General features: G+C 42.5%; 7 protein-coding genes and 1 pseudogene across 10 annotated transcripts in view; 4 read left to right on the top strand and 4 right to left on the bottom strand.

Annotated features, from left to right (window-relative positions):
- Positions 1-5,279, top strand: part of ccdc71 (coiled-coil domain containing 71) — a 12,846-nt gene extending 7,567 nt beyond the window's left edge. For both annotated transcript variants that reach the window (XM_089010990.1, XM_089010991.1), the window contains one exon: positions 3,748-5,279. In XM_089010990.1, coding sequence (XP_088867116.1) covers positions 3,758-4,834 — 1,077 coding nt within the window. In that variant the 5' untranslated portion in view covers positions 3,748-3,757 and the 3' untranslated portion in view covers positions 4,835-5,279. Of the gene's footprint in view, positions 1-3,747 lie in introns of those variants that run through there.
- A 3,943-nt stretch (positions 5,280-9,222) lies between these two features.
- On the bottom strand, positions 9,223-73,604 carry stab1 (stabilin 1). 2 transcript variants are annotated; one of them, XM_089011160.1, is made up of 69 exons: positions 73,290-73,604; positions 69,355-69,598; positions 69,120-69,205; positions 67,078-67,147; positions 66,865-66,960; positions 65,261-65,374; positions 63,759-63,946; positions 62,602-62,738; positions 62,357-62,484; positions 61,689-61,765; positions 61,481-61,606; positions 60,832-60,984; positions 60,652-60,723; positions 56,957-57,070; positions 56,822-56,875; positions 55,439-55,519; positions 54,989-55,147; positions 54,850-54,912; positions 54,661-54,753; positions 54,440-54,526; positions 53,464-53,575; positions 53,187-53,373; positions 52,344-52,437; positions 51,502-51,660; positions 50,861-50,956; positions 50,554-50,649; positions 50,368-50,415; positions 50,153-50,286; positions 49,973-50,084; positions 49,781-49,858; positions 49,528-49,629; positions 49,323-49,427; positions 49,106-49,240; positions 48,867-48,995; positions 48,700-48,753; positions 47,797-47,910; positions 46,847-47,042; positions 46,656-46,751; positions 46,424-46,469; positions 44,293-44,372; positions 43,836-43,961; positions 43,665-43,738; positions 41,741-41,812; positions 41,517-41,636; positions 41,373-41,420; positions 41,202-41,282; positions 40,060-40,206; positions 39,745-39,873; positions 38,716-38,775; positions 34,214-34,390; positions 34,049-34,138; positions 33,719-33,865; positions 33,555-33,611; positions 33,289-33,466; positions 27,779-27,928; positions 27,216-27,317; positions 25,943-26,059; positions 25,686-25,818; positions 24,869-24,929; positions 19,446-19,590; positions 18,714-18,847; positions 17,943-18,108; positions 17,716-17,822; positions 17,512-17,631; positions 16,590-16,724; positions 16,406-16,510; positions 10,138-10,287; positions 9,838-9,942; positions 9,223-9,731 (listed from the first exon to the last, which is right to left on the bottom strand). In XM_089011160.1, exons 1-69 carry the CDS (start codon positions 73,344-73,346, stop codon positions 9,663-9,665), a joined length of 7,677 nt encoding a protein of 2,558 aa, XP_088867286.1. In that variant the 5' UTR covers positions 73,347-73,604; the 3' UTR covers positions 9,223-9,662. The 2 variants fall into 2 exon arrangements, with proteins under 2 accessions (XP_088867286.1, XP_088867285.1); XM_089011159.1 differs by lacking the exons at positions 38,716-38,775; positions 39,745-39,873; positions 40,060-40,206; ... (2 more) ...; positions 41,517-41,636; positions 41,741-41,812 and adding exons at positions 35,344-35,403; positions 36,361-36,489; positions 36,676-36,822; ... (2 more) ...; positions 38,143-38,262; positions 38,351-38,422.
- Positions 57,172-59,917, bottom strand: LOC148890673 (uncharacterized; annotated as a pseudogene).
- Positions 73,605-79,975: 6,371 nt separating the features above from the next.
- On the bottom strand, positions 79,976-98,183 carry nisch (nischarin). The gene is given in 26 exon segments (XM_089010556.1): positions 79,976-81,936; positions 82,013-82,158; positions 82,240-82,442; positions 84,217-84,378; positions 85,401-85,520; positions 85,796-85,946; positions 87,327-87,459; positions 87,789-87,849; positions 88,586-88,770; positions 89,324-89,912; positions 90,766-91,309; positions 91,312-91,440; positions 91,515-91,609; positions 92,793-92,964; positions 93,105-93,218; positions 93,285-93,413; positions 94,138-94,323; positions 94,403-94,471; positions 94,552-94,704; positions 95,715-95,810; positions 96,023-96,118; positions 96,192-96,355; positions 96,568-96,616; positions 97,102-97,284; positions 97,467-97,550; positions 97,993-98,183. Coding segments are annotated over 26 exon segments (4,425 nt in total). The 5' UTR covers positions 98,074-98,183; the 3' UTR covers positions 79,976-81,605.
- A 1,216-nt stretch (positions 98,184-99,399) lies between these two features.
- On the top strand, positions 99,400-100,668 carry LOC148890670 (uncharacterized). Its single transcript, XM_089011202.1, has 2 exons — positions 99,400-99,646; positions 99,802-100,668. Exon 2 carries the CDS (start codon positions 99,826-99,828, stop codon positions 100,378-100,380), a length of 555 nt encoding a protein of 184 aa, XP_088867328.1. The 5' UTR covers positions 99,400-99,646; positions 99,802-99,825; the 3' UTR covers positions 100,381-100,668.
- Positions 100,669-105,732: 5,064 nt separating this feature from the next.
- On the bottom strand, positions 105,733-111,862 carry hgh1 (HGH1 cochaperone). Its single transcript, XM_089011200.1, has 10 exons — positions 111,588-111,862; positions 111,103-111,212; positions 110,875-111,013; positions 109,139-109,276; positions 108,868-109,019; positions 107,828-107,928; positions 106,637-106,735; positions 106,474-106,565; positions 106,195-106,317; positions 105,733-105,977 (listed from the first exon to the last, which is right to left on the bottom strand). Exons 2-10 carry the CDS (start codon positions 111,210-111,212, stop codon positions 105,798-105,800), a joined length of 1,134 nt encoding a protein of 377 aa, XP_088867326.1. The 5' UTR covers positions 111,588-111,862; the 3' UTR covers positions 105,733-105,797.
- Positions 111,863-111,975: 113 nt separating this feature from the next.
- cpne1 (copine I) overlaps positions 111,976-130,699 on the top strand; it is an 18,995-nt gene continuing 271 nt past the window's right edge. The window contains exons 1-16 of one of the 2 annotated variants that reach the window (XM_089011199.1): positions 111,976-112,113; positions 122,486-122,614; positions 122,781-122,960; positions 123,033-123,107; positions 123,181-123,252; positions 124,355-124,438; positions 124,521-124,610; positions 124,719-124,817; positions 124,898-124,984; positions 125,118-125,177; positions 125,255-125,388; positions 125,570-125,624; positions 127,542-127,596; positions 127,661-127,794; positions 127,871-128,107; positions 129,332-130,699. The exon at positions 129,332-130,699 is cut by the window's right edge and continues 271 nt beyond it. In XM_089011199.1, coding sequence (XP_088867325.1) covers positions 122,486-122,614; positions 122,781-122,960; positions 123,033-123,107; positions 123,181-123,252; positions 124,355-124,438; positions 124,521-124,610; positions 124,719-124,817; positions 124,898-124,984; positions 125,118-125,177; positions 125,255-125,388; positions 125,570-125,624; positions 127,542-127,596; positions 127,661-127,794; positions 127,871-128,107; positions 129,332-129,466 — 1,626 coding nt within the window. In that variant the 5' untranslated portion in view covers positions 111,976-112,113 and the 3' untranslated portion in view covers positions 129,467-130,699. Of the gene's footprint in view, positions 112,114-121,446; positions 121,576-122,485; positions 122,615-122,780; positions 122,961-123,032; positions 123,108-123,180; positions 123,253-124,354; positions 124,439-124,520; positions 124,611-124,718; positions 124,818-124,897; positions 124,985-125,117; positions 125,178-125,254; positions 125,389-125,569; positions 125,625-127,541; positions 127,597-127,660; positions 127,795-127,870; positions 128,108-129,331 lie in introns of those variants that run through there. The other variant, XM_089011198.1, reaches the window with a different exon arrangement.
- On the top strand, positions 111,977-121,328 carry rbm12 (RNA binding motif protein 12). The gene is made up of 2 exons (XM_089011197.1): positions 111,977-112,113; positions 115,733-121,328. The coding sequence occupies exon 2, from the start codon at positions 115,761-115,763 to the stop codon at positions 118,443-118,445; it is 2,685 nt and encodes an 894-aa protein (XP_088867323.1). The 5' UTR covers positions 111,977-112,113; positions 115,733-115,760; the 3' UTR covers positions 118,446-121,328.

Below are 130,699 nucleotides of genomic sequence, written 5' to 3'. Positions count from 1 at the left end.
TTTATGAACCCCTTGGCTTATGAGGTTTTCGGTTTACGAACGTTACATTTATGAAAATTTTACCTTGGCATACGATCTATTTCTCGGGATACCCACGGAGCGCCACAATGAGTGATGTGTCGTTCGCGAACGAGCCCGTTCTACTAACAAGAAAATGGCAGGCGACTCATTTTTGTCCTCTGTTCCCCGCCCCCAGTCCACGTGATTGGTCAAAAACGCAGCAGTGAGGAGGGGGGAGGGGTTTACAGACAGAGAGTGAGGCCATTCTTCAAAAAGAAAATGACAGCAGACTTTTTTGTCCTTTATTCCCTGCCCCCAGTCTTCGGTTAAAGCCACGTGATTGATCAAGAACGCAGCAGTGAGGGCAGGGGGGCGTCTAAACATTAAAGAGACAGACAGATGACAGAGAGAGAGGGTGAGAAAATGGAGAGAAAAGAGTGAAATTTGGACTTGTTTCAACTTTGATAGTTCAAAGGCAGAGTGTAGACTGCAAGGTTAAAATTCCCATCAATCAGGCTCCACAAATAACCCGCACAAGCCATCTGTACACTTGATGCAAAAAGCTAGGAACCCAGCTAAACAGAGGTCAAATTATCGCAGAGAAAGCACCTACAAGGATCATTCCTCAAGATGGTCAAAGAAGGCTACGTGCCTCATCGTGCCTCATCAAGTGTTTAGTGCTGATGAAACCAGCCACTCCATTCCATCAAGCCATCAACAACCATCACAAAGGAAAATAAAATGACTTTATTATATAGTACAGTTTCTTTAATTATAATACTGTATCTCACTATTATATTATATATAATTATATTATATACAATTATAACTGTATACATTTATCGCTTGGATGAGAAGCAAAAATGTCCGACACCTTCAAAGAAGTACAGATGAGGGCTGAAGAAACCTTTTCACAGATAGACCACTCCTGTACGACTGAGCGCTTATACGGACGTAATGAGTCTAAGGTTTCTTAAGCTGCATTAAATGTTTATCGATGAAAAGTCTGTGTAAGCTCTCAGTCGTACAAGAGTGGTCCATCGATGAAAAGGTTTCTTCAGCCATCATCTGTACTTCTTTGAAGGTGTCGGACGTTTCGCTTCTTATCCAAGAAGCTTCGTCAGCAAACTAAAATCTTACTGGTAGTTTCGGCCCGATATATATCCCTTCCGTCCTGACGTGGCGGTGCCGGACTCTGCTATGATTGGTCCCTGCTCTCAGGATGGGGGGAGCAGAGGACTAATCCCTGCGGTTCCACTGATTACTTCTATTGTCCTGACTGGCCTGATTGCCCAATTTGCCCTGGTATCACCTCATCAGCATAAGCCTATGTTGCCTCAGCAGTCTATTGTACGAACGATCCAAATTGAACCTCACCCCACCATGGCGATTAAGCGAAACGTCCGACACCTTCAATGAAGTACAGATGACGGCTGAAGAAACCTTTTCATCTATGGACCACTCCTGTACTACTGAGAGCTTACACAGACGTATTAAATGTTTATGTAGTCCTAAAACTCAATATTCTCTGTGTCCTGCAATTTGAATGAAAATGACAAAAAAAAAAACCTTACACTGGATTGGACACATTTTTGCACATGTCTGGCAGTGAATGAGTTAAATGCCAAAATGAAATGGCCATCTCTGCTCCAATTTGGCGAGCAATTTTTCAGAAATTAAGTGTAAGAACTGTTACTACGTTTTTTTTCACATCTCTATAGTACATGGCACGTTCAAAGATTTCCAATGTGTGATTTGATGCTTTTAGGGATTTTTTTGCAATGTGAAATTTAACACTCGACACTCCCTTCCCCCACCCTCTTTTGTTGAAATCTCAAGGCAGGATTGCGAGTTGACTGTGTGAAAAGGTACCATCTGTTGGTCGTAATCTTCCGCCTTGCTTGGTTATGTGTGAAAGGCACAGGCTGAAAAATGCTCAGTCAGTGAAAATGCCTTTGTCCTTTGTCGTAAGCGGCATCAACATCTGAATCCCACTTGTATTTTCTATTGTTTGTTTGCATTTTTTTGTTATTTTTTTTATTAAAAGAAAGTGAAGGTGGACTTGATCTTTTTTTTAACAGAAAGCAATCTGTTAAAAATGACGTCTTTCAATTCAATTCTGTCGATGCCGTCGATGCCGCCAAATTTGCACGTCAGTTTCAATCCACCATCCCATTTCTGTACCTGTACGGCGAGACCAGAAAAAGACAGTTGTGAAGGGACTTTAATTTGACTTGTAAATATCTTCCAGAGTCCAGCCCCCTTTTTTCTCCAAAATGGTTTGGAGCACGAGCCAAAATTAGCACCAAGTTTTCTGCATCCACTACTCGTCAGGGGTCTTTGTACTATCTTTACTTATAGACAATTTCGGGGACTGAAGTTTCCTTTGAGAAGTCTTCTGCTTTGTTATACTGTGATACATTGGCTTACGAACTTAATTGTTTCCCAGAAAGTGTGTGTAAGACGAAAAGTGTGTATTCCAAACATTAATTTCCCATAGGAATCCATTAAAATGAGAATAATACGTTCCCAGGTCCCCATAAAACATAATTTTCTACTTTCTAATTTTCTAAGCCTTAAAACTACACTAAATATACCTTATTTTATGTATAACAAATGTGCTATGGTAGTGTAATTAAAGAAATAAACTGTACTGTATAATAGTCATTTTATTTACCTTTGTGATGGTCGTTGATGCCTTGATGGAATGGAGTGGGAGGAGGTGGGAGGGCAAGTCACATCCCATAAGCACTGTAAGAAGTAGTGTTAGCCTATCTTTCATAGGCTTATGCACAGGGACGGGCTTCTCTTCCTTTGTAATGAAAGTCCAGTTCTGCATCTTTTTCCAAAATAGGCCAGTTTCATCAGCATCAAACACTTGATGAGGAACGTAGCCTACTTCTTCCACCATCTTGAGGAATGAAAGCTTTGGTCACTTTGAAGCTATCCGGTCTGACATTGGATGAAACGGGTGATCTTAATCTTTGATCGTTTGATCCTGGACGTTTCAGACCATGGCCGCCTTTGCATGTTTTGATCATGTGCTATATGTCTCTGACTAGTTTTAAGACGGAACAACATTCCAAAATTGTGTCTTGAGCATCTATGTATCAACCAGGTGGAGTCTAAGTACCTAGGTAGTGCTATAGTAGTCTAAGAGTCTCTGTACCTTGTCTCCTGAGTACAGTAGCACCAACATTTTACAGAGTAACCTGGTAGACTGACAAAAGCCAGGACTGATATATGAATCCAGATAATTGTAAGTTGTTTGTGCAGTCAGGGTCTCAAATATTTGAACTGAACGACACAAAAATCAAACTGATCAAATCCTTTGTTTCGGTTCATCTCGGTATAGGTTAGCTTTTGTTTCCAGATCTGTCGTAAAGTCTCCCCAATAAGTGCTCTATCACTTGTGACCTTTTCTTTGGAGTACCTGTGCTATGTAGGTCTGCTTGTGTCTTTCGGTTAGGAGGATACCGGTTCCTTATTGATTTGGTCCTTCAGTTGTCCCCTTTATCATAACTTGACAAATTCCTACCTGCGTCAGGCCGGGTGAACTTGTATGATACCCTCGGAGGCTGGGTAGAGTCGTTCATACAGGTCATATCGTCAGGAGCTGTCAATTAGTCCTCATTTCCACTTGAACTGATTCCGTTTTTGGAGTCTTGTCTTTGGGTGCCCAACTGAGTCAATATGGGGCGGGAGGTCATTTGAGTTGTGTGATTTTGTTTTCTTTTTCTTGGCTAGGATTGCTAACATGGCTGATGGAGCGGGAGGTCCTGCGGTCATCCGGCCGTTGGAATTTGCCAATGAGGAGCAGCTGGCGGTTCATTCTTGGTGCAGAATCGGGTCAGCCGGCCACAGTGTCCTCCTGCAAGCGGTTAAGATCCTTAGCCCGATGTCCCGGGATCTCTCCAGCACCGAAGAGCTAGTCACCTTCCTGCAGGAGCTGAGCGAGGAGGGACACAAGCCCACCGTGCTCCGTAGCAAGGACGTCTACGGCTACCGTTCGTCCGTAAGCCAACCCCTGACTGTTGACATGCTCAAGCCGCCCAGCCGGAATGTCAGGCCGACGGCCAAAAAGCGACGAAGGGTTCGAGTTAAGAAAAGAGAGGTGCACCCTTCCTGGAATGTATTTCGAAGGCGAAACCCCAGAATCCAGGGTGTTCCACCTCCGGAGCAACTATTGTACCACCACACTGTTGACTATAATAAGACCCCCGTAAGGACTTTGGAGATCTCTGAGGGGCCGCCGGCACAGTCTTGTCTCAGATTGACTAATATCAAAGGGTTGTCTGGTTGTCACACGGCCAGACTCCAGATCCAAACCACATGGGAATTGCCCAACAAGACACCTCCCGCTGTCTTATTGCAGAATCAGCCGCCTCCAGCACTTTCAGGAATACCGATGCAGCCTTCCCAGGATGGTGGCGGGGCGTCCACCAGAGCCGTGGCCTTGTTCAGCCAGAAGAGCCTGTCTTGCCCCCTCCGATTGGACGGCGCACTCATTGGCGACTCTGCACCCGTGTTCTACGCCAACGGCCGAGCGTTCCCACAGACTCATACGGAGCATACCAGCAACGGCTGGGGTGGGAATATCCTCCATCAGAACGGACTGGGCCCCGAAGAACCACCACATGCGATGCGGCAGAGAAACCGCTGGCGAGACAAGAAACAACTGAGGTCTAAGATCGTGAAAGTGGACGACTCTCGCTCGGTGGATGAAGCCCGGTGTAAAGCTCAGAAAATCCTGCAGGTGAACCTGTCTCCCGTGATCCAAATCCGCCCACTGAACCATGTGCTGAGAGATTTCCGACACCAGAACTCAAACTAACAGTCTCTACGAGCTAATGTTTAGCTTTCATCGGGTCACTGTCTTACACGGTTTCTAGCGGAATACCATTTTGCTGAAACATTCTGTCAAGGTTTTATATGAAGTATGGCAGGTCAGATCTGAAAGTTGAGATTCCTTGAAAGGCATTCGAAGTAGGGAGTTGGTTTTTCTAGCGGGCTGGGAAAGTACTTTCCGCTGAATGTTGGTTACATTTTCACCCTCTTTCCAATTCTGTATTTCCAAGGGAATTTTCGCGTTGCCATTGCTCATGGTCTAAATATTTTTAAAATGACCGTTCTTTGGAACGTATTCCCATTCCCAGTGGAAGAATACCCAGTTTGGTTTAAGGATGGAAGTCAACACGGTGCTTACGTAAAGACTCAAGACCACAAAAGAGGTGACGGCGGGTCTCCTAATAAAACTAGTATCCTAAATCCGAGCAAAATGTGAGTTGGTCTTCCTTTTTTTTTGTAGAGTCTTCATTGGGCGGTAAAGGGAGGTATTAGGATCCACGTCAGCGGCACTTATCTTCCTGTGTTTGTGCTTCTCAATGTGTTTCTTTGACGTTCCAGGAGGAAACATGCACTGTCGGTGGAACTCTGGTGTGGATGCAGAATTTGGTGCAAAAACTATACAAATGTTTGCAAAATCACTCTTTTAGTCCAAAACAAAACAAACATATTTGCTGTAATTGATCAGAGGTGCAGACGTTTCCTCCTGGCCAAAACAATCTGGTGACGTCACACAAACCCTTTTTTGGGCCATCAAAGTTGACCGAGTGGTTTTGCAAAAGACTGTTTTCTGCTGCTCACCCAAAATTTGATTGTTCTTATTTTTTAATATATCTAAACATCGTTGTTCATTTTATTTGTGAAATGCGTGTAAAATAAACTTTCCTACGTGAGCTTTCAAAACGTTTTTTTGTTCAATAAAACTGTTGTGAAAATCAGTCAAAAAATGTTTTAATCGGGCACGGGGGTGACACCCGTCTTATGCCATGTTTCAGTCTTAGAACGTTGCAAATACATGTGTCAGTGATGTTCGATCGGACACTGTGGACAAAGGCTCGAACACAGGAAGATTGTCTTTTACTGCCGTCAGAGGACACAGTCACTCATGATGCTCAAATTCTGCAGCCCTCTGCCAAGCTATTTATTGATAGTATATGCGAGTATATGCGAATTAAAGTGAGGCATTAGTAAAACATAGTTTTCTTGATTACAATACCACACCCCTGGACGTTCTAAGCAACCAACAGCTGTAAGCAATAAAACAGATATTTTAATTGGCTGTCTTTTCCATGAACTGATAAATTTGTATCCTGTCTAATGAGCTCTTCCTGTGAGGGAGTGTCAAGTCCTAATTTATGTCCAAGGCCAAATCTCCTAGATGAAGATGACAGTTTAACTGGGCTGTGGCTGTTTCACTCAGATTGACTGTGGCCATCTGCGCCTTTACTGTGGGCCAATTGTGTACTCGAGTCACACGTTCACCTAAGCATATAACATGAAACTTTTAAATATGATGACTTCTATTCTGTCTAATCTCGATCAACATGTACAACTCGGAAAATTAGAATATCGTGAAAAAGTTCTTTCATTTAAATAATTTGATGTAAAATGAACTATTTAGAGTCATAACATGCATTCCAAGATACTTCAACCTTCTATTTGTCAGAAATGTGATTATTATGGCTTATAGCTTATGAAACAGCAAACTCGGAGTCTCAAAAAATCACTTGAAATAAACAGAAAATTCAGTTTAAAGCCAGTTTCTGAAATAACGTCTGCGTCGGGTGTACAACTTACAAAACGTCTCCGCCCGACAACTTGTAGAAAAAAACAAAAAATACTTTTTTTCACATCAAACTTTTGCTGTATTCAATAAAGCAAACACCACAAGCAAACTGCTACGAGCCAAGTGAACTCCTCTTTCTAAGCGCCTTTCAAAACTCTCAAGTACACTTTACAGTCACGAGATAATGTGCGCTTATGTTTTCTAGCGTCATAAATTTTGTTAGCTTCTTTTGAATCTTCTGGGGCTGAGGTTCTGTGCATCTACTTTGGAGAATGATATGCAAACGCTCGGGGAAAGTCCAAAGCACGAAGCAGGGTTCTGATTGGCTGCCGTGCCGCATATGCAAATTGCCAAACGAACCGGTTTGCTTTCTTCCTTCAGCAAACTGTATTCGGTGACAATTCTAACCCGGATCGTTTCACAAAACGTTTCGTACAACCAACAACCACACACGATATCACCATCGTACTAAAATGCGAATACTTTCATTCATCAAATCCGAAAATGAAACACATAAGCTTACAAAACAATGATCGCGCTCGCTGACAGCTGTTGTGTTTACTTAGCTATTCCGATTTTGAAATCTTCATTCGTTTTCGGAATTTCGGTTCGTTTGTCAATTTGCATAATCAGCACGACAGCCAATCAAAAGCCTGCTTCCGGACTTTCCCGAGCGTTATAGAGATGCCAGCGTGCCGTCATTTGATATGATCACGTGATCGGCCCCTAACTTCCGGTAGGCAGAAAGGATTTTTCCCCAAATTTAGAAACCGCAAGATTTGCTTATTGTTTTAGTTTTTATGTATTCCCAAGCAACTAGCTGCCGTGCGCTAGAGCAGCTCAGTCGACATCGTCGCTTCCTTCCTCCCCATTTCCTCCCAATGGAACCCACCTCCTCAAACCCCCAAGTTGCTGCTCCCGCCACTGAGTCACATCTCGAACAAAAACTAGTTGCACTCGTTTGTGTCTGCGCTTGCTCTTTGTGTCTTGTGGGGGGAAGGGAGGCAAGACAGGCGAGAGGAGAGGCGAGCGTCGTCGTTAAACGCGCTCAAATGAAAACCACCAGTCTGTCCCTTTGATGTTTTCCCGCATAACTGCTTCGTCTCGCTAGCCACTGCAGCGTGTGGACTATATTGTTTGGTTGGCATTTTGTGGTGCTGTTGGAATGCGTCATGAGTACAAATTATCACCTCTGTAAAAGCGCCCTCATATTACTCACAATGCATCTTGAAAAAGAAAGTGAAAAGCCCACAGTCACTAGAAAAGCAACATAACCAATGACGTATTGTGTCGATTCCCGAGAATATTTCTGCCTCTTGGGCACAAAGACTACATTTTAGCATTTTGACTATTGTGATTGATGTTAGAAGCCTGCATGGTTGCCGTTTTGAAACATTGACACGCAATGCTAACATTGGTGTTAGCATCATTGGACGCCCTGTTGTGTTTCGTCAGGTGAATGAATGCATACTCCTTTTTTTTAGCATAAACAGCACAAACGTTTTCAGAACTTAAAATGCTGTCATGTAAATTTACGGTATCAAAGACAAAATATTCCGTGTTAAAAATGCTAACGATGCTAACATTAGCATTAATATGAAAGTACCTTTTGTTTGTTCGCATTCAAGTTGTATAATTAACGGTAGGTAATGTTCTCAAGATTGAAAACACTATCGCCATGTTCTAACTCGGATTCTACAAAATGGTGTCGCACTCAACTGCCCCCCAGCATCTCCAATAATTCAGTGACTAAAATGGCTCCTGGCGATTTTGGGTTGTGAGACTTATTTTGGATCACATGCTCAGACCGTGCTTGCGTTTATGCATGCGGGTATGCGTAATGTTTGCATATTTGTCTGACTATGTCGACATGTCGTCGTGCCACTCATGGCCGTGTCTCTTTTGTGACGAGCTCAGCACATTCACGCTGGTGACATTCGACGCCATCAATGATTCATGACGCCACGAAACACACACACACATACACACACAGACTGAAGAGACACACACCCACACGGCCGCCTTGTTGGTGTGTGTGCGTCTGCGCGTTCGCTTGTGTTTTCGGGGTATTTGTAATTTTCATTCGCGTTCATGAATCTGTTTTTGTTTTCACATCGTGTATATTTGGGTTTCTTGCTTTCGGGTTTGTGCGCATTCGTGTTTATTTGTTTGTGCAGGTTTTTGTCTGGACTTTGTCTTTTTGGTGTGTGTTTGTATGACTAGTCTTGTGAGGACCACTACCATTTTATATGTCCTCATTTTTGACAAATGAGGAGTTTTGGCCTGTCCTCACAAGTTTTTCATTCTAGAGGCTTCTAGAGGGTCTATATATGCATCTGTTAAAGTTTCAGAGAGGTCCTCACAAATTCACCCAAAATGATTTTTTTGGGTGTGTCTTTTCATTTCACTTGGATACACACACTTTTTACTCACTGTGTGTGTTTGTTTGTGTGTGCGTGGTTAATGAGAGGAAAAAGTTCACAGCTTAAAAAAACCTAAAACGATATTTTAACCAAATTCACTACAGGGGTGAGAACTTTGAATGTACCCATTCAGAAACCTCACTTCTGCTATTATTTCAGTTTCAACTCAACTTTTTATTTCTTTGTTTTTAAAGAAGTTGAAGTGGGGAATGGGGTGACATTTACTGTTCAATTGTAACACTAGTTCTTCTCTAAACTTCAGCAACGGTGGTCCTCACTCCTTATCTGGAGTTATCCGGACCTCACAAAACCATTCAAACAGAAATGTGTGTGTGTGTGTGTGTGTGTGTGTGTGTGTGTGTGTGTGTGTGTGTGTGTGTGTGTGTGTGTGTGTGTGTGTGTGTGTGTGTGTGTGTGCGCATGAAAAGGGATGTTGACCTGAGATAAGTAGGTACATAGTCATGCAAGGCATGGTTGATAGAAAATGATTAGTGCAAAACTTTTATTGACAATCACTTTGTCTTCCTGATGCGCGACAGCTTTGATTTTTGGATACACGAGAAATGCCCGTTCAAAAAAATTCAAAAAAAGTCAACCAGCAAACACTTTTACTGGTCCAGGTCCAAAATCTTTGGAGGTTCCTCAGGTTCTGCCGGATCCGCCACCTGACCGGTCTCCTGCCACGTAGCAGAGGAAGATAATGTCAAGGGCAAGGAGTAACATTAATCAACTGGTCGCTGGTGATGTAAGATCGACAGTGGCGCGTGTAGACAAACGACTCACCCCAAAAGGTTCTGTGAAGGCTTTGGAGCCGCTGTACAAAGGATTGGGGATGGAAACCAGGGCGGGTTTGGACTGGCCACCCGATGGATTGTCCTCGTCGTCATTCTGAACGCGAGAGGAGCAGACGTTCACAATTAAGCGGCGGTGGGTCCTCAATGCCTCAATTCCCTTTTACAAGCCTTGTATTTATGAATTCACAACGGTCTATGAAATTTCTATTCTAGAGCCTCCCGCCGGGTGTTAGCCACCATTAACATTAGCGTCCCACACTCCCGCCATGTGTATGCGTGTGCGTCTCACTTTGAAGTACTGAAATCTAAAGGCGTCCGTCTTATGTTTAAAGACGTAATATCCGATCCCTGCCGCCACTCCGGTCAGCAGCAGTGACACCAAGATGGCCGACACAGTCCCGCTGGAGTGGGCGCGGCCTCGTGAAGCGTGGTGGGGAACCTGGATAGAAGAAAAAAAATGCCCGCACACATCAATCGACCGGATAACGGCACTTTCGGTAAATGAGCTGGTCGCCATGACGACCTGAGGACAAACCATTCAGGAGAGCATGAAATGATTTCAAGCAGTGATTTTAAGTACCAATGGTATAAAAAAAAGAAGAAAAAAAAACTACGCACTCCAAATATTAACATTATGACCAATAAGAAACATTATTACACAAATGTATATTTAGGACTGTTCTAAGGTGCTGTTAAAAAACATTGAATAGAAAAAAACATGAATAAAAATTAATGAAACAACACATATTGCAAATGTAAAAAAATCTAAATGAACGTTAATAATTTAAAAAAGTAAATTAATTGCATTTCAAGATGGCCACCAAAACGCATGAATAAAAATTGGTTCACTTTGACAGAAACTTGGTCAAAATTTTGGAAATAACAAAACTAGATTTTGGTTACACTTCTTTGTTTTGTACATGTTGACAAAAGAAGGGACATTTGAGGAATGCTTTGTTTAGGTACATTAACTTTTTAAAAATACAGAGCCAAAGTACTGTTTTCATTTAAGTATTTTTACACTGAAAGTAATTGGAAAGCACATTATTCAGTTAGAGCGTTCCCAAAAACATAAAAATAAAATAAAAACAATTTCAAAAAAGTATAATTTTGCTCCCCTTTTAGCTTCAATTGAATTTGACTTTGTTACACCTTGGCAAACACAGTTTCACAACTGATGCCTTGAGATGCAGTCATTTCTTGCAGAGGATAAAGAATTATGCTCAAATATGATCATATCTTCCTTGTGGGAGATTTCAATATCCCCGTGTGCTGCCCAGAAAAAAACCCACTCGCAAAGGACTTCCTAAGACTCATTGACTCTTAATTTTGTGCAACATGTGACCAGCCTGACACAATCAATGCGATATTTTAGACTTGGTCCTTGCTTATGGACTACCAGTGTCAAACTTGAAAGTCTCTGAAAACGGGATTTCTGATCACATGGCAGTCCTATTTGTTGTAGTCCTATCGGGCGCTGCAATAAAATCTGTCGCTCCTGGCTGCAAACCTCTCACTGCTAGCCAGTTCTCCGATGCCTTTAATAAACTTTGCGTACCCTCATCTGACACGGAGGAACTTACCTCTTAGTTTAACTCCTGATGATGTGCCATTCTAAATTCAGTGGCTCCTTCTAAATCTGTGCTCCCAAAACCTAAACCCGAGCCTTGGTTTCATGACAAAATTCGCACAGCTAGACAGCCGTGTCGTAAAGCAGGATGTATGTGGAAAAAGGACAAATTGCAGGTCTCTTATCAATTATGATAAGACTCCTGGTTTAACTAACAAATCACAGTAAAATAATAATAATAATAATCCATTTCATTTCTAAGCGCCTTTCAAAACTCTCAAGGACACTTTAGGCTAAAACAGAATATTTGTCGGACCTTATTCATGCCAACCGTCACATCCCGCATATACTATTTAAAACTCTCGATTCTGTACTCAAACCCCCTCTGCCTTCTTGCTCGGAACCTTCACCTGAGACGAGATGTGCAACAGATTCCTTCAGTTTTTCAATGATAAGGTTTCTACTGCTAATGCACTTGCTTCAAATACCACATTCAACCCTTCTGTCAATGTTCCGTGGTCAGCTGTGCTAAATTCTTTTGAAGCTGTGTCCTTGACCCTTTTAAAGGATGTGACTCGCCAGTCTCAGCCACCTGGCTCCCCCTGTGACTCTCTTCCTCCACATTTCTTTAAGGAAGTTCTCCAAAGTATTGGCACATGGGTCTTAGCCATTACCAACAGCAGCCTCTCCTGCCATTGTCGCCCAACAGCTTAAACATGCTGTTGTCCAGTATTAAGAAACCTGGTCTTGATCAAGATGTACTGTCAAATTTCAGGCCCATTTCCAAACTACCTTTTATCGCAAAATTGCTTGAAAAAGTGGTGCAAATGCAGTTGAAATCTTTCTTGGGTGAACATAACATCTTGGTGGTCTTCCAGTCAGGTTTCAAGGCGATGCATAGCACCCCTGTTACGGGTTTCTAATGACATCCTCCTGGCTAATGACACTGGAGATTACGTGTTTGTGGTTTTATGAGATCTGACTGCAGCAGTCGATACAGTAAATCACAGTATTGTAATGTCTCGTTTGCAGCACTTGGTGGGCTTACCGGTAGTACTCTTGACTGGTTTCGGTCCTACCTTTCTGACAGAACCTTTTGTGTTCACTTTGGCCTCTGTCGTGTGGTGTTCTGCAGGTCTCAATTTTGTGACTAATTTTGTTTTCGCTATACCTGCTCCTACTGGGTTCCATCCTAAGCAAACATGGTATTTCCTTCCATTGCTATGCAGATGACTGTCAGATCTATGTCCCACTGAGCAACAAAAGACACTCTCTCGTGAAAGGCCACTTTTATCCTGCCTCAAGGAAATCAAAACCTGGATTGCACAAAACTCCTTGAACTTCAATGAAAAAAAGACAGAAGTGATACTGTTTGGTCCTAGTGGCCCATGTACACCTCATCTTGTTGACTTGGACCCCCTGGCTCCTTATCTGAAGTCAACAGTTTAGAACTTGGGTGTTAAGGAGAGCGTGACCTCCTACAAGTACTTGGGTGTTATTCTCAACAATCCTGGACCGACTGTCATCCCCAATGGCCCGTCCCACAGCACAAGGTCTCCAATAACTCTGATCCGTTGAGGTGCTAGCTGGCCCTCTCTGTGGCTTATAAGCAGACTGACTTCATCTGGTCTTGTGAGAGCTCCAAGTGGGACATCCGGAAAGAGTTTCTGTAGCCGTTTGGAGTCAACACTTTTGTGAATGTCTGCAATATTGTCCAGACCATAACAGACCAATTGATGCGATCTAAGAGTGCCTTTTGGAGTCCTCACTCTGATCTTCAAGAGGTACCGCTTTGTCTCCACAATGGTCTTCATTCCTCCAACACCGTGTACGATGAGAGTGATGTCTTCGCTTCTGAGGTTCAGTTTGTCTGCAGTCGTGTGGGTGATGTAATTGGTGTCAGACGCCAGGTCAATCAGTGTTCCAATCTTTTGTCCAGCATTTGCGGTGACTTCCAATAACATCATCATCACTGACATTTCCTGCAATCCACTTCCTTCTAAAAGCTGCAGCATTGGAGAACGCATCATGAAACTGCCTTGCCAGCTCTGGGGAAAGCCTCTTGACAAAGTCTTCTTGTTCCTCTGTATACGTTTTCCTGCTTTTGCCATCAATGGAGCCAGGTTTGCTCCTCTTCTGTGCTGAGCTGCTTTTCTTGTTCGGACAGAGGTAGAAATGATGCTCAGGTGCATGTTCATCCTTGCACGCATGGTTGGTGCATAGGAAGTCATCTTTGCAGTCTGAACTGACATTATGGACATCAAGACATCTGTTGCATGCTCTCAGCTTCTTAACAGCAGCTTTCTTGTCTGCAAGCTGCAATGCCCGGAACTGCATGCAGTAGTAGAGTTTCTTCCTGTGCTTCCTATCTCCGCAGACAACACAGCCATTGCGGTCATCACATGCCCTGGTGGATTTCGTCCTGGCATATCTTGGCTCAGGCTTCGATTCCTTCTTATTTGGTTCCTCATCCAATTGTTCCAGCTGCTCATAAATACTCTCTTGCCCTTTCAGGAAGTCCAACAAACCGTCAAACCTGTTGACTGGAGTTACAGCATTCCTGGGATCTGCTGCATAGATGAGCCATTCCTTTCTGAGAGGTGCCGGGAGTTTCCCCTCAATCAACCTGGTCACGAATGGGTTTTTGATAGCGCCAGTGTCTCCAAGCTCACTGAGATCTTGAAGTGCTTTCTCCACAGCTTGGATTAGCTCCACTACTCTTCGTGGCTGGTTGCTTTTGACGGGTTGTATTCTCTGCAGCTCCTCCACAATTTCTATAGCAATGGACGTCCGGTTGCCATAGCGATTCTCCAGAACACGGAAGATGTCATCAGCAGTGATATCGGTGGTGAGACGAAGGTTTTTCCTGATCTTGTCCTCAACACTGTCCAGCAATTGGGCCCTTTTCACTTCCCTGGAACCGGTTGGCTCACCTTATCTTTGGAGCGCTTCCCAGTCCTTTTTCCACCTGTGGAAGTCACGTTTGATTCCGGTGAACTTAGGAAGGGTTATTGGCTTCAACTTGATGGCTGGTATGGGGTGACTGGACGTAATTGGTTCCTTCCTGACCTCTTCCTTTACCCCCTCTTGTATGTAGTCAGCCTTTTTGGAGACAAGCTTGGTGGCTTGAATTTCCAGGGCTTTTAAGGTTGTCAGGATTTCAGCTACTGTATCTTCAGGAATCCATTGTCTCCACCGGCTATGTACCTCTTTTGCAGTCTTCATTAATCCTTCAAGGTGGTTCAGCAAGAACTGGTATCCATCCAGGTTCATATCCTCAGGGTCCACAGCAGTGGTGCGTCTGCACTCCTCCTCTGCTGTCAGAAGAGCTATGGATACTTCATTTTTTCCAAACTTGTTCCACAGGACCATCAACAACTGGACTGGACTGGACTACAAACACGGATGCCCTAATCAAAAAGGGACAGAGTTGCCTCTTCCTACTCAGGAAACTGAGGTCTTTTGGGGTTCAGGGGTCACTCCTAAAGACTTTCTATGACTCTGTGGTTGTCTTCAGCCATCCACTATGGAATTGTCTGCTGGTCAGGGAGCATCACCACCCTGGACAGAAAAAGACTTGAGGGCCAGGTCTGTCCTGGGCTGCTCGCTTGACTCTCTGGAGGAGGTGGGCAACAGACGGACGCTAGCTAAACTAAAAGCTATGATGGACAGCCCCCGCCACCCCCTCCTGCCCACCCTGACAGCCGCGGGTAGCTCTTTAAGCCAGAGACTGTTACATCCGCGCTGCAAGAAGGAGAGGCACCGCCGCTCGTTCCTACCAACTGCTGTCAGGCTTCTTAATAATCACATGTGATTGAGAAAAAAAACAACAAAAACTGGACTCTTGTACTGCAAATAGCACAGCCACCCTACGCATTTTGGGTACTTTGTTTGGTCTGAAAACATCGTGTTGATCCGTGTTGATGGCGAAATTAGAACAAAAACCACAAAAATAACGCGATGGTGAATCGTTTTGTGTCGCACCAACACTACCGATTGCGGTAACACCTTAACCTGGACACAAATTCCCAGCGGACAAATCAGCCCCATTTCCAACGTAGCTTGTGCGCCATCTTTTGCATTTTCTGGGAGCTACATTGGAGTCCAGCCGGCTCGAATTGATACGGAAGGACTTCTTTAATCGATTGCAAACATTTATGCTTTCCTCTTCAGAACTATTTGAATCATATTCATAACTGGATGAGTAACAAGAAAGCATCTTCTCTTAATCTGAACTCTCTGAAGCCATTGTTTTGTGTCTGGAGTATCCTGGCGTGGTGTCATGATGTGATGTCATGTCTTCTGAAACTCTCCATTTCCAAGCTCATTTTGAAGTTTTGGGACACTCTCAGTCATTTTTATTGGTGTTTTGCATTTGAGTAAAAATATCAGCCTGTGTGTTTTGGGTATTTTAGATGCTATAAAACGTTTTTCTGATGTCAGTTAGGAAACAAAAAAATGGTGTTGGTTGTCCTTCAAATGGCCTCTCCTCCTTACCTCTCCGAGCTCATCCACTCCTACACACCTTCTCAACGCCTCAGGTCTGCTGACCGGACATTATTAGATGTGTCAAAAACTAATCGGAGGCTCAGAGGGGATCGAGCCTTTTCCGTTGCTGGTCCCACTCTCTGGAATGATCTTCCACTGAACATTCGGCAAGACCCCTCACTGCCCATCTTTGAAACCCATCTCAAAACTCACTTGTACTCTTTGGCATTCGACTCAGCCTGATTCCGACTTGATCTTGGTTTCACTCCCTAGTGCTTTCTACTAACTTTGTGACAGCTTTTTTCCTGTTCATGTTAAGCTCTTTGCTGCAGCTTCAGCTGCAACAAAGCGCTATATGAATCAATATGTATTGTATTGTATACTATTGGTTAGCCTCTCAATAGCGTTTTGCAAAGTTTGTTAGCATTAAGCTAAGAGGACTTTAATCTATAGCCATGTAGTCAGATTCTCATTCAAAACTAAAAATTACTGAGCTCACCTGAGCTGACGGAGCCGTGAGTGGCGCATCGATCACGTGAATGATCCCGTTGACCGCCGGGATGTCCCAGGCCAGGAGGAGGTGCTGGTTGACAAGTTTCCGACTCTTGAAGGAACAAAGCAGTCAAAAAAAGACATTGAAATTACATTGTGATGAAGGCTGTGCGCCTTTCGATGGACCCAACCTCGTTGTTGCCATGAGTAACCGACAAATCGAAGCCAAGCATGGACCGGATGACGTCTTGGTGTCGCAGCTCCTTAAAAGTTCGTTTGATGTGATTGATGGAGAAGTGATACTCAACATCTCGACCTGAGAGCACCTAAAACCCACGGGGGGAATTAAAAAAAGATGTAATATCTCCCAGGGAGTAGAAATTGGTCATCATAGGTAGAATAGGAATAAACAGGAAATGAATTGATTCAGATCTTAACTCATTCACTGCCATTCACAAATTTATTCGAGAATTGAAAATATGACTTAGAGCACCATTCTCGAATTATTCTGTGGGTCCTGCAATTTGAGTGAAAATGACACAAACCCCGGCATTGGAGAGGACATTTTTTCACATGTCTGGCAGTGAATGTGTTAACTAGTTAGAATTGAATTTGTGTCAAATACAAAATTAGGATTTCATGTTTAATTCATTCAAAAAAATTAATTCATGTGCAAAAATGTGTCCGCTCCAGTGCCAGGGTTTTTGTCATTGTCATTCAAATTCCAGGACCCACAGAATATTCAGTTTTAGGACTACATAAACATTCAATACGTTGTTAGAAACTGCAGACTCTCTTCTTTCATCACAAAAAGAGTGTATTTCAAGCTTACTTGGTTGTTTAGTTATCTGCAATGAAAGTGGGGGCGGCTGTACAAAAGTTAAATGCTGCCCCCTCGTGGGAGGGAAAAACATTGCCAGAGGTCTGACCAAAGCTGGAAACGCTGGCAAGAAAAAACAAAACCTGAACAAATTCGGAAATGGCGCTCCACGTCAGGCTTTTCTATTCCCGAAAAAAAATTGGGAATAGCTGTGAATGAGTAAAAAAAACAAACCACATAATAAACACGAGTCTAAATAATGCACAGTCAGAAAAGGTGTCAGGTGGTCTCACTTGGCCGGGGTCGAATCCGTCATTGTGAGGCACAAATAGTGTCACCTCCGACTGCCTCTGAGTCAAAATGTCGACCAGACGCTGGCCCTGCTCAGACGAGCTACTGTAGTCCAACAAGGACTGGAATAGGGGTGGGGAGGTGGGGGAGCAAAGAAAAAGAAATGTTGAGATGAAACAAAGATCGCAAAGAGTCTGCCGCTTCACCTTGTAAAAGATGGTGAAGTTGCTGTAAGACCCCAGGACGTTAATCAGGACGCCGTTGCAAAAGATGCCGTCGCCGTCCAAGCCGTCCAAGCACTTGCAATCGACATCTACGTCCGTCAACAGGCAGCAAAAAAAAAAAAAAACACAAATACTGTACAAACGATTCAAACTACCCCACCAACCTCGGAATAGCCTTCCAGATGTTCTAATTTGGTGAAGATCGGTACCTGAGAGTCTGTAGCAGTAGGCGTCATATGTGTTACTCTGGTCAACGGGATCCTTGTAGAGGACCACCCCCACGTGGTTTTCGCCGCACCTCATGCTGGGGTAGCGTATGGGGTATCCCACCTTGCCGCCCTCCAACCAGCCGGCCACGCAAAGGTGCATCCCTAGCTGCAAGCGTAACCGGGTGAAGGTTAGGGTGTCTGGGTTACGGTTAGGGTTACCGGTGACGTCAATGAAACAACCTCAGTTGGACGCAAGAACTTGGAGACGGCGGGAACTCGGCCATTGCACTTAAAATTGAGGTTAAATAAATAAATAGATAGATAGATAGATAGATAGATAGATAGATAGAGACCCCCCACACAAAAAAAAATAGTTCGGAAAAAAATATAGCAAATATCCAAAGCCCAACGAGTGCCGAACCTGAAGCATGCGGGAGGGATTCCGTATTGTTTTAGTTTTGGGGGTCTTCTACATTTCTTAGGTCAAAAGTTCGCATTTTACTACCTTAAAAAATTCTTCCACATTCGTTCGCCAAGTGAAAAAAAACTTCAAAGTGATCACTCAGAATATTTACACACTTTTTTCCCCCTGATAACCCCCCATGCCCTCCACACACTCATTTTTTTAGTATTCCACATTTTCCAAGACAAATACAGATCAAGCATTTTACATACTGAACTTCCTCTTCCACATTTCTCAAGGACTTTTCAATATCCCAAAACTGCTGACAAAAACAAAAATGATCCAAATCTGTTTGAACGTGTACACACCTGTTGTGCATCCCCCAGCTGTTTGAGGTTGGCCAGCACGCCCCCTTCGGCCTGGCAGGCGGCGTCCGCCTGACTGAAATTCATCTTGTACTTCCCTTCCGGCGAACGGACGTGAAATACTCCCGCGGTATTGGCTAGGAACACAAACGCCAAGATGGGAGTCCGGGTTAAGTGCTGGATCGTAACGATGTCTATACTACACTGGTGATGAACGCAACCCAGTATCACTACTTTCCCTTGTTAGTGTTGCCATGGAAATGAGATGGAACTGGGGTTTGGTTGTAATAAACCATGCAGGTGGTGTACTTTTTCCATGGTAACAGTTCTGATTGAAATGTTACAACAGTCACTGGGGGGTGTTACCAGAATGTCTTATGTAATCGCTCGAACGGAGGAGGAGTTAGCGGGTAACGAAATTTGCAAAATGTCTGTTGCCATGGTTACAGAAGGCATCACATCACAAAATGTTTCCACCGTAACAGATTCCACGTGGCCATGTTACAGCAGTTACAGAAGTCATTCATACGACACATTGAGGCTACGTCGCTATGGTAACAGACGCCTTATGAAACGGTTTTGACCATGGGGATTTGTTACCATGGTGACAGACATCTTGCGAAGACGGCAGCAGGGTGTATGGGAATCACAAGATGTCTGCTGTCACGGTAACGGGCATCCGATGGAAAACGTTACAAGGATAACAGAGCGTCTTCCTGTTTTTCCAGTGGTTACCGTGGTAATGTAAGTCCTTGCAGGAAGCCGAGGGACTGCAGCCGCCATTGTCCTCCAGACAACGGTCAACAGGAGGCACCACTTTCTCCAGGCACTGAATCCCGTTGCCCACGTAGCCCGGCAAGCACTCGCAATCCCGTTCGTTCTGAATGGATCACAATTAGTAACATGAATCCTTAAAAAAAACATGGAAAATGTGGAATACAGTAAATATAGATAACAAAGCCAACACCATGGATTAGAGGATAAGATTAAGCTAACATAATAGATGACACTAGAAGCTAATTCCAGAAGCTAACCTTGGAAAATAACAAGTTTCTTCCTAAACGCTAACAGTCGAGGTATCTTAAAAGCTATAGTAACTCAAGAAGCCAGTGGTGGGCCGTCAAGGCCTTCTTTGCTGGCCTAAACATATCTGAATCACAGACTAATGTGAATTACATTTTGTCCATTAATTCTTATTAAATAATTCCAAATTGTCTGTCAGCTTCCTTTCATTGCTTTTAATAATAATACTGTAATACATTTCATTTATATAGTTGTGCTGCTTCCAGATGTGTGTTTTCATATTTAAGTATTTAACCAATCATATTTCAGGCATTATTTGTTACCAGGGTCTATCTGGACACCTTCACAATCAGTTCTGCAGGCTCTGGAGCATTGAAATCAATGGTGATGAAACTGTTGCTCTAACCAATCAAAACTGTTGCTTTAACCAATCAACCAATTCGAGTTGGTAACCCAAAGCCTGCTCGAAGGCGCTGGCAACGGCAAGTTTTCGCAAATTATGATTTGCTAGTCACAAGCCAATCATAATATCACTAACCTCTAGTGATAAGCGCATACTGGCCAGAGCTAGCACAATGTATCCGTAGCAAGCTACATAACCATACATTTTTGCGTGGATTTAATAGTGGTTTTGTCAACCCACAATGGCTGAAGGAGGAGAATAAATGGATTTGGTTGTAGATTTACTGTTAAAGGTGTGAGTTTGTGTTACTTCCAGGTTGAGTGAACGCTGGCGCGAATGGCTGCCGCCGCTCACCCGCAAAAAAAAACCCCAAAATATTCTTATCCCGTGACTGTAATGTTTCCTTGAGAGTTTTGAAAGGCGTTTAGCAACAAATGTATTTTTATTATTATTAAACCCATTTTCAAGAATAGATGGACATCATTAAGAAAGGTTGGACAACTCTGAGGCTAGCAAAAATAGCAAATAATATTGCAATTTTATGAGGTTATCATGAATCCACACGTTCATAGTAATTCTAACAGTTTAATGACAGTATTAAGTGTCTTCAAGTCATTCCTGGCCAACGAGATCCTCTAGTCAAAGTCAATGTCAGCTTTATTGTCAAATATGCTAATATGCATGACATACAGCACAGATTAAATTACTGTCCTCTCGGACCCAGCGTGCAAGGCATTTATAATGTGGCTAAAAAAGACAGACAATTGACAACAGACAATACATGTAAATTGTGAATCTAAAGTGAGGTAGTGTCATGTGAAAAGTGACGTAGTGTAGTAATGCAAAAACAAAAAAGTTTGAAGTCAGGTCGTGCAGAAAAACAGAAAACAGAGTTCAGCATAATAGTACAGCGTGTAGCGTGTACTCAGAGTTTGGTGAGTGTGGCAGTGGGAAGGGCCAGGGGGGTAGGGCTCGGAGGGAGTTAAGTCACCTCACTGCCTGTTGGCAGAAACTGTCCTTGAGCCCGCTGGTCTTGGCTCGAAGACTCCGCAGTCTCCTACCCGATGGCACCAGGGTGGGCGATCCTGATGGCTCTGCGGGTGAGGCGGGTGTTGTAAATGTCCTGAAGGGGGGAGAGACACCAATGATCTCCTCAGCTGTTCTCACGATGCGCTGCAGTCTTACGGCGGGACACGGTGCAGCCGCCGTACCACACAGTGATACAGCTGGTCAGGATGCTCTCGGTGGTACCGTGGTATAAGGAGGTTGTGATGGGGGTCGGGGTTCCAGCTCTTCTGAGCTTGCGGATGAAGTACAGGCGCTGGTGAGATCTCTTGGCTGGTGATGCGGTGTTGTGGCTCCAGGACAGGTCTTCGGAGATGTGCACTTCTACGAACTTGGTGCTGCTCACCCTCTCCACTGCAGTACCGTCGATGGCTAGTGACGCATGCTGGGGGTGCATTCTCCTGAAGTCCACAACAATCTCCTTCGTCTTCTCCACATTCAGACGGACATTGTTGTCCTTGCACCATGTGGCCAGGCGGCTGACCTCGTCCCTGTAGGCTGTCACAGTTGTGTCATCCGCAAACTTTATGAAAAGGGTGGAGCTGAGTGATGATAGTGAACAGTCATGTGTGAGCACAGTGATGAGGAGGGGGCTTAGCATACACCCCTCGCGGCCCCTGTGTTCAGCGTGATGGTGCTGGAGGTGTTGATTCCAACTCTAACTGCCTGTGGTCTCCCCGCCAGGAAGTCCAGCAGCGAGTTGCACAGTGCCGATCCCCGGTTTGCTCAGTTTGTCGGTGAGCTGTTGGGGGATGATGTTGTTGAATGCTGAGCTGAAGTCGATGAACAGCATTCTGACATAGGAGTCTCTGGTCTCCAGGTGGATGAGGGCTTTGTGGAGAGCGGTGGAGATGGCATCATCAGTCGAGCGGTTGGGCCGATATGCAAACTGGAAAGGGTCGTGGTTGAGGGGGAGGGCAGCCTTGATGTGGTTCATAACTAGCCGATCAAAACACTTCATGAAGTTGGGAGTGAGTGCAACCGGGCGGTAATCGTTGTGGCAGGTGGATGACGACTTCTTCGGGACCGGGATGATGGTGGTGGCTTTGAGGCACGTGGGGACAACAGCCTGGCTCAGTGAGGTGTTGAAGATATCAGTGATGTTGGGTAAAATTCCCTCATCTTCGTCTGGTTCGGACTTCGTCGAATTTCTTGATGAAATGCCAGTTGAGTCGATAGTTGGTACACAGCAAAAACTACTTTATTCAGTAACAATCGTGAGAAACATCTCTAGGCTCTTCAGGCTTAGTTTAAAGAATACCGCGACAGTCTGTTGACCAATCAGTTGCGGACAAGTCGATCTTCCGTCCAATCGGCTACGAACAACTCAGTGTTGGGAGGGCCTTAAACTGAAATTTGCCTGTTGCAACAACTATTGAACTAATATGCTTGATAATGCTATGTAAACTAAATTAAACATGCAATAATCATAACATGTACTAAGTTAAACATGAAATAACATAATATGTTTGCTAATCTAAGCATGAAATAACGTAATATGTATACTAATGTGCATAAGCACTCTATCAAGTGAAGACATCTGTGAGCTCCTCAACGCAGTCTCTCAGGACACGGCCAGGTATGCCGTTGGGACCAGGGGCTTTGCGTGCAGTGGGCCCTCTGAGGCATCGCCTCACACTATCCTGGGACAGTGTCAGCACCTAGTCGCCAGGAGGCGGTGGGGTCTTCTGTGCTAGAGTGCTGTTGTCTGCCTCAAAGTGGGCGAAGAAGTCGTTCAGCTGGTTCAGTAGAGTGGTGGAGTTCTCACAGGTCTGTGGAGAGGGCTTGTAGTCTATGATGGTCTGTATCCTCCGCCACAGGTTCCTGGTGTCTCTGCTGTCTCTGAAGTGGTTGGCGATCCTCCTGGAGTGTTGTCTCTTGGCCATCCTGATGCCGCGTGACAGGTTGGCCCTGGCTGTCCTCAGGCCCAGCTCATCGCCAGCTTTGAAGGCAGCGTTTCGAGCCCTCAAGAGCCTGTGGACTTCACCCGTCAGCCATGGCTTCTGGTTGGCCCGGATGGTGACGATCTGGTGACATCACGTCATCCATGCACTTCCTCATGTAGGAGGTGACAGAGTCAGTGTACTCCTGGAGGTCTATGGTGTTGTTATAGGTGGCTGCTTCTCTGAACATGTTCCAGTCAGTGTTGGAGAAGCAGTCTTGAAGTGCCTCTGACGACCCGTCAGGCCACACCCGTATCTGCCTCTTTACTGGTCTGACGACTTTAACAAGTGGCCTGCAAGCGAGCATTAGCATGATAGTGTAGTGGTCTGAAGCTCTGAGGTGGGGGCTTGGTAGGCTCCTTTTTGTGTGGTGAAAACATTGTCCAGAATGTTGTCACCTCGAGTCGGAAAGTTAATGTGTCCATGGATTGTGGAAACACGCTTTTCGGGTTGGCATGGTTGAACTCGCCAGCCAGCATAGGGAAAGCATCTGGGTGGGCTGTCTGTTGCTCGCTGATGTGCTGGTGGAGTTCATTCAGTGCCGCACTCCTATTGTTCATTGAGCTTGGGGGGATGTAAACTGCTACCAGCAGTATGGTACTAAATTCCCTCGGCAGGTAGAATGGCCGACATTTTACGAACATGAGCTCCATCAGTGGTGAGCAGTGTTTGCACACCACAACAGCGTTGCGGCATCAGGCATCACTGATGTAAACCGATTCCCCGCCGCGAGTGTCTTCCCTTCGATGAGCGCTCTGTCTGCCCGGAAGCTAGTTAGCTGGGCCAGCTGGATGGCACTGTCCGGTATGCTGTCGTTCAGCCATGTTTCCACAAATATAAGGGCACGACACTCACTCACGGCCTTGGAAGTAGAGCGGAGAAGTCTTATGTAGTCCATTTTATTGTCCAGCGTACGTTAGCCAGCGTGATGGTAGGAAAAGTCGGCCGGTGGGGGCTAGCTGCGAGCCTAGTAGAGATACCTCCGTGTTTCCCCCTCTTCTGCTTCCTCATACACCGCTTGTGGCGCCTCCACTCTGGGTTAGGTGCAGCAGTGGGGGTCGATGGACAAGTGGGGGTTGGTGGACGAGCCGACTCCCGGAGCAATCCGCATTCGCGTAGCACTTCCGTGTCAGCAAGTTGTGGTTTTAAAGAGGAACGGCCGACGTCGAGCAGAACCTCACGGGAGTATGTACGCATCGGGTGTAGCGAGGCAAACGGAGACAAACATTTACACGAGTGTGACAAACATAAGAAACACGGGAGAGAGGAGACGCTGCGTTGTTCAAGCGCCACCATCTTGGGAAAAAAAAGTGGAAATCACACCACACTCGCAGGTGTGGAGTAATTCAGACATAGCACTACTGAAGGCCTTTGAATGACATGCACGGCCCACCACTTCAAGACGCTAACGTTGAAATTGAAATTCAGAAGATGTTGAAAGTCAAAGTTGAAGGCTAAGAGTTAAAAGTTTAAGCTAACATCAGGAAGCAAATTTTCACTAAAATTGAAAACTAACACTGACAGTTAACCGCAGCAGATAAAGATGCTAAAAGCTAATATTGAAGCTAAATGTAAAGCAAACGTAAGAGGTAAAACGATGGGCAAAGTTGAAGCTAACACTAGATGTAACATTGTATGCTAACTTTGGAATATAACAGAAGCTCAAACTGGAACTTTGGAAGTTAACGTTGAAGCTAAGCATTTAAAAAAATGTTTTTACCCACCGGGCCTGTAAATTTGCAGGATGCAAAGTCGCTGCAGCCGCCATTTGCCTCCTCCACACACCTGGAAAACACATCGATCATGTTATGAGTGGTGAGCGGTCAGTGCTAAAAAGGTTTGCTTCTGCTAGCTGAAGCAACCCAATCGACCAAATATATTCCGCGCAGCCCATAAAATTAAAATAAATAAATACATTTTATATATATATATATATATATATATATATATATATATATATATATATATATATATATATATATATATATATATATATATATATATATATATATATATATATATATATATATATATCTAAATGCATTTCTTGATTCTGCACTATGTACAGTCTTGTTTATAGAACGGTTTTTGCACATCTACATTTGCACAGTATACAGTTGACATTTTTATTTTGTTATGCTTAGAATATCTTGTTTTCTATCCTTTCACTCCCACCCCAACCCCATCCCTCTTCAATTGCTGCTGTGGACTGCAAATTTCCCCATTGCGGGACGAATAAAGGTATTCTGATTCTGATTCATATATATATATATATATATATATATATATATATATATATATATATATATATATATATATATATATATATATATATATATAAAGTAAAGTCTCGTTATATCGATATTCGATATCCGTCCCTGCGCGCATGTAATTTTCTCATTGCGTTCATAGAAATAGTATCGTAATAAGCGGTACTATCGATATAACCGATATCGATATAACGAGACTTTACTGTGTATATATATATATATATATATATATATATATATGGTAGATAGATAGATAGATAGATATAGATACCTGTTAATGGGGTCACAGGAATGGCCGTCACCCTGGTAACCGCTACGACAGGTGCAATTGACCAGCAGTCCCATCTGGGTGCAGTTGGCCTCCTGGTGACAGCCGCCGTTATATTCGCCGCAGAGATCCGGAGCTGCGAAGTGTTTCAAAGCACTCAAATTGAACATGAGCGGTGTAGTGTTAGCTTGCTGCTCAAGTTTGTGAGGTCATGGTTGAGCAGCCGAGTGGCTCTGATTACTTGTCAAGTAATCACTCACGTGGCTCGGGTGCGCAAAAAGTGCCGTTGCCCTGAAAACCGGCTTTGCACTGGCAGCCCACATCCGGAAGACAATCGGCCTGAGTGTGACATGGATGGCACTCCTTGGGGATGGAACCTAGACACACACACACACACCCACACACACACACACACACACGCATACACACAAGCAAAGTACAGTGAGACCTCAACTTACAAACACCTCAACTTACAAACTTTTTGTCTTACAAACGTCAAATTTATGAAAATTAAACCTTATAATAAGCACTATTTTCATAATACACACCCACCACGGCTGGCGGAGTGATCTTCAGCGGAAGCACACGACCGAACAGCACCAGAGGTTAAGTTATCAACAGTCCTTATGGAAGGTGACTCTCCTTACATAAGCCATCAACGACCATCAAAAAGGTAAATAAAACTTTATTTTACAGCACAGTTTATTTCTTTAATTACAGTCCTCATGTAATGCGTCTCTCTTTCCAAACAGCAATTCCCTTTGACCTTTGACCTCCAACGCCATTCCATCAAGCCATAAATGACCATCACAAATGTAAATAAAGTGACTTTATGATACAATGCAGTGTATTTCTTTCATTACAATACAATAGCACATTTATTATACATAGAATAAGATATGTTGTGTGTAGTTTTTTAGGCTTATTTAGTTGAAAAGTATATTTTATGGAAACCCGGGAACGGATTATTCCCATTTTAATGGTTTCCTATAGGAATTTTTTTATTGACACTTTTCACCTTACACACTCTGTCTGGGAACTCACTGTACTTGTAAATACAAAAATGGAATGATTGCTCTGTATTAAGTCATTCGCTGCCATTCCCGAATTTATTTGGGAATTGAAAAGTGTGATGTGGAGTGCCATTCCCGAATTTGTGCCGAGAAAGCACTGGTCAGACCTATGGCAATGTTTTTACCTTCCACGAGGGGGCAGCATTTGCCTTTTGTCCATGTTAGCGCTTTAACAACAGCTTCAGCTGTTTAACACGCGATATGAACCAATATGTATTTATAGCTGCCCTCATTTCAAGCTCAAATAACTCCAGACCCATAGAACTTGGGAATTAACTATTTTCTTCTGAAGAAAGAAGAGAGTCTAAGATTTTTAATACTGTATCGAATGTTTATGTAGTCCTAAAACTCAATATTCTGCGGGTCATGCAATTTGAGTGAAAATGACAAAAACCGTCTGGCGATGAATGAGTTAAGTATAAAATAGAGGAAAAGGTGGATTCCTGTCAGTATCACTAACCTAAGTCGATTTGGCAGCGCTCGCCCTTCCAGCCAGGCCGACACACGCATTGGCCCGATCCCTCCATGCCCTCGTCACAAATTCCCTGTTTACACTCGCACGCTGGTGCGCACAGAAACACACACAACACGCACACACACACACACACACACACACACACACACACACACACACACACACACACACACACACACACACACACACACACACACACACACACACACACACACAAGCAAGCACATTTTTAATTTATATATTATACGGTTTTACATGTATACACACACATTCAAGTAACTGGTGTAATTCTGCATTCCATTTTTTTTGCACAAATATTTGAATCAAATTGACCTACTTTTTTCATTTGTAATCAAATAAAAGAAAAATTGGAAGGAACAAAAAGTATTTCAAAAGCACCACGAAATAAAAGCTAATTCTAATTTGAATGGTTTTTCTACCACAAATACTGTATATGACATAACAAGGACTTAAACATATTTATATATAAAGGAAAACAAAACAGATACAAATGTATCTGTATTTTTGGTGTGAGATGAACATCAAACCTGTGCAGTTGGCGCCGTAACGGCCCGATGTGCACATCTCGCACGCGTCTCCTTGAAAGCCGATGGGACAATTGCACTTTCCCGTCCCGCGTAAGCCGTCGCTACACTCGCCGTGGCCGCTGCACGGAGACTCCACACCGCCTGGACACACTGCGAGATGAAATTGACAGAGAAAGAGAGAAAGACAGAGAGATAGAGAGAAAGAATAATTTAATTCGTCCATATAAATAATAATAATAATAATAATAATAATAATAATAATAATAATAATAATACATTCCTTTAAGCGTCTTTCAAATCTCTCAAGGTCAAATAAATAAATAAATTCATACATACATACGTACATACATACATACATACATACATACGTACATACGTATGTATGCATACATACATGCATGCATGCATACATACATACATGCATATATGCATGCATACGTACATGCATACGGTACATAAATAACAAATAAATACATATAAATAAACAGCTACACATAACCAGCTAATGAACAATATATATATCTATATATATATCTATATATATCTATATATATATATATATATATATATATATATATATATATATATATATATATATATATATATATATATATATATATATATATATATATATATATATATATATATATGAACTTAATTGGTTCCCAGAGTGTGTAAGGCGAAACCATTATGATGGAATGCAGTGTCCGGCTTCCTCAGCATTAAACACTTGATGAGGAACATAGCCTTCTTCTTTCACCATCTTGAGGAATGATCCCTTGTAGGTGCTTTCTCTGTGATAATTGTATCTAGTTCATCAATTGTGATCTGTTTAGTTGGGTTGATGGCTTTTTGCATCAAGTGTACAGATGACTTGTGCGGGTTATTTGTGGAGCCTGATTGATGGGACATTTAACCTTCCAGTCTACACTCTGCTTTTGAACTATCACAGTTGAAATGGGTCCAAATTTCACTGTTTTATATCCATTTTCTCACCATTTTACTTGTTTTTTCCCCCTTTTTTTTGTTTCAAGCGCTGTCCTCTCCCTTTCGTGTGTGTGATTTCTCTCTCTCTCTGTCTGCCTGTCGCTTTAATGTTTAACCCCCCCACGCCCCACTGCTGGGTTCTTGACCAATCACATGGCCGAAGACGCCATTTTGTTTGTTGGAGAACGGCCTCACTCTCCGATGTAAACCGATCACCCGGGGGCGGGGAATAGAGAACAAAAAAAAGTCCGCTGCCATTTCCTTGCTTGGAGAACGGGCTCATTCACGAACGACACATCACTCATTTCGGCAGCTCCGTGTGTATCCCGAAAAATAGTTCGTATGCCAAGGTAAACTTTTCATAAATCTAACGTTCGTAAACCGAAAAGTTCGTAAGCCAAGGTGTTCGTAAACCGAGGTCCATATATATATATATATATATATATATATATATATATATATATATATATATATATATATATATATATATATATTATATATATATATATATATATATATATATATATATATAAGCGGCTGGATAGCTCAGTTGATAATGCATCGGTTTGGCATATGGGAGACGAGGGTTCGAATCCCACTTGTGGCAGAGAAAATGACCACAATGACATCATCCAGTGTGGGTCCTTGGGCGAGACCCTTCACGCTAATGCCTACCTCATACAATGATGAGAGACAATAAATGGAATGACATGCCGGCTCAGACGTCGCCCGGCCAAACAAGGTCTGCGTCAGGTGCTGGGGAACCAGAGCACCCTGATGAAAAATGGGCTACTGGAACAAAGCGGAGATGGACGAGATGCGATAACATGGCTCTGTTGGAATGCTACTACTCAAGCAACCCTAGTCAGAGGGGTTACATGCGGAGAATGAGGGCTGAATGGTTACTTCGAAAGCCACAGTCACGGTTGACCACGAAACAACTAGTAGATCAGTGTTCCAATATCCACAAACGGCAATTGCTATCACAACTTGAGATTGATGAGGTACAACACAAATTCCGAGGTGAAGGGCCCCAGGCTGCCACATCACAGGAAGAGGTTCAAGCAGAGATTGGGAGGCCCCAATGAATAATGAGATTGGGAAGCCAGCCCCAATAAATGAAATGCTGAGCGAGGCAGCAAATGACCTGAGAGACAAGATCATGGCAAGAATGAAAACTGGGCAACGAAGGCACCGATTACAACGGCTATGTGAAGTACCACCTGAAAGTCTCATGGAAACTGTGAATGCAGCACTGAGAACGATCCCGACCGGAACGATCACGGAAACCAATGAGCTGATATACACCTCAGCATCAGTGATCCTCGACATGCTTGGCTACAAGAGCAACCATGAGAGCCACGAGATTCATTACCCACCATGGAAAAGACTGTTGGAGGCCAAGATCAAGGCGGCTCGGAAAGATGTGAGTCAATTGACGGAGACCCAGAGAGGTGTGAATAAAAGGCCAATACCCAAGAGGTACATGCAGATAACCATACCTGAAGCACTCGAAACTGCCAAACAAAGTCTCCAGGCCTTGGCCAGTCGCCTAAAGAGGTACACGAAAGAGAATGAGGCCAGAAGAATAAACAGGCTGTTCGCAACACAACCTGCGAAAGTGTACGCTCAGTGGCAGGGTTCTAACAGCAGAGCAGACCCTCCAAGGCTGGAAACTGAAAGATACTGGAAAGGCATATGGGAGAAGGAGGTCGCACATAACAGCAGTGCACAATGGCTGGTGACTCTGAAAGAGGAGCACAGCAACATCCCTGAACAGAACCCAGTTACCATCACAGCGGCAGATATGCAAGGAAGAATCTCAGGTATGAAAAACTGGACGGCACTGAAAGAAAAGGATTTTTATTTTATTTTATATATATATATATATATATATATATATATATATATATATATATATATATATATATATATATATATATATATATATATATATAAAATCCTCGTCTCACCCACCATGGGTGGTGTCTGTCCCCCATTTTAGCTCGGGTCCTCTACCAGAGGCCAAGAAGCTTGAGGGTTCTGCGCAGTATCCGTGCTGTTCCCAGCACTGCGCTTTTCTGGACCGAGATATCCGATGTTGTTCCCGGAATCTGTTGCAACTCGTCGAGTTTGGGGGTCACTGCGCCGAGTGCTCCGACCACCACAGGAACGACTGTCACCTATACCTTCCAGGCTCTCTCCAGCTCCTCTCTGAGCCCTTGGTATTTCTCCATTCTCTCATGTTCCTTCTTTCTGATGTTTCCATCACTCGGGACCGCTACATCCACAACAACGGCTTTCCTTTCCCCTTTATCTATGACCACGTTATCTGGTTGGTCGGCCATTACCCTCTTGTCAGTCTGTATCTGGAAGTCCCACAGGATCTTTGCTCGGTCATTCTCTACTACCTTGGGAGGTGTTTCCCATTTTGACCTTGGGGTTTCCAGTCCATACTTCGCACAGATGTTTCGGTAGACTATGCCAGCCACCTGGTTATGGCGCTCCATGTAGGCTTTCCCTGCCAGCATCTTACACCCTGAAGTTATGTGTTGGATTGTCTCAGGTGCCTCTTTGCACAACCTACACCTTGGGTCTTGCCTGGTGTGGTATATCCGTGCCTCTATGGCTCTGGTGTTCAGGGTCTGCTCTTGAGCAGCCAGGATGAGTGCCTCTGTGCTGTCCTTTAGGCCAGCCCTGTCTAGCCACTGATAGGACTTCTTGAGATCAGCCACTTCTGCTATGTTTCGGTGGTACATCCCGTGTAGGGGCTTTTCCTCCCATGATTGTCCCTCTTCCAGCACCTCATCCTCCGTTCCCCATTGTCTGAGAAATTGGCTGAGTACATCTTCCGTTGGAGCCTTCTCTTTGATGTATTCATGGAGCTTGGATGTTTCATCCTGGACAGTGGCTTTCACACTCACTAGTCCCCGGCCTCCTTCCTTACGGCTTGTGTATAGTCTCAGGGTGCTGGACTTGGGATGGAACCCTCCGTGCATGGTGAGGAATTTTCGGGTCTTAACATCCGTGGTCTGAATCTCATCCTTTGGCCACCTTATTATTCCTCCAGGGTATCTGATCACTGGCAGGGCATAGCTGTTTATTGCCCGGGTCTTGCTTCTGAGGACTTGCCTCACCCGCTGGAGGTATTTGGTTGTAGCCGCTTTCCTTGTTGCTAGTTCGAGGTTGCCATTGGCCTGTGGTATACCGAGGTACTTGTAGCTGTTTTCAATGTCTGCTATCAGGGAGTGAGACCCCTTCAGTGTGGACTACCTTGCCCCTTAGTCACCATCCGACTACATTTCTCCAGCCAATGACATTCCGATATCACTGCTGTAGATCCTGGTTGTGTGGATCAGGGAGTCTATGTCCCTTTCGCTCTTAGCATAAAGCTTTATGTCATCCATGTAGAGGAGGTGACTGATCGTAGCTCCATTTCTGAGGCGGTATCCATAGCCTGTCTTGGCGATTATCTGGCTGAGGGGGTTCAGTCCTATGCAGAACAGCAGTGGGGAGAGTGCATCACCTTGGTATATGCCACATTTGATGGACACTTGCGTTAGTGGCTTGCCATTGGCTTCAAGTGTGGTTTTCCACATCCTCATCAAGTTTGCAACGAAGGCTCTCAGGGTCCTGTTGACCTTATACAACTCCAAGCATTCAGTGATCCATGTGTGTGGCATCGAGTCATATGCTTTCTTGTAATCAATCCAGGCTGTGCACAGGTTGGTATGTCGGGACCTGCAGTCTTGTGCGACTATTATGTCAACCAGCAGCTGATGTTTGGCACCTCTAGTATCTCTACTAATGCCTTTCTGTGCTTTGCTCATGGCATTGCTCATGTATTGATCCACGTGTCCACTTATCTTAGCCGCGTGTCCACTTATCTTAGCCGCAATGATGCCTGACATGAGCTTCCATGTTGTGGAGAGACAGGTTATTGGCCGATAGTTGGAAGGAACTGCACCCTTTGAGGAATCCTTCATGATCAGGATTGTTCGCCATTCGGTTAGCCATCCTGGTTGGTTTGGGTCAGGTTGGGTTGGGTCTGGTGGGGTGTGGTTCGATTTGGATCGTTCATACAATAGCCTGCTTAGGCAAAACAGGTTAGGCAACATTCGTAATGCTGATGAGGTGATACCGGAGGGGGGGGGGGGGGCAAACAGGCCAGTCGTTAGTCAGGAATGTAGGAACAATCAGTGGGGCCACAGGGAGTGGTCCTCTGCTCCCCCCAACCTGAGAGTAGGGACCTATCATAGCTGTGTCTGGCGCCGCCATGTCTGGACATTAGGGATATATAAATGGGGCCGATACGACCAGTAAGACTTTAGTTCACTGACGAAGCCTCTTGGATAGGAGGCGAAACATCCGACACCTTTAAAAAAAAGTACAGATGACGGCTGAAGAAACCTTCTCATCGATTATATATATATATATATATATAAACTACTTTTGTTATTCAGAAGCACTCGAAATGCAAAATTCAAGCTTCTATTGAGGCAGCACATTCGGTTCCAGCTAACCCTGACAGTCTCTGCCGTAGTGGTTTTTGCAGCACTTCTGGACCCAGCCCGGGTACATGCACACTCGCTTGCAACCGATATTCCGGAGCGACTTCAGCGGGTTGTCCAGGTCGGCGGACCAGCCCATGTAGCCCAGCGAGTATCTGCTGCGACTTCTCAAGCAGCTTTCCACACGCCCCTGAAACACAACATGCTTCACGTACTCCATTTTGGGCATTGGCGGTTGAAACAAGGTAAGGGGGTTCGAGGTAGGGGGGTGGTCTTACCGTGTCCAGGTATCGGCTGAGGCAAGTTGGAGGGAAGAGACAACTGCCGCAGCGGCTCTGTATTCACGCAACACAAAACCATTTAGTGTTAAGAGTCAAATCAAATGTCAATGAGGTCACGGTACAAGCGTATTAGCTCCGGCTAACGTTGGTGAGGTACTGACAAAGGTGGTTCTGTTTTCGGTGCTGTCGCAGTGCGCCCCCAAGCCTGGCGGCTCCAGGAGTTGGTCGATGCCGTAGGCGATACCCTCTTCGAAACTCAGGTGGCGCTCTACCACCTTGGCTGCATTTTCGTTGATTAATATGTCCCCCTATATCAGACCAAACGCACAATGATGCAATATCGCTACACTTGAAGAAGCATTTTGGACATATTTCGGCGGCTATGATTGCGACGTTAGATCGCCACCATCAGGCTGCCCGTGCAAAATAGCATTACCATGCCAACGTCAGTCAACAATTGGTACCAGGCGACATGTGTGTTTTTTCCTCACCACCACAGTTTTGTCACAGGCATACTTGATTACTGATCCATGCATCGTGCGGAAGGATGAGTATTTACTCGGCTGACTGACACCCTGAACCTACGCATGGAAGCACAGATGTGTTAATGGCAACCAGGCGGCCATTTTAATTCAAGAACATTGGAGTCCTGTTACCCTGGCGCTGCGTATGATGTGCGCTTTGATGGTGGCGGCCAGCTCCTCCTGGTGGTCGGGACTGGAGAGCCAGTCCTGCCTTTCGGGGGGCAGCAAGCTGAGGGCCTGGTTGGTGGGCCAGAATATCGTGAAGGGACGATGAATGGGTGACTGCAGCATGGGAAGCAGGCCGGCGCGCTACACCGAAAAAATAAAATAAAATAAAATTGGATGGATGGATGGAAATAGAGAAGATTAGATGAACAGACAATTGGACAGATGGACAGAAGGTGGAATGGACTGTAGGTGAGATGGATGGCTGGATGGATGCATGGATCGATAGCTGGATGGGCGGAAGGACGGATGGAAATATAGAAGTCAAGATGGACAGACGATTGGACGGATGGACAGAAATCCGGTTGGACAGTATGTGAGATAGATGGATGGTCGGATGGATGCATGGAAATATAGAAGACTAGACGGACAGACGAATGGATGGAAGACTGGATGGACAGTAGGTGAGATGGATGAATGCATATATGGAAATATAGAATACGAGATGGACAAATGATTGGACGGATGGATGGAAGGCTGGATAGACAGTAGGTGAGATGGATGGATGGACAGACAGATGGAAATATAGAAGACTAGATGGACAGATGATTGGACGGATGGATAGAAGTCTCGATTGACAGTAGGTGAAATGGATGGATGGATAGATGGATGGATGGAAGAATGGATGGATGGTCGGATGGATGCATGGAAATATAGAAGACTAGATGGACAGACAAATGGATGGAAGCCTGGGTGGACAGTAGGTGAGACGGATGAATGCATAGATGGAAATATAGAAGATGAGATAAACAGACGATTGGACGGATGGACAGAAGTCCGGTTGGACAGTATGTGAGATAGATGGATGGTCGGATGGATGGATGGAAATACAGAAGACAAGATGGGCAGACGATTCAACGGATGGACGGAAGGCTGGATGGACAGTAGGTGGGATGGATGGATGGATAGATGTATGCACGGATGGTTGGATGGATGAATAGATGGATGTGTGTAAAAGGTGGATGGATGAGACACATGATGGATGGCAGCGTGATGGATGGGTAGATCTGATCGTGATGATGTCATCCCAGGTTTACCTCTATTAACTGGTAGAAACCGCTGTAGCCATAAAATTGAGCAGCCGTCGTGAAGTTCATCTGGAAGGACAGAAGGCGGAAAAGGAAAAACAACAAAAACGGAGAGGAAAAAAGATGGGAAGGAGAGATTAAAAGTTGGGAAAGAATGAGAAAATGAAAGAGGTAAGACTTCTTGCTTCAATAGTCAATTGGTGTTTGTATTGAAATTTTGTGCGCTAAATTGTCTCTGCGGTGAAAACATAGAGCATACTAATACTGATAGAACTATTTTATTTGTATATTCTTAAAAATACAACGGTACTTATTTTCTACTCATTTGTATTTGTCTAAGTTTAGTCTAAGTTGTTACGCGATATAGATGTGTGTGTGTATATATATATATATATATATATATATATATAGAGAGAGAGAGAGAGAGAGAGAGAGAGAGAGAGAGAGAGAGAGAGAGAGAGAGAGAGAGATACAGTGATACCTTGGCTTATGAACTTAATTGGTACCTAGAGTGTGTAAGTCGAAAAGTGTGTATCCCAAAAATTAATTTCCCAAAGGAAACCATCAAAAGGAGAATAATCCGTTCCCAGGTCCGTGTGTATCCCGAAAAATAGTTTGTAGGCCAAGGTAAAATTTTCATAAATGTAACGTTCGTAAACCGAAAAGTTTGTAAGCCAAGGGGTTCGTAAACCGGGGGCCTATCAGCTACGCTTCTATCGTGTAGCTGATAGGCCCCTTTTGAAATGGTGTCATTCCCGCCCTCTATATAAATAAAATCTCGGGTGGGGGGAGAGCAGAAGCTTCTTCCTCAATGGCCTACCTACTTCTTCCTCACAATGACTCTCCTGTCCAAGATTAAAATAATCTATCTGTTCATCACCTTGATTCCTGCTGATTTTATGACCATCTTCTAACACCGTGAAGAGCCATGAATCAGAGAAAACGATCTAACAAATACTAGCGCACTGAGCTGAAGTGCAAATGAACGCTCGGCGGGCTTTTGTTAGCAATGGTGAGTAGCACTACCTTGTTGATGCGCTGTTTGCTGCTTAGCTTGTAGGGAGTGAGCATGCTGCTGAGGTAGTGGATGATGCCATTGGATGTGGCATAGTCGCTCTTGACAATCCGAGAGGCGTTGTTGATCCACACCGAGCCCTAGCACACACAGACACACACATGCGCACATGTGTACATGTTGTTAGCTGGATGCTAACGGAACCTTCTATGCTAGGGGGCAGAGTCACAAGAATGTGTGTGTGTGTGTGTGTGTGTGTGTGTATGCGTGTGTGTCTGTGTGTGTTTGTGTGTTTACATGCGTGCGTGTGTTTGAAAGACAGAGACCTGCTGCAGACTAAATTTTAGTGTGTATCCCGACTTGGAGACAGCCTGCTGGGTGCTTTGGAGGTCGTTCAAGGTCAACGTCTCGCAGGCTACGATGTGGTAGCTCAGCAGATCATTCAGACGCCCCAACAACTTCCACTCATTCACCTGCGCCACAAACATAAACGCACAGAAAACACACAAAGATGCATAAGCTCATATCCAACAAACACACAAAACACAAACACACAGACAAACACACTAGCAAATATGCACAATGAAAACACAAATGAATTATAAAATAATAATAATTTGGATTTCAAGTCCAAATATTGCCCCCAAATTCCATATCCAGTGATAGAGATTAGAGAATAAGAAGTTATCATATTTAAAAGTTTCATGCTGTTATATCCTTCGTCGACACTTCTGACTCAATACACAAGCGTGGCACGGGCAACCTTGGGTCAATCAGGTCAACGGACACAGCAATGTAAACAGCCAGCTTCACAGGAGTCATTTACGACCTGGGGAAGTCTTATCACCGGGGTAATTTAGGACTTCAAACTCCTTTTCACACAAAGAGCTCACTAGTCAGGATGCAAACTTATCAGTTCATGGGAAACACAATGTCATATTGCTTACATCTGTTGTTGCTCAGAACACCCAGAGGCGTGGCATTATAATCAAGAAAACTATGTTTTACTAATGCATCACTTTAATTTACATATACTCTCAAGAAATAGCTTAGCAGAGGGGCGCAGAATTCAGACGTATGTCATCGATGACTGCGTCTCCTGCCGGCAGTGAGGACAATCTTTCTGGTTCTGAGTCTCTGTCCACTGTGTCTGACTGTCTAACAGTGAGAAAAAAAGAGTTTGATTTCCATCTTCAGCAAGTTTTGATATTGATGCTACATTAGCTTACTAGTGCTAAAACATTTTTAAAAATAACAACTGCAATTTGTTTGTTTTTGCGTTAAAGTTGTATTTTAAACTGTGATCATTTATTCAAGGCCCTTTTCCGGGTAATTTACATGCAAACAATAATTTAGGAACAATATCTGAAGAATTATATATTCATCTTCTTTTGGCTCCGGACAAACGCAGACCTTGGAGCAAACCACGAGAAATGACACATTCAAGATGGCGGCTGCGATTACATACAGTGGAATACGATTCGTTGTTGTCGACAGGGACGAAGACGGTGAACGGCCCATCGCCGTAAAGACCACGAGAATCTGACGCCTGGACAAAATATAAGCAAAAAAAAAATGTTGGAGAACTTGCATGGCAAGTTAGCGTTTTTCTTTTCTGTATTTTTTATATTCAACTCACAGAGAGCATGTAACGGAGCAACGCATTTTCTGGGTTTCGAAACACCTCCTGTTCGATGAGAACAAGAACATCAAGAAATGTGATGGCAGTGACGGTTGGGACGGGGGGGGGGGGGGGGGGGGGGGGGGGTTGCGTTCTGGGTCATGTGACTCACAGCGTTGGTGCTGCCGCGACAATCAAAGCCGTCGCCCACATGGTCTCGGAGGCAGGAGCAGTTCCTCTTGCCCAGACCCAAATACTCACAACGGGCATATTTGCTGCAGCCGCCATTGTTCTGCACGCACAGATAAACATTTTTCATAAATTTTACACCAGACAAAATACATCGTCAGTTTTCCAACAAACAAGTGTGGCGGACGTACAGTTCTGCACGGGTTGCTGGGGTAACAGAACCTGCCGTTCCCTTTAAAGCCCTGCTGACACCTGCACGCCACCTGGGGAAGCCCACCCAAAAATGTCAATCAAATCATTATTCAAGGTATGTGAGATAGATGGATGGTCGGATGGATGGATGGAAATACAGAAGACAAGATGGGCAGACGATTCAACGGATGGACGGAAGGCTGGATGGACAGTAGGTGGGATGGATGGATGGATAGATGTATGCACGGATGGTTGGATGGATGAATAGATGGATGTGTGTAAAAGGTGGATGGATGAGACACATGATGGATGGCAGCGTGATGGATGGGTAGATCTGATCGTGATGATGTCATCCCAGGTTTACCTCTATTAACTGGTAGAAACCGCTGTAGCCATAAAATTGAGCAGCCGTCGTGAAGTTCATCTGGAAGGACAGAAGGCGGAAAAGGAAAAACAACAAAAACGGAGAGGAAAAAAGATGGGAAGGAGAGATTAAAAGTTGGGAAAGAATGAGAAAATGAAAGAGGTAAGACTTCTTGCTTCAATAGTCAATTGGTGTTTGTATTGAAATTTTGTGCGCTAAATTGTCTCTGCGGTGAAAACATAGAGCATACTAATACTGATAGAACTATTTTATTTGTATATTCTTAAAAATACAACGGTACTTATTTTCTACTCATTTGTATTTGTCTAAGTTTAGTCTAAGTTGTTACGCGATATAGATGTGTGTGTGTGTATATATATATATATATATATATATATATATATATATATATATATAGAGAGAGAGAGAGAGAGAGAGAGAGAGAGAGAGAGAGAGAGAGAGAGAGAGAGAGATACAGTGATACCTTGGCTTATGAACTTAATTGGTACCTAGAGTGTGTAAGGCGAAAAGTGTGTATCCCAAAAATTAATTTCCCAAAGGAAACCATCAAAAGGAGAATAATCCGTTCCCAGGTCCGTGTGTATCCCGAAAAATAGTTTGTAGGCCAAGGTAAAATTTTCATAAATGTAACGTTCGTAAACCGAAAAGTTTGTAAGCCAAGGGGTTCGTAAACCGGGGGCCTATCAGCTACGCTTCTATCGCGTAGCTGATAGGCCCCTTTTGAAATGGTGTCATTCCCGCCCTCTATATAAATAAAATCTCGGGTGGGGGGAGAGCAGAAGCTTCTTCCTCAATGGCCTACCTACTTCTTCCTCACAATGACTCTCCTGTCCAAGATTAAAATAATCTATCTGTTCATCACCTTGATTCCTGCTGATTTTATGACCATCTTCTAACACCGTGAAGAGCCATGAATCAGAGAAAACGATCTAACAAATACTAGCGCACTGAGCTGAAGTGCAAATGAACGCTCGGCGGGCTTTTGTTAGCAATGGTGAGTAGCACTACCTTGTTGATGCGCTGTTTGCTGCTTAGCTTGTAGGGAGTGAGCATGCTGCTGAGGTAGTGGATGATGCCATTGGATGTGGCATAGTCGCTCTTGACAATCCGAGAGGCGTTGTTGATCCACACCGAGCCCTAGCACACACAGACACACACATGCGCACATGTGTACATGTTGTTAGCTGGATGCTAACGGAACCTTCTATGCTAGGGGGCAGAGTCACAAGAATGTGTGTGTGTGTGTGTGTGTGTGTGTGTATGCGTGTGTGTCTGTGTGTGTTTGTGTGTTTACATGCGTGCGTGTGTTTGAAAGACAGAGACCTGCTGCAGACTAAATTTTAGTGTGTATCCCGACTTGGAGACAGCCTGCTGGGTGCTTTGGAGGTCGTTCAAGGTCAACGTCTCGCAGGCTACGATGTGGTAGCTCAGCAGATCATTCAGACGCCCCAACAACTTCCACTCATTCACCTGCGCCACAAACATAAACGCACAGAAAACACACAAAGATGCATAAGCTCATATCCAACAAACACACAAAACACAAACACACAGACAAACACACTAGCAAATATGCACAATGAAAACACAAATGAATTATAAAATAATAATAATTTGGATTTCAAGTCCAAATATTGCCCCCAAATTCCATATCCAGTGATAGAGATTAGAGAATAAGAAGTTATCATATTTAAAAGTTTCATGCTGTTATATCCTTCGTCGACACTTCTGACTCAATACACAAGCGTGGCACGGGCAACCTTGGGTCAATCAGGTCAACGGACACAGCAATGTAAACAGCCAGCTTCACAGGAGTCATTTACGACCTGGGGAAGTCTTATCACCGGGGTAATTTAGGACTTCAAACTCCTTTTCACACAAAGAGCTCACTAGTCAGGATGCAAACTTATCAGTTCATGGGAAACACAATGTCATATTGCTTACATCTGTTGTTGCTCAGAACACCCAGAGGCGTGGCATTATAATCAAGAAAACTATGTTTTACTAATGCATCACTTTAATTTACATATACTCTCAAGAAATAGCTTAGCAGAGGGGCGCAGAATTCAGACGTATGTCATTGATGACTGCGTCTCCTGCCGGCAGTGAGGACAATCTTTCTGGTTCTGAGTCTCTGTCCACTGTGTCTGACTGTCTAACAGTGAGAAAAAAAGAGTTTGATTTCCATCTTCAGCAAGTTTTGATATTGATGCTACATTAGCTTACTAGTGCTAAAACATTTTTAAAAATAACAACTGCAATTTGTTTGTTTTTGCGTTAAAGTTGTATTTTAAAGTGTGATCATTTATTCAAGGCCCTTTTCCGGGTAATTTACATGTAAACAATAATTTATGAACAATATCTGAAGAATTATATATTCATCTTCTTTTGGCTCCGGACAAACGCAGACCTTGGAGCAAACCACGAGAAATGACACATTCAAGATGGCGGCTGCGATTACATACAGTGGAATACGATTCGTTGTTGTCGACAGGGACGAAGACGGTGAACGGCCCATCGCCGTAAAGACCACGAGAATCTGACGCCTGGACAAAATATAAGCAAAAAAAAAATGTTGGAGAACTTGCATGGCAAGTTAGCGTTTTTCTTTTCTGTATTTTTTATATTCAACTCACAGAGAGCATATAACGGAGCAACGCATTTTCTGGGTTTCGAAACACCTCCTGTTCGATGAGAACAAGAACATCAAGAAATGTGATGGCAGTGACGGTTGGGACGGGGGGGGGGGGGGGGGTTGCGTTCTGGGTCATGTGACTCACAGCGTTGGTGCTGCCGCGACAATCAAAGCCGTCGCCCACATGGTCTCGGAGGCAGGAGCAGTTCCTCTTGCCCAGACCCAAATACTCACAACGGGCATATTTGCTGCAGCCGCCATTGTTCTGCACGCACAGAAACACGCACGCAAAGATAAACATTTTTCACAAATTTTACACCAGACAAAATACATCGTCAGTTTTCCAACAAACAAGTGTGGCGGACGTACGGTTCTGCACGGGTTGCTGGGGTAACAGAACCTGCCGTTCCCTTTAAAGCCCTGCTGACACCTGCACGCCACCTGGGGAAGCCCACCCAAAAATGTCAATCAAATCATTATTCAAGAGTAATGATATCATTCGTCCGGACGTAAAGAGTGAAACTGGATACAAATATACTGAAGTGGAATCTCAACTCCTCTCTCGGCTTCTCAGTACGTCAGTAGTATAAGACGCTTTCCGCAGATCGTAAAAAATATTCCAGTGAGTATTTTTTTATATCTTTCTCCATTTATTGCTGGTTTTGTTTAAGAGATTCATTGCTTAAATCACAGGTGTCAAAGTCAAGGTTCGGGAACCACATCTGGCCCGCCACATCATTTTATTCGGGCCGCGAATGCAAATCAAACATGAAATTCCATAATGCTTGCAAAAGTCCAAACCAAAATTTCAAATTGTCTCATGTAAACCACAATAACAGTCATTATTTTTTTTACTTCAGATTAGAAAACACGTTATTCTTAATTTGTTGCGCGTTCTGTGCATTATATTTGGAGGAGATGAAACATTCTAATGCAGGGGTGTCCAAAGTAGGTCCTCGAGGGCCACCGTCCTGCCTGTTTTCCAGATCTCCCAGGAGCAACGCACCTGATTCAAATCATCAGGACCATTTTGATGCTGCTTCAGAGCTGGCTGATGAGCTGATCATTTGAATCAGGTGTGTTGCTCCTGGAAGAGCTGGAAAACAGGCAGGACAGCGGCCCTCGAGGACCGACTTTGGACACCCCTATTCTAATATCTTCCCCAAATTAAAAAAAAAAAAAAACGGCCCTTGAGAAGAAACTGTAACTACAATGAGGCCTGTGGCAAAAAATGACTTTGACACTGTTGGCTTAAAGTGTAACAACACTGCCACATAGATGCTAATTTTTAGACAGTGTGCGAACATTTTATGTTAGCATTTAGCTAGCGTTTGACTGGAAAGGTCAAACATGCCTTCCAACCGAGGTCCAGCCCATGATTGGTTTAACTAGGTCACCGTCGGTAACTAGTTCACCAAGTCTACTTGACGTTTGGATGAAAAGGACGAAAGGCTAGCTAGCTATTTGCTATCTATTTGCTATTTATTAGCTGGCTGGCTAGCTATATGGCTGGCTCGCTAGCTTTCTAACTGGCTGGCAAGCTATCTATCTGTATATCTATTGGCTGTGTATCTAGCTGGCTGTCTAGCCAGCTAGGTCATCGAGTCTACTTGACGTTTGGATGAAAAGGACTAAAAGATAGCTAGCTTTCTGTCTGGCTAGCAAGCTGTCTATCTGTATTTCTGTTAACTATGTAGCTGGCTAGCCTTCTAGCTAGCTAGGTCACCGAGTCTACTTGACGTTTGGATGAAAAGGACTAAAAGATAGCTAGCTTTCTGTCTGGCTAGCAAGCTGTCTATCTGTATTTCTGTTAGCTATGTAGCTGGCTAGCCTTCTAGCTAGCTAGGTTACTGAGTCTACTTGACGTTTGGATGAAAAGGACTAAAAGCTAGCTAGCTATTTGCTATTTATTAGCTGGTTAGCTAGCTATATGTCTGACTTGCTAGCTATCTAGCTGTATATCTGTTAGCTATATAGCTGGCTAGCTTTCTAGTTAGCTATCTGTTAGCTATTTATTAGCTAGCTAGCTCGCTTTCTATCTAATTGAGTAACTTCCGGGTTGAGTGAACACTGGCGCGTGTGGCTGCCGCTGCTCACCCACAGAAAAACTGATCCTGTGACTGTAAAGTGACCTTGAGAGTTTTGAAAGGCGCTTAGAAATGAAATGTATTATTATTATTATTATTATTATTATTATTATTATTATTATTATTATTATTATTGTCACTGATTGACTGGTAAAATCGCCCCACTGAGACATTACATCATCAAAATAAGCTGCGAGCGATCTTACGGTGTCTGCTCCTGTTCTGATGCAGTCGGCCGACTTGTGGCAGCCTCCGTTATTGACAAGGCAGCCGTCCACCTCTGAAAAAGGTCACACACGGTCAAACAAAGTTGAACCCGTAAAGGTTAGCGTGCATTTGAGGCTCGTCACGTGACCCCGAGCGTCATCATCACTTACCCAGGCAGACCACGCCGTCACCCGTGTAGGCGGTGTTGCAGGTGCAGGTACGCACGCCCGCCGACACTTTGGCGCAGGTGGCGAATGGCGAGCAGCCGCCGTTGGAAAGGCTGCACAGCTCCACCTCTGAGGGACGCGCACGCTCATGAGTGAAAGACAGACAAGCAGTACTGGCAGAAGAAGAGGAAAGAAGAAGTAGAAGACATTGAAAAGGTGGCGAATGTCGTGGAAGTTGTAAAAGAAGAAAATAAAAGGAAGTAGCAGAAGTAGATAGTCAAAAGAAGTAGAAGTAGCAGTCCAGATTGTGAAACAAATGAGACGAATTGGATGAATAAAAGTTGTAAAAGTATCGCAAGTAATTTCAGCCAAAATAGGTCAAAGTAATTGAAGTAGTAGTACAAGTAGAAGTAGTACAAGGAGAAGTAGTGCAAGGAGAAGTAGTAGAAGCGTTCGTTACCTTTGCAGACGGTGCCGTTGCCCTTGTAACCGGCGACGCACACGCAGGCAGGGGCGCTTTCTTGCGGTCCCGTGATGCAGCTGCAACGATGGGCAGCATTTGGAAAAATTCCCCCCTCCATCATCATCATCATCATCATCATCATCATCATCATCATCATCATCATCATCATCATCATCATCATCATCATCATCATCATCTTCGTCTTCATTATCTTGGCATACGAACTAGGTTTCGGCGGACGAACCAAACCACACCACCTTTCTTTGAGTGCAGACGTGGTGTATTATCGAGTGGAGTACTTTTGCTATTATGGGACCTAAATGGCGCCGGTTCCAGGTGCCATTTGCTTGTACCAAACATGTGAACAATGATAATGGCCAGCTATCTAGCTATTAGCTATATAGCAATATAGTGATATAGCTGGCTCACCAGTTATATAGCTATTAGCTATCTGTTGGCTAACTAGCTAGCTTTCTATCTAATTGAGTAACTTCCGGGTTGAGTGAACACTGGCGCGTGTGGCTGCCGCTGCTCACCCACAGACAAACTGATCCTGTGACTGTAAAGTGACCTTGAGAGTTTTGAAAGGCGCTTCGAAATGAAAGGTATTATTATTATTATTATTATTATTATTATTATTATTATTATTATTATTATTATTATTAAAAAGACCCCACCACAGGTTACTGTTAAGCCGAAGAGGACACAAAAGAAAATTACGATCGAGCAGAAAAAGGAGATAATGGAAAAAGACAAACGAGGGGTTGTTTGCCCCCCTCTCCATTTCTTTGAGTGCGGACGTGGTTTATTATTGAGGATACTTTTGCTATTATGGGACCGAAAAAGACCCCGCAACAGGCTAGTGTTAAGCCAAAGAGGACATAAAAGAAAATTACGGTCGAGCAGAAGAACACGAAACACGAACGAGGTGTGCATTTGTGTGACTTAGCTGGACCAGTACCATTACGCTAAGTCGACCATTGCTACCCTCCTTTGGCAACTACCATCACAAAGGTAAATAAAATGACTTTATTATACTGTACTGGTTATTTCTTTTTCATTCTTTCATTCATTATACATAAAATAAGGGAGATTTTGTGTAGTTTTAAGGCTTATTTAGTCAAACATTATGTTTTATGGGGACCTATGGGAAACGGATTATTCTCATTTTTAATGGTTTCTTATGGGAAATAAATGTTTGGCAGACGAACCTTTCGCCTTATACACACTTCCTGGGAACCGATGAAGTTTGTAAGCTGAGGTATTACTGAATATCATTTAGACTTTTCGATACAACTGCGCTACCAGTCGTTGTTTATTGTTATCATTATCATTAGCATTAGCATTAGCATTAGCATTATTATTATTATTATTAGTAGTAGTAGTAGTAGTAGTAGTAGTAGTAGTAGTAGTAGTAGCAGTAGTACTAGGTGTAGTACTAGTAGTAGTAGTAGTAGTACTAGTACTAGTAGTAGTAGTAGTAGTAGTAGTAGATAGATGTTATATTTTTTCAATGGAGAGTGTGGAAAAGAGGTGAAGAAGCGTGTCCAGGCAGGCTGGAGAAAAATGTCAGGTGTGATGTGTGATGGAAGGGTTTCAGCTAGGATGAAAGGAAAAGTGTATAAAACGGTGGTGAGACCAGCCATGATGTTTGGACTGGAGACAGTGCCGCTCAAGAAAAGACAGGAAGCAGAGCTGCAGGTAGCAGAGATGAAGATGTTGAGGTTTTCTTTGGGAGTGACCAGGTTGGATAAGATCAGGAATGAACTGCCAGGCAGGAGACCGAGAAGAAGATCGAAGAGGAGGTTTATGGATGTGGTCATAGAGGACATGAAGGTAGCTGGTGTGAGAGAAGAGGACGCACAAAACCGGGTTAGATGGAGGACACTGATTCGATGTGGCAACCCCTGAAGGGAAAAGCCCAAAGGAAAAGAAAAAGAAGAAGAAGAAGATTATTATTATTTTTTTTAATCAACATTTTTCCACTGACCGGAAATATCAAAATGGCAGTAAACAAACACACACACACACACACACACACACACACACACACACACACACACACACACACACACACACACACACACACACACACACACACACACACACACACATCAATAGAACCTACTTGGCGTTCTCATCACAAACTCCACCGCAGGCGTCATCCTTGATCTCTGTCACACACACACACACACACACACGCACACGCGCGCGCACACACACACACACACACACACACACACACACACACACACACACACACACACACACACACACACACACGCACACACACACAAAGAGAGTTTATTTTTCTTACTATGTTGGATATAGCCGTGTGTGAGCGCACATGCATTTCTCACCAATGGAGCACGATGCTCCCTTCCAGCCTTTGTGACATGCACACTTGCCGCTTCCTGACAAGCCGTCGTCACATTTTCCGTGGTCACACGTGCACTCTGAGGACACACACACACACATGGAAGCAAGCGTTGCACTCAAAAACGCAGAGAGAGTGCGTGTGTGTGTATGTGTATGTGTGCGTGCGTCTTACTAGAAGTGCAGTTGATGCCGTAGCGGCCCGGCTCGCAGTCCTCGCAGGCGGTGCCATGGAAGCCCTCGTAACATCGGCACTCCCCGTTGCCGCGGAGACCGTCCTGACACTGCCCGTGGTTGGAACACCAGGTGCCAACATCTCCGGGGCATTTGAAGCACTCTGAACCGTAGTAACCGGGGCAACATGACTGATGCTGTGGGGGACACATCGGAAGGCCTCAGAGTCACAAACACAGCCATGTCAATGCTAAGCTCGTAGCAGACATTCATATTCCAACATGATGTCTCTGATCCACCGGTGAAAAGGACGCTTCGATCCTCTCCTCTTTCATCTAGAACTACTTCATGCAACAAAGAGGGTGCAGAAAGTGCTTAAGATTGATCTTTGTGTTGTCATATTATTTGTTATTTGGTTTTTTGTTCTTTTTACTTCAAGATGGCGCCGCATGAGTGTCTGCCTTACGAGCAGCTCCAGTATTTTGTTTTTCAACTTCTTCCTTTCCTTACCTCTTACTTTCATAGCTTTGCTGCTGTGAAATGTAAATTTCTCCACTGTGAGACTAATAAAGGTTGATCCAATCCAAAGCATTAGCCATCAATCAAGCTATCTTAAGTTAGCATTCGATGGAATGTTAACATGTGAGCATTCAATGGCTAACATGTTAGCATTCAATCAGTTCTCATAAGTGGCATTATGATATACATTCCTAAACTGTTGCTATGTGTTAGCATGTTAGCGTTTGTACCTTTTTCATGTGAAATGCTCCACAAAACTCCAGGCATGACGCAAAATCCTAATCGAGCTGTCCGAGCATATGTTTTGTTGTCAGTTTGCGATCTTAGCATGCCATTTGATGGGAGGAATGTATGTGCCCCATCGCACAAGGCATCATAAGATGCTTCAGATAAGATGTATGCTAGCTCCTAGCATTGAAAAGGGCCAGCTACCTTAGCAATCTGCAAACATTTTATCACGCAGCCGAGCACGAACTTCCGGCGGGTCCCCACACGCTTTCTGTATCGACAGTTGGGTTTCATGTTCTGCGGGAACTCCATTGCGATCTGAGGTAGAGCAAAGACACACGGACACAAAAATATTTTCTTGTACTCATGCGTCATGTCTGAAATGATTTTTATTTTATTTATTTATTCATTTTTATCTGTCCATTCATTCATTGTATGTATGTATGTATTTATTTATTTATTTATGTATTTATTCATGTGTTTATTTTATGATTTATTAATCTATTTATTTGGTTATTTACTCGTGTATTCATTTATTATTTATGTATCTAGTTAGTTAGTTATTTACCCGTGTATTCATTTATTTATTCATTTATTTATGTGTGCTTGGTTATTTCTTTGTTTATCTATTCATGTATATATTTCGGTATGTATGTATGTATGTATGTATGTATGTATGTATGTATGTATGTATGTATGTATTTATTTATTTATTTATTTGTTTGTTTATTTGTGACTGTTTATTCATGTATTTATTTTATTCTTTATTTCTATATTAATTTGGTTATTTATTTATGTATTCATTTATTTATTCATTTATTTATCAATTTCTTATGTCTTTTACTCATGTATTCATTTATTTATTCATTTATTCCTTTATTTATGTCTGTGTTTTGTTATTTATTTATTTATTTATTCATCTATTTATTTATTTATTTATTTATTTATTTATTTATTTATTTATTTATTTTTAGGTTGCTTGTTCCTACGATTCTAATACGTCTAAAACGACCGTGGGGGGGAGGGGGAATAAATCACTGTTTTTTACACCAATGGCTAATAAAGATGTTTTTCATTTTGATTGTGATCCTCAATTGAGAGACTCACCGGCTGATATCTGTTTTGGCAGCGGGGGGCTCCGTCACAGGCGGAACACCGACCCTAATGAAGTCCAACCACATGGAGGGAAAACACTGTGACAAGCCAAAGTCGACGCGCTAACCATCACTGACTGAACCCGAGTCCAGGCCAAGTGTTTACAGGTTGCCGCTTACGTTGACTTGCACCGTGATCTCCTGGGTGCATCTGTTGCGGCGCACGGTGAGGACGCGGGGGAGGACCATCACGATGCCGTATTGCGTCTCGGAGAAGGTGCCGTCTAGTGGCACATCGTTCACCAACGTCTGAAGGGGGAAGAAACAACGAGAAGATGAACCGGGGTGGAGACAACAAGAAAGTCCAAGGAAGGAACTCACTGAAGGTTTCCTTTTGTTTTTGTTTTTTGTTTTGTTACCCTGTTGTTGGAGTCCAAATGGAACTGGACCTGGTAGTCGGCACCCAGCAGCGTGCTCTTGAGCATGCCGTCGTACAGACGATCGGGAAAAAGCAGCTGTCTGAGAATCACATGATACTTGAACACGTCGGCGTCCTGCGGATGGTAGCGCATCATCAATTTTCATGCCACTTCAGCAATTTTTTTTCTTCCCTCCAAAGCATGGCGGGCGACCTACCAGCCGGGTGGAGTTGCTGTTGCTGAGGTACTGGCGGATGGCGTCATCGGTGGGCAGCAGAAGGGTGAAATCCAGCTGTTTGATTTCCTCGGAAAGGTTGTACATCTGACGACGAGAATGGACGCAAAGTCCGGGAATGGCCATGAAAAACACATGCACAATCACAGACACACACAGAGGAAAGCAGCCCTGTTGCGTCACCTACCAGAGCGTACTGACGGAACAGACTGAAGTTAGGCGATGACTCCAGGAAGGCCGTCAAGATGGGGGGCTCGGGTGGGAGGTCCGAACGGGACGGGAACAAAACCTGAAAACACACGCACCCATCTATGTCACTGCAGTCGGCACACCAAAGCTTTTGACCCCGCCTCACTTGCATTCTTGCTGCAACGCCCTCGATGAGCCGTTAGCATGTTAGCTTGAAATACACCGCAAAGCGCTAAATTAGGCCGTATTACCTTGTCAATCACGTGCAGGTAGCCGTTAATGGCTGGTTGGTTCCGGGTGATGATGGCGGCGCCGCCAACGAGAATTCCCTGCAATCACACCGTAGCACATTTGAATACGGCCCGCGACAGGAGAGGCGGAGCCAACATTCCAAACACAAACATTGGAAGTTGTATCACGGTGACAATAAAAATGATGGTGACCTTGCTGCTATTAGTGATCTCCCATTGGGTGAGCGTGTCCATGGAGGGCAGCTTACGGCCAATCATCCCTTCCATGTCTTCCATGGAATAAATCCCTGGCAGGAAGTGAGCCCTGGAAACAGGAAGTCCCACAGGAAGTTGTCAATCGGTCATTGTGTGCGTGCGAATGAGCTGACCTACCTCAGCATGTGAGGGAGGTGGTGTCTTGTGTTCCAGAATGTGACATCAGCATCACTCATGTTCCGGAGAACCGTTCTGGTTGGGACCAGAACGGTCAGGTTACCGCTCAAGTCCTCGGCAACTTGAGAGTATCTCTGTGAATTCACAAGCATAAATGAGGTAGAATGCGTGAAAGATTTTGCCCAAGATGTGCTAGTGCGACAGCGTTTACCCACATGGATCATGAAGTACAAGCTGTTCAGTGTTGGGTTCATGTCCAGCTCCTACATGAAGAAAGACATAAAGGTCCACACAATCGCTATTTCCGGGTGTTGTTTCACATGTTACAACGTTCAATAGTTCCAACACTTGTGTAAGTATGCAGAGAGTTAATCACTATGTCATGAAATGGGGGTTTTGACCTCCATTAAGGTTCCATAGCATATGATCCCGTCCCCTTGGTAGCCGTCGGGACACGTGCACGTGTTGTTGCCGTCCTTCGTCACCTCACACCTGGCCTGAAGATACATTTGTCATATGTCAAATTTCGGGACTCAGATATGTCGTCACACGGGTTCAAAATAAGTTAAATTTTGTCAGAGATGGTGGGAAGTGAAATGTCATCTGTAGCAAATCACGTTTGAGTCAGATGTCAATGGAAATTGCCTTGACGTGGGCATTCCAGATACGCGTGTCAACACAAGCGGTGTGGTGTGTTGAATCATTTACCAGGTCATGGCAGCCTCCATTTTTATTGAAGCAGGGATTAACGAGTTCACAATCCACACCGTTCCCCATGTAACCTGTTTTGCATACGCATTCGCTCTGCGGGAGAATAGACACACCCAAATGTGAACAGGTACATATCTTCATTCATTAAAAAAAAAATCTATCTATCTATCTATCTATCTATCTATCTATCTATCTATCTATCTATCTATCTATCTATCTATCTATCTGAAGTAATTTTTCTAATGTCAGTGAGAAGGGTCATTTTTATGAAAAATGCAAAATGGGAAAATATATATACAGTACATTTAGATGTCATCTATATGGAACAATTGGAACAATTATCCCCAACCCACCGGCACTCCCCCACTATATTAACTCATTCACTGCCAGAAGATGTGCAAATATTTGTCCACTCCAGTGCCAGGGTTTTTGTCATTTTCACTCAAATTGCAGCACCCACAGAATATTGAGTTTTCGGACTACATAAACATTCAGTCCAGTGGACAAAACTCAGTGCTTTATCGGCACACTGCGCGAAAAAAAACAAAACACGAACAAATTCGGTAATGGCGCTCCACGTCCCCCTTTTCAATTCCCAAATAAATTTGGGAATGGCAGCGAATGAGTTAAGTTCTAACCTGTCCCGGTCCAATGTGGTTGCAGTCTGCGTTTGGGCTGCAGCCTCCTCGCGCGTCTGTCTGGCAGTTGTTGACCTCCACGCATACGCGCCCGTCACCCGTCCAACCTTCCACGCACACGCACGAGACATTGCCCGGAGACACATACACACACTCGGCCTGCCAAAAGCGACACACACCCCACCCCACAAAAAATACTAATATAAAAACAGTATATGTGGAGCCATATGTCAAATGAAAGGTATTGCTGAGTTGTTTTTATGATGTCATTTAAAGGACAACCGACGTCTCCGGACAAGTTGTGTCCATAATTTGTAAAATGGCTTCAAATGACTTCTACTGAGCGTATTTTACAAAGATTCCACCACATATAACTATATTTTACGTTTTAAGACTCGCGCTGAATATTCCGGAAGTCTTGTTTTTGAGTTGGTGACGAGTCCTCATGTCACGTCACGGAAGGAACGCCCCTCATCGAGAAAGGGCACATTGTAGCAGTCCTTTCATGGCGTCAATGCATTTTGCGGTACTTTGTTTGGTCTGAAAACTTTGTGTTGATCCGTGTTGATGGCGAAAGGAAAACACAAATAACGCAATGGTGAATCGTTGTGTGTTGCATCAAGACTTCGACAGTGTAGTGTAGTACAGTGGGTACTGTGAGTACTAAAGAGTCACTACATTTCTCTCCAGATGCATCAAAATGACCGGAATAAATTCTTTAATTGATTGCAAACATGTATGCTTTCCTCTTCAGAACTATTTGAATCATATTCATAACTGGATTAGTCACAAGAAAGAAAACTTCCAGACAGTTTTGGGAGAATGTTGTAGCGAACTCTTACGTTGGTGTGGCAGCCTCCTCTGTTGCTCTTCAGACAGCGGTTGATGGCCGTGCATGAGTGGCCGTCGCCCTCATAGCCGTCCCGACAGACACACCTGGCGGCCATATTAAAAGAATTTAGCACCTCAGTACTTAGGGAATGATGCAAAAAAAGTTGCACACTTTACGAAAACGAGTTAGATTTGATTTTTTTATGTCAAATTACTGTAAAATACAGCAGCATTTTTTTCCTGAAAAAAAAAAAGACTGTAGTAACATTATTTCAACATTGTTGTATCCTGAAAATAATGTAATTTAACTATTCTATTTTGTTGTTGTTTTTTTCTGAAAAAAAGTAACTTAACTGTTTTTTTTGGGTTGTTTGTTTGTTTGTTTTGCTTGAAAATAAATATCATCATCCTTGGAGGCGAAATGTTACTTTTGTGCCAAAAAAACTCAACTGTTTTTGTCATAATTTTTCTCCCAGTAAAATCCACCCCTGCCAAAAAAACCGTTTAAAATCTCCAACAATATAAAACAATTCTCTTTATTATAATGATACTTGGGTTAAAAAAGACCAAAAAAAAATGTAAAAAAAACGCTTATTCATGAAAAAAAAACTTTTTTCTTGATTAAATGAAACGATTCTCACCAAACCGAATCCTCCAAAAGCGTGGGATATTTGAGGGGGCCAAAAATTATCATTTTGGGGCAAAAAAAGAAAAAGGAACTTTTAATTGACTGTAATTTCCTGAAGACTTTTCCCTCCCCTCCGACTGCACACAACAGTCTGGAGCTCAACACTGCCCCGTGTGATTGACGGTGGTAATGGAGATTTTGGTCCTCACGAGCGAGTCAATCTCACGTGATTTCCAGGCCGTTGTGCGTGCAGTACGCGTTGATGTGACAGTGCTCCATCAAGCCGTCGGCGTTACACAGCGTGGCCGCTTTATCGCAACGCTCCCCGGAGAAACCTTCCAGACACGAGCCTCGTCGACACACGCCTCCGCTACCTGGTCTGTTGTCGCATATGCCGTGGAGGCAGTGACATTCTGCCGGGGCACACATAAACGACACACGAAAAGCTTATGTGGCGTCGGTGGCCGACGGCCGGCCTCGACCAGTGGAGGAGCACAGGTCACCTTCATCGCAGTACTCTCCGTGTTTGGACGGGTCAGAGCAGATGTGGCAGGCCACGCCCTCAAAGGGTGATTGACAGCTGCAAGAGCCGTTCCCGCGGATACCGTCAAAGCACTATAAAAAAACAAAAACGTAGGTCATGGCGCCAGTGACAAGTATAAATGCGTAATAATAATAATAATAATAATAATAATAATAATAATAATAATAATAATAATAATAATACATTTCATTTATAAGTGCCTTTCAAAACTCAAGGACACAAAAAGAGTGGAGAAAGTCAATACTGTACATATGTACAGATAATAATAAAACAATTAAAAAAACAAAAATGAGAAAATAATTGAAAAATGAAATATTTTCAAAATATTGATTTTAAAAAGTACAGTATTACAAAAATACAAAAAGTGAATAAAGTTATATTTAAATTCAAAAGCTTTAAAATTATGGTTGTCAAAATTATTTTTTTCTAGAATCAGTCACTCCAACAATTATTTGATAAAATTATACTTATTTCATTTGTTGCGTGAAGTAATACATTGGTGGGGCTAATTTACCATAACACAGGAAAGGGGACTTATTGAATAAATTAGAAGGATTTGCCAGGAATGTCTGCCAAAGCTTTGGGCAAAAAAAATTGTGACAATAAATATTTGTGCTCGGCGTAGTTGAGTCTGCCGGCATCTCCAGTTAAAACGGTTTAAAAAAACATCAGTCAAAAAAAAGACAAATAATAATAAGACTCAAAATAGTGAAAATAAAAATAAAATACACGCAAAATAATGCAGAAAATGACTAAAACAACAATAATTAAAAACAATCCGATTTTTTAAAATGTAATAAAAAATCTAAATATTAAAAAAATGAAATGCAGAATTAAAAAAAAATATCCCAAGACTAGAAATTACAATCAAAGAAAAAGAAATAAAGGTGATATCGCAACTAACAGAAAGAATAGTGAAGTGAGTTGTTGCTGACCATTCCTTTGTCGTAACAGGGATGCTGAAAGCCACCGATGCACGGCTTGCAGTCGGGCCCGAAAAAACCTTTGCAGCACTCGGCCGTCTGATGTGAAACACAACAAAGTATACTTCCTTTTCATTGCATGTATTCATTTCGTAAGAGAACAAAAACACTTGATGAATATCTACAGTCCCTTGGAAGTATTTTGAAAAGAAAAGAAATTACTACGGCCTGACCCTTGTGGTCACGTTGCAGTTCTTGGCGCAGCCTTTGCTCGGCGACCGATGCAGAGGAGACGGCGTGTAGTCGCAGCCAATCAAGTGAGTGTCCTGAACAACATGGCATTTGGTTGGATGGATGGATGGATGGATGGATGGATGGATGGATGGATGGATGGATGGATGGATGGATGGATTTTTTTTTACCAGTTCTGTGCTGCCAACCGGACAGGAAGTCTCATACAGGTAACTGCAGTGAACACACGGACCCTGATGGAACACAAAGGAGTGTTTTTGGCTCTGTGTACACTCACAATGTTGTGTATTTTGATGAATAGGTCCTGACTTGTGTGATTTTGCTTTTGACGTCGTCACATCTGTGCGGCATGATGGGCAGGATGGTGGACGGGTAGAGGAGACCGTCAATCAAGTGGATGATGCCGTTGAACACTCGGTTGTTGGGTGACACCACGCGCACGCCCTTGCCGCCCAGCAGGATGTCGCCCTAAGGTCAAGTAGGGGTGGACGCGGGGGTGTGAGGTGAGTTTATATGTGAACTTTCCTCACTCCGAAAAGGCAGCTATGAGCCAGTCACGGACTATGTTATCGGAGCAGAGACTATATTCACCTCATTAAGGAGAGCAGACGAGCATATTAGTGATGCACTTCAGATAGCCATGGTTCTAAAAGGGCTTCCTGACTCTTACAAACCGTTCGTTGTGCACGTCACCCAAACTAATGACGGCTCAGGTGATCTGGGCACCCCACAAAAGCAGCCAATCAGAGACGGGCTCACCTCAAAGGACGTGGAGATGGTCAGCAGCTGGTTGGCCGTCGTCTCAATATGAGGAAGAGACATGAGGTCATCGGACGTCAACTATGGACACAATAATGATGAAAAAAAACAATTACAAATTTTAGAAATTAGATATTAAAAATTGTTTCGGGAGAAATAAAATGAAGACTAATTTATTTGAGAAAATATATAGAGCTAAAGCATGGAAAAAATATACAGACACTCCCCAACTTATGATGGAGATGTGTTCCGAACAGTCGTTCGTAATGTGAATTTGTTCGGAAGTTGCTTCAGCACTCATTTTTGTATGGAATGTATGTTATAATAATAATACATGTAATTTATAAGCGTCTTTTAAAACTCTCAAAGTCACTTTTCAGTCACAGGCTAAGTTTTTCTCTGCGGGAGCTGCGGCAGCCACACACGCGAGCGTTCACTCAACCCGGAAGTAACTCAAATAGATAGCTAGCTAGCTTATAGATAACTAATAGATAGACAACTAGCTAGGAAGCTAGATAGCTGTATAACTAATAGATAGCCAGTTATAAGTATGTTTAAGGTTTATACAAGTATGTTTAAGGTTTGTATAAGTAACCTCTATTGGTTTGTACTGAAAAATAAACATGTAATATAATACATGCTCTATAAAGAGATGTACATGTACAACTGGAGAGAATACTACATATGTTACGTCTGTGTAAGATCTCAGTCGTACAGGAGTGGACCGTCGATGAAAAGGATTCTTCAGTGTCATCTGTACTTCTTTGAAGGTGTCGGACGTTTCGCTTCTTCACCAAGGGGCTTCGTCAGCTAACTAAGATCTTTTGCTGGTAGTTTTTCGGCCCTATTCGGACAGTAGGGATATATATATATATATATATATATATATATATATATATATATATATATATATATATATATATATATATATATATATATATATATATATATATATATATATATATATATATATATATATATAGGGCCAAAACTACCAGCAAAAGCTTGTAGTTCGCTGACGAAGCCTCTTGGATAAGAAGCGAAGATAAGAAGTACAGATGACGGCTGAAGAAACCTTTTTATCACTACATATGTTACTACATAAATGTTCTTATGTACTGTTGTGCGTAACTTGAATGTTTGTAAGTAGGGGAGCGTCTGTATCCACCCGGAAGAAATTTTTCACTATTTAATCTTCATAAATAAATAAACTGAAGGTGAAATCAAGACACGTGAACAACAGCAAACAACAACCAATTAAAAATGTGCTTGTTCTAAAAAAATATTGTGATCGCAATGTCATATTTTTGTGCTTTGTTTTTCAGATGTAAAAATGTGACATTGTATGAATATCAACACGCGAGTGTGTGTATGTCTCCTTACGGTGCCCTTTGAATAAATGTGGTTGCGGAGAAGTTCTTGAAGTTTATGTTTGGCCTGAAGAGCAAACAAAAGCAGATTGTGAGTGAGCTTACTTCTGTTGTAGATTTTCTTTTTTTTTTTACCGCTAGTACGCACGTCATTAATCATGTAAAGGATGCTGCCATCTCTGGCGGCGTCCACGGCCTGGTTACTGGGGATGAAGACAGTCAGAGGGCCCGGGCCGTTCAGGGGCAGCATCGCGCCACAATTCTGCACACGCACACATATATACACACACACACACACACACACACACACACACACGCACACACATACGCGTTTTTATGCTTTCTGGGGACCACTTTTTACCATCATTTCTGGGGTTGTGTCAGGAAGGGCATCGGACGTAAAAGCTTGGCCAAAACAAACATGTGGATCAAACCTCTAAAGTTGGAAGACACTGATTTTCTGTGGCGACCCCTTGAAGGGAAACGCCGAAAGGAAAAGAAGAAGACTTCTGGGGACCACCCTTTCTGAAATGTTTTGTTATATGTTTTCTTTATGGGGACCAGGTTTTTTTGGTCCCCATACGTCAAATGGTCCCCAGGACGTGATTGTGTAAACAGGTGTTTGTCCCCATAACCACATATAAACGAGACCACACATGCGCGCACACACACACACACACACACACACACACACACACACACACACACACACACACACACACACACACACACACGCACACACACACGCACACGCACACGCGCGCACACAAACATACCATGTCTCACCCATTGGGTGGTGTCCATACCCCATTTTAGCTCGAGTCCTACTAAAGGCCTGTCATGATCTGGTTGGCGACCAACGGGGGGCGCTGTCGGCACCGCCTGCACCTGCACAGGTGCTCGTCGTCCCGATCAGATTGGCGACCAGCGGGTAGCGACGTCAGCCCTGCCGGCAGCCTCGCAGGTGCTGGTCGTTAAAATCAATGACACTTAAAAGGACACCTGGCACGATCATCCGGTGCCGGTTCATTGTTTGTTTGCTGCTTGGTTGCTGCATGCATCGTGTACGTGTTTGTTTAACCTTGGCGGGCTTTTACTTTTGGTCTTCTTTTGCTACTTCGTATTTTTTACATTCAGATCATTTTGATGTTTTACATTTTGTTCCTGCTGACTTTATTTTAATACAATTTGTCAAACAACCTCCTGCTCCCTCCTGCCTGCTTTTTGGGATCCGCACCCGCCATCACCACCTCGCAAACCGTGACAGAATGAATCGGCCAACCATCGGATCCCGCAGGTACATCGGACCCGTCTCATTTCCACCCTGTGCCTGGCAATTCTACGTCCACGTTAGCGCAAGCCTCGTCGAGTTTGAATTGCGTCACTCGACGAGCCGCAACGTCCACGTAAACGTCCGGCCGAGACCTCCTTCCAGGTGGCCGTCCAGGGTGAAACTGGGTGACTGGCATTGCACGCCCACGTCCAGCCACGCTGTCGTCGTGCATGACGAATTGAGTCTCATCCACGACGAGCCGTGCAACGTCCGCGTCAACGTCAGTCCGAGACCCCACTCACCGCTGGATCCCGGAGCGGCTCTGGACTGGTCTCGTTCCCCCGGAGCCGGGCAGTTCACGCCCACGTCGGCGTCCGGCCGAGACCTGGTCCCATACGGCCGTACGGGGTGCCATTCTGCGCCTGGCAGTTCGACGTCCACGCAGAGCCATGCGCCGTCGCGTGAACGTGCGAGAGGGATCGCACTCACGCCCACGACGATCCGTGCCGCGTCTTCGTCTACCCCAGGCCGAGTCCTGTTCCCATCAGGCCGCCGCCCGTCGTATGCTGGAGAGGCAGCGGTTGCCCTCTCCACCGACCGTTCCCTGGCGAGTGGACCTTTTGGGAGACTGTTGGGACTTCTGGAAGCAGCCCTTTGAAGGGGGGGTACTGTCATGATCTGGTTGGTGACCAACGGGGGGCGCTGTCGGCACCGCCTGCACCTGCACAGGTGCTGGTCGTCCCGATCAGATTGGCGACCAACGGGTAGCGACGCCAGCCCTGCCGGCAGCCTCGCAGGTGCTCGTCGTCATCACTGTCACTTAAAAGGACACCCGGCACGACCATCCGTTGTCGGTTCATTGTTTGTTTGCTGCTTGGTTGCAGCATGCAGCGTGTACATGTTTGTTTAACCTTGGCGGGCTTTTGCTTTTGGTTTTCTTTTTCTACTTTGTATTTTTTCCATTCAGATCATTTTGATGTTTTACATTTTGTTCCTGCTGACTTTATTTTAATACAATTTGTCAAACAACCTCCTGCTCCCTCCTGCCTGCTTTTTGGGATCCGCACCCGCCATCACCACCTTGCAAACCGTGACAAGGCCAGGAAGCTTTAGGGTTTTGCGCAGTATCCGTGCTGTTCCCAGCACTGCGCTTTTCTGAACCGAGATCTTCGATGTTGTTCCCAGGATCTGTTGCAACCACTCGTCTAGTTTGGGGGTCACTGCCCCGAGTGCTCCGACCACCACAGGCACGACTGTCGCCTTTACCTTCCAGGCTCTCTCCAGCTCCTCTCTGAGCCCTTGGTTTGTCTCCAGTTTCTCATGTTCTTTCTTTCTGATGTTTCCATCACACTGGACTGGTACATCCACTACAACAGCTTTCCTCTGCCCTTTATCTATGACCACGATATCAGGTTGGTTAGCAATTGCCATCTTGCCAATCTATATCTGGAAGTCCCACAGGATCTTTCCTCGGTCATTCTCTACCAACTGTGGAGGTGTTTCCCATTTTGACCATGGGGTTTCCAGTCCATACTCCGCACAGATGTTTCGGTAGACTATGCCAGCCACCTGGTTATGGCGCTCCATGTAGGCTTTCCCTGCCAGCATCTTACACCCTGCAGTTATGTGTTGGATTGTCTCAGGTGCCTCTTTGCACAACCTACACCTTGGGTCTTGTCTGGTGTGGTATATCCCTGCCTCGATGGCTCTGGTGCACAGGGCCTGCTCTTGAGCAGCCAGGATAAGTGCCTCTGTGCTGTCCTTTAGGCCAGCCCTCTCTAGCCACTGATAGGACTTCTTGAGATCAGCCACTTCTGCTATGGTTCGGTGGTACATCCCGTGTAGGGAGGGGCTTTTCCTCCCATGATTGTCCCTCTTCCAGCACCTCATCCTCTGTTCCCCATTGTCTGAGATATTCTCTGAGTACATCATCCGATGGAGCCCTGTCTTTGTGTTTCATCCTGGACAGCGGCTCTCACACTCACTAGTCCCCGGCCTCCTTCCTTACGGTTTGTGTACAGTCTCAGGGTGCTGGACTTGGGATGGATCCCTCCATGCATGGTGAGGAGCTTTCGAGTCTTGACATTCGTGGTCTGAATCTCTTCCTTTGGCCACCTTATGATTCCTGCAGGGTATCTGATCACTGGCAGGGCATAGCTGTATGTATATATATATATATATATATATATATATATATATATATATATATATATATATATATATATATATATATATATATATATATATATATATATATATATATATAGCAGAGGACTATTTATTTCCTGAGGTTACACTGATTACAGTGATACATTTGCTTAAGAACTTAATTGTTTTCCAGACAGAGAGTGTAATGCGAAAAGTGTGTATCCCAAAATTAATTTTCCATAGAAAACCATTAAAATGAGAATAATCCGTTCCAAGGTCCCCATAAAACATAATTTTCTAAGCCTTAAAACTACACAAAATATACCTTATTTTATGTACATACTGTCTCTCAGACTGCCTTTCAAATACAAAAATTCAACTCAAAAATGTTTTCCTTTGTGTTAAAAATCAATTTGACTCACATCAACAAGTGAAAGGAAGCGGTTGAAGGCGGGCTCTTGTCTCACAACCTCCCCGATGTTCATTGTAGCAAACTGCCTCCCGCACGCCACAAAAAAGACAGGTACGTACATCACAAATTTATTATTCTATTCATATTGTTATCACTGTACATGCTGCATATATTGAGTGTGTGTACTGACCTCCGCTCGACGAAGAAGAGGAGCAGGAGCAGGCAAGTCTTTAGGGGGTCCCGTGATTGGCCGGTCGATGATATGGATGATGCCGTTGGCGGCCGGCAGGTCGGCCTGGACGATGGTGTACATCCGCGTGGGATCATGCAGCATGATGAAACGCTACCGAAAACATAACGCACAAACACAAAAATCAAAGAATGATCTCTTTTTTTTAATTGGACAAGCAAGAGTAATTTCAGTTCCCCAGAATGAGCTAATTGTCCACCCTACAATTTGGAAGATTAAGTAAATAAAAATAAATGAATCAATCAATATGTAAATATGTAAATAAATAAATAAATAAATAAATAAATACATAAATAAAGGTGGGTATGACAGATATTTTTAAAATTTTTATTATTGGGTGAGGAATTAAAAACGGTGAAAACACATTTATTATTTTTTTTAATTTTAAAAAGACACCATTTAGGAGCTATTTATTTACTTGTTTATTGTCTCTGGAAAACAATGCTTCTTTTCTGATTTGGTTTAAATAAAAGGCTTTTAATATGTTTGAGATATAAATATATTCTAAATATTTATATTGTATAATTATTATATCTTTTTTTATGTAATATTAGTTTTTGTGACATTTTATTGGCCATTCACTTGGTACCTTGTTGTCTTTGCACTTCATTTTGGCGCCTCCGTACATGTTGAACTGTCGGCCGTCAGCCATGTCCCGCAGGAGATGCTGACCCAGGATCAGGTGATCGCGACACACCTTCTCCTCATTCTCAGACTGCAAGTGCAAAGCATAAGCGCCCCGTCAAGATGGATATTCATGTCTACGGAGCAATGGCGTCGTAGTACGATCCTCGTACGCTCAAAGACGTTCGGAGCTGAGGGACGAAAGCCGTGAACGGTCCGTTGTGAGTCATCAGGGATAGACAACCTTTGACTGAAACACAAAAGGGAAATTGATTGAATCGTTCCACTTGAAAATGGGCCGTTTTTTGTGGGATTGTTATCCATCCATTAATTTTCCAGACCACCTATTCCTCCTTAGGGTAATAGGGTGCTGGAGCCTATCCCAGCCATCTTCGGGCACTAGACGGGGGACACCCAGAACTGGTTGCCAGCCAATCGCAGGGTAACCAGAGACAAACCACCATTCGCATTTACACTCATACCTCGGGACAATTTGGAGTGTTCAATTAGCCTGCCATGCATGTTTTTGGAATGTGGGAGGAAACCGGAGGACTCAGAGAAAACCCACACGGGTACGGGGAGAATATGCAAACCCCACACATAGAGGCTGGACTGGGTCTTGAACTCATGATGTCTGCACTGTGAACTCAGCGTGCTAAACACTTGACTACCGGGCCGCCCGGTATTGTTGTTTATTATTATTATTATTATTATTATTATTAGTAGTAGTAGTAGTAGTAGTAGTAGTAGTAGTAGTAGTAGTAGTAGTAGTATTTTTTATTTTTTTAGTTTTACAAGAAACAGAGTAGATGTGACATATTACGGAGTGGAATGTTGATACCAAACAAGTCGAAGGCCCCCACGAGTTTGTCTTTCTGGACACCGTTGCGGTTCAGGTCCTGCAGACGATCCATCATGTTACCATAGCAACGGCGCCCATCGCTGATCTCGTCCAGCATGCACGCACACCTGACCAAAAAAAAATCAATATTTTTTTTTCTTCTTTTACTGCATGACTTCTTCAAGTCAGTTTGTTTCTTGTCATCAGTATCGAATTTGTAGAATTTGGACAAAAGTGTGTCATACAAGGCATTTCCACCCATTCCAGTTACACAAACGGCCGACGAGTGGCAGGATTTCGACGAACAGGCCGAAAGTAGCCGACAGCCCGACATGGGACTGTCCCCCACCGGAGCCATACCGGACATGCACTCGCAGGCTGCCTGGAAGACATAAAATATATATATATATATATATATATATATATATATATATATATATATATATATATATATATATATATATATATATATACACACAGTAAAGTCTCATTATATCGATATCGGTTATATCGATAGTCCCGCTTATTACGATACTATTTGTATGCATGCAAGGAGAAAATTACATGCGCGCAAGGTCGGATATATCGATAGTCCCGGTTATATCGATATTTTTCGGACTCCCGAGAATATCGATATAATGAGAATTTACTGTATATATATATATATATATATATATATATATATATATATATATATATATATATATATATATATATATATATATATATATATATATATATATATATATATATATATATATATATATAAACAATAAATACATAAAAGAATTAATAAGTAAAGAAACAACCAAAGAAGTAAGAATAAATAAATAAATAAAAATAAATAAATAAACAAGCAACTAAATAAATAAAAAGGAATAACAAACTAACTAAATACATAAATAAATGAATGAGTAAAAAACAAGTAAAGAAATATAAATAAATAACTATATACAACAATAAATAAACAAACACATCAACTGACAACTAAAAAGAAATAAATAAACAAATTATAAATAACTAACTAACTAACTAAATAAAAAAATAATAAAATAAATAAATACATAAATAAATAAATAACTTCATATGCATCCATCCATCCATTTTTGTACCGATTTATCTTCATTAGGGTTGCGGGAGTGCTGGAGCCTATCCCAGTGATCCTCGGGCACTAGGGGGGACACCCTGAATATTTTGCTAGCCAATCACAGGGCACTCAAAGACATACAACAGTCACTCTCTCACTCACACCTCGGGACAATTTGGAATGTTCAATCTGCCTGCCATGCATGTTTTTGGAATGTGGGAGGAAACCAGAGGACCTGGAGATAATAATAAATAGATAAATATCTGATATCAGGCTCGTCATCAGCCTCATAATGGCGCCCCTCATTGACCGAACCTTGTTGGGCCCCTTGAAGACGCAGACGGTGCTGTTGATGGGACAGCCGCCGTTGTTGACGGCGCAAGGGTTTTTGGGTACGCAGATGCGACCGTCACCCTCAAAATCGGCCTTGCAGGCGCAGCTGACCTTTGACCCCTGCGTGGAGCACTGAGCGTTGACGTCGCAGCTGGTTGACACGCACATGCCTTAAAATATATATAAATAAAAACTATAAAATGTGAAGAGGATGGCGTAACACAACAGAATCAGAATCAGAAAACCTTTAATCGTCCGACAATGGGGAAATTTGCATTCCACAGCAGCAATTTGAAAGGGGGTGCGGGGAGGGGGGTGAAAGGATAACAAAACAAGATATTCTAAGCGTAGTAAAAGTGTCAGAAGACTGAGATGTATACTGTAAATGTGCAAAAATGTTTCATAAAAAACTGTACATAGCGCAAGTATCAAAGAAAAGATATATTGATATATGCAGCTGTATTCCATCAAAACATATTTACAGTACAATTATCCAGTTATTTTTTTTTCCAATAGAAAGAGGGACACAAGTGGAAAGTGCACCGCCACCTGGAAAAATCTATGCTGGTCATTTAAAGGACGTATTTTAAAATCGTATTTTAAAAAGATTCCACCACATATAGTTATATTTTACATTTTAAGACTCGCGCTGAATATTTAGGAAGTCTTGTTTTTGAGTTGGTGACGAGTCCGTATGTGACGTCACTAAAGGAGCGCCCCCTGACCGAAAAAAAGACACATTGTAGCAGTCCTTCCATCACGTCAATGTATTTTGCTGTACTTCTTTGGTCTGGGGACCTCGTGTTGCACCCAAAAGCCGCCAGAAGAGGGTGTCCAAGCTCCATATAAGGAATTTATCAGCCTGTGGAAACGGAGGTGGCCACAGGAGGTCGCCATTTTGTGCCTCTTTTCTGGTGATCGTTTCTCCCCAATGTTGCCTCAAAATGGCATGGAATAAATTGTTTAATCGATTGCAAACATTTATGCTTTCCTCTTCAGAACTATTTGAATCATATTCATAACTGGAGGTGTAACAAGAAAGCATATTCCCCGAATCTGAAGCCATTGTTTTGATTCTCAAGCAATGCAAGACATCTTGGCGTGACGACACAAACTGGGGGCGGGACTCTCTGAAAATGCCCAATTCGCAGCTCAATTTTTTTGCAGATTTTGGACACTTTATGTCATTTTTATTGGTGTTTTGCATTTGAATAAAAATATACTGAGTGTTTTGGGTATTTTAGATGCTATAAAACGTTTTTCTGATGTCAGTTAAGAAACAAAAAAGTGACGTCGGTTGTCCTTTAAATCCATCTCATTTAATTTTGTTATTTTTAAAAATTATTTTATGCAGCGTTGACGCAACAATTTCACCTTTTGGCGGACCCTTTTGGGCCATGGAAGCCTTTGAAGACTACTTTTGGGTAAAATGGTGACTAACTTTTTCACTTTAGGACAACAAAGCAGCGATTTGATATGTTTACTTGCGCATTTGTTCTTCGGCGACATCCTGTATCCTGGCAAACATTGGCACGTGGCGGCATCTCCTTCTCCGGCGCAGTATGAGTTTGTGCTGCACGATTTGCAACGGTTGTTCACTGAAGACACACAAAAAGAAACACACGCACACAAATACATGGTCTCAATTAGCACACGGGACAACTGGGTGAATATTTGGAAACCTGTGGACTCTTTGTGGAGGATGTGGCCATGTGCTTGTGGTAAAAACTGCAAAAATGGCCACTCTATCTTGACCTGGTCTCTTATGGTTGATGAGCATGGCAACAACAGCACGAAAAAAACAGGACGGAAAGTAAATTCCTTTATTTACTTATAATAATAATCATACATTTCACTTGTAAGCACCTTTCAAAACTCTCAAGGTCACTTCACAGTCACAGGATAAGTGGGTGAGCACAACCCGGAATAATTCAAATAGATAGAAAGCTAGATAGCTAATAGATATCTAACTACCTAGCCAGCTAGGCTAGCTAGCCAGCTAGCTGGCTAGATAGCTAAGAGATAGCAAATAGATAGCTAGCTAGACAGCTCGCTACTTTAAATCTATTTGCTGTCTATTAATATAATATTAATATAATAATAATTAGCCCACAATATGTACTCATTCAATGTGGCTATCCAGCTGGCTATCTCGCTAGCTATCTATTTGCTATCTCTTAGCTATCTAACTAGAGAGCTGACTATCTAGTTAGCTATCTATTTGTTATCTCTTTGCTAGCTGGCTACTTCCTTATTTATATTTAATATGGGTTACCAATTTGTTTGAAGCTTAATAGTGATTATTTTCATTGTATTCTAATTTTAAAAAAGTACATATCATTATGCATATTGAATTGGATTGGATTTGATTGGATTTAACTTCATTAGTCTCGCAGTGGAGAAATTTACATTTCATAGCAGCAAAGTTCTGAAAGGAAGATGACAAAAGAAAGAAGTAGAAAAGCAAAATACAGGAGCTGCAATACAGGAGGCAGGCATTCTCGCTGCGCCATCTTGAAGTCAAATGAACAAGAAAAAAAACATAAATAACAAATAATACGACAACACAAAGACAGAGAGTCATTCATCCTTAAGCACTTTCTGGACCCTCTTTGTGACATGAAGCAGTTCTAGATAATAGCGTAGAGCCGTAGAGGGTCAAAACGTCCTTTTCACCAGTGGATCAGGGACGTCATAGTGGAATGTGCACGTCTACTACAAGCTAAATGTTGAAAGCAACCACGAAGCTGTAGCATCCCTATTTTTTTCATTATGTCTACATATTTGGGTATTGGGTACAGTAAAATTATTCATACCAAATTAGGTGCTCATTTTATTTTTTTATTTCTTTTAGATTTTATGAAAAAAGGAAACATTTTAGTTTAAGTAGTAATTTGTTTTTCAATCAATGTCTCATCATCACTGAAATTGTTGTGTTGTATACAATGACTGTACATAAAACCAAAATTGATGCGCTCCATAAAATGATCTTCATTTTGGAATAAAGTTCCAAAAATTCTGCACCCACACTACAACGTAGATGTTATTTTATTAGACGTTACAAGTGAAGAGAATGTGTCGCATTCACCTTGGTCACATCGTTTTCCCGTATACGGCGGCTGACAGAAGCACTGGCCGCTTCCCTCGGGGCCTTGCTCGCACACGCCGTGCTCGCATTCGCACGCTAGCACAAAACACGGAACAACACAAGACAAGATGTGTAGCAATACATACATTGACAAATATACACACAGAATAATGCGACGTAATCCCCCGTCATTTCTAATGTAAAAGTTCTGACCTTTGTCACAGTTGCTGCCAAAAGTATCTTCCTTGCTACACTTCTGGCACGCGAACCCACTGAAGCCTTCCTGGCAAAACACAAGGTGGCAGGAGCATGTGTTACACTATGGCAGGATCAGGTACTCGAGAGAACAGGAACAGGTAGTAACAGTGGCAGCGGTAGGAACATGCTGATGTTGTGGAATGGATTGGATTAGATTTGCCTTTATTAGTCTCGCAGTGGAGAAATTTACATTTCACAGTAGCAAAGTGATGAAAGGAATGAAAGGAGAAAACCAAAATACATGAGCTGCTGCTAAGGCAGCCACTCTCGCGGCGCTGTCTTGAAGTCAAAAGAACCAAAAAACACGAAATAACAACATGACAGCACAAAGACACAGAGAGTCATTCATTCTGAAGCACTTTCTGTACCCTCTTTGTTACACGAAGCAGTTCCAGATGAAAGAGGAGACTATCAAAGCGTCTTTTTCAGCAGTGGATCAGGGACGTCATGGTGGAATGTGCATGTCGACTACAAGCTAAATGTTGAAAGCAAACACGCAGCTGTAGCATCCATTGACGAAAAGAAATTGTCTCACATCTCCTGTCCCACATAATTCCAAGCTGCAACAGTTCCACATACACATCGGCGCTCTGCGCTGACGCTCCTTTCTTCTGTCCAACAGCACCGACCTTTCCGCTGAACAAAGCGGGGCTGTGAAGATGCTGCCCAATACAGGCGCAAAAAAAGCCCAATGGTCCCTGTGGTGTCCAGCAATGATCGTCAAATGGCAGCGACATTCCTCCCATTCAAAAACAGTACTGGCATATACATGCTGCAGAAAAGGCGCAACCGCTCAGCACAGTCTCCTCCTTGAAGAATGTTGTGGCCAAAAATGCTGAAAAACAATCTGTATCCATTCCACACGACGCACAACAGCACAAGGTGACAAAAGAAAACACAAAAAAAGACAAAAACAACAAAAAAAAAAGCAAGGCTCATGAGAGCACTTGCTGACGGCTGCCTACTCGGGTGCCCTCTTCGACTCCTTTATGAATGAATGAGCAACAGAAACTGTAACAGGGTCACTGGGAGCAGCTGGAACAGGCTACGCTATACTCTGTATTATCATCCTGAACTATTTTTTTTCTGCAAGACTTCACTTCAACTTTTTTTTGGTTTTTGCATTACTATACTACGTCACTTTACATATGACACTACATCACTTTATACTCAGAAATGACATGTATTGTCTGTTGTCAATTGTGTCTTTTTTTAGCCACATTATAAATCTATTTAGCTATCTGGCTATATAAATCTATTTAGCTAGCTAGCAATCTAGAAAGCGAGCAATCTATCTAGCTGTGTAGCTATCTTGCTCTCTAGCTATCTAGCAATCTAGCTATCTATCTAGAAATCTAGAGAAGTAGCAATCTATCTATCTAGCTATCTAGCTATCTAGAAATTTAGCAATCTAGTGAGCTAGCAATAGTTTTTGCTTTTTTGAATGTTGCTGCGCCGATGACCATTTTGTGTTTGGGAGCCTTTTACTGAGCGAGTTGCTTGTTCTGTAGCCACAAAGGGACATAAGTCTTCTTGTGCCGGTCCCAAGCCCGGATAAATACAGAGGGTTGTGTCAGGAATGGCATGCGACGTAAACGCTTGGCCAAAACAAACATGCGGATCAAACCTCTAAAGATGGAGGACACTGATTTGCTGTGGCGACCCCTTGACGGGAAAAGCCAAAAGGAAAAGAAGAAGATAAGTGCCTTGCACGCTGGGTCCAAGAGGACATTAATTTCATCTGTGCTATATGTCATGCATCTGAGCATATTTGACAATGAAGCTGACTTTGACTTTGACTAAGTAACAGGATCATGCCTAAAAATAAGCAGGAACAGGAAAACAAAAGCTGCAAAAAAACAGGAATAAAAAGTACCATGGTAGATAAAGGCAGTTTAAGGAATAGGAACGTGCATAAAAAGCAGCAGCAAAGGGGAGGAGAGGTAGCAGGAACAGGTACGAGAGGCTGCCGAGATGCATGCAGGAATGGCACTGACATCACAGACGCAGGTCCCGTTGCCGAGATCTCCATCCATGCAGGTTCCGTGGAAGTTGCAGGTCTTCCCCGACCAGCTGGGACAGGCTGCGGGCCATATCAGCAACAACGGTGGTCACTTTCAAGCATTTTGATGATAATTATTTATTTGACTCATTCAACCAAATGTTAAAAAAAATCATAAACAATAAGAAAAGCATTCAGTAATTATTTGTCCGATTTTGCAAGCGACTCACGAAGACAAAGCGGCCCCCAGTGCTGCGGGCAGCATCGTGGGTGCATATAACTCTTCACGCAAAGGCGGGAGCATCCATCCAGTAAGACTGCCTTGCCGCCGATATGGACCGAGTAGCTGCAGTTCCTCACGCCGCTGTTGGTGTAGCCTCGCGGGCACAGGCTGCTGGTTACCGCCGCGCAGGACGTACACAGCGTGTTGACATCCTCCCTCTGCTGGATATCACAGCGGCCGGGCGGCTGCGTCTATCGCAGGAACAGGGTCATAATCCACAATGGGTTAAGTTGAAGGAAACAGTCAATAGTAAACACACAGCAACAGTTTCTCATTCATTCATTCATTCATTCATTCATTCATTCATTCATTCATTCATTCATTCATGTATTTATTTATTCATTCATTCATTTATTGTTTATTTCCAAATGACAAAAAGTTGTCCAGTACAGTGGAACCTCGGTTTTCGAACGACTCACGGTTCGAACAAATCAGAGTCCGAACAAAATATTCGAGAAATTCTTGCTTCGTAGTTTGAACATCAATCGGAGTTCGAACGCCGGTACGACGCGTGAGTGCGTACGCGAGGGTGGGATGCTGAGCGGCGTACGGGTGTCTCGTTCTCTTCCTGACCAACTGTTGTCGCTAGCGGACGTGCTGCGTTTTGCTCTAGCGTTTAATATAGGTGTACGAAGAGTTTTAGCCCCTAATCATGCCTCCAAAGAAAGGAAGTGCTGCGAAAAGTGACAAAAGAAAAGTAGTGCGTACAACTATTGCATTTGAGAAAGAAATAATCGCAAAATATGAAGCAGGTGTGCAAGTGTCTGATCTGGCGAGGGAATACAGCATGGCGAATCAGAACTCCACCACCCCGATAAAGCTGCAGCCACCAGAGTCATCAATGACTTTAACGACACTGTCATGAACCACTTCCGAAAAGTGCTAAAAAGAAGGCAGAAGCAAGTGTCATTGGATAGATATTTTAAGAGAAAAGAACATCCTGTAGCCAAGTCATCCGTAGCAAAGAGATCTGAACGTGTGAGCACCCCTCAGACAGAAGAGCTCCCCAAAGTTTTGATGGAAGGGGAGTCTCCTTCCAAACGATAAATTTCCTTCCTCCGTCCACCTACGCCTTCTGCTGACCACCACAAAGGTAAAAAATCATATTCATAATTCTTTTCTTTACGAACGTACGATTAGCCTGGGTTATATTTATGTTTATGTTATTTGTGTCTCTGCCATTTTGCTTAATATATTCTAAGATATATTACATTGCTTTTCATGTGTTGGTCAGCATTTGAATGTGCAATTTAAATAATGTATAAAATACTAAAAAGGTAAACATTCAGGGTTTTGGAACGGATTAAAATGATTTACATTATTTGGAATAGGAAAAACGGTTTCGTATTCGAACAAATCGCTTTTCGAACAGGGTTCTGAAACGGATTATGGTCGAGAACCGAGGTATCACTGTACTTGAAATTTCAAGTGATCTTACGATTATGTACGACTTTTATCCATGAAAAAAAATCTCAGACTACAATAGTTCATTTTTAGAATATTTGTCTCCAAATTATTCATTTTGATACTGTTGTTATTTCACAGAAACAGGGTCTAACATAGGGCGGCCCGGTAGTCGAGTGGTTAGCACACCGGCTTCACAGTGCAGAGGTCGCCGGTTCGTGTCACGGTTCGGCCTCCCTGTGTGAAGTTTGCATGTTCTCCTCGGACCCGCGTGGGTTTTCTCCGGGTACTCCGGTTTCCTCCCACACTCCAAAAACATGCATGGCAGGCAGATTGGCCACTCCAAATTGTCCCTAGGTGTGAGTGTGAGAGTGACTGTTGTATGTCTTTGTGTGCCCTGCGATTGGCTGGTAACCAATTCAGGGTGTCCCCCGCCTCGTGCCCGAAGACAGCTGAGATAGGCTCCAGCAACCCCCGCGACCCTAATGAGGAATAAGCGGTACGGAAAATGAGATGAGATGAGATGAGAGGGTCTAACATTTAGACTAAATCAACACTAGGTGAAGTTGATGAAAACAGTCAGTAAGTTCAGCAAGTTATTTATTTATTTATTTATTGTCAAATGGGAAAAAGTTGTCCCGTCCTTGAAATTTCAAGTGATCTAATGATTATGTAACATAATACCACTTTTTATCCATTAAAAAAATATCATACTACAATAGTTCATTTTTAGAATATTTTTCTCCAAAATATTGATATCATGACTGTCATTGTTTCACAGGATCAGGGTCAAAATCGACAATAGGTTAGAGGACAAATGGCTAGGTAAAATGGCTTCAAATGACTTCTACTGAGCGTATTTTACAAAGATTCCACCGCATATAGCTATATTTTACGTTTTAAGACTCGCGCTGAATATTCAGGAAGTCTTGTTTTTGAGTTGGTGACGAGTCCGTACGTGACGTCACTAAAGGACGGCCCCATGACCGTAAAAAAGACGCATTGTAGCGGTCCTTCCATCACGTCAATGTATTTTGCTGTACTTGTTTGGTCTTGGGACCTCGTGTTGCACCCAAAAGCCGCCAGAAGGCCAGAAGAGGGCGTCCAAGCGCCATATAAGGAATTTATCAGCCTGTGGAAATGGAGGTGGCCACAGGAGGTCGCCATTTTGTGCCTCTTTTTTTGGGTGAGTGATTTTCCCCCAATGTTGCCTCAAAATGGCACAAATAAATTATTTAATCGACTGCAAACATGTATGCTTTCCTCTTCAGAACTATTCATAACTGAATGAGTAACAAGAAAGCATATTCTCCAAATCTGAAGCCATTGTTTTTATTCTCCAGCAATGCAAGACGTCTTGCCGTGACGTCACGAACTGCGGGGACACTTTAACTCACTCATTTTTAATGGTGTTTTGCATTTGAGTAAATATATCATACTGCGTGTTTTGGGTATTTTAGATGCTATAAAATGTTTCTCTGGTGTCAGTTAAAAAGCAAAAAAGTGACGTCGGTTGTCCTTTAAAACCAGACTGAGGAAGTCATTTCAAGGAGGAAGAAGAGGGAGAAAGGACAGCCTGGAGAGCACTGTTACCTGTGGTCTGCCGAAAACTGAAATCTACCACGACTTCAAATAAAGAAAACTCAAAATATCCTTCCTGGATCTGGCTGAGTGAACTTTTATCATCTTTCCACCTGCTTGCTGTCTCGCCGCATAACGTTTATTTATTTATTTATTTATTTATTGTCGAATTAGAAAAAGTTGTCCAGTCCTTGAAATTTCAAGTGATCTTATGATTATGTAAAATAATACGACTTTTTACCCATTAATAAAAAAAAGTCTCATCCTACTATAGTTCATTTTTAGAAACATTTTCTCCAAATTATTCATATTAATGCTGTTAATAATAATAATAATAATAATAATAATAATAATAAAATAATAATAATAATAATAATAATAATAATAATCCATTTCATTTATAAGCGCCTTTCAAAACTCTCAAGGACAATTAACAGTCACTGGATATTTTTTTCTGCGGGTGAGCTTGAAAGAAAAAATATCTAAATTAGAAGGGAGATACTGTAGTAGAATCTAAAAGTATTAAAAAAGTTAGCCTTGTAAAAACAAGCCTGTACTCTAACATTCCAAGATTTTTCTCGAATAACAAAAACCCCTTTCATCAAGATTATCATCATATTCAAACATTTTAACTTTCCTTTGATATTTTGGGAAACATTCAGAAATATTTTTAAAAGAAATCACAGGGGAAAAAAACACATCAGCTGAAAATTACACAGACAATACTAAATATAACAACTTGATCCATACAAACAACTTTCATTCTGTAAAAAAATACAATAGTAATACATGTCTTTTATGGCTCAAATATTATTCTGAATTTTTTCATGTTACGTTGTACTTATCTGAAAAAAACAATACTTGCTTTTGTGAGTGTGTGTTGTGTGTGTTTGTTACCTGCAGTTGCAATGAAGATTGTAGTTGTAGTATGTGTACTAGCAGCAGTAGCAGCATGGTTGAGTGTTCCGATTAAAAGATGAAAACAACAACAAAAAACACCCCCCCAAAAATTATGCTGTCAGACAGCATAAAAAAGAAAAACCGAAACAACGACAAGGCACAAACAAGTAAGTAAAACAATATATATATTTACGTATATTAAAAAAAAATAAAAAGCAAGCCTGCCGTCGGATCTCTACAAGTATAAAAGTGACAAAGTGAGCATGAGAGGCGGGAGAGAAGCCGCGGCCGTCATGTCGTGTTGACCGTGTCGTCCGTCTGTCCCTCCCTCTCCTTTCTAATCGAGGAAGAGGCGGGAGGAAAAGTGAAAAAGGACAACACAACCCTAGTGACACATTTCCTCTTACCCGCTACTGTACTCCCATTCTGGATCAGTTTCATAAGATTAGATCAAAAGAATGTGAAACACATTTTCCCACTGGATTTCATTTTTGACTGACGTGAGTTTGGTATTTATTGGCAGGTGAAATCAGAATCAGAATCCTTTTTAATGCCAAGTATGTAGAACACACAAGGAATTTGTTTCCGGTCGAACACGCTGCACTAGTATCATCATCAAAAAATTGGAAAGAGGCACGATACAGTTCCATTTGGGCTTCTGTTCAAAGAGTTAATTGCTTGGGGGAAGAAGCTGTTTAAATGTCTGCTGGATTTGGTGCTGGATCGGTAGCGCCTGCCTGAGGGGAGTAGCTGGAAAAGGTGGTGAGCAGGGTGCGGAGGGTCCAGTAGGATTTTCCGCACCCTAGTTTGGATTCTTGCAGTGTGCAAGTCCTCGAGCGGGGAATCAATGTCAAGGACACCAAAGTTTGAAAGAAAATAAACTATCACCACCAAAACACTTATAGGATTTGCAAACATGACGCTCAGAAATTGTTACAATTAAATTAGAAATACAATAAATAACACTTGTTCAGAAATAAAAGGAGGAGGGTGCATGTAAGTTATAGGACTGTATTTGGTAGTATTCAATAAATAGAATTACATTTGAGGAAAACGTCAGGTTTGCTGTTCATTCAGATGTTTTCCGTCCAAAATGTGCTAATGAATTAATTCCATTTTAGTGTCATTAACTTATTAAAATTATATGTTTATTTATGGTAAATACAACATACTCTTAGGTACATTTATACACTTGAAAAAAGGAAAAAAATAGTTACTTTTTTGAAACAAAACTAAATAAACAAAATTATGGTCAAGTAATTTTTTTTATGTTATTTTGAAAAAAAATCTAATTATAAATAAAATCAAAATGAATCTTGATCATGAATCTTTTTTTGGGGTTACAGTACTCGGCACATCCGTCTATTAACTCATTCACTGTAATTCCTGAATTTATTTGGGAATTATAAATATGACGTAGAGCGCCATTCCTGAATTTGTTCGAGTTTTGTGTTTACTTGCTGGGGTGCCGATAAAACTCTGGCCAGACCTCTGGCAATGGTTTTTCCCCTTCCACAAGGGGGAAGAATTTCCCTTTTGTCCATGTTAGTGCTTTGTTCCAGGTTCAGGTGTTGTTAAAGCGCGATATAAACCAATACAGTATGTATGTATTGCATTGTATTTTGGATAGCCACCTTCATTCAGATAACTCCAGACCCAAATCATTTAGAAAGAAAGAACATAGTCTAATTTTTCTTACGCTGCATTGAATGTTTATGTAGTCCAAAAACTCAATAATCTGTGAACCTTGGAATTTCAGTGATAAAAACCCGGGCACTGGAGTGGACACATTTTTGCATGTCCGGCAGTGAATGAGTTAAGAAGAAGAAAAAAAACTGTAAACTTCTTGACCTTCTTCCGCCCATCATTTTTCTTGTTTTGTAGGAAAACGGAATTTTTGGGGAATTTTTTCAGTTACTTTCTGAGTGAACAGAAAAGGTGGCAGGGGCTCTGTTTCGTAAACGGAGGCCAGATTGCGAGAAATCCTTCTTTCCTGACAGGAAGTTTAGGGCGGATTTCCCTTCCCTCGCTAGTTGCGGCAGTCCCCGCGGGCCCGCCGCAACTGGGACGGATTTCCTCGTAAGAGCTGACACCGCGGCTGCGCAAAAAGAAAGAAAGGAATGTGAAAGCACTTTCTTTCCTGGCTTTAACGCCGACGTCGGGAACAAGCGGACAAGAGGTCAAAGGTCGTGCGGCCGGCAACAATAGGAGGAAGTGCACGGACGCTCCATTGCTGACAATTTAAATAGTTTTCCCAACTATTAGGATGCAGGCCAACAAGCCAAATCATCACTTTTTTTCATGGCGAGTCATCAAACTTGGCAGCACACTCAATGACTAAAACTCATCTCTATCCTGATTTTGAGTCATCCACCTGACAAATTAGTATATGTTGTACAAATTTGGTCGAATTTTGGGCAGAATCTCTTGGGCAAGGTGGAGGTAAAACAAAATGATTTTTCCTACTCACTGGGCTGAATAAAGAAATCCATAAATTGATAGATTGATAGATGAATGCATACATACAATACATACCTATATACACACACACACGCACGCACACACACATACATAAATCCCAGATTTTCCAGTGTATAAGGCGCACCCAAAAGCCTTGATTTTCTTCAAAAAATGACCCTGCACCTTATATGCAGGTGCGCCTTATACTGTATCTGTGTCATGGTTTGCAGGGTGGTGATGGCAGTTGTGGATCCCAAAAAGCAGGCAGAAGGGAGCAGCAGGTTGTATTTGAGAAATTGTATTAAAACAAAATCAACAGGAACAAAATCTAAAACGTTAAAATCATTTGAACAGAAAAATACAAAGTATCAAATAAAGTCCAAGACTAAAAGTCTGCCAAGATGAAACAAAAACATGCACAGCATACAATGCATACAATTGCATACAAAGCATACAACAATGACCCGACAGCGAATGGTCGTGCCGGGAGTCCTTTTGAGTGTCACTGATTGGGAACGACCAGCACCTGCGAGGCAGCGGGCAGGGCTGACAGCGCTACCCGTTGGTCGCCAATCAGAACGTGGCAGTCCGCCACAGATCGGGATGACCAGCACCTGTGCAGGTGCAGGCAGGCGGGGCCGACGGTGCCACCCGTTGGTCGCCAACCAGATCATGATAATCTAAAGTCATATTGAGCCACAACAGGTCTTGCAACTACTGTCAGCAGCCACCGACTCCATTTTCCCCTGTCGAAGCAGTCGTACGTAACCCCACCCTCTACTGTACCGCCTTATAATTATATACAGTAAAGTCTCGTTATATCGATATTCAAGGGAGTCCGAAAAAATATCGATATAACCGGGACTATCGATATATCCGACCCTGTTTGCATGTAATTTTCTCCGTGCGTGCATAGAAATAGTATCGATATAACCGGGACTATCGATATATCCGATATCGATATAACGAGACTTTACTGTATTTGGAAAACATTTATATTTCTAGCTGGCTAGCCAGCTATATAGCTAGCTATAAATTAGCTATATAGCTGGCTAGCTATCTAGCTTGCTATCTGTTGGCTATCTATTAGCTGGCTAGCTAGCTTTCTATCTATTTTAGTTACTTCCGAGTTGAGTGAACGTCATCGTGCATGGCTGCCACTGCTCTCCCACAGAAAAAACCTATCCTGTGACTGTAAAATGACATTGAGAGTTTTGAAGGCGCTTATAAATGAAATATATGATTATCACCATTTCTACATGATATTTGCTTTTTTTTTATTCATTGAAGGTGCACTTTATAATCCAGTGCGCCCTATATATATGGAAAATACACCATTCATTGGGGGTGCACCTTATACTCTGGTGTGCCCTATACACCGGAAAATAAGGTAAATTAACACTACTACGACAACGACGACTACTACTACGACTACTACCACTACAACAACTACTACTACTACTACTACTACTCCTAATAATAATAATAATATATGGAAAATACACCATTCATTGGGGGTGCACCTTATACTCTGGTGTGCCCTATACACCGGAAAATAAGGTAAATTAACACTACTACAACGACGACGACTACTACTACGACTACTACCACTACTACCACTACAACAACAACTACTACTACTACTACTACTACTAATAATAATAATAATAATAATAATATGGAAAATACACCATTCATTGGGGGTGCAGTTTATACTCTGGTGTGCCCTATACACTGGAAAATAAGGTAAATTAACATTACTACTACGACAACGACTACTACTACTACTACTACTACTACTACTACTACTACTAATAATAATAATAATATTACTTCATTCTTTGCCATTCACAAATTTATTTGGGAATTGAAACTATGACGTAGAGTGCCAGGAGTAAATATGTACAGTGAGACCTCAACTTACAAACACCTTAACTTACAAACTTTTCGTCTTACAAACGTCAAATTTATGAAAATTAAACCTTATAATAAGCACTATTTTCATAATACACACCCACCACGGCTGGCGGAGTGACCTTCGGCGTCTGCACACGACCGAACAGCACCAGAGGTTAAGTTACCAACAGTCCTTATGGAAGGTGACTCTCCTTCCATAAGCCATCAACGACCATCAAAAAGGTAAATAAAACTTTATTTTACAGCACAGTTTATTTCTTTAATTACAGTCCTCATGTAATGCGCCTCTCTTTCCAAACAGCAATTCTCTTTGAACTTCGACCTCCAATGCCATTCCATCAAGCCATCAATGACCATCACAAATTTAAATAAAGTGACTTTATGATACAATGCAGTGTATTTCTTTCATTACAATACAATAGCACATTTATTATACATAGAGTAAGGTATGTTGTGTGTAGTTTTAAGGCTTATTTAGTTAAATGTATATTTTATGGAAACCTGGGAACAGATTATTCCCATCTTAATGGTTTCCTATGGGAATTTTTTTTTGAGATACACACTTTTCGCCTTACACACTCTGTCTGGGAACCAATTAAGTTTGTAAGTTGAGGTCTCACTGTACCATGAAGTTTTGTTCCTGAAAGAACATTAGAGGGTCAAAATGTCAACGACAGGTAGAAAATTAGGGCGAGGCCTTGAGGGTTGAGCATTAAAATGGACTTGGAGGCTTTGATTCAAGGCCGGCCTTGATATGAGCGTGTATTTTCCACTTATCTGACAGGGCGTCGCGGTGGCACCTTGATAAAGTTCATCTGCGTATTGCAGCCAGGCGGCTTTCTCCCGAGGTTGCCAGATCTGCTTCCAAAAAAGTACACACACGCGACAGAACAGACGCCGCGAGGTTATCGTCGGGCTGTTGTGTAACAACATGAGCGTTCGGGCCACGATCAAGTTACTCGTGAGTATTGTTCATTCGACCGGTTGCCCGCTTGCGCTGGTCGATAAGCGTACGGTCAGACTTTTGCTGAGCGGACATTTTCTGTACTGTACAGCCATGTGTCCGTCAAAGCGGAAAAGGGACCCGGCGCTTCACAGCCGGGCTGAAAGGAAACGAGAAAAAAGCAGAAAAGTGGCCAGACTGCACATTCATCAAGAACGCGGAGGCAGCGGCGACGTCGAGAGCTGATGGGAAGTGTTTTTTTTTTGTTTTTTTTTACTTCGGATGCTCTTGTCTCGGGACAAAGACGAGTCAGCATTTTAAACAACAGAAGTTCTGTGACACTAACAGTTAAAAGGTTTGATTTATTGGGACTATATTTTGTGGAAAGTGGGCTCATTGAAAAGATGTATTTTTTGGGGGGTTATTTTAAATTTGAAAATATGATTCATGATTTTTTTTATATTTCCTTGTGAAACACTGAATTGTTGATTTCATATTCAGATTTTTGTCACTGGAAAAAAATGCCAATGTAACCACTTTGTACCCATTTTTTTGTATCATTGATGAACTATGATTTTAATCTCCTATTATAAATATTTTAATTTTGGGAGAACCTTCACATTTTATAACTTTTACCTTTCAATTCTGAATTTTCGAAATTCACGCTCCAAGTTCTCAAATGATGTTAGGGGAAGAATATATATACAGTAAAGTCTCGTTATATCAATATCGGATATATTGATAGTCCCGGTTATATCGATACTACAGTAAAGTCTCATTATATCGATATTCAAGGGAGTCCGAAAAAATATCAATATAACCCGGAGTATCGATATATCCGACCCTGTTTGCATGTAATTTTCTCTGTGCGTACATAGAAATAGTATCGCTATAACCGGGACTATCGATATATCCGATATCGATATAACGAGACTTTACTGTATTTCTATGCACGCACAGAGAAAATTACATGCAAACAGGGTCGGATATATCGATAGTCCCGGTTATATCGATATTTTTTCAGGCTCCCTTGAATATCGATATAACGAGACTTTACTGTATATGTATATATATATATATATACACAGTAACGTCTCGTTATATCGATATCGGATATATCGATAGTCCCGGTTATATCGATACTATTTCTATGCACGCACAGAGAAAATTACATGCAAACAGGGTCGGATATATCGATAGTCCCGGTTATATCGATATTTTTTCGGACTCCCTTGAATATCGATATAACGAGACTTTACTGTATATATATATATATATATATATATATATATATATATATATATATATATTTTAAACAGCAATTTTGCATGTAAACCAACAAAAAAGATAATGACAATCCTCATGACGTTTGGATGATTTTTACTTGCAACCACTTCAATGTAAAATATAAAAATATTTAAGAAACATATGTAACAAAGCAGAACAAATACTGTATTTCAAATAATAATAATAATATAATAATATTTCATTTATAAGTGCCTTTCAAAACTCAAGGACACTTTTCAGATTTCTGTGGCAGCCACACTCGCCAGCGTTCACTCAACCCGGAAGTAACATAAAGTAAAAAAAAAAAAACTAAATAAATAAATAATATGACAACACAAAGACACAGATAATGCTCAATGATAATACATAACACGTATTTGTGTTGTAAATAATACTTTTGAAAAAAGAAATAATCCAGACAATTGACAGTTACATCCTCTGGTCATTTCATTAGGTACGCAGTTTCAGGCGATCCAATATATATTAAAAAAATACCTTATGGTAATGATTAAAAACAAGCCACATTTTTGTAAAGGCAGATTTGTTTTTTGTTTTATATATAACTCCCAAATGTGTCAGAGTACCGACTCATCTGACCAGTAGCTGTATCAGTTACCCCAATAAAAAGCTTTAGTTTGTACGGCAAATATCGGAAAGTGCAAAGAACTAAAATGGTTGGTGCAAGTTTTTATATATTTAGTGGTCGTATATGTAAACATTTTTTTTGGTTAAAGTTGGTTAATATACCATCTGTCCATTTGCCCCAATAACAACATTCATGATGAACTTTTAAAAATCAAGCAAAGTCGATGGCACCCCCTGTTGAAAGAGTCCATCCGCCCGGCACGACTCACAAAAACTTTGAGATCTTGTGAAAAGTATATCCTGGGACACTAAATTGTGCATGTCTCCGATTCCTTCACTCACAATGGCACAGAAGGAGGAAGCAAGTTCGTAAAAGTGACTGTGCACTTTTTTCATCCTCTTGCTGTGTCCATTGATGGCTTGTGAAATATTTCATTTCTCGAACTTTCTCCTTCCCTCTTACTAAAAAACAAAGTAGCAAGTGAGAGGCAGCAACCAAAATGTGGATGACAAAATCACAAAGCGCTACTATTAATCCAAAACTAAGATTTTACAAACCTGGCAGTGTGTTTTTACAGTGCTACTTTTGATCGTTCATTCAAAACATTTACGAAAGTTGTGAAAAATTCATTGAAAGGGCCCAAAGACAAAATGGCCGCTCTTTGTTTTCATCTCTTATGGGCGGGACAACATAAGAGTGAAACTTGCCTGGGAGAAATTATCTCGCAAAGCCAAACTCAAAAGTCAAACTGGCCACTGTTGTATTGCTTGCCTCTCAATTTAGTTAGCAGAGGTACGCCGTCAAAATGGTGTGTACCGTGTATGCGTCATCATTTATGCGAGTCAAAATGGCCCATTTGGTTTTGCTGCGTTTGGCCCACACTTCTTTTTCCGATTTATCTCCATGCGTCAAAACGGCCATTTTCCTTTTGCCTTTTCATCGATACTTTTATCGCTTCATCACCATGATCCAAAATGGCTGCCCTCCATTCATCTCCCTTAGCGGTGGGACAAACGTGAGGCGTGTCTCTTGGACAATCCACAACGATTGACTCATTTATGAGTTTGGACCTGCGTCGTGTGGTGTCGTTGCCATGGCGGTCTTTTCGTTGTGAATCCAGTCAGCCGGTGAGCTCCACCGGAAGTTCTCGGCTGCACAGCGCCTCCCACTGGCGAGCCAGCAGGGAGATGAGTCTCTCACGGCTGTCGGCTCCCGGGACAAAGACGCACCATTGCACCTCACCCGCCGCACCCCCGCACGGAAGAGGAGGCGGAGGCGAGAGGGGCTCCTCGCCCTCCACCCCAAAGTGGTCCATGGTGAGGTGGCACAGCAAGTCCGGGCCCGGCAGGTCGTCGAATACCAGCGTCAGGGCCTGAGGGTACGTCTGGTAGCCGAGCAGAATCCGGTCCAAGTCGCGGATCCGCCGGGCTTCTCGCAGGTGGTAACGTTCCCTATGGGAAAGGTGTGGTTGTTGACAACCAATAACAGAAAGGTAGAGGGCAGTTGGGGGTGGAACAGGAAACTCACCTGGACGGAGGCTCCTTGGCGAAATCTGGAAGCGGATAGCTGACGTAGTCTTCGTCCAACAGGAAGATATCTGTGCTGGTCAGAATCAGCGTCCTGGGCTGGAGGACGGGAGATCTGTTTGAGGTCTGGTGGTTCTCCAGCTGAACCTAGTCGGGAGAAAATCCGCTTGACATTTCATTTCGACAAAGCTCTAAAATCACAGGATTCCCCCCAAAATAGTAAAACACCTGAAAGACCAGCAGGTACAGCAACACGTTGAAGGAACGCGAGGACAAGGACGAGGAGGACAATGACGACAAAGTAGCGGGCGCCACACCGGCGGGGATCTTCCTCTCGGCCACGATGAAAGTGAGGTCGCCCATCTCCTCTTCGCTGGGGTAGATGAACTTCACCTTGCTGCTGTGGACGAGCTCGTAGTTGTGCATTTTGCCTGTAGGGGGCAGAAATTTTGGAATAATTTAGTCAGCAGGGGTTTCAAAGTCATTTGTGTCAAGGAACAAATTGCAGTTAATTTCCCTTTGAGGGCCGTTATGATTTTTTGGGAAACCATATACATATTTCAAGGACAACCGACATCATTTTTTTATTTCCTGACATCATAAAAACGTTGTATAGCATATAAAATACCCAAAACACGCAGGGTGATATTTTTAGTCAAATGAAAAACACCAATAAAAATGACTTAAAGTGTCCCAAAACTGCTTCAAAATGACCTCGAAAATGGCAGTTTCAGAAGATCCCGCCCCCTTGTTTGTGACATCACGCCAAAATACTCCAGACACAACACAACAATGGCTTCAGAGAGTTCAGATTCGGAGAAGATGCTTTCTTGTTACTCATCCAGTTATGAATAGTTAAAGGAAAGCATAAATGTTTGTAATGGATTAAAGAAGTCCTTCCGTATCAATTCGAGCCGTCTGGACTCCAATGTAGCTCGCACAAGATGGCACACAAGCTCCATTGGAAATGGGCTGATTTGTCTGCTGAGAATTTGTGTCCACTTTTGTGGTGTTACCGCAATTGGTAGTGTTGGTGCGACACATGATTCACCATCGCGTTTTCTGTTTTTTCTTCTAATTTCGCCATCAACACAATGTTTTCATACCAAACAAAGTACCCAAAATGCATTGTCTGTCGCTTTCTCGGTCAGGGGCGTTCCTGACGTGACGTCACGTCAGGCATCGTCATCAATTCGAAAACAAGACTTCCTGAATATTCAGCGCAAGTCTTGTCTTGCCGTGGAATCTTTGTAAAATGCGCTCAGTAGAAGTCATTTGAAGTGATTTTACAAATTATGGACACAACCTGCCCGGAGGTGTCGGTTGTCCTTTCCTTTAACTCATTCACTGCCAGACGATGTGCAAAAATGTGTCCACTCCAGTTTTTGTCATTTTCACTCAAATTGCAGGCCCACAGAATATTGAGTTTTTGGACTACATAAACATTCAATGTCGCTTAAGAAACCTTAGACTCTCTTCTTTCATCAGATAAAATAAGTAATTCCTAAATTATATGGGTCTGGAGGTATCTGAGCTTGAAATGGGGACGGCTGTACAAAATACAATGCAATACATATTGATTTATACCGTGCTTCAACAACAGCTGAAGCTGTAACAAAGTGTTAACATGGACAAAGGGTAAATGCTGATACCTCATGGGAGGGAAAACATTGCCAGAGTTCTGACCAGTGCTTTATCAGCACTCCCGGCAAGAAAAAACAAAACCTGAAGATATTCGGGAATGGCGCTCCATGTCACACTTTTCAGCGAATGAGTTAATAATCTCCAAATATTATGTACACAGCGCACAACAAATTGATGGATAACTAGTTTTAAAATCACAAGCCAAGAGTAATGTCTGTTTTTGTGGATTACATATGACAGACAGTTGGAAATTTTGGTTTGGATTTGAGCAAGCATGATGGAACTTGACATGCTTGATTTGCTTTTGTGGGCCAAATAAAATGATGCGGTGGGCCAGATCTGGCCCCACGGCCTTGACTTTGACACCTTCGATGTAGTGCAATTGGAAATGAATGAAACATTTAAGACAGACTATTTTGGACATTTATTCTATGGTAAAAATATCCAGTGAGAGAATTCTCAGTTTTTGTTTACGATGTGTCAAATAAAATTCAATTTTCAGGGCATACATCACTGTCAATTATGAGCATCATATCCTCTTGGATTTGAACAGAGTGTTACCTGAGCTGGTGTTTGTAAACTGTGAGTAAAAGTCCTGCTCCGAAGGCTCCGGAACAGTTGGCTTTTGCTGCAGACTGAGCACAGACATCAGTTCTTGCAGAAACAGCCCCGTGCCGTAACTGTCTCTACTCAGGCAGCAAACAATGTGCTCGGCCAAGCGGCCTGCGGAGCCAAAATGGGGGGAAAAAATGAGATGAGCAGGCAAAACAAAGCAAATGTTTTGCAACACATGGGTGATGGAGAATCTTCTTCTTTTCCTTTCGGCTTTCAAGAGGTCGCCACAGTGAATCAGTAACCTCCATCTTCAGAGGTATGATACGCATGTTTGTTTTGGAATAACTTATATTTAAAAGTTTCATGCTGTTATATGCTTAGTCAACATGAGTCTCGAATACACAATTGAAGCACAGACAACCTGGGTTCAATCTGAGGTTAACAGACACAGCAAGCTAAACTGTCATCTTCATCTAGGAGATCTGGCCTTGGACAGAATTTAGGACTTGGGGAAACTCCTATATCACCGGAGTAATTTAAGACTTGAAACTCCTTCACAGGAAAAGCCTATTAGCCAGGTTATAAATTTATCAGTTCATTAAAGAGACAATGTTTTATTGCTTACAGCTGTTCGCGCTTAGAACACCCAGGGGCGTGGTATTCTAATAAACTATGTTTTACCAATGTATCACTTAAATTTGCATATACAGTAAAGTCTCGTTATATCGATATTCAAGGGAGTCCGAAAAAATATCGATATAACCGGGACTATCGATATACCTGTTTGCATGTAATTTTCTCCGTGCGTGCATAGAAATAGTATCGATATAACCGGGACTATCGATATATCCGATATCGATATAACGAGACTTTACTGTACTCTCAATGAATAGCTTGGCAGAGGGCTGCAGAATTCAGGCGTCTGTCTGAGTCTCCTGCCGGCAGTAAAAAGACAATCTTTCTGGGTTTGAGTCTTTGTCTACAGTGTCCGATCGAACATCCCTGACAATGGGTCACTCAGACTGTCTTATATATTAATGATCACGACAACGTACATTTTTCCATAACAAAAAGCATCAGAGCTATATAAAGTCCACAATCCTCTTTTAAACATGACTTTTCCACACAGTAGCACTAGCTTTTTAGTATCCAAGTAGACCAGTGCATTTACCGGGACGCCAGAGACTGACCTACAAGCCTGAAGTATTGATCGAACAATCCCACGTTGACAGAAAGCAGATCGACGAGTCGGATAGTCAGGCAGCAGCAAAGGCACACGTTTGGGTCCGGAGATGTGCTCGTATCCATTTCTGACGGATTGAAAAAATATATACAGACTATTCATATTGTTGGCATTCAGAGCATTTTGCACAATCAAAGCTTAGAGATGATTCTTCTGACTTTAAATTTGAAGTGATCTTTCTGACAGTTTTAAACCGTAATATGCATCTCAATTAGAAAACTATGGAAACCCCAACTTAATTTCCATAGTTCAATCAAATAAATGACTAGATGCTAAAATGAATGAGGCGCTTTTAGCGCGTTTTTGGCTGAATGTTGATGTTGAGACACATTATTATAATACCTGCTAGGCAGTGGCGAGTGGCAGCGGAGTCTTCCAAAAGGAAGTAGACGCTCTCCGTAGAGAGAAAAAGGCAGCAGGCCAGTTCTGCCTCTGGTGCAGCGTAGAGGATGGCAGATAGCCACAAAACTTGATGCACCTTTTCCTCCTTGGACTTAAAATAAATAATTGAATACACAGATAACTAAATAAATAAACAAACACACAAATAAATAAACAAATAAAAAATACAATAAAAAACAAACACAAAAAATAATAAAATAAAATAAATAAGAAAATAAAATAAAATGAAACACTTCAGTTATTTTCCTTGATGTACCTTGCTACTCATAATTGGCAACATTAACTATAAATATACCAAAAAGGTAGATCATGAAATTAACGATCTACCTTTTTGGTATAAATAAATAAATGAATAAATAAATAAATGAATAAATAAATAAAAATACAAAAAATAAATAAATAAATAAATACATTTCTTTAATTACAGTCCTTATGGAATGTGACTCTTTCCAAACAGCAATTCCCTTTGACCTCGGACCTCCAACGCCATTCCATCAAGCCATCAATGACCATCACAAATGTAAATAAAGTGACTTTATGATACAATGCAGTGTATTTCTTTCATTACAATACAATAGCACATATTATACATAGAATAAGGTATGTTGTGTGTAGTTATAACGCTTATTTAGTTGAAAAGTATATTTTATGGAAACCTGGGAACGGATTATTCCTATTTTAATGGTTTCCTATGGGAATTTCTTTTTGAGATACACACTTTTCGCCTTACACACTCTGTCTGGGAACCAATTAAGTTCCTAAGTTGAGGTCTCACTGTATTTCAAAATGACCCCGGAAATGCCGAGTTTCAGAAGGTCCCGCCCTCCTTGTTCGTGACGTCATGCCAGGATGTCTTGGCTTGCTCTGGAATCAAAACAATGGCTTCAGATTCAGAGAAGATGCTTTCTAGTTACTCATCCAGTTATGAATATGATTCAAATAGTTCTGAACAAGAAAGCATAAATGTTTGCAATCGATTGAAGAAGTCCTTCCTGTATCATTTTGAGGCGTCTGGACTCCAATGTAGCTCCGTTGGAAATGGACTGATTTGTCTGCTGGGAATTTGTGTCAACTAGTATCAAGTAGTCGTCTTGGTGCAACACACAACGATTAACCATCGCGTTATTCATGTGTTTTCCTTCTAATTTAGCCATCAACACGAAGTTTTCAGAACAAACAAAGTACCCAAAATGCATTCTGTGTTGCTTTCTCTGTCAGGGGCGTTGCAGATGTGACGTCACGCATCGTCATCAACTCGAAAATAAGATTTCCTGAATATTCAGCACGAGTCTTAAAACGTAAAATATAGCTATATTCCGAGCGTAAAATACGCTCAGTAGAAGTCATTTGAAGTGATTTTACAAATTATGAACACAACTTGTCCGCAGGCGTCGGTTGCCCTTTAAGTTAGCAACGCAGGCTTAACAAAGCTCTTCCTTGGCAGATAAAAGCCGGTTCATTTCCAAAGTACCTGTGATATATGTTTATGGAAGTACGTCAGCAGCAGTTCCTCATCAAGCCCAGCTAAAAGTTTGAGCCCCGGGGAAAGATTCGGAGTGAGGTGAGGGGATAGCTGGTTCTCTTCCAGTCGGACACGAGAGGAGCTGCAAGGAAAGATTGATTAGAAATGAGGAACATGTTGGAGATGCATACTCTTACGGCATTGTAGAATAGAAAACAAATGGTTTTATGAAGCCAAGCCTCTCTCACACACTGTATGCTATAGAGGGCCGTGGCCTACCAAGTGACATCAGCAGTTTGAGTGATTTGCCACTCGGGGCTCCTTGTGAGTGTATTTGTCTTGTAGTTATGTGTCTGATTATCCATTCCATTAAGATAATGACAAAATCGACTTGCCGGGAGCTCGTAAACTGAAAATTGTATCAGCCTCAGCAATCAACGCACCACTCGAAGGATAAATGTCGCTGCTTACCCGCTGTTGCTGTGTGCTCTTCTGCTATAACAGGACTGGTCAACGGGATTTTTATTGTGAGCTGGGGAAGCAAACCAAGTGTCATTCTAAAGCAAGGGTGGGGATATTTTGATATCTAGCCTCTAATTAGATAGATAGAAATGGTAATGATTACAGTATTTTCCTGTGTATAAAGCGCACCCAAAAGACTTGATTCTCTTCCAAAGATGATCCTGCGCCTTATATGCCGGTGCACCTTTTATGTGAAGTAATATCAAGCCACAACAGGTTTCGCAACTACCGTGAGAAGCCATTGATCCCCCGCCCCGAGAAGGAGTAATGTGCGGTCCATGCTGGGATATATAAAATGTCGTTTAATTTCAATAATCAAATTAATTTGCAAGGTGGAATTTTTCTCGAGTTTGCCATCGTTTTCCGTTTTAGGCACAATGATTAGAAATGGAAAATGGTTTCTTTTTTTGCTTGTTTTTGTAGTTAGTGTCTCAAGAAAAACAAAAAGTGTTTATTTCTGAAATTTTTAAGGACAAAATATTCCATAAAAACCTTTAAGAAACAAACGTTTTTAAAGAAGAAAGATTGGTAATCTCTGAAAATGATATTAATTTTGTACTTTGATAAACTCTAATATTTCTGAGCTCATAAAAATGGAGACAAAAACAGACATTATAATAGTCTGCAATTTCTATTTTTGCGTTTGACATCAAAAAAGAAAAATAATGGCTAAATCATTCATTGTGGGTGAGCCTTATAATCCAGAAAATCCGGTATTCTTAATCAAACAGAAAAGTTGTCCTCACCTTGTGTGGCTTCCTCTTGGTGCGATGTGCATCTGCAAGGGACAGGCAGCGCTAGCATTTTTAGTCCTTCGAGAGCCACTCTACGCTGGCTCAGCTCCACCAAGAAGGAGCTCTTATCCTGGGCCAGCGGGAAAAGTAGAAGCAGGCTGCCACCAGCCACCAGTAACTCGGTGGTGTGTTTCAATCTGGACACAACAATTCAAATAGTCATATTTGCTAGCTACTACGATGAACAAGGATTATGTTAGGGTGTTTGTCCGTGTTGAATAATTCAACTAATTTGCTGCCATTTCCGAATGTATTCGGCAATTGAAAAGTGTGACCTGCCATTCTCGAATTTGTGGCATTTGCCTTTTGTCCATGTTAGCGCTTTGTTACAGCTTCAGCTGTTGTTAAAGAGCTATATTAATCAATATGTATTGTATTGTATTGTATTGTATTTTGTACAACCACCTCCATTTCAAGCTCAGATAACTCCAGAATTGACTGTTCATGTAGTCCTAAAACTCAATATTCTGTTGGTCCTGCAATTTCAGTGACAATGACAAACACCCTGGCACTGGAGTGGACACATTTTTGCACATCGTCTGGCAGTGACTGAGTTAACAACTGAATACGGTGATTTATGTACAATGCATAAATGACATGCTAATGCAAATGTCGGGTGTTGATGCTTTATGATCCGCTGAGTTTTAAATGCTCCATGACAAAGAGACACAATTACAAATCTCTTTTTACCTGCGGTGGTGTTTGGGGTTGTCGCAGGACTTCCCACACTGAGATCGCTGGTTGGGGTGAAGCACCACAGAGCCCAGGGGTACGCGGATTAGCTTGCATGAAGCTCGATGAAGGTCAGTAGTGCTTCTCTCTCTTTCGGCCATCTTAGTGACATCCATTTTCAGCACCCAAAGGTGTCGATGGGTGAGAAAAAGGAGAGATGGCAGCTCCTTCGTGTTGGGTAAAAGATCCGAGAGGAGTTGGGGTGATGTGGGAGAGAATGAGGAAGGCAGGAGGAGGCTTAAGTAGCTTCTCTGAACTTCCTGACTCTCCTCCATTTCCCAGGAGTTCAGAAGGGAGCGGGGTAGAACCTGAGGAAACTCTGCTACCTCTGTAACCCCCGTCAGTCTTTTCAACTCGACCGTGGTTCTTTGGACCACCTGAGCCTCGGAGAAGAGGTAATAGCAAGCGGCTTCATTCTGCAGCCCAAAGGCTAGACAGGATGATGGAAGCTCGGCGTGTAAGAAGAGTCGAAGGTGAGAGAAAGGCAGCAGAAGGGTCACCTCAAGACCGGACACAATCGCTTCAGTGGATGGACTTTGGTTTTCGTCTGGAAAGACACAAACAAAAGAGTCTCGTCATACAACAATGGCAATAAAGATGAATGCCAACATGAGTCTCTGTTTATTCATGTTATCAAAATTTGAAATGCTAAATTCACTTGCTAGCGCAATCTTACTATTATTCACCAGCTGTGCCAAAGTTATTGACGGGTTAACTTGAATAGTCTGGGGAAATTTGTAACACAAATCAACAATGAGAAATGTATTCACCCCGTGAAAGAGAATAGACAGAATAGAAGTTATATAGACGCTTTATGATGTTGTATGCTTAGTCGGGCGAATACAAGGCCCGCAATGGAAGCACAGAAAAACTGGGGTCAATCTGAGGTGAACAGACACAGCCTGTGAAACTGTCATCCTCAGGTAGGAGATCTGGCCTTGGGCAGAATTTAGGACTTGGTAACTCATTCACAGGAAGAGCTCATTAGCCAGGTTACAAATCTATCAATTCATGGAAAGAAAACCCATTATAATTTCGAGGTTCTGTTGGTTTATGGATGTTGGTGCTTGGGATGTCCAGGGGTGTGGTATTCAAATCAAGAGGACTGTGTTTTACTAATGTATCATTGAAATTTGCATCTACTCTCAATACATAGCTTGGCAGAGGGCTGCAGAGATTGGCCGTCGGTCATGAATGGCTGCGTCCCCTGCCGTCAGTCAAAGACTATCTGGCTGTGTTCGAGCCTTATTTCAAAGTGTCCAAACAAACATCTCTGACACTCCGTTACCCGGGAAACGGATAACACTGTGTTAACCAATGATGCCAAAGTTATTGAGCTGCTAACTTGACGTTGAAAAGCAACATCAATTGCTTATACAAAGAAAAACATTTTCATTTACCTGCATCCAGATCGGTGCCTTTGCCATCCCGTGACAAGCGCAGCAAGCATAGTAGATTATGCGTCAACACCACACACACAACGTTCTGCTCCACTTCCTCCTTCTCCTCCTTAAGACAGTAGCACCAAAGCACACGAGTGATATTCTCTTCCCGCTGCTCCTCATCATCCGAGGGAGGACCACCGAGCCCAGTGGGAAGAGGAGGGTGGGATGAGTCTTGAACGCAATCATCCAGTCCCATCTCAAAGTAACCGTCCCTGGAGAGCAGACAGTCCATTTGCGTGGTCTCTACATGAGATGAAACGCCTCTAGGTGGGCACAGTTCCTCCTCGTGTTTCTCGGCTTGCACTTTCTTTTCAGATTGCTCCTTCAAGGTGGCTCGGAGGCGCTTGGAGAGCAGGCTTACGAAGAGCTGGTCGGCGAAGGTAAGGAAGAGGAGGCGAGAGGGGAGCAGAGGACACCGGGTGGCGCTGCAGGCCGGGCAGGTAATTTCAGGCGCGTTAGAGGTGGACGAGAAGCAGGAGCATGGGGAACTGCAAGAGGAATACAAGTGATGATTTGCTTTGCTGAGTAAGGCGAGGGTGGAGCGTGACGGGATTTAGCTGCTGACCATGGACTTGTATTTACAGATGGGTTGTGAAGACGTCCAGACAGACAAATGGCGGGGTTTTGAACCTGCACACAAACATTCAAACGATTAAAAACCAAACAACCAGATTGCTGTCATTGTCACGAGTAGGATGTCTGACCAGGGTGTTGTCGGCAGGAGAAAGGTGCCCACTGGAGGAAGTTGCAGGAGGGAAGACGATAGGTGGAACAGCAGCTTCTTCTTGGCTGGTCATTTCTGCAAACAAGACACACAGGAACATCAGGAGGATTCAGTGAATGAAATTCATTTTGTTGTGAAGGAGTCATTGGGATCACTAAAGATGCGCACAACGACTGAAAATTGAATATTATTAGATTAGATTAACTCGTTCACTGTCACTTCCGAATTTATTTCGGAATTGAAAAGCATGACATGGAGCGCCATTCCCGAATTCGTTCTGGTTTTGTATTTTCTTGCAGAGGAATATGGCGATAAAGTGCTGGTAAGAACTTTGGCAATGTTTTTCCCTCCCACAAGACGGCAGTATTTTCCTTTTGTACAGCCACCCCTATTTAAAACTCAGATAACTCCAGACCCACATAATTTTTCTGATGAAAGAAGAGAGTCTAATGTTTCTTACGCTGCGTTGAATGTCTATGTAGTGCTGAAAGTCAATATTCTGTGTGTCCTGCAATTTTAGAGAAAATGACAAGAACCCTGGCACTGGAGTGGACACATTTTTGCACATGGTCCAGCAATGGATGAGGTCAATGAGATTAAATTTGATTAGATTAACCTTTATTACTCAAACAGTGGAGAAATGTACACTTTTATGACATTTTGCGAAATTCAGTAGCAATGTAACAAAATATCTTGGGGGGGGGGTTGTATTTTCCCAAAAACAAAAATAATTTATTTTACTTTTTTTATATACAGTAAAGTCTCGTTATATCGATATTCAAGGGAGTCCGAAAAAATATCGATATAACCGGGACTATCGATATATCCGACCCTCTTTGCATGTAATTTTCTCCGTGCGTGTATAGAAATAGTATCGATATAACCGGGACTATCGATATATCCGATATCGATATAACGAGACTTTACTGTACTTATTTGTGGGTCCACTCTTGATGAAGACATTTTCCTATTTCAAGGGAATGAATTAATTAATGTGACATAAGGATACGATTAGTACAAAATATTTTATTTTGTTTTTTTAAAAAGGAAACCCTGAAAATGAAACCAACAACAAAAAAATCCACTTTCAATTAAAATGACGACATCTAGGTGTCTTTTTTGCAAATGGCTTCCTGACACTTTTTGTGTCGCCCGCTGCCCTCGTGAGAATGAGCGTCATGGATAATAAATGGATGGATAATAACAACCAGGAAAGAAAGCAATTACAAAAAGACGACGCCATCCCAAACGTGGTTACCTGGGCTGGCGCAGGAAGCCCGCTGGGCCTGACAAGAAGAGGAGGAGGCCACGGAAGAGGCGAAAGAATGAGGGGTGACAACGGAGGTGTAGCGAGAGGAAGAAGAGATAGAGGAGGGAGGAAGAAAGAGGAAAAGAGGCGCAGCAACGGACAGCTTGGTCTCCTCACTGATCTGACGAGAGGACAGAGAGGAGGAAGCCTTCAGGGAGCAGCCGCCATCCAAATCAGAAGCGCAAACATCTCAGCACGATGGTCAGGAATGACAGATGATGATTTGATTGCGTTTTGATTTTTGTCGACGACAAACGTTACCTTCTTGTCACTGCTGCTCATGCGGTCTTTGACTTGTTTGGCTTTATGAATGGCTTTCAATACTTCCACCGTGTCTAACTCCTTTTCTGTGGTCGCTTGACCGTCCAGACATACCTGACCACACGAGAGGTTGTGGTGATTCAACACGTGCGCACAACAATGCGGCGGCGATCGCATTACCTCTGCTGCGCGGTCTTCAAATTGGGCCAGGATTTTGGTTCTGTAGTCGGGAATGATGCAAATTGGGTTGGAGGAGAGGTTGAGCTTCTCCAAGCAAGGGAGCAAGCCAATGTTCTTGATTTCTTCCAACTGCAAACGCATAAATATCATGTGGTTGCAAACAAAACCTACATGGGAAGTTGTTTTAACTCATTCACTTCCAGACGATGTGCAAAAATGTGTCCACTCCAGTGCCAGGGTTTTTGTCATGTTCACTCAAATTGCAGGACCCACAGGATATTGAGTTTTAGGACTACATAAACATTCAATCCAGCGTAAGAAACCATAGACACTCTCTTCTTTCATCAGAGAAAAATACAGTAAAGTCTCGTTATATCGATATCGGATATATCGATAGTCCCGGTTATATCGATACTATTTCTATGCACGCACGGAGAAAATTACATGCAAACAGGGTCGGATATATCGATAGTCCCGGTTATATTGATATTTTTTCGGACTCCCTTGAATATCGATATAACGAGACTTTACTGTAGTTAATTCCCAAGTTATATATGGGTCTGGAGTTACCTGAGCTTGAAATTAGGGCAGCTGCACGAAATTCAATACATATTGATTTATACAGCGCTTTAACAACAGCTGAAGCGGTAACAAAGCGCTAAAATGGAGAAAAGGCTAATGTGGCCAACTTGCAGAAGGGAAAAACATTGGCAGAGGTCTGACCAGCGCTTTATCGGCACCCCCGGCAAGAAAAAAAACAAAAGCCAAAGAAATTCGGGAATGGCATGTCACACTTTTAAATTGGGGAATAAATTCGGGATTGGCAGCGAATGAGTTAAAAACAAATGCTTACTTGGCAAAGCTGGTTGTGGCTGAGATCCAGGTGGACCAGAGAATAGAGCTTGCTGAGACCCGTGAGCCGCTCCAAGTGATTCCCGGCTAGGCTAAGCGTCTTGATGTTTCCCAGCCGCGTGTGAGCTGACTCCAGGATGGACAAATTGTTGTATGACAAATCCACGTGGACCAGATTGTACAGATGCTGCGAGAGCCACAAGTGGCACGGAACAGGTGAGTTTCACTCACTCTTAGGCATTCAACGGTAACAAGACGATGCGTACCTGAAGATTTTCCACCGAGGAAAGCTGGTTGTGGCTCAGATCAAGAAACTCCACCTCACGGATCAATTTCTACACACGGAAGACACATTGTAGATTATTAGAGGAAAAGAAAAGCCACACGGAGACGGGAAAGGGCGGCCGCATCTTACCACGGAACCGTCAATGGCGCCGATGGTGTTGTGGCTCATGTCCAGGGTGGTCAGATTTTGCCAACGTGGCACTACGGCAGTCACGGGACAGCTGCGGTCCGACCCCTCGGCTTCCCACTGAGGGAATTCGCTGGCTTCCGGCACGAGGACAAGCTGGTGGGGTCAGACGGTGTATTTGCAGGATGAATTGCGGGTCATATTGTTGCATTCATTCAGTGTTTTGTTTTTTCACACTGCAACATAAGTTGATTAAAATGCAGTAATTCATTTGTAAGAATCATTTACACCCATAAATAAGTAGATTGGAATCGTTTTATTTCAAAACAAATTGGTGCATGTATTTAGCTTTTTTTTCCTTACAATTGGTTTTATAAATAATTAGAACATGTTTATTTTTTGGAAGTGTTGCTAGATTATATTTTATGAATATTTAAAATGTGTGACATTTTTATGATTATTTAATTTTGGGTTAGTTATTGAAATGAATGATAATATTTTCAAATGAGCATGAATATCTTTTGTTGTTAAAAATAAAACATGCATTCATTTAGCCATAATTTCCCAAGATTTGTGAAATGAAATGTATTTAATATTTTTTAAAATATATTCAGTTCAGATTGAATCATATAATTGGGGAAAATAATAACATTCAAATATAGTCGTAAAATAAACTATTTATATCAACAATTATACAACAATCAAGTAACAATCAAGTAACTTCTTAACTAAAAATAAGCCCTTTTTGTAAATAAGAGAATGGCTTCTAGTATTGTTAGAATGAACTGTTTTTTGTAACTTTCATCTTTATTATTTTTACAACATATAAGACCATTTGAAATTAAACATTTGAATACAGAATGCCTTGTGGAATACGGAATGCCTTGTGGCCAATTTGTAGAGCAACATCCTTTTGCAACTGTGCAAATTATTCAACAAGGAAAACAACCAATCAACCCATCAACAAAAACAAAACAATAACAATAAAGAAAAAATTGGTGATCAATTGTGACAAGTTACCCCTATTCAGGATTTGTATTCATGAGCTATCTTGACTGTATGATTTGTGGTGTCGTTGAACTATTTTCAATGTCTTCTATAAACTAGATAAGCCCATTTGTCTATTTGTTGAGCAGAGGTTTGCAGAGTCCGCATCTAAAACGTACCATCATGCTGTCGGTGGAGTGGTGGATATTCAGAGTGACCAGGCTGGACCTCAAAGACGACAAGCCTCCAATTTGATGTGCTGTGCACTCGCTGATCTGAAGACAGAAAAGGAGACAAACTTTACATTTCAAGACACGTTTCAAATCAATGCCAAGGCTTATTCAACATTTATCACCCAATTACGACAACACAATCATTATTTCCTATTATGTAACATTTTAAGCATGTTATGTTACCTGGGAATTGTTTTAAATTGGAGGGGAAATGCATCATATAAATATTTGTGTGAAAATGCAAATGCAATTACCTCAATCTGAAGCAGGGACTTGAAGAAAGACAGATCAAAAGGCAAATTGCTCTCCAGGATGTTACTGCTTCCTACAGTACCTCTGGTGCCACAGACCTAAAGGGTTATAGGTGACAATTTGAAACTCGAAACATGAGAAAAGTGGAGTGATGTGGCGCTTGTGACCGACCTTGAGGTAGCGCAGCCTGCAGGTGAAGTCCAAGATGTGACCCAGGTCGGTCTTGGCGTCACCGTTGCAGCATGTGGGCTTGGCCAGACGAAGCTGCTGGGAGACGGCGTGCAGCTGCAAGGGGCGCAGGGAGAAGACCTCGCCGGCAGCCAGTAACTCTTCACCTACCAACAAACAGCATTTGGCTTTTGTTTTGATTTTTTCAGAACAAACTCATTGCAAGAATGTCTATATGAGTGGATAGATGGCGTTTGGCCTATGATTTCTATCATCCTAGCGTCAAGTTTGAGCCCCCCCAATTTAATTGTAGCAGGGGACGGATTGATTTTTCATTGTTCATTCGAACAATGAAAAAGTTTAATGGTAGTAAGCAAACCTTTATGAAACAACTCCTCAGCTAACGCAGCCGTGATGCCGTTGATCTCCTGAAAGGGGAAAATGAATAAAACATCTTGAAAGAAATTAAAAAATATGACAAGTAAAATTTCAAAAGTGATTCACATATCCCCCTCGAATTAGATACGGCTATAGTGATGTTCATGTGTTGAAAAGCATGGCTCACATGGCGATGTTTTTAGCAACGGTGGAACAAGTGGCCTTCTGTTATACTTGTGCAGTCATGGGATAAACTCATGAGATCACTCCTGGTTCAGATAAGACACAGCTAAAAGGCATGTTGGCAAGATTTACTACATATTAAAATTAGAAAATTGTCTCAACCTGGGACAGGTATAAGTAAGTAGAAAGTGAGTCACGATTGATTTTATACCACAGAGGAGAGAAAGTATACGCACTCTTTGTCAACACAGACACATTGTTAAAACATATGTTTTGTTTTTTGCTCCCCATGTCAGTTTGACAGTAAACTCCCACTGGGAGCATCAAATGAACATGGGGTGTCTGAACTCACATAAAGGTTGAAGTGAAGGAAAGTGGAGAGGGGATTGGGCGTAGCCCCCGGGAACTGTCGAAGCAGCGCCTGCAGGTAGACCTCCAGTTCCTTCTGCCGACGCTCTACAAGGCTCTTGGAGTTCTTGCCCAGCATCTTCTTAGGCGGGAGCAAATGCCGGTCCACTTTATTCTCGGCCACTAACTGGAAAGAAAGAAACACGGTCAAAACATGGAAACCAGAGAAGATTCACTGCTGTAGGCCACAATGTATATCCACAAGTTCACAAACAGAATAACCGATTCCATCCTATGACATTAAGTCACACAGTATTAAGTTTTCTATTGTGACAAAAAAATATTGGGGAGGTCTGATTTCATGTTTACCTTCTCATGGAGGTCGTGAAAGTCACTGTAACGATGCTTCACTGTCCACGTGTGCTCTCCATCGAACACTTCAATAATATAGACCTGAAAGGGCAAACGATTCACATTGTCTTTAAGCTGCAGCTATCGAATACTTGTGGATAGTCTACTTGACCATTTATGAAACAGTATTGGCACCAAATGTGCATTCGTTAATTGGGCGTCCTGAATGTACTTTTCATGACTGCGTGTAACAAAAAATACATTTGGGGGGCCCGGCAGTTACAATATTTTCAATGAAATTGGCCCCCAGCAATAAGATGATTTGAGTTCGGACAGTTTGCTGTGATAGCACTCCGCTAGCGCAATTCAATCCGATTTGTTGACTCAAAACGACGGTCGAGAGAAAACGAAACGCAAGGACGCAGTGATTCTAATATGTCGACGAGTCAAACGCGACCTGTTTTACGGACGATTTCAAATTCTCGCCGACGGACGACTCTTTTCTAATCACGGGCTAAGGTTAAAAGGCGGAAGCCGATCTTACCGTGTAATTTTCCACCAATTCAGATCCAACAATACACACTTTCCGTTCTGACATCTCTTCTGTGAACGGGGCGGGTTCCATGATCGAATCGAGGCAAAAAAATGTCGATCTGTCAAAGGATAAACACTGTCATTTGAATCGACGTTTTATAGCCGGAACTTCAGTTGCTTCGCTCGCAGTCGGGTGCCATTTAATTTGTTGTCACGGCAAGCAGCTGACTTCTTCTTTTCCTCGAATGTGATAGGCTGGATCCAAATATGACGCCACTATTTTCCCTTCAGGCCATTTCTTATATTGCAAGCTGGCCGACTTCTATGGAAAACACCTTTATATTTATTCGCTATCTTGACGTAAGATCGATCGATAAGATAAGTTAATTAGTGGAGTTTTATCACGTGTCAATGAAAAGAATTGGACGATAAGAAGCATGAAGTAAAGAGGAAAGAAGGGACGATGGAAAGGCGTAAGGACACGAGAATGTCACATTCATTTCCATCGATTTAATGCACATGTGAATAGATGCAGATTTAGTAAATAAAACGTGTGAACTGTATCCGTCGTTCGGCTTCTTAGTTCTATACTGGATACCGTGTATGTAAGAACAATTTAACAGGTTTTATTCAAATATGTACTACCCAATAAAGCCACACGGAGTCACCCAACACCATTTTTCCAACGTTTTCCTGAATGAAAATCCAAGTTTAAACATGTTTAAACACGTTCGTGTTTATGACATAATTGTGTAGGGTATAGACTGTAGTGATGTTTTACTGTAATGTCCTGTTATGATGTGCCAGATTCTTCTTCTTCTTTTCCTTTCAGCTTTTCCCTACAAGGGGCCAGATTGATCCTTTAAAATATACATACTCTTATAAAGTCTTTTGCGCGTGACGAGCTTATAGAGATGGAGTAGGGTTTATATTTCCACTGACAGTGAGAATGTTAGTTTCTTTCCCGCGAAATGTATATTTATTTTGGTTTAAACTTCAAGACCCCCATAATTTAAACGTATACATATACTATATTTAAATGTGTAAAAAGTTGTTAGTGAACACTAGTGTACGAATACTATGTCCAGTGTCTGCTGCTGGTGTCAATCATAGAAGGGGGCGAGCCTCAAATGAAAACAGAATTGGATCAAATTTCATCTGCTGGCAGAAGCAGGTTGAACCATTTAGGCAAATGTGGGTGTAGGTTGGGAGGCAATGGGTTCATCACAATAAACGCCATCACGTGCGAAAACGTGTAGATACGTGCTAATACTTGATAGGACGACGTAAATGTTGTGTAACGTTACTATGTGTATTAAGCCAGGGTAGTAGTCAGGAGTAAAAAAGGTAGACTGGCTACCCCCCTATTTGAAATGCCCTAATGGATAGTTCTACCCCTTTAAGCGTCCTCTTCACTGGGTCAGAGCCACAGTTCAGTTGAATGCTTGGGAGTGACTTAAGTGTGACAACACGTAGCCCAAATCTCAAAGGAAAATAAGAAAGCAGGCCAAGAAAAACAAACGACCTCGACAAAATTAAAACGCCATTGAATAACTCGCTTTAAAAACTAACCAAGCGACCCTGCGTGCAGCCCAGGTGAGGTGAAAAAGACAAGCGTCGCGAGGGCCGAAGAGGGCGTGACGCGTAGCCCGAGAGGCTCGCAGGTAAGCGGGCAAACTGGGCAACGACGAGCCGGCTATGCGTCGGCCCAAGCCAGACGTCAAGAAGAAGAAAAGCCACACAATTGTCAAAAGGTAGACCGATCGGGGAGCGACGGCAAGACACTCAAAATTCCTCTTTTTTGAGGATGTGAACAAAGGAAGCAGCTTCACTTTCAAGAAAGATGCTCTCAAATGAGATGTCCGTTCGAGAAGCCCGGCGGGGTGGCGTGCAGGCCCGCACCGAGAAGCGCAAGGCGACCGGCGGCTGTTTGACAGGACGCAAGCATCATCATCATCCTCATCCTCACGGAAGACTCCAGAGGCCCACCAGCAGCACTACTTTGCGGCGCCTCCGGCCCATCAACGTCCAAGGTAATCGAGCTCGGGGCATGCGCGCCCCCAAGAACACCAACCAGTTCCTCATGCACGAGAAGTACCAGATGATGCATATGCGCTCCGATTCCATGGGCAGCGACACCGGAGGGAGCTGCTCCGATAGCGAATCGGAACTCACGGACATGGACTCGTACCTGGGCGCCTTGGAGAACGCCAGGGGAGCCCTGCCGGACGGTCTGGAGCGAGATCCTGAACAAAAACCGCCAAGTGGGATGCATCAGGACCAGGTCGTCCAACACGAGGACAGCATGCAGTACTTCCCCTCCGAGGATGACCTGCTACAGAGCCACAACTTTATGCAGCGGGACTTTGCGCAGTTCTGTGACTTTCTGACATCCTGAACAGGCAGATTTCTGCCGATGTCAGCAAGAAGTGTATTTTGTACAGTGCGTTGAATTTCCCTTGTGGGAATTATAATGAGAATAATAAATTCTATGGAAAAAATAAAGTTTCATATTTTTTTTGTTGAAATTCATGCATATTTGTTTGAAGAAAAACAGGACCTTTTGCTTACAGTAAAGCAAAAACTATTTTTTTGTGGCATCTTGATGCTGAAGTGAGTTGAGGAGCTTCATTTTGTGCAATTATACGTTAGGATTTTTGTCAGGTTATTAAACACTGAAATCCTGCATCGTGTGATTTTTCCATTATGTTGGTTGCGGCCTCTTGGAACAAAAGTGGTTTTAGAAAATTAATTTAACCCAAAACAAAAAGGGATATTTGATTTCCTTTTTTGTCCCACATACAACACAAGGGATCATGGGAGTGAGCTCAAGTAGCCAATAATCTTTAAGCCTGCTGGACATGATCGAGTGAAGAATCAGAAAGCTTTTAATAGTCCCACAATGGGAAATTTACAATCTCCAGCAGCAAAATTCAAAGGGGTTGGGAGGGGGGGGGGTTCAAAAGATAAAGTATTCTATGCATTAAAGAAAATGTCAGGATACTGAAATGTACAACTGCACAAAAAAGTTTCGTAAAAAGAACCGTACATCGTGCAAAGTATAAATATATAAAAGTTTTAAAAGCATATTTGATATGGGTAACTATATTGACTTAAAAGGTCATGACAAAAAAATCTAAATATGCATCTAATGTGTTACACGTGGACCAAATACATGGACGGACGGACGAACCGACGGACGGACCGACAGACGGACCGACAAATAGACATGAAAACAATTTTCAACTCCTAAAATTCCTACCAAAAATGAGCGTCAAGTTCCCAAAGCAAAATAAATAAATAAATAAATAAATAAATAACACACACACCACAGATAATGTCACACTAACCTGCAGTGTGTGTTTGCACAATGTTTGGGTTTCCAATTTGTGTGTTTTTACTGGTCATTTGGGTCCTGTTGGCTCCACGGGTCCTGGTTTAGGTTGTACACACACACACACACACACACACACACACACACACACACACACACACACACACACACACACACACACACACACACACACACACACACACATACACACACACACACGCAATGTGTACACACATGTACGTTATATCACATTAGATATTATGTATTGTATGCAATTGTATTTATTGCTTTTAGATACCGCTTTCGATCACACACTACTAACAATGTTTATATCCTGTGACTGTAAAGTGTCCTTGAGAATTTTGAAAGGAGCATATAAATGAAATGTATTATTATTATTATTATTATTACTATTATTATTATGATTATTATTATTATTATTATTATCTTTCAAAAAGTATACGACAAGAACAACCAAACAAAACAGGCCGTTTTTGTTTTGCCCCCAGAGGAACTTGTTGAAGTAGTTTTGTTGTCAAAGTCAGGTTGAGGTAGTTGTCAAGGAGTTGCTGGCTCAGCTCAGGTTTCTACCAAAAGCCCATCTTGTGTGTAAGTGTGAGGGTGGTCCCACCACCCCCAGCCCACTCCTTGATTCACAGAGGATCCCACCTCCAAACCCCTCCCACTTGAGAGGGTCCCTAGGCTTCCAAAAACTTATTTTCAACCTTGCACTGCTCCAAATACTACACTCAATAATTGTACATGACACACGAACACACACACGAACACACACACACACACACACACACACACACACACACACACACACACACACACACACACACACACACACACACACACACACACACACACACACTCAAGAATAGTGAGTCAAAAGTGGAGTGTAAATCATATCTAGTCCAAGGTCTGAGCTAACCTAAACAGATGAGGTCCAAAGAGCGATAAAGTTTAAGGTCTGGTCTGGGCTAAAGTCTTATTTAGTCTAAATGCTTGTTTATTCTACCCTTAAACCTGGTTTAGTGGTCAAAAATATGGTTTTGTGGAGTCTCAGGTATGTTCTAGTGTAGTACACAGTCTGAATAAATCTGGTTTGGTATTTGATCAAAATGCGTTTTAGAACATATTCAGAGTGGATACTCACAAATACAAAGACTGCACAGTGAGTAATAAAATTTGTGACCCGCAACCGTCAAAATGTCTTAAAGACAAGTCTGCCTTGAGATGGGTGATAAAAACACTTCAAGTTACACTGGAGTTTGCCTTGAACACCAAATTACTTGTAACAAATCAGAGTATTTTATTGTAAGTGGGAACACCGCAATCTATGCTATTGCAGTATAGTGAATTATAGTAAATATCTGTGTGAATCAATAAACTTTTGAAAAGTTGTGTAAACTGAGGACTCCCTGTCATTGTCATATTTCATATATATCTATCCGTCCGCCTATCTATCTATCGAGCGACCGACCAACCTACCTCGCTCTCTATCTATCTATCTATCTATCTATCTATCTATCTATCTATCTATCTATCTATCTATCTATCTATCTATCTATCTATCTATCTATCTATCTATCTATCTATCTATCTATCTATCTATCTATCTATCTATCTATCTATCTATCTATCTATCTATCTATCTATCTATCTATCATGGTTGACTTCATGATACAAAAGCAAATAATGTGCAAATATGGTTTGGGATTTTGTTCAACAACCAATCGGAGAAGGAGCTCTGTGTTGTCAGGAGTCAGAGAGAAAGAAGAGTGGACTGGAGACACTTTTTCACTTTGGAGTGGAAAAGTACAGCAATCCTCTCAGGGGGTGGAGCCTTCTCGACACAGCCAATCATTAAGCAGACAAAACAAATGGATTGACAGCAGTGGCATGCAATTGAGAAGCCCGTTTCCCCCTCTGTATATGTGTGTGTGTGTGTGCGTGTTTATGTGTGTGCGTGTGTGTGCGTGTTTATATGTGTGTGTGTGTGTGTGTGTGTGTGTGTGTGTGTGTGTGTGTGTGTGCGTGTTTATGTGTATGCGCGAGTGCGCGTGCACGGTCGCGCGGGTTAAAGATTGTGTAATTCAGAAGAGAAATGTACTTTTATTGCAACGAGTGTGGTATTTCTAGATATAGATGACTTAAAATATACAACTGAAAATTCTCAACGTATTTTCCAAGTACGTTTACCCTACAAAATTGTTTATAATGAAACTATGTGAAAATGTTTTTCCCCTTCAATATTAAATCTTAAACGATACAAATCCATTTTTTGAGATTAAAATACGATTTTAATCTCAAAATATACAAAATGTGTTCCCTCAAACATTTTCCCTGAAATACATTACATTGACAATACACATTTTTGGAAGAGAAAACAAACGATAATATTGAATATCTATAGCACTTCTGATCACAATACAAAACATTACTTTTATAAAAAAAATACACATTTTCCTCGGAAATCTATATTTAAAAAAAACCCAAAACAAAGTATCCAAGTTTTTGTCAGAAATTGAGACTATGTCCCCCCTGCCGTTTTATTGCTCTCAAAAATAAATGGTTTTAATTTGTAATTTTTAAATTGAAATTATCCTGCGTTTTCATATATACACACACAACTTTTTAAATTCATAACCTTAGCTTCACCTTTATTTTTTAACCCTCACCGCTAGCAAGCCCCACCCCAACGAGATTTAACTGTTTTTAACCTGTTGGTCCACCTCCCAAACAGTAGCATTTGTATTGACTCTGCTCCCTCTATCAGCCATTCGACTGTCTTGTAATTCACATCGGGGAATTGACTACACAAACCTTGTATATTTTATGTATGTTTTTAGTTCATGCTAAACGTCACGGAATGCAAACTCACGACAGTAAACACATTAAAAATGCACGACTTTCTGAATCTTTTGTTGACAAAAATAGTCACAGAAAAGTAACCGACGCTCACTTTTGCAAAGTCCTCCGAAGCACTGGCCGTCCTTGAGTGCCGTACGAGCGCACAAAGACCCAAACACGGAAGTGAATGTGGAAACCGAACCACAAAGTGACGTTTTGAACTCGCCCGCCACAATACATGTATATGAATTAAACCGGGCTTCAACATTTAGCTCAGCCTCCCCCTTAATCGCCCCGAAATGTTTATCTGCCTCTAGAAAAGCCAGTTTGAGTTCGAGCAAGAAGCCGATTTTCGTTAAAATCAACAGGCTCATACCTCAATAAAGCCCAAATTCTTCGCTTATTTTTGCGAGTTGCACGATGCAATATATTGGAAATGTTTCATGCAAATTGTCAACAACTTTTTACCAAGACGTGACGGCTACAATGTGACTCATCGTGTCTTATCTACTTTACTGCCCGAAGACAGCAAGCTGCTATACTCTCGATGTATTTATTTTACGTAAAGTCCAACAAAACATAGCTTTTACTGGCTTGGGCGTTGTGATCAAACACAAATGATTAAGGTGGAACGTCTTCCGCGAGCGTCGAGTTAAGAAAATGTGAGGGACTATTAAATGTTTCATGCAAATTGTCAACAACTTTTTACCAAGATGTGACGGTTACAATGTGACTCATCGTGTCTATCTACTTTACTGCCCGAAGACAGCAAGCTGGTATACTCTCGATGTATTTATTTTACGTAAAGTCCAACAAAAATATAGCTTTTACTGGCTTGGGCGTTGTGATCAAACACATACATGATTAAGGTGGAACGTCTTCCGCGAGCGTCGAGTTAAGAAAATGTGAGGGACTTTTAAAACCCGGAAATTTGTCTTCATAGAAATTTTGGTGAAGCATTGGCGCCATGTAGTGGCCAAATTGACCCTCGCACGCTTATAATAATACATTTCATTAATAAGCGCCTTTCAAAACTCTCAAGGACACTTTACAGTCACAGGATATTTTTTCTGCGGGTTAGCAGCGACAGCCACACGCAATGCAGCATGTTGGAGACGTTTTGACCACAACTCTTGAATCCATCTCAAGATATCAAGTACAACCGTCAACTCAGTAATTTTCAGGGCCTCTAAACACCCTGGACGAGCTCTATTGGATCTACAACTCTCTTCTCTGCACAGAAAACAATCAGTGGCACTTTCGACCACGTCCATCAAGCAGTTCAGTAAGCTCCGCCTTAACTGGAAAAAACAACTTTGATACAAGACTCTAAATTAGACTTATGTTTGACCATCAGTGTGAATAACTGATTGTCGATGTAGCCTGAAATTGTCCGGCGACCCGTTTAGGGTTCACCCCGCTTCTCTCACTTAAAGCAAGCTGACTATCGACTCTAATGAGAAACCTAGAGAAAATGGATCAATGGGTGATTACCTCTTATCTGTCGCAATTGTCCATTGTTGGGCACTGGCTATCAATAAAGTTAAGTTAAGTGTGTGGTTTCCAGTTTATATTGTGTATTAAAAATATGCAGATAAAAATACTGTATGTCCTAAGTGACATTATTCCTGACTAATGTTCAACTGCTCTTCCTCTTTTTGTTTTTGTGTCCTGTCCTCTGCGGCCTCGAGCTCTCGTTGCTCTCTGATGTCGGCCTCCTTCAGTTTCTCCTGTACGTCCTCCGGAATGTTGACCTCCAGCAGGTTCTCCATGCCCTCCTCCGGCTCGTCCCCGATCAGCACCTGCAGGTTTGACGACATGCCACGTGGGGTGAAAGCAACATTGGCTTCAGGCTGGAAGTGATGTTGCATTTGCTGTTGCGCCCTAGCTGCTGTGAATTCATTACAAAAATGATCAGCGAAGAGAAATCCAGGTCGGCTCGCAACAGAGGACAATGTTTATGATCCTGGTTGATGATGCAGTTTTTGCACTTGTTGTCAATTAGTTAATTGGTCATACCTCAACCAGTTTTTCACATGCGGCGGTGACCCTGGGGTCCTTCTCCCATCGGTGGAATTCTCTCATGATGACGTACACATTCTTGTCCTTCATGGTCCGTCGGCCATCTTTCGTTGCCGTCAGCTACAAGGCAATATAGATGTGAGACAAAACATGCCAAAACGTTGTGGGAAGTTACTTGTACTCAAATAAAAGGAGTTAAATGAGTACTATTTTTCTGTACTGTTGCTTTGGTCTAACGTGAGTACTTTAGCTATGCTATGTTTGTTTTTTTGTTACCAGCATTAGTGTTTCCAAGAGCATTTTCCTGATATCAGGGTCATCTTCTCTCTTCTTGTCCTCCGGGAGGTACTGAAGATCCACAGGCAGACCTATTACATCATCATGTCATCACCATCACCTTTGTCAACATCCGCATCCATGTGACCCATCAAGCCCAAACCTTCATTGTCCTCTTCACTCAATTCTTCCGGACCGGCCAACGGAAGCAGCAGGAAAGGCAGGATGTCCACTTGATCGCTTAGTAGCCACCCGTGACTCGCTGCGGAAGATTGATCATGTGACAACTGAGAAAATCGAGTTTCATAGCAGAATTTCACTGCTTCAAAAATTAACTCATTCACTGCCATTACCAGATTTATTAGGGAATTGAAAATCATGATGTGAAGCGCCATTCCCAAATTTGTTCGGGTTTTGGCTTTTCTTGGGAAGGGTGCTGATAAAGCGCTGGTCAGACCTCTGGCAATGTTTTCCCTTCCACAACGGGTCAGCATTTCAGCTGTTGTTAAAGTGCAATCAATCAATCAATATGCATTTATTGCATTACATACAGCCGCCCCCATTTCAAGCTCAGATAACTCCAGACCCATATAATTTAGGAATGAACTCTTATTTTTCCTGATGAAAGAAGAGAGTCTAAGGGTCTTACGCTGCATTGAATGTTTATGTAGTCCTACAACTCAATATTCTGTGGCTTCTGGACACATTTTTGCACATCGTCTGGCAGTGAACAAGTTAAATAGCTTCAAGGACAACCGACGCCTCCGGACAAGTTGTGTCCATCATTTGTAAAATCACTTGAAATGACTCCTACTGAATGCATCTTACAAAGATTCTACCGCACATAGCTATATTTTACGTTCTCCGTTTTCTAGGATGGCCCTGTAGTCAAGTGGTTAGCACACCGGCTTCACAGTGCAGAGGTCGCTGGTTCGTGTCCCGGTCCCGCCTCCCTGTGTGGAGTTTGCATGTTCTCCCCGCGCCCGCGTGGGTTTTCTCCGGGTCCTCCGGTTTCCACCCACACTCCAAAAACATGCATGGCAGGCAGATTGGCCACTCCAAATTGTCCCTAGGTGTGAGTGTGAGAGTGACTGTTGTATGTCTTTGTGTGCCCTGTGATTGGCTGGCAACCCATTCAGGGTGTGCCCCCCCCCCCCCGCCTCGTGCCCGAAGACAGCTGAGATAAGCTCCACCACCCCCCGCTACCCATATTAGTTGAACTAACAGTTTGACTCATGGCCACACACTGAGCGAGCGGGCAACACACATCCCTCGACATGTAGTGGAAAGGCATTTCCCATCTCTCAAAACAAATTTAACGAAAGGTTTTCATGCTGGAGCTGCGGTGTCTCACCATGGTCAAAGCAGCAGTTGCGGAGAACGCCAATGACTCCCCCACGCCGTACCGCTGACGCCTCAAACTGCGTGAAGGGCAACAATCGTTGGATCACACACCTGTAACACACAACCCAAACACATTTTCTCAACTGAAAGGGTTGGATATTACAATTATTACGATAATTACATATATGTATGTTTACAGTATAATAGCCCATTTTAGATGGTAAACATAAAAGCTTAATGAATATTTCTTTTAATACAATAACAATCTGTATTCATGTATATGTACGGAATGTACCGCAATTTCTGGAGTACAAAGCGCACCCGATTATAAGCTTCACTCAGTAGATTTATAAAGGAAAAACTATTTTGTAAATGCATAAACCACACCTGTCTATAAGCCGCGTGTGCCCAAATTGAAACATGAGATATTCATAAAGAAAGACGATACAAAGTGTTCTTTCAAAACAGTGCCTGTAACGCAGCAGCAACTCAGCAAGCATTACGGTAGTAACACAGCCCTAACAACGCTGGTTAAAAAAAATGCAGTCATGTATTTGCTGTCATGCAGCAGACCGGCTTTTCGAAACCCGTTGGTGATGGTTGATTTTTTTTCACACTGCTCCACGCTGTCAGGATCCACTGGCAGACTTGCAAAAGTTGCTCTTCGCATACGACCAGTTTTGGTAAACGATTTCTCGCCGCTGGTCATCCAAGCCTCCCATTCAACTCGAAGGGATACTTTAAATCCACGATTCACACGCAAAGTTACATTCAACTTGTGTCTTCCACGTCACATATATTCGCCCTGTCTCACTCTTACCCTCAGTGGTCGAGCGCCCTTGGCGGCCGGTTGGTCTAATATTATTGGTTGGTCTAATATTATTGGCCGGTTGGTCTAATATTATTGCATAAACCGCAGGGTTGAAAGCTTGTGACAAAAGTCACGGCTTATAGTCCACAAATTACGGTAAATGCGCTTGCCACCTATGCATTGAATCTGGAGTGTGTGTGTGTGTGTGTGTGTGTGTGTGTTTTACCAACACAACACACCTGTCTTTGTCCACCAGGAAGCGTCTCGCTTCTGGGAGTTGCGTAAGATTGGACAGCAAAGGAGCAAGGTAGTGCAGCTTGGCGTGAGGGTTGAAAGCCTCCGTACACAACATGTTCACCAGCTCTGCCAGGCCATACGCCTCCTGGATCACCTGGAAAACAGGTGAATGTGGGGAACAGGTTTTGTTTTGACCATGACAAATATAAGATATTTCGTGAATTCCAAGTGGAAGGTGATAGTTGGAAATTGACCGGTGGAGTACCGGCATACCTTGAAGACTGTCTTGCATGTCTTCTCGTGCCGCGTCAGGTTGGAAAGGATGGTGCAGATCTGGTCGGCGAATGGGTACTGATGATCTTGGAGCTTTTTGAGCAGTGAGGGCACTATATCGACATCTGTCACCAACACCTGACCGTGAACATACATTAGTAGTGGAAATGTCGCTTCAGACGTGCTTCAAGAATGAATTATTGTATTCATTTTCTGCAAATATTATATCATTGTCCGGTGGCTGTGTTGTAAAGAATGGGAGGGTAATTTAATATTTGTCCATATGGCAACATGTAGCTTGATTGCCTCGTTCCTCCAAGAGACTTAATGATGCACGTGAGATGTCGTCTCATTGAGAAGTTTTTAAAAAGGGGAACTGCAAACTCCGAATTGGGCGCTGTACAAGATTCTGACCCGAATCAAGGCGAGTGGTAGGAAAAAGAAAGCAAAGACGGTGAGCTCAAGGCGATATATAGTGAGAGCTATCTTTCGTATGGATTTTCTTTCATCTGGGATGAGACAACATCTACTCCACTATACCTGGTGTGCAGTGAGAAGCTATCCAACAGCACCATGGTGTCAAGCAAGCTTAAACACCATAGCCAAACTAAACACCAGTTGCTTCAAAACAAGCCGACAGACTATTTTACTCGCCTGTGTGTAAATACAGAGAAACAGGCAACCTTTATGATAAAAAAACATAAAGGTTAATGAGAAGCAGCTAAAAGCTAGTGACCTAGTAGCCGAACACATGTAAAGTAAAAGGATTCCGTTGAAAGATCCACCTCGGGCAACAACATGTGCAATGTGCCAACCTGGAGATGTTCACACTCACAGAGAAATGGCCAAGTCCCACTGGTACACTGTGTGAGGTAATATGTCAACATTTGAAAAGTCTTGAGGAGAAGTTGTCATTTTATTTCTCTTCAGCCTCCACTGAATGCTTTGACTGGGTTAGGGACCCATACAGCTCAGCATCATTTGTTGGAAAGGACATAACTTTACAAAGGCAGACGGAATCAACTGAACTGAAACAAGATCGGAGTTTAAAACTAAGATTAGCTGATCTTCCTTTGGACCGTTTTTGGTTGACTGTTGCCAAGTAGTTATCTATTCTGGCCAACAAAGCCGTTCTGACATTGCTCCCATTTTCCACAACAAATGCGTGTGAGCTGAGCTTTTCAAATCTAATTTCTATAAAAACTAAAAACAGAGAGAGAGAGAGAGAGAGAGAGAGAGAGAGAGAGAGAGAGAGAGAGAGAGAGAGAGAGAGTGAGAGCTGTTGAAGAAGAGCTTCGTGTGTGTGTCTTTCTTCTATTACAGCCAGGATATCGGCTTTGTGTTCATCGAAACAGAACCAGGTATCACACTGACTGAATATAAATACATTGAGAATTTCTATTGTAATTAAATATACTGTTCAGAATGTCATTTTATAACATTTTGGTTAGTGGTCTGCCGCAACAGTTTGGCAATGTAAAAAAACGTTAAAAACCAATGCACTATAAGAGACTTTTTTGTTCAAAATTGGGCTGAGTACACAGACTTGACACTTCTGAAACCCCTTAATTTAAATAGTGCGTGTTTATAGTATTAGGTATGTCCTTCAGCTCCCTTAAAAGTTGGGATGCGGGTATTAAAAACTATTTTCAGCCTTCCATCTCATTAGGATGTAAATATTCATGGACCTGACTGCATATTTGCAGGATGCAGCAAAGTGGATTGCTGCCAGTTACCTTGTGCAGTGTCTCGTCAGCCGACAGGTTGATCAGGATATGGTAGCAGTCCTTTGCAATGGCGATGGACGGGTCGGAGGTCAGTGCAAAAAGAGCGGCTATTAAGTCGGGTTTGGTGCGGAGGAAGCGGCAGCCATCTCTACAAAACGAAAATAAAAACAGTTCTGTATTTTCATTCATTGTATATGCAGGAACAGCTTGATGATCATCTACCGTAATTCCTCTTACCCGTTTGCTGTCAAGCCCAGGATGTAGCTGGTGGTGTGACCTTTGACGTCAGGTCGCGTCGCAGGTGTCAGAAAGGAGAGCAGCTCGGTGGCCTCGGAATCGCTCAGCATCTTTCAAAATTAATGCAAAATAAAACTGGAGGCTATATTAATTTGCCCTCTTGTTATATCATAACGGTGTCGAAGGACAGAAAGGCTCACTCGCGGTCATTTTCATAAGGGGCAGCTAATAACATTTGTTTACAAATTTGATCTGACTCATCCTGGGTAGACATACCTAAAAAACAAATTAGGAAGAATTATAGTATTTTAAAACGTGATTTGTAACATAGGCATTGATACCCTTTAGCTAACATTTTATTTAGCAGAAAATAATAAAAAGTTCAGCAACCTTGCGGAATCATACAGCGCGCTCGAAGAGGCAAAAATCACATTTCGCCGGTGAAAGGCGATGTTCAAACGTGTAGTTTCATAACCTTGACCTACCTTTAACTTGTTAGACAGCAGTTGTTATTCTGCGTTTCGCTTGTTAATTTAAAACGAGAAATGCCATGTTTCGTCCAAACTCTCACGTGTAGAATACGCCGTAGTTACCCAAAACACCTCCGGCAACCAGACTTGCACCGGAAGCGTCAGCGGTAAAACACTGGTACAAACTCAGAAGTTTCCCACGACTCCCGTGTAATTTGTGCTGGAGGAAAAACGTCGACAACATTTAATAGAAAATAGGTTCACAAAGCAGGAATTTTCCGTCCAACCACACTATGTGACATTCGATTCATCGCCTGCGTTACTCAGATTCACCGATAGACTGGGACATTGTGCGTGCTTACGTCATATTCTCGCGCCAAGTGCAAAACATCGCGTTGTTTCTACCGACATTTCGAGTGTATCCTCCGTGGTCTCTGCCAGCTTGCCTTTTCCAAATATTTTTTTGGTGAGACGGAAGTGAGCATCCAAGACGTCCGTGCATGAATCAAACAACCGAGTGTGTTAGTTGACATATTCCTCGGTAAGAATTTCCAGGAGAGACGACCTGCTTAAAATGAAAAAAAGAGTTGTAATACCAGCCGCCGAAAAATGGCGACTCTGGCTCGCTCCCACACACATGCATACAAAGCAGGGTTGTTTGTTAGCTAGGTGGCTAATGGGGCGTCGCATGCTCGTTTGCGTTGATGCGCTTCTATCGGAAACTAGCACACAATATAGTTTGTATGTGTGTCACAATTGTGTCTCGCCGTCTAAAATGAAGCTTTGTAGAAGAAAAAAAACAACGTGAGCCATTGGTTATTCGAGATTGTATGTCACTTGTAACGGACATGAGTTTCATGCCTTGTTCGTCGTGGCTTGTGTGTTTTTGTTGAGGTGTGAACTAGCTGACGTTAAAGAAGCGTTTTGTGTCAATTGAAGTGATGGAAGGAGTTTGTGTGCAGCAATTTTTTGGGGTTCTGGCAGAACAATTGTCTGGTGACGCCACATCCGCCATCACGAGCAGGCTGGTAATGAGTTGAGCCCCGTTTCTTCAAATTCATTTTGAATAAATGCTCGATAAACTTTCCGTGTTTGGTTGCTGCTTTATTGGATTTAATTTTTATTGGGTCTGTTTACATGCGAAGAGACATTTTTGACGCATTTTGTACTGCGTTGAAAGATTGAGCTCCTCACTGGTTGCTGCCTGTACTCCCAATGATCTGCTATGTCTTATGAATGTGCTTTTTGCTTTTTCTGGCCATTGTAAAGGATCTCGTCTGCGTTACATCTGCTGATTGCTGTGCAATTTTTCATTGAAGCTTTTCTCTTCACAACACTGGTGGTTTCTCCTTGTATTTTAGAAGTGTTTGTAGTTTGATGTACTTTGGTCTAATATCTTCTCAAAGGATGTTTTGATTTGCTACAGAAGAGTTGTTGTAGCTGCAAATTCTTAATTTTGGCCACATTTTTGTGAAAAGGTCCATGACCTTTGAGCACACAAGGACACTTCATTATTTAGGTTGCCAGTGTGCAGTGGGGAGGAAATAGTCATATGGACAGCATGGTCCTACCTGATATTTCCTTTTTCACTGGTGATACCCAGTTCTAAGTAGAGCTGCACTGTTCTTGCCCACCTTTGGAGTATCTTGCTATATGTGATATGGTTACTTCCCACTTAGGAAGTTGACCTGTGCCGCTTGATGAAATGTGGCAGTGAAGTTTACTGAAATCTCACTTCTTTTTACAAATTAATTTGTGTGTGGGTTTTATTTTTTTTCAGGATGGGGGGGGGTCCTCCCGATTGGTTGAAAAGTCACCCTATTTTGTGTTCCCATTTTCAAACTCTAAATTGGTGCCATTGACTTGTTGAAATGGGAAATGGAATCAAGAAAGTCTGTTGAAGCGTTGGACTCAGACTGGGACGTCAACTTTGACTACTTAACACAACTGGAGGAACAAAGTTTGGACTGGGTTGTTTGCCAAAGTTAGGAGATTCTTAGCCACATGCACTTCTGTGTGCACTCAAAGTGCATTGAAAAACATGTGGTAGTAACCTAACTTTCGAGTTTATTTTGCACTTTTCTCCACAGGAATATTTTCTTTCCTCCATTCATCAAAATCACATTAATGCTCTGTGATGAATAAAAGTAGCTATATTATATAAAAAATATAGAATCTACATTCAAAATGAACAGTTTGTATGAAGTGTAAGCACTGTATGTATTGTAGTATTTGTGTGCTTTTTAAGGGGCTTGGCCCAGTGAGTGACATCAGGAGCTTGAGTTGGATTTGCCAATGGTAAGTCTGCATGTGAGCGTCAGGGCGTGAGCGATGGCCTACAACAGCTCTTTGTGTGTTTTCATTTTGTTTTTTTTCCATTGATAAAAAATAAAATAAAAATCTGAAAGTGTGTTGGCCACTGTGGAACACCTTTCCCACTTACCAGAGCATTGTAGGTGAATCAATATTTTTTTTCTTGACTTCTGAAGTAAACATAACCTATTTTCTCTTTCCTTTTAGAAATGTTGAGTGAAAAAAAACGGGGCTTGGCATAGCTCATCAAATGCCGTCCATTTTTTTCCTCCTGTTTTGTTGTTCTTGTTCGTACAGGTTGGTGGCGGTCTTGAGCTGCGTTCCCGATGTTTATGTCGAAATATTTTGTTTAACCTATTTTCATAGTATTGCTGTGTGCTTTGAGGTTTTTCAATGAGCTGCTTGTATTTTGCTGAATGGTGGTTTGCTTATGCGAATATCAAGCTAATGTGCGGTTCTGTTAATGGTGTGCTTGGTTGAACATTTTTTCCCTTCCACACTGTTTCATTTGTTTCTACGTTTCTCTGGTAGTCCTATGCTGTTGTTCTATCATGTTCTTTATGTGGCACCGACTTTTTTTATTCAATCTGGCGGATGCCTATGAAGATTAAGAAAATGTTAGTCAACCATATCTAAGTCTTGAAGGATTTTTGTTTTTAGTAGAACTGTTAAAGGACAACCGACATCACTTTGTTTGTTTCTTAACTGACATCAGAAAAGTCCTTTTATAGCATCTAAAATACCCAAAACACGCAGTATGATATTTTTAGTCAAATGCAAAACGCCAATGAAAATGACTTAAAGTGTCCAAAATCTGCAAAAAAAAAATGAACCCGGAAGTGGCCAGTTTCAGAAGGTCCCGCCCCCTTGTTCGTGATGTCACCCCAAGACGTCTTGCCTTGCTGGAGAATCAAAACAATGGTTTTCAGATTCGGAGAATCAATGAGGACTCGTCACCAACTCAAAAACAAGACTTCCGGAATATTCAGCGCGAGTCTTAAAATGTAAAATATAGCTATATGCGGTGGAATCTTTGTAAAGTACGCTCAGTAGAAGTCATTTGAAGACATTTTACAAATTATGGACACAACTTGTCCGGAGACGTCGGTTGTCCTTTAAGGCTTTGTCAATCAAAGGCAGACCCAAGCCAGGATCAAACTCCGAAATGTGAGGTGGACATGTCGCCCAGCGTCCCACTCGATGTTTCACACCTACTTGTAAATCTTAAATTAGCTTTGCCATTAGCTTGGATTCTCCATCTTCGGTTGCTTACTCACCGATAACTCGCTAGTGGACCAGTATGATGTGGACATTTCACATCTGATGCAATGGAAACGTGGGGAAATGTGTATTGAGCATGACTAGACTGATAGGCTGAAAGATGACGTTTACATTTTTGAATCGACTAAAATATGTCCCATCCATTGGGGCCCTTGTTGTAGAGATATTTTCCCCTGTAGGCCTTTACTGATTCTGTCCTTTGTTAATTGTGGTCTGCTACATTTATTTTATGACATAATTCCTGTTTACAAATATAAACTGTCCCTGCCTGATGTGAATTGTGTTTTGGGAGCTTGAGCTCATTCCTCTCCAAGTAGTAGACAAAATTCAAGTGTTAAAAATGGGTGTGGAATTAAGCTTTTCTTTGTTTCTTCCTCTGCAAATGTTTCGTTCCTTCACCCCTAATCCCGCACAAAAGAACCACTGGTTTCCAAATGTTTGGTTAGGAGGCCCCATAAAGTTCCAAGTTTTGGAATAAAATGTCAATACATGTTTGCCATACATCTGGAAACCAGGGGTCTGGTTTCTCTGCTCCTGATCTGACGGCAGTGTTGCTCTCTCCCCAGGTTGTAGGCCTGTTGATTAGCTGTCAGTATGGCGGTAGTCATCAGACTGCAAGGTCTGCCCATAGTGGCTGGCACCATGGACATCAGGCACTTCTTCTCTGGCCTCACCATCCCTGATGGGGGCGTGCACATCGTGGGTGGCGAGCATGGCGAGGCCTTCATTGTCTTTGCCACCGACGAGGACGCTCGGATGGGAATGATGCGCACAGGTGGGTCCATTAAGGGCTCCAAAGTGTCATTGTTGCTCAGCAGCAAGACAGAAATGCAGAACATGATTGAGTTGAGCAGGCGTAGGTTTGAGGGTGGCACGGTTGCACCCGAAACCCCCACACCTACGACGGCTAATCGGCCTACTTCCGTGGCAGTTATACCTGCTATACAGTCGGCCACAGCGGGAAGAAGTGGGAGCCATGGAAACCCCAGTTTCAGTAATACCCCCCCAGTGATGACTGCGAGCTCTACACAGGAGACTCCAATTCACAAAGCCGCATCTAGCCTCGCGAGTATGGTGCCCAACTTTCCTCATGGCTACAACGCTGCCCCCGCCTTGACAACAGCCCTGACGTCTCTTAATCCAGGCCCTCCGCTTATTGCACCCATGCCCTCCATGCCAACGATGCCCACGTTACCCACGGTTCCTCCTCCCGTGTCGTCCCTACCCCCTGTCCCTACTGTCAGCCAACTTTCCCATGGGCCTCCTTTACCCCCAATGTCCCACCTGACACACATGCCTTCTTTGCCACCTTTCAACCCCACAATGCCCCCACCCGGAGGACTTGCCGCAAGCCTCCCCCTCAGTGCCCCAAACCCGATGCTGTTCAATCCTCTCACGCCCCTTGCGTCTCTGGGCCTCCAGGCTCACATGAAGGCAGCTGCAGCCACTGCCGTTGGTGTATCCAATCCAGATGAGTTGTTTGTTTTCTTGCAAAACCTCTCGTTCTCCTGTTCAGAGATGGAGATCAGGGATTTTTTTCGGGGTCTCGGGGTGGACAGAGTACGCCTGTTGAGAGACGGCCAAGGTCGTCCGACCGGCCAGGCCATGGTCAAATTTTTCTTGTCCCAAGATAGCTTTGAAGCTGTGAAGCGAGGCGGTGGCATGATGGGTCAAAGGTTCGTCGAGGTCAGCCCAGGCTCAGAGAGGCAATGGGCCACCCTCAATCACAGCACGATGGGTCTGACTTCTCAAAATATTGCTAAACCAAACTTTCAAGACCAGAACCAACGCCATACTCAAACCAGCGACATGGGTCGAGAACAGCGAGCGAGGTCAAGATCTCCACATCGTCAAGAGTTCTGTGTTTACCTAAAGGGCCTCCCTTATGAGGCTGACAAAAAACAGATCAAGGAGTTCTTCAGGAACTTGTCAGTGGTGGAGGACACTATGTACATCGCCTACGGCCCCAATGGACGAGCCACAGGAGAAGGCTTTCTGGAGTTCAAAACGGAGCAGGATTACAAGACCGCACTGGGTTCTCACATGCAATACATGGGTTCTCGCTTCATCCAAGTGCATCCCATCAGCTACAAGGGAATGCTGGAAAAGATCGACTCCATCCGTAAGCGCGAAGCAGCGCAGAATGATGGCAAGAACCAAGATGGCCTCAAAACTCCAAGAAACTGCGCTCATATCACTAACATCCCTTACAATATCTCAAAGAAGGACGTGCGGGCCTTCCTGGAGGGGATTGGTCTTTACGAAGACACGCTAAAGGTTCTAACTGATAGCCACGGTAACGGTTTAGGGCAGGCGGTCTTCCAGCTTCAGACTGAGGAAGACGCTCGTAAAACGGAGAGACTTCACCGCCAGAAGCTCAATGGCCGTGATGCATTTGTTCATCTGGTGACTTTTGAGCAGATGAAGGAAATTGAGAGGAACCCTCCGCCCCAAAACAAGAGAAGCCTAAGAAATCAAATCCAGCCTCAGCAGAGCCAGAAGCCAGGGCAGCACTTGCCAACCCAGGCGGTTCCACAACAGCCCCAGATCAATCCCTTCACGGGGATTGGTGGTGAGGAGTTTAACTTCCTAAGAACCACAATGGGAAACATCAACAGCTCTCCATTTGTCACTCCGTTCGCCACTCCTGGAAATGGTGTCGCGGGACCTCCACCTCTGCCCCCGTTGGCGTTAGGACTTGGCGAAGTCAATCTTGCGGTCGCTCCTCCACTTATTGCGGGTCTTTCCGGAGCTCCACTTCTGGAGCCGCCAGGTTTTCGACCGAGTATGCCAGGGGGCCCTACTTTTGGTCAGGAAGGGCTGAGGAGCTTGTTGCCCTTTGACAACAGCAGCAGGAAGCCAGGTGGAGTGTTACAGAACAGAGGTGGACTTGGAGCCAACAACAACACCAACCAAGCACGTCAAGGGGGACCACCTCCCAGTGGACCTCCGGGCTTCAACCCAGGGGCAGAGGGCCTCTCCATTGCCCCCGGGGCGCTCAACAACTCGAACAATCAGCGTTCCGCCGTCCCCGCTACTGCCCCAACAATTGTTAAGTTACAGAACATGCCCTTCACTGTCACCGCTGACGAGCTCATGGACTTCTTCTATGGATACGACGTGCTCCCCGGATCCGTTTGCTTGCAGTTCAGTGACAAAGGCTTGCCCACCGGCGAGGCCATGGTGGCCTTCCAGAACCCGGAAGAGGCCGCCGCTGCCGTCATGGATCTAAACGACAGGCCCATTGGAGCAAGGAAAGTCAAAATTAGTCTTGGTTAAGGAACCGCTTCGCCCCAAGACCCTGAACTGCATAGACTGATCCTAAATGTACCCCCATTAAGCTGAGCTGGTGCCGGTTGGGTACTGGTAGTGAGAATTTGCTGGCTTCGTGTGGACTGGTCAATAGTGGAGTTTTGTGCATTCACAACTTGGTATTGATGGTCTTTGTAATTGTGATGTATTCACAAAACATTCACCCTTCACAACACAGCTTACGTCTCCCAATACCGTTTTGAATCCATCTTTGTTTTGAGAAAGACAAAAACCAAATAACCAATTGGAAAAAAACACCAGTCTAACCGTAGATGCTGATGATTGAAAAGAAGTGGAAGATTTTGCAAGTCTGACCTCATTATTATAGCTCCAAGAGATTTTACGGTTAAAATAACAAAACCACTCCAAAGAACTGGGACTCATTTTTGCCACTAATCCAAACAAGCTCTTAACTATGTCGGTCTTACTTTTGATGAATGCTATCTCTGTTCTCAACAGTTTTGTTTTTTGATTTTTTTATTTGTGGGGGGCGAGTAGGTGTTGCCCCAAAAACTTGAATCCTTGTATGTTTCTTTGTTCAGGCCATTTCGAAGTCACTGACTTGATGATGATGATGATGACAAATTGCGAGAGGAGGGAGGGTTGCAGAATCGTGTTTTGTCACTATGGTAGTGCTCATGTCGCTGCCTTGATGCGTGTACCATACATATGCGCCCCAGCTGAGGTTCTTTCACATTTGCGGTCGCTCTGCTTGGGCCGCCACATTCTGTGTTGCCTACACTAATATCGCGTGTTACCCGTTTGTGATTGTTGCGGTTAAACATGTGCGTTCTCGAACTCTGCTGTTGTGCTTTTTCCAAATGAAATGTCTGCTCTTTGTGTTTCTCTGCTTCTCTGCCACATTGATGATGATGGTCGTGGTGGAAAGCAACTAAAAGTTGTCACTGCAGCTGCAAAAGGGGTGGAAAATGTTCGCCAAGTTTCAAGTAATTGTCCATGGGAAGGTAATCTGGAGAATTTTTATATTTGGTACCTATCCTTTATAAAAATAAGAATTATGGCAGCGTATCGCATTCAAGGAATGGATGTAACACCCTAAAAATAATGTGTGTTTTGCCCTATTAATTGCTTGTTGGAATTTCATTCTGCCAATTAGTGACATCAGTCTAAAAAAAATGATCAGATTGTTGGAAGAACCAGCTTTCAATTTTTAATTTTTAGGTTCCATCTGTTCGTCCATTATCTGAGCTCCTTATTTCTAACGAAGACTCGTACGCATGCCGGAGCCTATCCCACCTTTCCTCCCTTTAATTTCTGTGGAAAGTTTCCAAAATTCCTTGAAATATTTCCCAGTCTAACTGTCACATGCATTTTCGGCTGCAAGTTGGTGAACATATGGAGGTCATCCTGTTGCTGTGAAGCATTATGGACAATTTATGAGGTATTTTTGTTTAGTTTTTTAATGGTTATGTTGATGCATACACGATGATACCTAATAGACATGCAGTCTTTAGACTGCAGCATTTTAGTTTGGTAGCATTTTTGTTGTACCTGTTTCGATTTGGGATGGTCTCATGTGTCTGTATGATGCCATGCAAAATGGTCTGAACATCCGCGTCTGTTTTGGCTAATAAAAAGGATGTACAGGATGCTGTTCTTGCCCGCCGGCCGGCCCCGGCCACTCTCTTGTCTCCTTCTTATTGTCTTTGCATGATTCACAGACTTTTGCTGCTTCCATGATCCATGTTGTCCAAACTGTAAAATGTTTTTGGAGAGTTATCTGTCAAAGCTGCCAACAACATAAAGGAGTCTTGTGGCCGCACTTTTAACTGACAAGGAACAAAGCAAATTGACAAGGAACAAAAATAGACATCGTTTTTAGACCAAAATGAATCGTCAACAATTTCATTTTTCCCCCTCAATTTGTTTTGATCTTCTTTTCCTTTCGGCTTTTCCCTTCAAGGGGATGCCATAGCGAACCAGTGTTCTCCATCTTCAGAAGTTTGATTCGCATGTTTGTTTCGGCCGGGCTTTTACGTCGGATGCCCTTCCCGACACAACCCTCTGTATTTATCCGGGCGTGGCACCGGCACAAGAAGACACTGGCAAGGAACAAGGCAAAGTGACAAGGAACAAAAAATAGACATCGTTTTTCGACCAAAATGAATAGTCAACAATTTACCCCCTCAATTTGTTTTGATCATTTTTTGGAAATTAAGTTTTTGTATCAGCCACCCCACTAATTAAAATTCTAAAATTATTGGCAGTGTTTTGATCTTAATTGAAACATTGCGTTATAATGGCAACATGTAAGTATGTGTAATGTGACCTTTAAATGTACAGTATGTGCAGTGTGACAATAAAAAAGGACAAGTCAAAAGTGGTGCGAAGGAGGAAGTGGATGTTTGCCGTTGGTAGGTTCCTTTTTCGGAGCTGCCATTGAGCCTTTGTTTCATTGACTAAGAAAAACAAATTAACATCTGGTTCAGTTTGCCTTTGTTTGGGCTTCTCTTTTCCATTATGTTTTAAAAAAAGCAAGCTGCGATGTGCGGAAGTGGCATTTTACTCTGCATCCACTTCAAACGTATTCCCTCCAATTAATGCTTTGAGGATCTCGGATGTTTTTTTTTCCTTGCAGGGCATTTGTTTTGTTTTGTTTACATTTTTGTCGCATGTAAAATGCAACGTCGTTGATACCATGTGATGCAACGCTTCAAACTGCAGTGGATGTTAAAATAATAGATTGCGTTGACGACATGAAACGGAAGACTTGATTTCAGTAATTTACATAATTCCATAATTCGTCAATTTTGGTAATTTAATAAAAGTGGCATCCCTTCTCGAAAATAACTTTGTCGTGGCAATGGCTCGGTTGAGTTGTGGAATGTCTTATTCTGAAGTTGCACTCACGGAAGTTGTGTTCAGAGAGAGGCGGGTACTGGTGAATGACAGTTCGTTCTATCCAATCAAACGAAATCTTCTTTTGCTTGTCCAATCAAAGCGAGAGCTTGCCATCGGCCTGTGCTTCCTGTGTGAAATACATCGGTGTAACTGGCAGCGCCTTCGTAACTTTAGGAAGAAATCGTGAATATTTCCAATTGAAACAACAACCTGACCAATGTTGAAGTCAAATCAGGTAACAGTATGTTTGCTTCGCGTGTAGGCGTTTTGTCGCAGATGATTTATTTTGCGGGCTCCCGGTTGGTGTCATCCGTCCACATAAATGGACTCAATATAAATATATTATTTTTTTCCCAATTTAATGGCTGACTTATTGTAACATGTTGAACCAAACTGCCTGTTAAAGTTCCTCTCTACGCTACGATTGTAGCACATCGAAAATGGTGTCCCTTGCGAAACTTAATGGGCGTGTCCTGTAAAATATACGTAGAATTTACATTTCATAATTGTCGCCTTTTTTCCATAGTGAAGTATTTTTATAGACGAAATATCATTCTCTAATCGTATACTTTTATATAGTGAGCCGTAATATAAAAGAACTGTATTTATACATTGTAAATCGCACAGCCGCCATATGTAGTTTAAATACAGTTACATAAGCCCAACGGAAAAGAAGATATACATGCTTTATACTGTATTTTTATACTTTGCACTATATACAGTTCTTTTTATTAAACATTTTTGTGCAGTTGTACAGTTCAGTTTTCTGTCATTTTTTGTACACACAATACTTTTTTTTCTTTACAACACTCCCCCCACTGCCACCCCTTTAAATTTTGCTGCTGTAGATTGCATATTTCCCAACTGTGGGACTATTCATGGATTTTTGATTCTGTAACGTTTATTCTTGGTATATGCCTCCCCCATCGTACGACTCTTCCCTTTCAAAATGACGACCTTGGTTTAAAAACAAAAGTCCACATCACATAACAACAGATGATTTGTTGAACATGATCAGAGCAGATCCTCTGGCAAATGATATACATATGGCTTGTTTAGTCGCTGACGGTGATTCTAACCCAAATATAGAGATGCTACAATCGAAACAGAGATATGTTTCTTAAACTTTGGTGTTCCCCACATAGATGGCGGACTGTGTATCTAAGGTGGAGCTGACCGTCACCTGTTCAGACCTGCTGGACAAAGACGTCGGCTCAAAGTCAGATCCGCTATGTGTGCTGCTGCAGCGCTCCGGAAAAGATAGTTGGACTGAGGTAATAAAATCAATCATTTGTCTATAGTCTTGTAAAGTGCTTTGAGGTGGAGAAGCGCTCTATAAGTAACAACCCATTTGTTTAACAAAACCCATATATTTGTATTCCTAGCCACCTTTGTCTTTCTATGATTCATAGACTCTTGCATGTGTTTCTTTCTTGTTAGTTGGGACGAACCGAGCGTATTGAAAACACCTCCAGCCCGGCCTTCAGTCAGCGCCTCCGCCTGGACTACCAATTTGAGACGGTGCAGAACCTCAAACTGGGCATTTATGACATTGACAATGCATCCCGTGACTTGGGCGACGATGACTACCTGGGGGGCGTGGAACTCACCCTGGGACAGGTAAATGCACATTAAACTTGTCTCCAATGTTTTTTGACTCTCACTCAAAACGAGGATCTGTGCATGTTCCAGATTGTTTCCAGCAAAACTCTGACCAGACCACTTCAGCTGAAGAAAGGAAAACCTGCTGGTAAAGGGAGCATTACGGTATGTAGTTTGCTTATTCTGTGCTATCATAATATTATCATTTAATCTAACAGTATTTCATGTTAATGCGTAGATTACTGCTGAAGAGATAAAGGACAACAGAGCTATCCAGTTGGAGCTGGAGGCTAAGAATCTGGACAAGAAGGTAAGCTTTGATTTTTAAATCGAAATTTATCACACGTAAGTTTTCAAACATCCAACCAATTTGACTGTGTCACAACCCCCAAAAAAGTAAAAAATGCAGGCCAAATTTTCTGTTCAGTAGATTGCATTGACATAATTTTTCACAGCAAAAAGTCCACATCCTGAAGTATATTAAAGGACAACTGACACCATTTTTTTGTTTCCTAACTGACATCAGAAAATCGTTTTATAGCATCTAAAATACCCAAAACATGCAGGCTGATATTTTTAGTCAAATAAAAAACACAAATAAAAATGACTTGGTGTCCCAAAACTACTTCAAAATGACCTCAGAAAGTTTCAATTTCAGAAGGTCCCGCCCCCTTGTTTGTAAGGTCACGCCAGTACGTCGTGCCTTGCTCTAGAATCAAAACAATGCTTCAAATTTGGAGAAGATGCTTTCTCGTTACTCATCCAGTTATGAATATGATTCGAATAGTTCTGAAGAGGAAAACATAAATGTTTGCAATCGATTAAAGAAGTACTTCAGTATCAATTGAGCCGTCAGGACTCCAATGTAGCGTCCCGGAAAATGCACAAGATGGCGCCCAAGCTCTGTTGGAAATGGGCTGATTTGTCTGCTGGGAATTTGTGTCAACTCGTATCAAATAGTAGTCTTGGTGCAACACACGATTCACCATCACGTTATTTATGTTTTCCCTCTAATTGCGCCATCAACATGAAGTTTTCAGACCAAACAAAGTACCCAAAATGCATTGTGTGTCGCTTTCTTGGTCAGGGGCGTTCCAGACGTGAGGCATCGTCATCAACTCGAAAACAAGACTTCCTGAATATTCAGCGCGAGTCTTGAAACGTAAAATACAGCTATATGCGGTGGAATCTTTGTAAAATACGCTCAGTAGAAGTCATTTGAAGTGATTTTACAAATTATGGACACAACTTGTCCGGAGGCGTCGGTTGTCCTTTAAAGCAGCCTAAACAGTGACAAAAAGTGTTGCCGTGCTTTCGGCAAACGTAGTTGCATGCCGGTAGTAACAGACTTGTCAGACGTAAAAGATGAATCAATATTTTTTCTTTACATCTGTATGTGCTTGTTTGTTCAGGACACATTTGGCAAATCGGACCCCTTCCTAGAGTTCTTCAAAAAAGGAGATGATGGAAAATGGCAGCTGGTGCACAGAACAGAGGTGCTGAAATACTCAATTTGATAATGATGACAATCATTCTACCAAACACTTTTTGTTTTGTGTGTTTTGTGCACATGTACAGGTAGTGAAGAACAACCTGAATCCCAGTTGGAAGAAGTTTTCAGTCCCTCTGCAGACATTTTGCAGCAGCGACCTGGAAAGGCCTCTAAAGGTACCCACCAAATGAGAATTTCATTTTGTTTGCTTATTTATCTATTAGTCCATTTTATTTAATTTATTGTATTTTAACCAGATGTGACTCGCTCTCTGTCGCCCTCAGGTGGATTGTTCCGACCACGACAGCGACGGCTCACACGACCTCATCGGCTCTTTCACCACCAAAGTGTCTGAGCTCCAGAAAGCCGCTTCCGGCTCACCGGTAAGCTAGCGGATTTCGACAGCGAACCCTAAGTGTTTTTCTTCATCTCATTTGTGTTTTATTCGCGCTTTGTCTTTTAGGTGGCATTTGATTGCATCCACCCGGACAAGCAGAAGAAGAAAAAGAGCTACAAAAACTCTGGGGTGGTCTCTGTGAAAAGTTGCAAGGTACCACTGATTGATTCACTCTAGCTGTGATGCCATCACTTGTGTTACGATTCCAGGCAGTCAGTTGCTGTTACGATGTAACGAGGCACACCTCCGTTGACCTCTGACCTGATTGGCTGTTGTGATGTTACAGTTAGCCACGCAGCACAGCTTCTTGGATTACGTAATGGGCGGCTGCCAGATTAATTTCACTGTGAGGGTCCTTCTAACACACACATGCACATACATGCACGTACACACACTAACACACACTTTTGTGTGCGTGCACAGGTGGGCATCGACTTCACGGGCTCCAACGGGGACCCTCGCTCGCCCAATTCTCTCCACTACTTGAGTCCAGACGGGTTGAACCAGTACCTGTCTGCACTTTGGTCTGTGGGCCAGGTCATCCAAGACTATGACACGTCAGTAGTTTTTCACTCACACGCGAGACTTGTTGACTAGATTCGTCGACTGCGATTATTTGCAATTTTATAATACAATTTATCCGGCCGACTCTTTGCGGATTGTTATACTTGTCTGCAAAATAAGCACGTCGGTTTGAGTATGTGTGTTTTAACTCATTGTGATTTTTTTTTTTTTCAGTGATAAACTCTTCCCCGCATTTGGTTTTGGAGCCAAACTTCCTCCGGACTACCAGGTGAATACAATGTTGAAATTGCACTTCCTCAATGAAATCATGACAGAAATTACACGTGTAGCCGTGAATCAACATCACTTCCATTATTTAATATTCAACAAAGCTGTAAGCATTTTTACTACCGTAGTTTCCGCACTATAAGGCGCACCTTCAATGAGACTGTGTAAGCTCTCAGTCGTACAGGAGTGGTCCATCGATGAAAAGGTTTCTTCAGCCGTCATCTGTACTTCTTTCAATGAATGACATATTTTACAACTTTTTCCATATATACGCCGTACCGGATTATAAGGCGCTACAGTAGAGGCTGGAGTTACGTTATGCATTTGGTGCTAAACGCTGCTTCGACGGTGCAGCGCTAAACGGAATGTCAACAAAAACAGTCAGAGAGGTCAGTCAAATTTTATTAATCGATTACAAATCAGCTTTATGACAACTCCATTCACTCCCAAAATGAATACACAACTGTTTTATTATTTTCTTCGAGGTAAAGTATTCGTATTTTTGTGACACGGTTTATCTTTTAACAACAGCAAGGTAGTGCTAGTAGTGGAGGGGAACGAGAAAAAAAAAACATTCGGATGCAGTTACGGTAAATTAAATGTAAATGCAATCACAATATACTAACACTCTTAAAAGTGCAAAGCAATGACAATAATAACTCTCAAAAGCAATAGCATAATAACTGTTGTTCACACGTTAATGCCCATATTTACAATATCACCAACCCTTGTTGAACTGTAAACACACAAAGGAAACACGTAAAGCTCACTTTATCAGTTCATTCCTCATGTTCGAATCCTTGGAAATAATTCTTTTTCTTCCGTGTCCAAATTGAACAGTTATTGCCGTATGTTGTCCGGCGCTGTCTCCCCGTCTTTGTGCACGTGTGTTCGCCTTCTGCATCCATCGCTCGCACGCAGTTAGCAGTCTAGCTTTGAACGCGCTGTTGACACCGCGTTGTATATATCCCAGCATGCACCGCACACTACTTCTTCTACGGGGGGAAAGTGGAATCTTGGCTGCTTACCGTAATTACGAGACCTGTTGCGGCTCAATATTGATCCACATATACGGCGCGCCGGATTATAAGGCGCATGGTCGGCTTTTGAACAAAAAATTAAGGCTATTAGGTGCGCCTTATAGTGCGGAAAATACCGTAGTTCAGTAAATGGATCAATGACTTTGCTCGTCTAGTTATCCAACTTGAAATGATCCCAAATGTCTCATTTTATCATTTTAACATTATTGTGATTTTATAGTACTCCATGAAAGCAATTTTTTTTCAAAGCCACACCTGAATCCTAAACAGTTTTTGTTTGTGCTTCCTTTTCTGATAAAAGGGCAAACAATAATTTTTCCTTGGATAAACTTAACGTATTTTCCGGTGTATGAGGCGCCCCCAAAAGCCTTAATTTTCTTGAAAAGATGACCCTGCACCTTATACACCGGCGCGCCTTGCATGTGAAGTTATATTGAGCCACAACAGGTCTGGCAACTACTAGCAGAAGCCACCGACTCCATTTCCCCCCGTCGAAGTAGTGCGTAACCCCAGCCTCTACTGTAGCGCCTTATAATGTGGTATGCCTTGCATTTGGAAAACTGGTATTTATTATATTCGGAAAACTTTTTTTATTCATTGAGGGTGCGCCGGAAACAAAGTTTGAAAATACACCATTCATTGGGGGTGCGCCTTATACACCGGATAATACGGTAATCTAAAAAAATCAGGGGATTCGTAATTCCTAAAGTAATCGTAAATCGATTATTCGATTTACTTTGAATTTTGTCGTTGAGAATATAGAAAACGAGGAAAAATCGACCACCATATTCAACAATCATCGAATTTAAAACCCGTATATGTTTGCACATTGAACAATGGTGGCACATGTTGACGCCATCGTGTTGTGAATCCTGCAGGCTGCACATCACGAGTTTGCTCTCAACTTTAACCCCACCAACCCCTATTGCCAAGGTAATCAATAATTGCTTTTCTCAAATACGATCACTTGCGTGATGCATGTATTCTTCTACGGTAGGCATTCAGGGCATCGTGGAAGCGTACAGGATGGTCCTCCCTCAACTTCGACTCTCTGGCCCGACGAACTTCTCCCCCATCATCAACCACGTGGCCTCCATCGCCTCGGGCGCCGCCCAGAGCAACAGCGCCTCTGTGAGGACCGAAAACTTGCATTGCCCGTACGGACGTCCGGCGAATCCATTGGGCTGATGTCATCTCATGTCCACAGCAATACTTTGTCCTCCTCATCCTTACCGACGGCGAGATTACCGACCTGGACCAAACCCGGGACGCCATTGTGCGCGCCTCTCGACTGCCCATGTCCATCATCATCATAGGGGTGGGGCCGGCTGATTTTAAGGCCATGGAGCTTCTGGATGGAGACGACGGCGTGTTGAGGTCCACAGTGGGAGAGGCCGTTGCCAGGGATATCGTCCAGTTTGTCCCCTTCCTCAAGTTCAAAGACGTGAGTATCCAACTCTGTGCGCGGTACTGTGACCAGATGGCGAAAATCGAAACATATTCGACGATCATCCTAAAATGGGGTTATAATTGCTAATATAAATATAAAACAATTATTATTAACTCATTCACTGCTGGATGATGTGCAAAAATGTGTCCACTCCACTGCCAGGGTTTTTGTCAAATTGCAGGACCCACAGAATATTGAGTTTTAGGACTACATAAACAGTCAATGCAGCGTAAGAAACCTTAGACTCTCTTCTTTCATCAGACAAAGAGTTAATTCCTAAGTTATATGGGTCTGGAGTTATCTGAGCTTGAAATGGGGGTGGCTGTACAAAATACAATACAATGCATACATATTGATTTATATAGCACTTTAACAACAGCTGAAGCTGTAACAAAGTGCTAACATGGACAAAAGGCAGATGCTGCCCCTTTGTGGAAGGGAAAAACATTGCCAGAGGTCTGGCCAGCGCTTTATCAAATTCCGGAATGGCGCTCCACGTCACACTTTTCAATTCCCAAATAAATTCGGGAATGGCAGTGAATGAGTTAAATTGACCCAAATTTTCTATTTAATACTATTTTCACTCTTTTATTAAAATGATTTACTAAAAACGTAGACCCTTCCTTTTAATGCAATTTAATCCAATGTTCCGTTTTCACTTTTAATTTCCACTTTGATAGAACGTTTTTATACACACCCGTAAACATCCTATATTATTTCATCTTTAGTTTAGTCTATATAGATGTATGTAGCTTATTAGATAACATTTTGTACCAGTAGGGTGCGCTGTAGTATTCATTTTCAGTCTAATACTCTCCCAACCCCCTCCTTGTTGCTGATAGGCCTGGTCGAGATGATATCCTCACTGCTTTATGATAAAACTAGGTGAAAGGGGCTGCCTTTGCGCTCTCTTGCCTTTTGCACTCGGACTAGACATGTCCTTCTATTGTTTACAAGAATAAAGTAGTCTTTTCTGTTCACCATTTTGGTCCCCGCTGGTGTTTCATCATAAAACTCCGTCGAGCCAGAACCAGGAAGAGATACATCATTTCTCCCTAACACACTTCCTTGCTCGAAATTTACTACTTTCCTATTGGTCACAAAGCTTTGCAACTGATTTTGACAGATGGAACAAAGACGCAAATTGAATTCTCCCTTTTTTGAGCAGTGGACTCGTGTCATTAAGCGCCTGCGTGTGCTTTTGCTTTGTCTCACCAGGCCCCCATGGCGACTTTGGCACAGTCAGTGTTGGCTGAGGTGCCCACCCAGGTGGTGTCCTACTTCAAAATGAGAGGCCTGCAACCCCTCAAGGCGCCCGCAAAAGCACCCGCAAAAGCACCCGCCAAAGCGTAAAAGCCACACGTGCCGCATTCCGGTCTTCTCTCACGCACTCCAGATGCAACCATCTATACGCAACGGACCAATCATCTGTGTTTAACCGGCGCCTCCTTCCCCCTTTGACTAGAATATGTTTTTTAAAGAGAGAAATACTTGCTTGCAGAAACAAAGGACTCCAATGAAGTCCACAAATAACAAATAGCTTCCTAATAACAACTATAAAAAAAAAGCCAAGTATTGGTTTAAAAAGTGTCAAAAAATGCGCTATTTCCACTGTATCACTTTAATTGTCATAAGTTTTGTTTACTGAAAAGATAGCACTTGATTCTTATAAGATTGTTTTTAGTTCTTTTTTTAAATAGTTAAAAATACAAAAAAATGATATTGAAAACATCAAGCTTATTTCTCCTCACAGCCTGACATTATAAGGGTAAGATATCACGCTTGTACATTTTTGGTCCCTAAATTACATTTGGATCGAAATAATTAGACTTTATTACTCTTAAATGGAACACTTTCCTAAAATTACATATTTGCAATGAAATTGCTTTTTTCTACTCAAATATTCTAGAAAGCTTGCGACTTTATTTTCGCTGTCTAATTAATTTTCATTGTAATCAACGTGGCCCTCATACTTCTTTGTACCGATAGCTATTCTCGGACCACATCGTATTCTGGTTTACTCTGATTACCAATCGCATCCCTGCACTCTACTAGCAGCCAATTACAAGGCCTGGAGGATTTTTTTCCCCTCCCCATTTTATTCTTTTCTCCTAAAACTATGCATCTTAGGTGAACGCACGTATAACCACACCTATCGCCTTATCTCACGTTTCCAAGGCAACATGAGGCCTTAGGGCAGCCTCTAGGCTTAACTCTTCTTTGATTGTAGCTTCTCCTCGCGGCCATTAGTACATGCGTGAGTCCAATTGTTTACTGTGTAATCCCGGTGACCACTACAGTCATGTGTGTGCCTTGTCAATCTTTGACAATTTTATTGGCAAAAAGTCGATTACTTTGCACTTTGGTCGACGTCCTCTCTCCATGCTGGATTTTTTTTCGTCACCAAAATAGCTGTAAGACTTTATCGTCTGCTCATCATGCAACTGATGCTGCTTTATTCCAAATGCCTGACAATAATTGTAAAAATAATAATAAATATAAGTTAAGTAGCTTTTTGTAGTAACTATATTGAGATTCACACGACCAGCGTATTGGTGCCAAAAATGATGACGCAAAGTAAATATT

The sequence above is a fragment of the Hippocampus bargibanti genome, linkage group LG12 (assembly GCF_051943395.1).
Source record: "Hippocampus bargibanti isolate YZ-2025 linkage group LG12, ASM5194339v1, whole genome shotgun sequence".
NCBI classification, from domain to species: Eukaryota; Metazoa; Chordata; class Actinopteri; order Syngnathiformes; family Syngnathidae; genus Hippocampus; species Hippocampus bargibanti.
The sequence above is the reverse complement of the archived record's forward strand: the minus strand, read 5'-3'. Positions and strand labels throughout refer to the sequence as shown.

Bases quoted from the DNA above. Each gene is read 5' to 3' on its own strand.
- LOC148890670 (XM_089011202.1), top strand. From the start codon at position 99,826: ATGCTCTCAAATGAGATGTCCGTTCGAGAAGCCCGGCGGGGTGGCGTG.
- hgh1 (XM_089011200.1), bottom strand. From the start codon at position 111,212: ATGCTGAGCGATTCCGAGGCCACCGAGCTGCTCTCCTTTCTGACACCT. The intron at 111,014-111,102 runs GTAAGAGGAATT...TTCGTTTTGTAG, and splicing joins CTGGGCTTGACAGCAAACGG to AGATGGCTGCCGCTTCCTCC. The intron at 106,318-106,473 runs GTAACAAAAAAA...ATTGCCTTGTAG, and splicing joins TCTTGGAAACACTAATGCTG to CTGACGGCAACGAAAGATGG.
- rbm12 (XM_089011197.1), top strand. From the start codon at position 115,761: ATGGCGGTAGTCATCAGACTGCAAGGTCTGCCCATAGTGGCTGGCACC.
- stab1 (XM_089011160.1), bottom strand. From the start codon at position 73,346: ATGCTGCTACTGCTGCTAGTACACATACTACAACTACAATCTTCATTG. The intron at 53,576-54,439 runs GTCAGCAACAAC...GTTTTTTTATAG, and splicing joins CCTGTTACGACAAAGGAATG to TGCTTTGACGGTATCCGCGG. The intron at 27,929-33,288 runs GTTAGCTGGAAC...TTCATCTCGCAG, and splicing joins CTACGGCAGAGACTGTCAGG to TGTGTCCAGGCGGTGTGGAG.